Raw genomic sequence first — 122,207 nt, 5'->3', positions numbered from 1 at the left:
GAGGTCTGTGCTGTATGCTCAATGTTTGTGCAGGGCATTGATGGGTGCTTTCTGGTGTCACGGGGGAAACACATCTGCTGATCAGAGGTCTGCAGTTGTACCAGGCAGCCACTTTCCGGAGCCTTTGCCGAATGGTGTGATGAGCTGATATTGCTGCAGTACTTTGAAGAGAACTGTGGTGAGCAGCAGGGTTCTGTTGCGGCAAGGCCTGATCTCTCTTCAACTGGGAGGGGGACTTTCCAAGAACTTCCTCTCTAGCTGCTGTCTGCCTGCTCTGCCATGCCATATCCTGGTGGCATTACAGCACCCTGACCATCACCCATCCTTTCCCAGGCCTTGGGACCAGGGAAAAAGAAAAACCCTGTGTATCTAGGCACCCCCCCCCCCATGAGATTAAATTTGGTGTCTGTGTTTTCTGGCTCTTAATCTACAAGAGTTTGTTGGATTTTTAAAAATGCTCTCTATTGTTTTTACTTATCAGCGTGCTTGGTGCTTTAGGGAGGGGGCTGTAGATCATTAGGTAGAGCCCCCATTTTGCATTCAGGAGGTCTGGGCCACCTCTCCAATTAGGGCCGAGGAAGACTTGGAGAACCGCCATCAATGTCAACAGAACCAAGTTCAGCAACCTGGCGGTCCAGTTCATTACAAAACATCTTTCTATATTTCTGGCACTTGAATGGCTTCAGAGAGCTGGCATCACGCAGGTCTTCTTTTTTGTTTTCCTGCACGCATCCAGACTGTGGCAGCTGTGCTTTTAGCCTTGAGTATGAACATCCCCTTTGCCTGCTGGGCAGCTCAACTCTGGCGGCCCCAATGCAAGCAGAAAAACTTAACAGTAGCTCCCTGTCTGAGCCCAGCATGGCTCAGAGCTGGATGTGGGCACAGGTGAGGCAGGTTTGAGGAGATGTGGAAATGTCTCCCCTGCCAACGCTGCACCTGAAGTGTGTTGCCACTTGGGGCTGTGGCTGTTGTGGGGGGAAGAGGTGTGTGTGAAGTGGCCTGACTTCCTGATTGTATGGTCTTCCCCCTCCCTGTTTTTGTTTTTTGCTGGGATGGATTTAGTGGTGACTTGGAGTACTGAGGGGCCTGGGACCCCCCCCTTCCCCAACCTTTAAGATTTAGTTTTGGATGGTTTTCCTCATGGCCCCCCTTCACCCCCTTGTTGCCGTCAGAAGCCCTGGGTACAGCACTTTCTCACTGTCAGGCGGGAAGGGCTAAGCAACTTCTTGGGCTCCTAGTTGGTCCCCAGTGACTTCTCCTCTTGTCTCTGGCATAGCCCCATGTCCCAAAGACCAGCCCTCTTTACCTTAGCTGCTTCATACCACATAGGTGGGCAAAGGACATTTCCCCAGTGTGAACAGAAGCAGAGGCTTCTGCTGAGCTTTCCTTGGGGGCACCCCACCTTCTGTGCATGCAAGCTGTGGCACTCATCCAGCACGTAGATGTACATAGAGGTGTCTCCAGCAGTGGTGGGTGGAGAGAGAGGCTTTGGCAGAGCCCTTTGCCCTTCTTTTACCCCATGGCTGTTCCCTTGTGTCTTGTGCATGTGCAAAGTGACAAATGGGAATAAGTAGCTGAAGGGGGGGGGGACTCTGCCCAAGACTTACTTGCTGCTTGTGCCAGAGAGGAATGGGTTAAAGAGCCATGTTCCACTGAGCTGAGGCACAGGCAAAGTGGCCAGGTTATGTTAGGGGGTAAAGGGCTCTGCCCAAGCTTCTCTGCCTGTTCAGACTGTAGGAGAGGCAGTACAAGTGCCCTTGACCTGTCTCTTGTCTCCTGCAGGTAAATGGGGAACCAGTCCCTTCTGCCCTTACTTGCTTCAAAATTTAGTTGCCCAGCAGGACTTGAAGTTCCCCTTGGCCACAAGAAAAGGCCACAACTGTCCTTTCCTGTGTTTGGGGGTCTCCCCGACTTCACTGAACTGTGATTCAGGAGAAAATGGAAACGAGCGAAATCGCACCCACGCCCTGCAAGTGAGCACGCCCTTCTGCGGTGGAAGAAAGTCTATGGCTTGCACTATTTTAGCCAGGCATGGCTGGAAGCAGGAGGGGCCGGTGCTTTGTGATTCTGGCTACCTTTTTGGCAAATGCTACAGAAAAAAAGCCATAAATCATTCTGAGCACGTGTGCGTTTGGTGGGATTTTTTCTTGAAAAAAAGCAGACGGGGAGATGCTGATAAATTCTCCAGCTGGAAAATGTTCTTGCCCCGCCTGCTTGGCCTCCCGAGTCTTCCCCCCCCCCCATTATAGGGAGTTACAGCTGGTTTCCGTGCCTCTCTGGAATGGAAAGGCCCCACAGTGTTGTTTGTCTGAGCTATTTTCATCTGTTCCCACCCTTCTTGTGCTTGGGCCCAAAACTGTCTGGTGCTCAAGGCAGAAAGTCCAAGTGGCACCCAGCCCTCCAACTTGTCAACATGGGGTATGCTCTGCCAGGAAGTTGGCTGACTCATCCATGTGGTTGCCTCGGGCAGGTGTGTCTGTATCTGTTGCTAGAGGGACTCCATCGGAGGCACTCTTGCCCTCCACTCTCCACTCCTCTCCCCTTCTGCACTTTGACATGTTTGCCTGGTCATAAGCAGGGACATGGGGTGGGTGGGGAGGCAGGTGAGGCAGAGCCTCCTCACCAGAGCCTCCTCAGCAGAGTTCTTTGTAAAGCTCTGCCACAGTGTGAGGTACAGAGCTTGTGGGTTGTGAGTTCTTGGGCACCTTACATGGTGGCAACGCTTTTCAAAGGACTCCAGTGGGGAGGCTTTTCCTCACCTGCTTTCCCACCCACCGCACATTCCTGGCAGTGAGGTGTCTCTAGTTAGAGGCTGCTTTGTCGAGGATGACTGGCAGAGGTCATTTCCCTCCCCAGGTTTGGTATACCTACTCCTCCTCCAAGCAGCCCAGGCTGGCATTTGTGGGTGGAATGGTCCTGTTTTGTTCTCAGTGCAACTCAGCAAGGCTGGTGAGGCCAACGGGACAGGTCTAAGGTCACATAGTGAACTTGTGGCCTTGGCATGATTGGAACCCAAGCTTGCTTGTCCCTAATCGCAGAGACTGAGGCCCCATCTGCGCAGCTTGGCTGCAGAGAAGTCATTGAACATTTTAAACTGTGTTAACATTACAGTGTTTCAATTTAGGCCTGGATTGCTGGCATAAAGACTGGGTTGGCTCCCAGAAGTTGGTCACAATCTCCTGGTATCTGAAGGTGTACACCAGATACCTCACCCTTCATCTAGTGGTACTCTAGTCCAGTGGTCTTCAACCTTTTTCATTCCTGTAAGTTGCTGTGACCCCACAGCTGAGACTTTGTGACTCCATTGGGGTCCTGACCCCAAGGTTGAAAAACACTGGTGTAGGAGGACCCAAGTGACAGGAGAAAATAGAAAATGGGGGGGGGGGGGTCTGGGCCAGCTAGGGAGCTGTCCAGCACGAACCAGATAACTAGAGCTGAGACTGCAGAGCTAGGTGAGTGGCATCTCGTTAGAGATGTTGGAGTACCAGCAGTAAAGTGCTAGGGACTGATGGTTTTATAGAAGCCTGAGTGTATCTACCTCTTCCTGGATTTTCTCAGGGCCCTGATCTGGAACCACACATATGCCTGCCTCCTCTTTTTGAGCAGGCCAGATGAAAAGAAGACCTTGGGCTATCTAAACAACATTGTGTTTCTGGAACATCACCTGCATGGATCTGTTGGTGCCAAGGCCTAGAGTTGTGGTGGGGGGCATTAAAGACCCCTTGTGTGGGGGTCATCTGACTGTCTCCTGGGGGTGCTGAATGTGTGCCAAAGGGCCACTAAGAATCCTCCTTTGCTTCTTTTTCTCTGATGTCTATCTAGAATCAGTGATTTTTAGTGTTTTCCTTCTCACGTCACACTGACTTCTAAGGTCCTCTTGTGATGTCACTCCCAACTTCCAGGACATTGGTCTGGGTTCTGTGGCTCTGTTTCTAGGGCAACTGTCTGTAGTAATGAATTGTCTGTCGCTCTTCCTCTGCTGGGCTGGCAGGAGAGGAGGAGGGACAGACAATTTGTTACTACAGACAGTAGCCCTAGAAACAGAGCCACAGAACCCAGAGGAGTGTTTTAGTCATTTTCAACGCTGTGTTCTCAACTCCAGCTGCTCACCTGCAGACCTTTCACAGCACACCAGTATACTGAGGCACAGTGGCATAGCTGGAGGGGGGGCAGAGCAGCCAGTCCGGAGGGGAGGCTCAGCAGGGCGGGAGCCGCACGGCTCTGTTTTGCTCCCCCACAAAGGGGCCGCTTGCCCACCCCGCTGAACCTCCCTGCTGGACTGTCTGCTCCGCCCCCCTCCAGCTGCGCCACTGCTGAGGCACACTAGTTGAAAACGGCTGGTCTAGACTATGTAAGCAACTCAGGGAGCATCCTGCCCTTCTGTGTTGCGTATCAAGTATCAATCAACACTGCTAGATGAATAGTAATTATGCTTTTCTTGATGGAAGAGTGGTGCTGAGTACCAGGGGTCCTGACATCAGCAAATGCCACATAGGGCCTTGAGATTTGGACCTGGGGTGAGCTTAAAAAATGGTCATTGGTGGGGTGTGCAGATGGAAAAGTGGGTGTCTATTCCCTTTTTGGTGTTGGTTTGTAAAGAGGGATGCAACTCTGTGGCTCTGCATGCAGGAGGCCCCTGCTTCAATCCCCACCCGGCTCCCAATTAAAAAACTCACATAGCCAGCATGCAAGAGATCTTGGACAGCATTTTCAAAGAGAGTAGATGTCTGTGAACTCAGTAGCCCGACACCCTGGCCTGGTAGGAGGCAGCTTGTGTGTCCTTGGTCTCTAAGCCTGTAGGGCCTGTTCCTCATTGTGAAACCCAGGAGTGTTGCTGTCCCCTTTGACTCCTAATAGGTAGAAAGGGCTTGAGGCTTGCTGTGGCAGGGCTTCTCGGGAGAGTTCTTGGAGACCTGACGCAGCTGTGCATGCAGGCGAGCTCCTCTGGCCAAATGTCACCTCCCTTTTCTGCACAGCTGGCTTTCTGCTCTTGCCCTCAAGGTGGGAAGGTAGCAGGCTGAAAGCAATCACTACATCCCTCCTGAAGGGGGGGGGGAGGCAGCGGCAGCAGCTGCACTAAAACAGGGAAGAACCAGCATAGCACACTCACTGTGGGCTTTGAGTTGGAAACACCTGGCTGTTTGGAGCCTTCTTGTCCAAAGGCAGTCTTTCTGAATGGTAGTTGGAGGGGAGCAACAATGGGAGGGAGTGGATGCCTTCATCTCCTGCTTGGGGGGGGGGGAGCTACTCGGGAACAGACACGTGTGTGTCTTTGCAGCTCTGTGCCCTTTTCCACCTGATCCGTGCTAAAGAGCAAGAACATAAGCCAGCAGGGGAGTGGAGCCCTCTCTCTCTCTCTCTCCATTTTGACTTTCCAGCTCCAAGTCGCAACTTACTGCTGGCTCTTCTTGCTGCCATGACCAGGAAGGAGCCAGTCTGAGAATATTTCAGACTTTGCGCTCCTAATTGTGTCTGCTTCTCAGAAGATTTGAGGGAGGTTGTGATAGGAGGATAGGGTTTGCCTGTAAGATAGTGGGGGTGTCATCTTCTACCCAAGTGATGCTCCCTGTGCCTTCCTCTCTGAGGAGTCTCCTGTGCCTGCCTTAAAGTCAGGCTGGCAACCAGTCGGCTAGTCTAGGGTGCCGAATGTGGGGGACAAGAGCATAAGCATTTGGGTGTAAGGTATGAAGTGGAGGACTAAGAACCCAAGGTCCATCTGTTCAGCATGAAGGCAGCAGCCCTCCCCAGGCATCCGTCTCCAGCTACTGGTGGCATTCACAGTGTTGCAGCTTCACAACCATAGCTAAGCCCAGTTGGAGTCTGTTTGCCACGTATCCAGGCAGTAAATTTCATTGCAGCTTGAGTGATGGAAAAGCTTCCTTTGTTCTGCCCTGACCCTCTGGCTGAGCCATTTAATTGAGTGACTCCCTCTGGCATGACACTCATGCTCAGGAGAGACAAGTCACCCTCCCTGCATTGTTTGTGACTTTGGGATACACTGTTGTGTGGGATTCTGCTCTCAGCTTGAACTTGGAAAGGGGTTGGCTGTAGTTTACAGTTTGGCTCTCTTGCATGAGCCACCTATAACACCTGTGTGTTTGTGACTTGCTGTGGACTGGATTGCTCAGACTTGGAACCGGCTCACCTGCATAACTGAACAATTGTTTGGAGCCACTTTGTTGCAGGGCCACCACTACAGACTAGAGCAGCAATTTTCAACCTTTTTCTTCTTAGGACACACTGACAAGGCACTAAAATGGTCAAGGTGCACCATCAATTTTTGCATAATTAACAAGGCAAATCACACTGCCAACAAGGGGCTCACATCCTCCAGTGGTCCTACTAACAAATGATCCTCCCCCAAACTCCCACGGCACACCTGCAGACCATCCACGGCACACCAGTGTGCCACAGCACAAGGCATTTGTGCTGGTTGAAATGGCTGGTCTCGAGGTAAGTCTCAGGGTCCTTTTGTGTTGCAGTAAATTCTGGGGTGCTGCTCTTTGCCCAAGTGATGCATGGATAATCTCCAGCATCATTTGTACTGCTGCCACAAAACAGGAGCGTCACCCCTCAGCTCAGCAACATCTGTGGGTCTGGCCTTGCATAGATTGATCTGGGAGTCGGCACTGCCTTTGGCTTGGACTGGGGGGGTGTTAGACTTTGCTGGTCTCCTGGCCTCACTTCAGTTTCCTCCGCCCTGGGAATGATCCCAGCCTCCACCGCTGGCCTGCCGAGTAGCCTGTCTTTTGTGCCAACGGCTTTCTCTGTTGTTTTTTCCAATCCTCCCTCGCCGCTTCATGAAAAAGCCTCACTGCCTCGTCAGAGTTTCCGTCTGTCCAGGCCGAGGTGTCGTAAAACAGCAGTGGCTGAAGCCAGGGCTCTGGTTCCAGGCGAGTGTCTGGTGCACTCAGCTGCCAAGTGGGTTCGCTTTCCAGAAACCTTGGCAGAGCGGGGAAGGCAGAGGACAGGACGGAGTTGCTGCTCTGCACAGAGGGAGGCAAACAGAGTTCAATTGACCCAATGGGGAAGCAGCACCATGAAGCATCCAACTGAATGGGGTGTAACTGTGGGGGGGTGGGGGGAGGTGTTGGGCCAGGCAGACAGTTGAGGAGCCAAGTTTGCCTGGTGGTCAGAGACCTGGTGTATGCTGGGTTGGGGGAGGAAGGGAAAGGTCAGGACCTTTGGGGCTGGACAAACAAAGAACTGCAGGGTTTCAAACTCCAAACTTTGGAGCCTCTGGTTCAAATGCACTCAGACAGCCAAGCTAAATGATTGAACCACACCTGGATTCAAGGCCTGGTTCAGTGCCTCCACTTGGACTGGTAGGGAGTGCTTCAGGATGTTGTCAAACGGAACATAAAATGAATCCCACTGGATCAGGCCAAAGGCCCATCTTGTCCTGCTTCCTGCATCTCACAGTGGCCCAACAGATGCCTTGGTGAGCAAGGGCAAGCAAAAGGGAAAGGCATCTGGGGGGCCACTGTGAGGATGTAGGATAGGACAAGGTGGGCATTTGTTTCAGTCCAACAAGGGTGTTTGTCTCAGGTCAGCGGGTGCAAATGCAGCCCTGCTATGGGGTGTGTTGCAGGTAGGAAGCAAAGCACCACATTTTTCAGGCCTCTGACTCTGCTTAGCAATGACCTTCCATTTTGGCTGCATGAATAACAAGTGCTAAACTCAGCACAGGTTTTGAGGTTGAGGAAAAAGCCATTCGGGGGTGGATGACATCGTAGGCCATCCCTCTGATGGCCAAGAGCAACATGGTCCCTTTGATGTGGCTCCTGTTTCCAGTGACCTTTTGAGTTCTCTAGAATTCATGATTGATCATGTCTGCAGAGGCCAGAGAGCGCTCTGTTGAGCCAGAGTTCTCCACCAGTCTGTTGCTTCCTCCTCCACCTTGGCTCCAGTGGGAGATGAGTATAAAGAAAGCAGCTGGTTTTAAGAATAGCTCCTGGAGTTTGAAATAAGTTGCTGTGCAGCTGGGGCTTTGTTTATGATTGCAGCATGCCTGGCTGCTGAAGAGGCAAGCTACGCTTTTAACTGAATGGCGGCTTGTCTCTTTGGCAGTTGGGAAGTATAGTATGTTCGTTTCTAGCCCCCATTCTGCATACCTTTATCTTTTTCTAAGGTGGAAAAGGTTTACTATGTAAACTGGCCCTGAAAGGACTGACATTTTAGCGATGCTGGACCCAGTGGAGGGTTGTTGTAAAAATGGATAGAGTGAAGATGTACTGTTGGAAAATGGAAAACTCACGGTTCTCTGTTGCTCCCTTTCTGTGCTCTCTGTATAGCAGTCATCCTGTGAACAATATCAGTAGCACCAAGGGTTGATGGCAAGACTGCAGCGGTTCCATAGGTCACACTACAAAAGTGCCAAAATTGTGCAGAATTTTAAAAGAAATCAAGTTTCTAGCCCTCCGTGTGATAAAGGCCCTTTTAAAATCCAGAGATTAGGTGGATGGAGACAGGTGCCCCGTGACAGTTTTGGCCTAGGGCAACTGCCCCAGACAGCCTCACAGTCAGGCTGACTCTGGGTGGGAAGGCTTTGGGTTCCCAGACAGTTCTTTAATCCTTTCTGTGACTAGCAGTAGCAGCATGAAAAATGTGTAATAAGAGGATAGATGCATAATTGATTTGAATTGCAGCTTGACCTGGTGCAGAATTTTTCATTTTGCATTGGATGAGCAAATCTATATTCCTGCAATTCTAGGACTCTGGGGCATTGAGTGAAATGGATTGGTTGTATATATTCAGGACAGACATGCACAGAATTAACCTATGAGTCAGGATGGGTATGTGGAGCATCCCTATCCCAAAGCAGTCTATCTCTGAACATCAGTTGCTAGGGGAATGCTGTTACCACCACACCATACTTTTGGGGCTTCCTGGGGCATTTGTTGGAAATGAGCTTCTGGACTAGGTGAGCCCATTTTAGTCTGACCTAGCAGGGACTCCCCATAAATTTATGCTTAAAGGTAAGTATCTAATATGCAGTGTTGATGTATAACCAAATATACCTCTAGTGTGGGCTTAGCTCTGGGGTTTCCAGTTCCTGAGGAAAGTCATCTCTCCCTCTCCATGCTCCTTCGAACGTCCCTTGTCTATTAGTGTTGCCCCCCCCAATTGCAAGCGCAACACTGCATCTGCTGGAAGGAGGCAGCAGGAGAGAGGCACACCAGCCTCCAAGCTCCTGCAGTGATGGCCTCATTATCCAGGGCTTGCTTGGGACTCTCTCTAGCAGCTGAGTCAGCGGATGGAAAAAGTTGCATGGCTGAAGTCATCTGGGGGGGGGGGCAAGGAGCCAGTTTCAGAGAGTGGAATAGGTCTGTGGTGTGGCCAGTCGAGGAAAGGATATGAAGGTTAAGGAGTAGGGAGAGGGATTTCTGGAGCTGCCAGGCTGTGAGGAAGGTTAAGGGAGGGGCTGTGGATGGAAAAGTTATAAATTATTCCACCTTTGGCTGTTGTGGCTTTAATCTTGGCTTTTTCTGGATCAGTGGGTGTCGGGTTTCAAAGAGCTTCCCTCACTGCACCCCCCCCCAGTATGGCATTGCTTGCAAACCCTATTGTCCTCATGGTCCCCGAAGGGGAAGGGAGGGGGAGTGTCTGAGGAGGCCCATGTCCTGGAGGGGCACTTTGCCTCTCAAGGGAAGCTGTGAATAAATGTGCAGCCCAAGGTGGCTGGCTGGCATGTGCTAGAACTCAATGTCCCCATCAGAGAAGTGTAAGGGGTTTGGGCTTTGAGTGCATGCATGCTTAGGAGTTGGGGGCTTAGGGGAAAAAAACAACAACAGGGAAAGGAAATGCAATGTTTGCCATTGCAAATGCCAGAAAATTATGCGAAGTTTCTCTCTCATAATACTAGGATGTGGGATCACCAGGAGGTGTCATCAGAAGTAATAACATCAGTAGGAGCACTCAGGGTCTTTGAATAATTTTTTTTTTTTAAGGACCTAGACAGAAAGAAAGCATCAGGCTCAGGAGGAGGTAAATTGGTAAATTCGCCTAGGGGGTCTGTGTTAGCATGTAGGCAATAGTGATCTAATAGTGAGAGTAGGCAAATTGGGGGCAAGCTCAGATTTGTAACTCCATCTCTCTCGGCCACCTCTCTACGCTTGGTGTTTCTGAGCCTGTCAGAGCTGATGCTGCTTTCGCCTTTGCCTTCGTTGATGGCTTCAGAAGAGGCTGGTACATTTCACGGAAGAAGGGAGCCACCAACAGCCATGATGGTGAAACTGAGCATTCATGTTTAGATGCAGTCTGCCTCTTGTGCCAAACAGCAAAGGAGGGCTGTTGCATCTGACTGGCCACTGTGGGCCAGAGGATGCTGGGCTTCAATGGGCTGAATATGGCAGGGCTGTTGTGATGCTCGTGTTACACGTGGGTCTCATTCACAGTAAACCATTGGCTGTGATCCTCAGACCTTTTGGGCTGGAGGGGGCCTGGAGCCGCCTTCTCTGCTTGAGGCTGATGAAAATATTTCTTTCCTTCTGAGCCAGCCCTGACCAAACCTTTCCTCTCGTAATTTCTCTTTAAATAAAAATTGAATATTCCACAGGGTGAGCCAGAGCTCCCTGGAACTAATGCTCACCATAGTTGTTTTAAGTGTGTGTGTTGGGGGGGGGAAGAACCCCTCGGAATTGCAACCAGGTGTGCAAGCTGAGAGTGGAAACCAGGAGCGTTTCTCAGTTCGGCAAGGCAGCTACACTCTTGGGCTTTCCAGGAACTCATGGCCAGGCTAATCTGCCCCTTTTCCTCACAGCCTGCCCCAAAGCTGCTGAAGCTCATGGAGCAGGAAGAGGTCACCTGGTGAATTTTGCATTCCTTTGAGGCTCTTCCGTAGGGTCTAGCACCGGCATTGCAAATATTGCTGATAATGTTTTCATATACTGATACATACCGCTGGTGTGTGTCCACATTTGGAACACTTGTTTGTACAGTTTTGGTTGGTGCACATCAAGGAGGATGTAGCAGAACTGGGAAAAAAAATTGCAGAAGAGTTAATCAAAAGGGTCAGAGGGCTGGAGCGCTTTCCTTGCAAGGACAATCTATGAAATTAGGGGTTTCTTCACTTGGGAAAAAGGTGATGGGGGAATGGGACATAAAATAATGCTTGGTGTGGAAAGAAAGGTGCTTTTGTCATGCTCTTCATTCAGTGTGGTATTAGTCTGTGGAATTCACTGCCACATGCTAGTTTAGATAGGTTTCTAAAGGAGTTGAACAAATCCATGAAGGGATAAGTCTTCAGTGGTTACTGATCATGGTGGTGGCTGTTTTGAACCTCTGGGTTCAGAGAGAGTGCTTGTGGCGAGTGGTGGTGGGTGTGGGGTATCTGCCTTCATTGCCTGCTTGTGGGATTTCCTTTGGGTCCATTGGTGGACCAGTATGGGAAATGGGGACTGGACTGGATGGGCCCCCTTGATCCAGCAGAGCTTCTCTTATATAAGAACAGCCCTGCTGGATCAGGCCATAGGCCCATCTAGTCCAGTTTCCTGTATCCCACAGTGGCCACCAAATGCCCCAGGGAGCACCCAAGACAACAAGAGACCTGCATCCTGGCGTCCTTAATCTTATTGTTCTGCATCTTGTGTCCTTAACACTTCAAAGGGGTAGATAAGAATCCTCTTATGCACTTTTTCCAGCTTGTTGAAACCAGCAGTATCTCTCATGTTCTGCTGTCCTTTTGTTTCTACTACTCATGGTGGTGCCAGTGTATACCAAGCCACAACTGGCATGGGACCCAATATACTCCTGCCATAGAGAGAGGACCTCTTGCATCTTTAGCCAATTGCAGAGCCTGTTGTACTTTGATGGTGGTTTTATAAATTGGCCAGATGTTTGCTTTTTCCAACAGTCTCCCAATACAGTCTGTCACATTTCTAATATAAGCGAGAAAGGCTTGAGCTCTTGGAACAGGTTGTTCTGCATTTTGAGATCTATTAAACTGCCGGGGACATAATATGTATTAGGGTGGAAGCCTTGGCAACTGCCCTGGAATTTCTCCTCCTCCTGATTACGTCCTGTACAAGGCACATGACAACAGATGAGAGGCCAGGTCTCTGCCCCAAGAGACTTGCAGTCAAAAACAGACAGAAGGTAGACAACAGTGGAGGGGGAAGGAAGCTGGGTCTGGTGGATATATGCTATTTCCTTGGATGTAGGTGTGTGTCATTTGTGAAGGCTTGCAATTACTGGGGGGTGCTGGTGTAAAGAAAACATACACTGTCCATGCTCAGAAGCACCTTGGTTCAGGCAGAGCACTGGGTTTTTTCCCCCCTTTCTCTCTCTCTAGTTTGAAGCAAGAGATGGTATGATTTTCTCTGTAATTTGAGTGTTATCGATCAATGTTTAGAGTGAAGTGTGAACGAGTTGGTTTCAAGGAAGGGCATGGCCAAAGATGGGGAGAGGTCTAGGCATGCCTGCTTAAGGAAGGACTGGCTGAAGGCACGTGCCAGAGATTTTGCTTTCCTTTCTGCTTACATCCTTGACAGAGAAAGGGGATCAAACATTGCATGCTGGTGTCAAATATCTAGTGTGAAATTCAAAATAAGGAAAAAGGATCATCAGAAGTCAGGCTTGTTAATGTGGCAAGAGCCTGGGTCCTTGCTTGAGAAGTCATGTAGCCATGAGAGAGATCAATGGTTTCCCGTGGTGTGCTCACTTGTTACTCTTTTTAAGAGCCTAGGAGAAGGGGGTAAAGGGGGAAATTTGTACCTGGGTCCAGGGTCAGTAAGGGGGCAGTGTCATTAATGCAGTAATGGGGCAGTAATTAATGCAGTGTCAAATGTGGAAGGAAACTGGCCTGCCACAGTAGCTCTTTAGCTTGTGGATCCCATAATCATGAAGGAGTGTATAGATAGAAGCTCAGGGACCCAACTATGGGGCTACAGCTGCTGTAGAGGTTCATTTTGGTCCATTCTAGTGTGAGCCTAAATACAATCATGCTAATTTTCTGCAATGGATTTCTATATTTCAAAGATTTTAGAGAGACTTAGGAGTGAGTTTGGTTTTCAGTATTACTTTATCTAGCTGCCAATGCCACATGGTCAGGTAGATCTGGGCTCTGCATCAAGAAGCCTAGTAGACCTGGGCTTCAAAGACTATTGTGGCTGTCAGCACCCTCCCTCTGCCCTATCTCCCCCCCCCCCCGTCTGCCTGCTCCCGTTGCCCTCTTCCCCCTTTGGGAAGAGGCCCAGAAGAAACTTTGTACCCCCTGATAAAATTCCTCTCATAGGCCCTTCTCTGTTTCCTTGGAGGACAGATGACCATGCTTTTCCCAGAAGTACACTGTGAGAAGGGTTATGCTTGGTGAGAGTGACTGGCCCTGGTCACCCAATAAGCTGAGTAGGGGTCTTGAATTCGGGTCACCCTGACCCTCAGGGCAACACTCTATCCACTACACTGCACAGTTCCTCTTCTAGAAAATAGGTTTTTGCATGGTCCAAACGTACCAAGTCTCTTTGGGCTGTTGTGCTCATCATGGAACCAAAGCAATGAGTCTGAACAACCAGGGCCAGCCAAAATCTGATGTTGGAGGTGGAGCACTAAATGACAGTCACCTCCTCCTCCTCTTTCCCTGGGTTTGAAAAGGAAGAGGGGAAGGGAGCCAACGGGGAATTGTGGAAGAGAGGAGAGGGGTGGGCTAGAGCATCCCTAGCCTACCACTCCCCTCCACACTTCTTCGTGTCTCAGCCTGCAGTGGCATTGAAACCAGATGGACAAAAGTGGGTGACTGCCTCATCAGTGGGCCAGCCCTGTGCATATCACAGGCACCAATGATGCTATCACATGCCTTTCCCTTTCTCAAATAGGCTCTGCCTCCAGCGTAGGTGACGGCCGCCCACTTCCTATCCTCTGTCCTAACACACTTGCTTTGCTTTTGAAATTCTGTTGTGGGGCCAACTTGCTGGACAGTCTTGTTTGCTTGCTCTGCTCTCTCCCGCAATTCTTTCTCCCCCCCCCCCAAAGCCCACCATAAATATGTCTTGTATCCTTGGCTGAGATCTCTTTCATAAGCGAGGGAAAGTGAAATTTGTAAAATGTCTGTAGGAGGCTGAAGAAAGGCTCTTTGTCCGGCCTGGGCCTTAGAACATTGGTCAGCTTTTCGAAGTGCCTTCGCTGTCCCAGAAACCTCCTCTCTCACAAGATGAATGCGCTGCTTGTCCGTGCATTCACCAGAACCTGCTCCTTAAGGTGGAAGTGTGGCTAGCTGTTCCTCAAGTCTCAGAAGGCACTTGGGGTGGACCATGTTTCGGTCACCTTGTCAGGGCACTGAGAGAGAGGACCGTCTCTGGGCCATCAAGGAGTAGAGACAAGCAGCTTCTGAAATTCCTCCAGGCCTCTCCGCAACATGTTTCTCTACTGGAAGAAAAGGGGGGCATACGAGCTGGAGACCCTTCCGGCTGACCTGACGGAACAGGACCATGCTGTGGTGGAGCGCTTCTCCTGGAGTTCAGCCATGGATATCACCAAGGATCTGGATGGTAAGGCCAGGCGGCACCCTACATACTGCAAGCTCAAGGGATGAGGTCACCCAGCCTGGCGTTTGCCCTCCTCTTTTCCCTGGGCTGACCCAAAGCTATGCAAACATTTTTAAGAGCCTAGATAATTTATTTTCACAATGAGAAGTTGCTTTCTTTTTCTTTGCTGTTCTTTTTTTTCTTTCCCAGAATGTGCCAGACTTGTTTTATGGATGGCTGAAGAGGGTTGTGTGTTTGGTATTTTTCTTTTTACACTCTTTAAACAGACTGTGAAGTTTTGTAAATAGACAAGTGAAAATAATTTTCAAATATTTGAATGGAGATACCGCATAAAGAATGGAGATTGGATGGGGGGTGTGCTCATTTTATTGCTATCCAATCCACATTCAGTAGGATATGCTCTCCATGGGTGCTGCGGGGGAGGGGCAGCAAAAAAGAGAGACAAAGTGTCAAACAGTAATGGGTAGATCTAGGTAACTATGCCTATCTATGATGAAAAGTACAGCTTCACTTCTATGGTTTACTTTCTTGGCACTGTTGATGAAACTGCACTCTGAGTGAGAACCACTGATTTCAGTCCCTGAAATCACAGAAAAATCAATGGTCAAGGGCTGGAGGTTTCTTTTGAACTACTCCCCCCACCCATGTGCTGAAGAGGCAATCTAATTTTTCAGCAGTCAAATCTGCAGATTCCTATTTGTGGCTTCCATCAAAGTGTGAGTAACATTATACAAAGCCTTTAAAAATGACTGCTTTCATACACTCTCCCCTGGGTGTGGGGGGGGGGGCGGGGGAAGCTGGTGGTTATGAAAATGTGATGAACCAGGAAAGCCAGAAATGTAGACCACTGAAGAGCAGCTGCTTTTGAAACTTTTGAGCCTCTTTTTAATTTGAATAGCTGAAAGGTTTTCTGAGCACAGAGCTGGTCAGGAGGAGGTGTCAGGTAAAGGGCTGGAGTGAAGCAGCTGTTCTTGCCAGGCAAAGCTTGTGGATTGAAGCCTTGCAGGTGGTCTGCAAGCTGGCTGTTCGGACCAGTCATGGCTGTTTCTGAATGCCACTGGGCTCTGTCTTTTTCCCAGCTCAGTGTGGCAGTGCTTGAAAACTGGCCTCTGTGCTGCCAAACCTCTTGAAGAGCTGAAGGCACCCTTACTTCCTCTGCCTCTGTATTGTCTGGCTCTGACCGGCAGCATCTCTCCAGGGTTTCAGACAGAGAAGGGTCTTCCCCGGCCCTAAGTGGATATGCTGCCGGGGACTGAGCCGGAGTCCTTCTGAGATGGTGGTCCTTCGCCACCCTGCTGTCTTGCAGCACAAATCCGGTTGCATAAAGAGGCACTGCCCAGACTCTCTTTTGCCTCTGAGCCACCTCTAACCTTGTGTCTTGGGGACATGAGAGGAGCTTTGAGGCTTAAGGAGTGAAAGGTGCTAGCATAGCTGAGGTGGTTTGCAGGAGTCGAGGCAAAGGCAGAACAGAGGGAGAAGGAGGTGTGAACCAGGAGCCTGTGCTGCTGCAGATGCTCTGAAAGTGGCGTTCCCAAAAAGTTGAGTCTGCGCATGTTCTTGAATGCATGTGCTCAGATGTTCAGTCCCCGGCAGCAGCACCGAGTAGGGCCAGATAAGACCGTTCTCTCCCTGAAACCCTGGAGACTGGTGGCTGCTTAGTATTGACAAAGATGAGGTAGAGGAACCAAGGGACTGACATGGGAAGCTGCCTTTCTCCTATCTTCCTTGGTGTGGGGTGGGCTCTTTCCCACACCCACAATGAGCTAAGGTGTTTGTGAGAACAGAAGCAAGTTGGTGGAAGGAAGGGAGGGAGCAGTCAAATGGTGACTGCAGCAACTATTCTCCCCCTCCCACTCCATGCCCCCCATTCCATGCATCCCCCATGTAGGGGGATGTAACAATTTAAGGCTCTAATGAAGTGGTTCCCAAATTGTGGGTCCATGGCCTACCAGTGGGTCACAGCCTAATTTTGGGTGGGTCATGAAACTGACAAGGCAGATTAGGCTATGTGCATCAAGGGTTCAACAAGCTGTTACTTGTTTTTTGGGGGGGAGGGGAGCACTGCTGCCCAATCACCATTCTGGCCACAGAAGCGGGTAAAGTGAAACCTTTTTCAGGTGGGTCCCAATGCTACAAAGTTTGGGAACCAATGCATGAGTCCCAAATGCCTGCTATTGGACGAGGCTACTTGCTGCATCTCTGCACGAGTCACTGTATTGGGGTTATTCCTCTCTGTACAGAGCTGCGGCAAGCTCCCCACCTTCAGAGAAGGCTCCCTCTTGCATCCCTCCTCCGGGCTTCCTTCCTTCAGAGCAGCTGGATGATTCGTTCAGAAGCACAAGAGAGCCTGGGAGAGCTGTTAAGAGTGAAAATGATCAGAAAAGCAAATTTCCCATTTTAATTTGGAATGAGGTGCGATTCTGCTGTTGGATGTTTGGGAAAAGACAAGTTTACAGTTGTGTATGGTGAAAAAAGTGAACACACTTGGGAAATTCTGGAGGTGCAGTGACCAGATTTTTGTGCAAGTTGCATCACAGAATTTTATTTTTTTTAATTGATGCTCATCCAGTTTTTTCTCCAATCAGGCAGTGTTTTCAGCAATCGGCTGTGATGTTTTTTTGGCTGTTCTTAACAGTAAAATAAATTGCTATGAGATAGGCAGTCTGGACAGTTTCAGGGCACAAAGTTCACTTCTCCCGCCTCCCCCTCCCCTTTCACTTGACACAAATGTTTAGCTTTGGTGCTGCTCTGTGAGGTAAACACACTCCTTGTTATGACGGATGCCTTCCCTTCTCTGACAGCTAGCACAGTAGGACTGTTGGCACAGGGTGGGGGACCTCACATGGGCTGTTGGCATACAAGCTCCCAGAGGCTGCTGCAGCACCTTTTAGAGTGAGCCTATATTTTGTGCTATTGTGGTGGTGGTGGAGCCTCTGCCAGTGATTGGCTTGGCTGTCCTGATATTGACTGTCCTGATGTCCTGATGCCATTGGCTCAGCTGCTCTGACCTCAGAGAAGGGCCAAGACAGACACTCTTCTCTCTAGAAAAGGAGAGAGATACAGGGTTGATACAGGGCAGGAGGTCTGGTCTAGAGGGTAGAGCCTCTGTTAGCCCGAAGATAACATCAGAAGGTCACCAGTTCGAGGACACCGGCAGCTCCCTGAACAGCTGAGAATGGCGAGACCTTGAAGCAGCTGACAAGCCCAGCTGAGTGATTCCACCTGCTCTTGGTGTGAGCAAGAAGTGTCTTGGCTGCCCTCCATGTGAGAGATGGAGCTGCTTGTCAGCCTGCGTGGGAGAACTGGAGGCCAGAAGTGAGACCAAACCAGGAAGATCCATTCTGAAATGTTGGTGGTGGTTCTTGAAAGAGAGAACCTCTATGATTGTAAACATCCCCTTGAGGGATTTAGAAATGCCTGCCTATGTAAACCGCCTTGAATAAAGTCAGCGGAGTAATCTGATGACCAGAAAGGCAGTATATAAATACCTAGTTATTATTATTAGATGGAAAAGAAACTCTGCTCCTGTTGCCAGTTGGCCTCCAGCCACAGAGACAAGGCCAAGGACACTCCGGCCCCTGGCTGTAGCTGGAAGATGAACGACTAACCGCTGGGTGATTGCTCTGCTTCCGGCCCCATAAGGAAAGATCTACCCAGACTGGATATAAAGGCCTCTTTGCGAGTCACCTCATTGCCAACTGATCTGTGTCCCTCGTAGCCTCAGCTTTTTAGGATGAATTTAATTGTTTTTGCTATTTTGGAACATTAGCTAGTTTGGGGAATAAGAACCACACCTCTGCTGGGTCAGCAATTAGGTTGCTTCTGGTTCTGGAGCAGTCAATCATTTATTGTAAGCAGCATGCTGCAACATGAAACATACAAGAATATGTGCTGCCTTCTCAACAAAGGCAGAATAACCTTCCAATGATTAGGGGACATAAGAAATGGCTGTCTACCAAGTCAGACCATTGGTTCAGCTAGCTCAGCATTGTCTGTTGTCCACACTGACTGGCAGCATCTCTCCGTGGTTTCAGGTGGAGGAAGCCCTGCTCAGCAGAGCTGTCAGAGACTGTACCTGAGACCTTCTGTGTACGAAGTAGGGATGACTTTCCCATTGTGGTAGGGGAAAAACTAGGGCAGTACTGAGAGAGTCTGAGAGACACCCCTGTGTCCTGCTGCATTGCTATCCACTAAGTTTTGCCTAAGTTTAGCCACTAAAGCAAAATGCTGGGCCTTCAAGGTCTGCGGCATTTAGCAACTATGTTAATTTATATCACAATGGCCAGCCTGTTATAGTGGCCTAAAAAAAGGCTCAGGAATTTTTCCTCTATGAAAGGCAGTGAATCTCCTTCCTCGAATAGCCAAGGAATTTCTTGTTTATAGCACACAAACGGCTATGATGACCGCAGTGGCAAAACCCTGCTTTGGAAGGTGTAGCCCAGGCTACCTTCATTCTGCTGACGATCTCTTGCTTTTGCTGTCAGAGGGATAAAAGCTTGGGGAGAGGGGAATTTAAAAATTCAGTAAGTAGCCAGATCTGTTTGGCTCTTGTTCAAAGACATAGTAACATTAAAAAAACTCTGGACATGTAGGCCAGCATTTTGCTTCTTGTAGTGGCCAAGCAGGGCATCAAAGCATTAGCCCTTGTTGACCCCTTAGCAATGGGTATTCAGAGATAGACTGCTGTTGAACATGTAGGATTGACCAGTTATTATGGCTGGTAGCCCTTGATAGACCTCGTCCTGCCTGGATTTGTCTAATCTCCTTTTTAAAAGATATCTATGTTTAGCAGTCAGCGCCATATCACACTGCTACGGGTTCTATACATTTAAAAAAAAATCATCAGGTGGTCTGCTGAGGGCTGATTCTGTCTTGTTTTGGATGACAGTATTTCACTGTAGTGCAGACATTCTAGACATAAATAATGGAAAAGCAGGGCTGAAGAAGAACGTTTTCTGCCTGGAACTCTGGAAATATGCTACTAATAAGAGTTTGTAATGCTCAGTTAGAACAATGGTCTGACTCTGTATGGCAGCATTGTATTTGTGGGTGTGCTTAAATGCAGTGACATCACTAGGGTGTGTGGGTGACACCACTACTTGCTAAAGTTGTGAAATCTTGGTATGTTAAAATAATACCACCATGTTATCATGCAATGCAGTATTTAATGCAGAATGCAATTAAATAAACCAGGTTGAATTATTTATATTCTATCAATAGCTATGGCCAAATAACCAGAAAAGAAAAACACAACCACCTTATGTAACAAAAAGTGGGTTTCTTAAACTGATCAATGTGACTGATTGTTCTGAGAGCCAATGAGGTGTTGTTATGATGCAGCAGGGAACCAATAAAGTGTTAGTAGGAGTCAGCTCTCATTTCCATGTAACAGAGCTAATATTAGAACTCTTATTCAGTTGTGTGAGTGCCATCAAGTTGCCCATTGGTTTTTTGTTGGTTACTGACTTGTTGGGTGACCTAATATACTGTTATCCTGCACATGCCTGATCTTGTCTGATCTTGGAAGCTAAGCAGGGTCAGGCCTGGTTAGTACTTGGATGGGAGACCACCTGGGAATATCGGGTGCTGTAGGCTTATACCATAGTCTTTCGAGACTGAAGGTTGCCAACCATTTTAATATATCAAAACAAATAAAGTTAATGGAGGTTACACTAACCCTAGTGATGCCATTGCATTTAGGCTGTGTGTATGATATTCTCATTTATTCTATATGGTCTGGTTCCGGTCTATCATGGAGGTGACACAATGAGCTCCCACACTGGGTGGCACAAACCCTAGTGACAAGTCTGCTTAAATGTCATCCTCTCTTTCAAGGTACTTACTAACATTCAGGATGAATAAAAGATAGATGGAGATCTGCTGGAAGATTGCTAAGCGATTTACAGTTGATTGGTGAGCGTTTTGGTTTCCCAGTAGTTTAGCAACACATTGGGGAAGGGGCTGTAGCTCAGTGGTGCATGCAGAAGGTCACAAGTCCAGTCCCTGGCAGTAGGTCTAAGAATGAAAAACCTGGAGGGATGCTGTCAGTGTTGACAACAGTGAGCTAGGCGGGCCAAGGGACTGACTCTGTCTGGTAGCTTCACATGCAGAGATGCTCCATCACTGAGAGCTCTGTTGGACTGCAGAAGTCCCAGGTTCAGTCTGAGGTGATGTAGGGCTGGGGCTGAAATGTTGCCAGAAAGCACTAAGCTAGACAGCCCGGGGTCTGGCTTGGGATGAGGAAGCTTCCCATGGTCAAAGTCCTATGCAGAGGAGAGCAGAAGACCCACTCAGGAAGAAGCCACCTGTCTGACCAAAAGGGGATGCTGAAACAAAATCTTACACATGGCTGCTCGGGGGCCTGGTCAGGTCAGGTCCCATCTCGCCTGATCCCAGGGCTGCAAGTGGATTTCCTTGGTTTGTGGGTTTCCTCTCGGTTTGAAAAAACACTTTTTCTTTTTCTTGCTAGAAAGAATTTCTTCTTTGCTTCCATTATTATCCATAATAGGTCCATGGCCATGATGATTCCGCCAGGCACAGTGGCCAATGGGGAGCCAGTTACTACGCAGACAAGGCCAAAAGTGACCCCGCTGGGCACAGAGGCTTCATTGTTCTACTGCGGGGCAGGAGGGGGGCAAGAAGAATAATTTCCAAGTGTGGGTAGCTCAGTCTCCCAAACAAGCACATTTCTCTCGTCCATCTTGGATAATAAGGTGGCCCAGCCAGTGCGGTGTGAGAGTGTCCTCGTCTCGCTGCAGAGGATGCAAAGCTTTCCTCCCATGCAGCATCTGGATGGGGCTTGAGGTCATCAGAAGACCCCTGGTTGGCGCACATCAGAAAGTATCAGCACAGTAGGAAGCTGGCAAGCAGGGCAGGAAGTCCCTTCCCTCATGCTTTGTCTCTAACATTGAGGCATTGAGGTAGAGTGCCTCTGAGACTGGAGGTTCTATTTTGCCATAACCATCAAGAGACCTCTCCTTCAAGTGTGTGCTGAATCTCCTTTTAAAACTTTGTAAGGGCTAAATTGCTATATTCTTGAGCCTGTTGTTAGGGCTGTCATCCTGTGTGTGTGTGTGTGTGTGTGTGTGTGTGTAGGGAGGCAAATGGGGATCACAGCATGGTGGGCAGGGGAGGCTTTAAATGTAGCTCTTCCTCCCCTAAGTCCCTTGGAGGGCTCAGAAGACATCTTCTTGCCAGTTCCACTGCAAAAACCTCTTTCCCAGAAGGTCTCTTGCTGAGCGAGACCCTTGCTCCATGTGCAATAGCATTGTCTTTGTTGGCTCGCAGTGGGTCTCTAGCGGGTCAACATGGAATTGCCCAGCCCTTCCTGGAGATGTTGTGGTCAGCAGGTGCTACCCATGAAACCTTTTCCAAAAGGCCTTAGCTGAGTAGAAATAACAGGCTCAGTAGGAGACAAACTCAGACATTTGCCTCGGGGCAGATGTTACTGCCAAAGCCTCCAGCTTTCCCAAGGGCTGCCAGTAGATACAGTAGTTTATACAACATTAATTACATCCAATGCAAATTTACCTGGGAGTAAATGCTACTGAATACAGTGAGGTTTACTTCTGAGGAAGCATGCACAGGCTTGCTAATGTACTAGCAAAAGCCAATATACCATTTGTTTGTATCTGGGATATTTTTTTGAAATGCTATTTTTCAATTTGGATACCTTTGTTTTACCTTTGCAACCTACTCCAAGAGTTTGGGGGGGGGGGGAAGCAGCTCCATCTTCACATGAAGTCTAATAAAATGCAGAACTGGAATAAGGGGCAGAGAACAAACATGCCGAAGATGACTTTTTAAGTGGGTGGTGATGGTGGTGGTTATGGTCTGAATGGGGGGTGGCTGTTGGGTGATGAGTTCCTGAACTCTAACATCTACCCTGGCATGGGTAGTTTGGAGTCCTGTATAGGACCTGCATCGTGCCCAGAGATCTGACAGTTCAGGTCAGATGGGCAAAACAAGAGGATCAAGGAACGGCAGAGATAAGAAAAGGCGAGAGTCACACACAGCTTGAATTTGCAATATGCAATATCCACACTTTGCAATATCCACACTTTGCAATTCCACAATATGTAATTCCACACTTTGGAATTTGCAATATCCATACTTCTTTTTCAGTCCAGGGAGTGGGAGGAGCAGAAGACAGCACATTGCGGGGGTGGGGGTGGGAGCTGCATTTGGCCCATTGCCTTGGGCAGCAGGAGATCTTGCACCTGCTGAAGACATCCAACATGGGGAGCTCAGACCATCTCCTTTGCCAGGCTGAATTTAGGTTTAACAGCAGTGCCACACTGGCATGTGCTTCTGACAGTGCTCAGGGTTCCATGCTTTTGAAGTGAGAGCTATTTTGAAATGACAGCCCGCCCTGTGCAGTGACAAAAGCCTTCACAATAGGATTTGGCTTGGAGATCAGTGTAGTTGTTAAAGCCTCAAGCAGATTGTAAACCCGTTTTGGGGACTGAGATGTGATTAAGCTTGAAGGGGGCAGCAACACAGAAGGTGAGGAACAGAGCCAGGTGGTGGGCTGTGCATGTGTCTCCCCTCCTCCGGGTCTAACCTGGAGATGGATTGTGAAGCACATTGGGGGGAGGGTGTCCATGACCTCTCATGCTTGGGGTGGAGAAAGTGAAGAGATCTTTCTCCCTCTTTTGCAATGAAATTGTTCAGCAATTGGTTCAGCACAGATGGAAGAACTTGCCTGTTCAGACAATGCATAGTTAATTTATAGAACTTGTGGCTTCAAGATACAACAATAGTTTCAGCTTAGATGATTTCAGAGGAAGTTTGGATACATCTATGGTAGCGAGGGAAGAGAGATCTGTCCAAGACTAATAGCCATGATGGCTGTACTGAACCTCCATGTACAGGGGAAGCCTGCCTTTGAGCGATGGGTGCTGGGAGAGAATTGCTTGAGTGCCTTGATCGTGCCTTTGCTTCTCCAGCCCACCACTCTGTTCTCTCCACTTGTCCAATTCTCTGACACTCTAGCCTTCTCTCCTCCCTATGTCCTCTTTCTGTCTGTCCCTCTCTTTCTGCCTGCAAGCAGGAGAAATGGAGGCATCACCAGGTGGTGGGGGTGTGAAAATATTTGCCATGCCATCTTAGTGGGCTGTGTTCTATCCACGCTAGTGGGCTTCACATAGGCAACATTGCTGGGACACAGCTGACAGATTCCTTTCACTTGCCTCTCCAGAAAGATGGAGCAGAGAGAGTGAACAAGGTAGGACAATTCTAGACTACGCATCTCACCTGGAGATTTTCTCAGATTCTTACTGCAAGTTCCGTTTGACCAAGGGCTGGAGATGCTTGCTAACAGATGCTTTGAGAGCCAAACAACAGGAGTGCTTGCGTGAGCTCAGTCTCTGCAGCTGGCCTGCCTCCTCTCCGACCCTTGCTTCCCCTGTCCTTTCTTGCCCTTTCGACAAATGCACCCTGCTCTTCTGGGGCTCCTTAATAGGCAACACTACTAGCTTTGGGCTCCTTTCTCCTGCTGTGATTAGTGGAAATTTTTTTTAAAAGGGTGCATAAAATAAGAATCCGGTTGTGAGTCAGTTTGCTGGCAGTGCCGGGAGCACAAGGCCAAAGGTAGATGGCTGAAGCCGTCAGGAGGATGTTGAGCAGTGCCTTGCTGTTGTTGGCTTGAGTCGGGCAGCCTTAACTCACTGGTTTTGCAGCTAAATATAAACCCTGTCCAATCTCCAGGCTGGAGCAGCAGCAAGACCAGTCCTATGGAGGAACTGGCTCCCCTTTCCGTGGCTGTAGGCCGGAAGGTGGAAAACCGACCAGTACCCCCCCCTGTCCAATTTTGTGCAAGGTTTTCTTGCTGTTGTCCTACCTGCATGTTGTTCTAACTGCAGGGTTTTCCTTCCTCTCTCATCACACTCAGATCAAGGGGCACCCCATCATTTTGGCACTGCTGACAAAAGCAGGGCCGGCCCATACATGAGACTGCCTGAGGTAGTCACCTTTGGTGGTGGATCAGTAGGGCACCTTCCGCTGTGGCGTCCTGATAGCAGCAGTCCCTTGTTTCTCATAGGTTTGTCCCTAGAGGGCCCTGCTAGAGAGGGAGAGGAAGAGAGGGAGGATCAAGAGGAGAACAGAGGGAAGAAAGCAACCGCTGTGACCCAGTCTTCAAACAGAGAAAGTGTTGTGAGTGTTCGAGGTTTGCTTGCTGCACCCCCCCCTTTCTAGGAGCAAGGTACAAAACTTGTCTCTCCTTCTCCTTCTATACCTGCTCTCTGGACTGGAGAAGTAAGGGGGGGGTGGAATGGGAGAGGAACTGTGGAGGAGTGTGGTGGGCTAGAGCATCGGACAGTGACCTCCACACTTCCTCTTTTGCCTTGTTCCCCTCTTCCGGGAGAGCAGGCAGAGCAGCTGTGGCGATACTACTTGATGTGCCGCCTTACATCCCAAATGCTCTTGGGTCAGCTCTAATGGCTAGTGGTGGTTTCATGACTAAGCTGTGGCTGAATCTATGGACAGCTCATAGTTCTCGCCACTGTGCTGCACCAGCTCCGTCCCTTTTCTGGCACACACCGCCTGCCACCACAGGTTCCTGCCCTTGCAGCCATCCCCTTTCCAGGCTTGGTCAGGGAGACCCCTTCCCCCTTGACTCCTCGGAGTTTGCATTTCCTGAACACAATGGCCTCTTGTTCAGCACTAGGGAAGGAAAGAATCTGGGTGGGGAGGGGGAGCAGAAAGGACCCCGATTCTTAAGTTTTGCATTGCCAGTCTTTTATCCCTTCCATCGGAAGCCTCTGCTTCCTTCCATGGCGTGGGCGGGATCTGGATGTTGGGGTCTGCTGTTGTCACTGGGTTGTTGAACAAATGATTATCAGCTTTCATGAATTAGATGGAGAACTCTGCACATGAACTGTGGTTCTTCAGGAGCATAGAAAAAGCACATCATGTGCTGTTAGGTGCAGGGTTTGTCTTCTCAGTGTTTGCTTTTTAAAAAGTAAGTTTCTAGCCCTCTGGATGCAAACCTGGATTCCAGGTACAAGGATTCTAACCTACCATACATTGTGTGTGTGTGTGTGTGTGTGAGAGAGAGAGAGAGAGACACTTGCAGGGAGGGCTTTTCTTTGACTTTCTTGAAGATACTATGTTGTCTCTGGAAATCTCACTTTGATGTGTCATTTGAGGAGACCATCTTTTCTGGGCAAAGTTTAAGACTACAATCCTGTACGCACTTTCCTGGGAGTAGGTACCACTGGATTCAACAGGGCCTCCTTCTGAGTAGACTTGCCTAGTATTGCACTAATTGAAAATCTAATTGACCTCAGTGGGAGTTACTTCTGAGTAGATATGCATAAGAGGCTTGGCTCCAGGGCTCTTCCTTCCACTCCCTGGGCTGGAAAGGCAGAGTGGGACAGAGAGGAAGAGGAAATGCAGAGGAGAGGGCTGAGCTAGAACATTGGGGAGTGGGAGGAGCAGAGGCTGGCACATCATCAGGAAGGGGGGCAGCACTTGGCACTGGGAGGTCTTGGCCTTGATATTGCTAAAGCTAGGGCAAGGGGCTTGCTCAGATGGTGCTTGAATGAACATTGATGGCTGGTAGCTACTAACAAGAAAGGTACCACATGCTTGGGTGGGGCTGGAGAAACAGTTTGTAGTTGCAGTACAGCCTACTTTAAAAACAAAAAAACAAAAACAAATTAATGTATTGCAGTTGGCTGAAGAAGCAGCAGGGCAGGGGTCCTAAAAGCATGCTGTTTGCTTTGGGGTGGGGAGCCTGTTGCTGTGCTGAGGGTTTTATCTGCTCCCTCCATTTTCAGCACAGATCTTTATGAACGACAGAGCTATTTAGCAAAATACTTTCCAGAGGGATGGCAGCCATCTTAGTGTGTTGCAGAAAAAGAGAGTGTGCCTTAAAGATGAATTCATTTATTTCAGTATCAGCTGTCATGTTTAACAGCCCCCCCCCTTCATCAGATGCATGCAGTGAAATCCTCTGTAGGCAGGTATGCAGACACACAGGTGTAGGGAAAAAAGCACCCCCTTTTTTTAAAGCAGCAGAATCAATTTGTAAGTGACTATGAAACAAAAGTTTAAATGTAAGAAAGAGCCATCAGCAGCCTCAAAGCAATGCTCAGTAGCATGTAATGCCAGAAGAAGCCCCCCCCCTCCCACCCATAATGATTCAGACCTTCTCCTGCAAAGGTGTTGAGTCTCCAGGGCACTCTCTTGGCAAGGATAAGTGCCTTGCAGTGAGTTTCTCCCAGAAAATCCTGCCACCTGGGGAAGTGGGGAGCAGCATGTACAACAGACTGAGTGCTATTTTCTTTTTTAAAACACAGAGACTAAGTGAGACTTCAGAGAGAAGAACAGCTGGTTAGGAAAGATTGTCTGGTAGGGGAACACTGTTGCCAAGGATGGTTCTGCAGCAGTGGCTGGATTTAGAAAACCCAAAGTGCTGATCAGCCACTTTCTTCTCAGACTGTTTTGGGAAAATGTATGAGCACAATTTGGGGGGTGGTGGTGGCGGCCTTCCTAAATCCTCAGGACAAAGGACGAATGGGCAGCGCTGGAGCCTCAAGCTGCAGAGAATTCCTCTGTTTCCTTCCCTCCTGGAGCCACCTTGAGTGTCAAAGCTCCTTCCCCAACTGCAGGGCTTCACCAGTGCTTTTGTTCCAAGTGGTGTGTGTGTATGCCATGGGATTTGGCAGCAGGAGCTCATGGGCCGCACCCTGGCGTTACCTAGAAACTGCAAATCTGCCGGAAAGTCTCGACCTCCAGAAAATCAGAGATCGCAATATTGTCTTTGCTTTTCCAGTGCCTGGCTGTTAATCCCTCTGGGCCTCAGCACTGTTGGTGTCAGTGATGTTGCTGGAGACAGCCGTTGCATGAACTTCGAATTAGGGGCTCTGGGACAGAGTCGGGATGTGGAAGGTGGATGACCAATTTCACAGCCTGTGCTGCTCACCCACCAGTTCCCATCCCCCAAGCCTGGCCAGCAGGGTTGAAACAGAGCATCAAATTCTCCAAATTATAGTCATCTAGATTTTTCTTTTGAAAGTTGGCTGTCTTGCTGTTCTGACCAGTAAAACTGTTTTCTGGGAACCCAATATAATCAACTTTCAGGTAGGTGAGGCTCACTTGTGCCCCACCAGTTGCAATTCTTCCCCCTTCCTGTGCTGCTGAGGTGTCACTCATCAATGTACTGCATGCATTTTGGGTCAATTCAACCCATTTTGCCTGGCCTATAGGTGTACAGATTTGGTCCCTATATTATATATGCAATGCTGGGCAGAAATGGCTTAAGAATAATAGCAGCATTTGTATAGTATCTTAGGCATGTGCAAAGCACCTCCACACATATTACCATGATGATGGCAACAGCCCTGAAAGGGAAGGAAGTATTATTGTCCTCATTTTGCAGATGGGGAAGACTGAGGCTAGGAGAGAGGGGGGAGGCCTTGCCTAAGGCCTCCTTGTGAGCCCACAGCAGAGGTGGGATAACAACCAGGGAAACCCTCAGGCTACAATCCTATACACACTTTCCTGCGAGTAAGCCCTGTTGAACACAAAGGTACTTCTGAGTAGGCATGTATGGGATTGTGCTGTCAGTCTCTTAACTGTTAGACTTGTGCCAGCATGTACTTTACAGAGTGCAAGAGGAAAGGCCTGCCACAAGGAGCTTACAGTCTAAAGCAGATGACAAGGGAGCAAAAAGTAAAGGAAGGGAATCGGAGATCAGGGTAAACAGGGAAGAGTATGTGATTTTCTCAGTCTTGCACAACAAACTGGAATCTGATAACCCTGCCACTGAATTTTGCTTGAAGGTTCTCCTCTCTGCCTTGTATCTGTCATGATTTTTTTTTTTTTTTTTGCCCATGCTCAAACAGGTGTGGCAGGTTTTTGTACTGGTTGAAAAACCTGTCAGCGCTGTTCAGCCTAAATCAACATTGGGATCACCCCTGAAAAGTATTTGTATGTTACAGCCGTGTTCCTGTTTTTGCTGCACACTATTGCAAGTCCTGACATTGATGAGAGAGGTTTTTGCATCCCTGAGCAGCCACAGTCCCTCAGTGGCTGGGACCAGCGATGCTCTGTTTGCGCAGCTGTGAGCTGCCTGCTAAAGAACAGCATGTAATGGTGTTCCTAAATGTTCTTTGTTTATGAGAGCTCTTCTGTGCATAATCGGGGCTTAGGACTTGAGCCAGCGAAAGTCTCCAAAAACCATCTGTCATGAATCCCAGGGCTTTGGGGTAGAGATCTTCTCCTGGGGCAGGGCTGCTACTGTCCTGTAGTGGGAGGGGTGTGGTAGGGTGGCCCAACACTTAAGGCTGTGCAGTTAACTAGGTCAGAAAAATGTCTGCTATGTCCAGTGGATAAGCCTGTGTTGAGTTGCAGCCCCATTCCAGTTCACATGCTATCCTGTACTAGGAGCAGTATGCTCTGATCCTGGCATGGGAGATCCTGAGCCAGCCATGGAACTGGGCTGATGTCTCTGGATTGGCTGTTTTGCAGGGCCTGGAGTTGTGTATTAAGGGAGTTGCATGGTTAACTCTCCCTCCCCCCATAGGTCTGTGGCCTTACAAGCCTCCCTTTCTGCTTGTGGCCTGAGTGCTTCCTTGTTGCTTGGCTTTCCTTCTGCCTTCAAACTGTGGTTCCCCTCCATTGGGCCTGGCTGCCTCCACCAGCCGCGATGGGCAGCAGAATGACCTTGTGGTGACATGCTGGACATTGATCTGAAGCGTTTGCAGGCTTGCTGGCTAGCAGGGCTGATCCCTTTCTGCTTCCTCTTCCAGACGAACGGGCCGTGACGGAGGAGAAGGTTTTGTGCTGCCAGAATCCCAACTGCGCCGACAAAAGGAGAGCTGTCAAGGTACGCAAACATTTTTGTAGATGTGAGTCTGTGGGCTCTGCAAAGGGATGTGTGTGGCAGCTGTCTGAAAATTACTGCCTGGGCTGGGAGGGAAAATGTGTAACTGCAGCATTAGCACAAAGGACTACCAGGGAAAGGAGGGCGTTTGTCCAAGCTGCTCAGTTGAAGAGAGCAAGAGGTTTTGGAGAAGGGGCTCAGCTCTGGAGCCCCTGCCTCTTTGCATGCAGGTTGAACCCCTGGCACTATTTCCAGGTAGGGCTGAGAAAGACCCTTCTCTGCCTGAAACTTGGGGCAGCCCCTGCCAGTGAGTGTAAGACAACACCAAGCTGGTTGGACGAAGGTCTGACTCAGTAGGAAGAGGCTTCCCAAGTTCTTTACTCAATCCTCGTCTGTCGGCAAGGAAAGTTTGTTCTGTCCCTTAATATTTGCTGCAATTCCAACACCCTCTTGGCAGAGTAAAGCCCTTTTCCTTCTAGCAAGAGCCCTTCTAGCAGCCAGAACTGACTGTGCTGGGGAAGGGGCCAGTTGTGGAGCATTGCATAGCATTCAGAAGGTCTCCAATTTGGTCCCATGCAGCACATCCAGGTATAGATGCCTATAGATGCCGCCTCTGCCTAAAAACCCTGGAGAGGTGCAGATGTTCAGTGCCGAGTCAGATGGTCAAAGGGCTGGGCTCAGGATAAGGCAGATACTGATTTATGAATTTTCTTGGACTATCCAAGCCAAAGAAGTCAAGATACAAGTACACCTCTGTCTGAACATAAGAGCCCTGCAGGGTCAGGTCAGCGATCTGTCTAGCTCACACTCTAGCAGTGGAAGGCTAGAGGCCCCAATGGGAAGCCTATTAGCCACAGGGCTGGAATAATAATACAAAAACAACATAAGAAGAAGACCTCTGCTGGATCCACCCAAGTTGACCCAATTCTCCCACTGTGGTCCTTCAGGTGCTGTAGTGGGAAGCCAACAAGCAGGAGATGAAGCAGACCCCTCTTCTGCCATTGCTCCTCTGCAGCTGTAGTTCAGAGGTGGACTGCTGCTGCACCTGGAGGTTCTACCTAGTAACCATGAATGGACTTATCCTCCATGAGAATCTTTGGTTGTCATGATTGAGCTATTTACTGGGCGGCCCTCAGCTCTGGGACCAGTGCCCTGCTGCAGTGTGACTGTCCAGTGCTCTAAAAGGAAAGGGGTGAGAGTGTTTCCTGCAGCTGTGTGTGTGTGTGTATTGTGGTGGGGAATTTTACAAAGTGGAGATGGAAGCAAAATCTGGTTCTTCCAATGGGCTGCAGAACAGAACTTGGAGTCTCTGCTGTGGCTTTGGGGGGCATGTTGCTCCCCAAGAGAGCATCTGGGAGGAGGTCATCATCAGGCTCTTCTTCTCCACAGCGCAGATTAGGCCCCAGAGACTGGTTGAGTTGCTGGCACCCTGGGGCTTGGATCGAGAAACAATATTTTTCAGGAGATTAAAAGCTACCAGACCTCTACTGGTGTGTGTGCTGGCCGAAGCAGGGCCAGTTCAAGACCTCCTGGCACCATGTCCTGTGCTGCTCCCCTTACTTGGCAATGTGCCAGCCTCTGCTTCTTCCCTCCCTGGACTGGAAAAGAAAGAGGGGGTGAAATGGAGGAGGAAGTGTGGAGGAGATTCGAAGATGCTCTAGCTTACCCCCCCTCCTCTTCTGCTCCATCCCTCTTCCTTTTCCAAGTTGAGGAGTGGAAGAGGTAAGAAAGTGAATGGATGGAAAGAGGTAGGTGTCCTCCATTAATCTGCTACCTGAGACAACCACCTTGTTTGGCCTCGTGGGTGGGCCAGCTGTGGGCAGAATGACTGAGGGAAGCTTCACGTGGTGGTTGCAGTTGATGCCATGGCCTCTGTAGGCTGCTGGAGGCCCAGGTGGCGAAAGGATCATGCCGATGTGTTCAAGTGGAGTGGGAGGCTTGTGCCCTGCTTGGGGTGGTGCTGGTCGGCTGGTGCTTCTTCCTCTCGTACTCTTTTTGCTTCCCGGCACTTACACAGGTCTCCCATTACCTCACCCCCTTTTTCCTCTCAACTACAAACCGCAAATGACTTTTCCAGACAGAGTGGCAGCGTCAAAGCTTCGGCAGCAGCTGGAGAAATGCTCAGGCACTGAGGAGGTCAGTGAGTCTCCATTCCAGCAAGAAGGGTGTGTGTGTATGTGTCCTGGTGAACAGAGACAGATGTTCTTCCGTCTCCCAGCTTCTTTCTTTCTTTCTTTCTTTCTTTCTTTCTTTCTTTCTTTCTTTCTTTCTTTCTTTCTTTCTTTCTTTCTTTCTTTCTTTCTTTCTTTCTTTCCCAGCTCTTCACCCTGAGCTGCAACAGGATTTCCAAAATGAAAAGGTTGCAGCGTGTGTGGAGCAGCCTGAGCCTTTTGCAGAGTAGGTTTCTGCAGATGCCTTGGGTATCCACCACAGGTTACGAGCCATGCTGGGTATGTACAGTCTGAGATTAGCTGGTTGCTCATCATGAAGGCCGGGTAGGAATTTTTTTTCTGTGATCCAAACTGGCTGTGGGTGGCAGTTTTTTTTGCCCACCCCAGACTGGTGAGGGAGGGACAGTGCAGTTTGTTGGTTTCATGCTTTAAAATTTTGGTCACTTGTGTTTAATGAAGTGGCCCAAGTTAAACCCAAGTGCAGTCTGGTGTCTTTGTGGGGGGTGCGAGAGTAAATAGAAAGCCAGATGCAGGGGAATTGCAGTAAGATGCAAGTCTCTTGTGATCTTGTATGCTTCTGAGGCATCTGGCGGGCCACTGTGAGATACAGGAAGCTGGACTAGATGGGCTCTGGGCCTGATCCAGCAGGGCTCTTCTTATGTTCTTATTTTAGTGTCAGCCATTTGCAAAATGTATATTTCAAGAGGTGGGAAGCAAGCAGGACCACTGGCAGGCAGCACTGGGGCAAGAACAACCTGTCCAATATTGTCAGTGGGCAAAAGAGAGACATTCCATTGAGCAATGGAGAGCAGTTTGAAACCACCCTTGCCACGTTTAACCCAAATTTGTCCCTTTTGCTCCTGGGGAGAGCTCTGGGGCAGGGGAGTAGGAGCTGTTTAGATTTGGATGTGGCAAACCTGTTTGTGGACAGCACCAATTGGCTAGTGCCTGTGACTCTGCTGCCACACTTTCTCCCAATCTCTGGCACCTTGCAATATAAATAAAAAAATTATTTGCAGATTAAAATAATATGGTGCAGGATGAACAGATCAATGAATGAAAAATCATGCATGAAAAGGAAACGGGGATAGTTTGTCCAACATGTGGGTAAAACATGGTAAGACAAGTCAGACAAGATGCAGGTAAGCTGAGCAGGCATTTGACTGGCCAGTATGTGCATATACCAAGCAAGTCACAATGGAGAGTGGCCCCTGCCAAAATGTAATGTTTGTCTTCCTCCCAAGTTGCTTTCCCAAGAAAATCCTCAAAGCCCCTCTCCCCGCAGACTCCCAGCTTAACCCATTTCTGCCAGGACCGCAGGTGCACACATTTGGTCCCTGCTGCGCAGAAATGGCTTAAGCCAGTCTCTCTTTCCCTGGCTACGCTCACAGTGATCACTCCGTTTCATGGTGTAGATACATATCACCAGAAAGCAGATCTGTGCTCCTGCTGCTGCAGGTCAATGAGACTTGCATTCTTGCTAGCCCAAGATGCTGGCTTGTTTGCTTATACTAGTGGTCAAGCCGTGCTTAAAAATGATATTAAGATGCTTTTGCCCAAAACCTGTCTGCTCTTTGTCCGTGGTGGGCCTTAAATGGCTCCCCGATTGAAACATTTTCCACTCTTTTAACAAGCTATTGCCTGTGGTCTGCAGCCTAAGAGTGGGAGCTGGTGGGCAAAAGTTGTGGTGCACAAGCTGGAACTCCTCCTTAAACGCAACCATGGAGGAGCTGCTAGACAGACTTCCCAGGGGCTTGGCCACTGTAGGCAACAGGAGCTGGATAAGGTGAACTTTGGGTCTCAGGTAGCAGGGCTCTTTTTTCATTTGTCTGTCTCTGACCACCCTGCTTGTGGAATAATGAGGAATTTCTGTGCAATGATATCAAAAAGGAATGCTTAGCACTGGATTCTGCATTCCAAAGTTCTGCATTCCAAAGTTCTCACCCTTCAGCACTGTTGACCCCGGTCGAGTGTCATTTTGACAGTCTTGTTGTTCCGGGAAATGGCAGGTGCCTGAAGATGATGCGTACTTATTGAAACAATAAACCCCTTGAGCCAAGTGGGACTTATTTCATGGATATGACTGGGCTATGAACTGCAGCTGAGGTCTCAGTGCATACTTTTAATGCACAGTCATAGCTGTGGATTGTTGAATTCTGGAGCCAGATCTTCTGCTGCCGCCATCATGACTCTGCTTATGCTCAGAGGCCAGTGATCTGTCTTTGCTTGCTGTACCGGATTTATTTTTACAGCTGATAAAGGGGAAGAGTGTCTCTAGTCTGGCTGGTCTGCATGTGATGTAGCCAGCTCTCTGCACAGATTAGGGGATGCGTGTCTCTCCCTCCCCAGCTCTTACTTTCTGTACTGGGGGCGTCGGCTGTCTGTGTGCTGTAGAGGGCAGGGAGGGGTCTTGCCTCTCCCCTCTGCCTTGCCTAACTCAGATGCAAGACATGTTTGATGCTGCCCAAGTCCAGAGGCAGCACGCCAAATGATGTCCTCCCTTACCTGGCAGCTCACCTGTTTCCATGTCTCTTCCTCCTTGGATTGGAAAGGGGAAATGGAGTAGAACAGGAAGGAGGAGAGGAAATTGGTGCCTGCGAATACAAAGGCATGCACTTGTTAGGACCCCTTTGGGTGCGCACTCTGTGACAGACCTGGGCTTGCCTCTGTGTCATATCTGAAATATGGCCAACCTCTCCCCTTCCCCCTGCCGGTATCAAAGCATAGCTTGGACTGTGCTGATACCAACCCCTGCTGGGGACAAACAGCCTCCATAGCCAAGCCATAATTTGTGTCTGATCGCAAAATAGCACCAGGCAGCCTTTTTTTCCTCTTAACCTAATTGCTCCTTAATGTAAAGCTGTTGTGGAATTAGCCTCTCTTGCTCCACCCACTTCCCTGCCCTCCTCCTGAGTCGGCTGCTTTCTCGAGTCAGCCTGATTCTCTAGCGCAGTGGGTGCTGCCTGGGTGTCTCTTGGGGACCATATCAGAGTGGAGGTAAGTGCCATTGGATCATTCTCCAACAGTGGAATCCAGGTGATATGAGCCTTGAACCCACTTCCAAGACTCGTCCCCCATTCCTCCCCCACCCTGCTTTTCTGGTGGGCCCTGCAAGGTTTAATTATGGTGAGCCTGTTAGTGGTTATAACACATTTTGTGCCCTGAGGTTCATCGAAAAGGAAGCCCTTCATGGACTTTGGAGTCTACAGCTGCAGAAAAATGCAACATTTTTAAGAGTGTGTATGAGGGGAGGGGGCAATTTGGAATTAGCATCTCTGTACGGGGAGTGAGTTTGTCCAGAACCCAGGTTTGTGGGTTTTTGTCACCACCTCTAAAAAAGGAGCTGAATGCCGACTCAGACATTTACAGCTGTAGTAGGATCCTATTGACTAGCACCTGGGACATCATGTCACAAACTAATACCCTTCCAAACCTAAAACACAATGTGTGTGTACATACACTTACACACACACAAGGGTACCTGCGTGGCCTCAGAACGATGAATTCTGATCTAAAAACCATATTTTGAAGAGACTTCTGGAGAGCGAGTAAGATCTTCCCCCACAGCACTGGAATGAAAATGTCCTGGTATTTGAAATGTTTATTTAAAAAAAAGAGAAAACAACAAGGCTCCTATCCTCTTGGTTATGGTTTACTTGCTTATCTGGTATTGTGGACTGGAGTGGGGCAGCAGCAGGCCGTTTGGGGGACCATAACATTGCTAGACTGACTCCAGGCTTAGTGCCCAGCTGAAACCATGTGATGCAATAGCTGAATAGAAACCTGGGATGGTGGGGAGATGTCCACCCATCAATCCTACTTGTGCTTTTGCACTAAGAATCCTTCCAAGCATTTGAAAGGCAGTCCCTTAAAATACAGTTAAAAGCCAGTCTGAAACAGTTGCTTCCAGCTATTCCAATCCCCCCCAAATTGACCTCATTTGTTCCCCTTGCTGTTATGGAGAATCCAGGCCTCTCATCCTTGCCTGGAGAGTCCAGGCCTCTCATTCCTTGTCATCCCTGCCACTCTGTTGCAGTTCGGTGCTGTCATCCTTCCAATGTCCTCCTGTCCTTTTTAAAGACCTGAGTTTCTGGTAATTGTCCTGGCTTTGACCTCATTTGCATTGACAACCTGTTGAAAGCACCACGGATGAATGGATGTTTTTAGGAAAGCAGCAATGGGGATGCCGCATCCAGCTGCCCCCAGGGAGGGAACTGCAAGAACTGGGACGCCTTCTTGCAGGGAGGATTCAGTTTCTAAGGTGAGCCAGTTTTGTCACAGACATGAGCAGATCTTGGCTTGTGGCAAGGAAAAGAAGCACTTGAGGTGTTCCCAGATACCCGTTAGGTGAGAGTTTGCTTCTCTTATGCTGCTTCCCTTTTCTGCAGTGCAATCAATAAGTTCAATGTGGGGTATGGGAGCTTTATATGACTGAGGGTGTAATCCTACCCCCTTATGTCAGTGCTTTCCAGCACTGACATAAGGGCAATGCAGCTTTGAGGTAAGGGAACAAACATTCCCTTACTTTGTGGAGGCCTCCTTGAGTGACACCCGACTGCAGGATGCAGCACATGTCCCATTGGCACTGCTATGCCAGTGCTGGAAAGCACTGACATAAGGGGTTAGGATTGTGCCTTGAGTGTGGGGAGGGCTGGTAGCATCAGGGCCCCATTTTGCAGGTAGATGAGTCCCAGATCCTTCCTGGCAGCATCTCCAGGTATGGCTGGAACAACAAAATCACCTCTGCCGGAAACCCTGGAGGTCTGCTGTGAGCCTGTGTTGAAACTACTGAGCCAGGTGGACCAAGGGCCTGACTCTATTTGGCAGCTCCCCTAATATTTGGAAACCCTTATGTGTGCTGATGCCCTTCGGCATCCATAGGGCAGGACAATTAATTTCCGCTTGTCCATTTGAGGTGGCCCCCACTGTGAAAGCAGCCACTCCATCCCTCTGGCTTACTGTATTTTTCTGCAGACATCTGCTGTCGTCTTTTTCTTTTATGCATGTACATCTCCATTCTGATCTGTTCTCCTAAGTTACTGCAGCACAACCTATGACTAAATGCTTTTGGCAGGGGTGGCATCAATGTGCACTGATGCGCAGGAGCATCGCCGGCAGCTTTGTGGCGCACCTGCTTTGCAGCAAAGGAGTCTGTGAAGCTATTTCCTTTTGCAAAGCCTAGAAAACACAGCTGTAGTGTGTAGGAAGTGATTGAGATGTTCAGGAAACAGCAAATGATGCGGTGACAAGAAATGAAGGCTCAATTAGTCTGTCTCTTAAAGCACTAGACCAGGGTGAGGGGGGAGAAGAGGGTATGTTTTCCAGCAAAACCGATTGGCAGGGCATTCAGAAGAAGAACCTTCACTCCACCCCCCACCCTGTGATGTATAATTAACTTATGGGATTCATTGTCACAGATTTGTTCTGAGGTGGATGGGCACAGATGGCTTTTAAAAAAGGATTAGGACAATTTGTGAGTCGTTGATAGGTTTATGGAGTGGAGCTTCCGTGTTTAGAGGCAGTGTATCTCTGATGAACAGAGGCTCTCAAAAGAACACTAAAGCAAGTGGTGCCCGCTAAATCGGGGCACGCAAAACAGGATGGGGAGCAGTGCTGACAACCCTGGGGCAGAAGCTTTGCACAAGCTCCACAGTGGTGTGCTCCTCTGTGCCTTGAAAAGCAAACATCCACAACAACCCTCCCCTGCCATGGTGTCCAGGCACCAGTCCCAGTGACGGTCTTTGTTGTCTCTGCAGTACCAGGTGGCTGATGTGATGGAGGATTTGAAACCACTGCTGGCCCCTGCTTATCACAATTCTCTGGGAAGCCTCCTAATTGGGCCCTGGACCCTGGTTGGCTGAGTGGGAGATAGTGGGGAGCAGCAGGAAGTATAAAACGGTGCTGGAGAGGAAGAAGGCAGTCTTCTGCTGTGGCTGCTCCCTCCGGTCACCAGACTGACATCCCCTTCGGCCTTGGCTTCCTGCATGGCGATGGGGAGCAGTGGGGCCAACTGGGCACAGGTGTGGACCCCTGGCACGTGCATACTTGTGGTGACTCCTCTGCTAACAAGAGTCCATCCCTGTGGTCATTGTGCTACTTTGCTCAAAAACAAAACTGGATTTCATCTGTTCATGGATGTGCAAATTTAAGTACAGGGGAAAGTACAGGTGGGTGATGGAGAGGTGACCTTGCTGTACGAGCCTTCCTGCAGGAAGGGAGCAAGCAAAATGTGAACTCATCTGGAAGTGCCCTTGGGCAGATCCACCAGCTATGGCTCCTTCCTCTCTGACAGAGGGAGTCAAGCAGGCTCCAGAAAGAGGGGCTTGTAGAATAGAGCCCTGCTCTGTCTCCCTCTTTCACAGCCAACCCGTTCAGTCTGAGACCCAGAGCTGAAGGCTGGCTTTCCTTTCAAGCCTGTGGTTCCTCGCCTGACTTACAACAGAGTGCTCAGTGCTCACTTTGGCAAGGGGGAAACAGACCTCACTGGAGGGCTGCTGCGCACCCTGCTTGCTGGTGAGGCAAGCAAGCCCATGCATCTGGTGCTGTTGCCTGGCTCTTTCCTTGGGGAATGTGGAGATTTTTTCCAAAGGCCAAAAGAGAAATGGTTGTTTAGGCTAGGAGCCTTGGCATGGCCACTGCAGGCTGTTTTTCTAGGCACGAGTGCCGAGCTGGCGTGTTTGCTGAGATGAGGCGCTCATGGCTCGAACTCTGAAAGGGAGTAAAGGAGACAAAGGCAGAGTTTTGTCCTTCATGGCCTGCCACATAGGGTGACAAAGGCAGGGAGTTAACAACATGGCTCAGTGCTGGGGTGCTCAGAACCCACTCACCCTTCCTGGGTGCCTCTGAGGTTCCCATACACAGAACCAGTTCTGTGATCTGGTGTCAGAGATTGGCCATGATGCTGAACTGTAGACCAGGAAACCTCCAGTTTGAATGTCATGAACATGGTTGTAGGCAAACCACCATCTGCTACACCTCCCCCTTGCAACATGGAGATAATAGAGCTGGCCCATTTTGAGGCAAACTGAGGCATTTGCTTCAGGAGCTGGATTGCCAGTGGGGTGCCCGTCTCATCCATCCACCCACCACTGCCATTTCTCCTCTTCCTGTTCTGTGGATTTGGAAGGAAGTGGGAAAGGGAGCAGACAAGGACATGTGAAGGAGAGGAGTGGACTAGAGTGTTTCTGACATCTCTTGTCCTCCACATTTCCTCTCCCACTTCATTCCTGTCTTCTTTTCAAATACAGTACAGGGAGTGGAAGGAAGAGAAGAGCGGGCACTTGTACAGTTGTGTAAGGAAAAGTGGCCTGCTGCAGGCAGTGTGTGTGTGTGGGGGGGGGGGGAACCAGACCTGGATAATGACGCCTTCAGGAGAATGGTGATGATTCTTGAAATAAGCAATTATGCATATTTTATTGGCTTTCTCTTGTGATCTCTGGGAGACTTTATCAAGTCCAGGATCTGACCTCTGATTCTGGAATTTAATCCTTTGCTCCACATTTGTGCTGTTTCAACTCTTTCTTCCCCCCCCCCCCCTTTGCAAATGACAGTGGGAGGGACTGGACGGGGCACGCACATCATAAAGTTTTATAAAATTACACAGGATGACTTATCTCCCTCTTTTGAAATGCTTGTGCTCTTTGAACAGCTGATGAAAGTGATGGGTTATAGACATGTGGAACTCCTTCAGCCTGAACTCCTTCAAGTTGCAGTCTAATATACACATACCTGGGAGTAGCTTCCATCAAACTCAATGGGACTAGCTTCTGAGCAGACATGCCTAGATTTGCACTTATTGCCCTACATATAAATATATGCATATGTCTATGCATTAAATAATGCATAAAATTTGCTACTACAAAGGTGCCTGTTTCAAATAGGGGGTTGATGACTCTAAAAGCTCTTCTGTGATTCTGTGAGATGTCTCTTAGCTGGAGGTCAGAGTTGGGGTCCTTTTGTTTAACAAACTACCGCTTGATGGTATACAGTCTGCTTGCCTTCCCTGGACTACATACGCCCTGTGTAGTATATCACCCCAGTGCATCTCAAAGTCCAATGTTCTACATGTGTGTGTGAGTGAAAAAAACACACCCTGGTTGGGAGGTGCTGTACTCGAGGCCTCAGTAACTTTTGCTCTCTACCCTCTTGTCTGGTGCACTCTCAGGTAGCAGGATGTTCCGGGGACACCTTTTTGTCAATTCCTTGTGATGAGTGAGTACTGGAGGTGTTGTGCTGCTTGTGGAATATCTGTTTATTTTTAATATGGAAGTTGAGGTGGGGGGGGGAGAAGCAAGCATATGGCTCTAGTCTTTGTTGGTTTCCTGCCAAGCATAGAGTAATTTTCTTCAGTCCCACCCGCTGCCCGTGCAGGTCATGGATAACAGCCACTAGAAGCCACCAGCCATCAAAGTCTATCAGAATACTATCCACTAGCAAGAGGTAAAAAAGCTTTGAAATGAGCACAGGTCTGAAAAGTAGGAATGTCAACATAGGGTCTGCTGTCCTGACAGGGGAGGACAGGGTTAAGGGTTAAGTGTCCCATTTCCCCCCCCCCCAGCAGTTATGCAAGAGACTGGGAAGGCCCAGGAACAGCAAGGAACAGCAGGTTCCCGCTACAGCACATGGCCCCTCTGTTGAAGTCCATGTACACACTGAGCAGTGGCAGCATCAAAAGGGACGCGCTGGAAGGTTACAGAAGGCGGCCTGCCATCTCCTGGGCATCTGGTCAAGTAGATTTTGGCTCAGATGAAGCCTGCTTCCAGTCTCCCTCCCCCCCCCCCCACACACACACTCTCTCTGGCTCCCTACTCAAAGTATGAAGAGCTGCAGGTTCAGAGGGGGCCTCCTGCCCATGGCTGGGGGGGGGGGAAGGTAAGATGGGCAAATTTGCTTGTCATCTTTTTCTCCTGGCACTGCTCCTATGCTGTTAGTATGCAAAAATTAAGCAGGTGCTTGAGTGACAGGAGGATTTTCTGTTCCTTTTAAAAAAATGCATTTTTCATTATTTAGATTACTTGAAGAAGAAGCAGAAGAAAATACCACTGCGGTGTGGTGGTGGTTAAACTCTTTTCTCTTGTGGTGTTTGCTGGATCAAGAATGCCCCTCTAACAAGTTACGTTCTTCCCTGCAGGAGGCTGGAGTATTGGTGGTTTTGGGGAGGGCTAGACACCCTCCCTTGCTGCTGCTTCCAACGAGCAGCCCCCCTCCCCAGCTGTGCTTTAGGGAGGGCAATTGTGGATCCCTCACCTAACATGGTGTTTTAAGTAGAAAACCTCTGTGGCCTTGCTCTGAATTCTTGTTGCAAAAAGCCTCCTGTTAGCATTTAAGCCAATTGCAACCACTAAGAAATCAAAGCAAAGTATTTTTGCTTTCCCTATTAGCTGATCTAAACCAGCTTGTCCTCCTCAGCAGGAGCTGACATCAATATTTTGATTCTTGGGCTGGAAAAGGGATGCCCTACCTATGACTAATTGCCTTGTCTCATAGCTCTCAACTGATGTCTTTCTGCAGTGTCTGGAGAGAGAGAGAGTTAGAGAGAGATAGATTATAATTTCACCTGCTAAGTGCTGCAAAGACAAAGGAGTGGGGCCAGAGAAAAATAGTGGCAATGTGACTCAGTAATGGATAGCAAAACAGGTGGCCCCCCCCCCCCAACACAGACTTGGTAATAGGGCTATAGGAGTGAAGGGTATGAGTTTCAGGCTGGCTTGAGCCCTGGTACATCTCTGCATTACTTGAAAAGAAAGAAATACTCCTTTTCACATCCTGGTCTTAATTCCATCTTCTTGCCAAAGCTCTGGGCAGCTTCTACGGATGTTTACAACCTTAAGTGTTTTCTTAAGAAAAGGGGCAGGTAAACCAAAGTAACGGAATGTTCCCCAAACAATTTATCAGCCCCAAATTTACCAAGTTTTGCAACTTCCTGCTAGAGAGCACGGAAAAGGACATGTGAAGCGGGAGGTGCCCAAATCAGATCTTACCTTATCTGAGACCTCACCAGGCAGCCTTGCGCAAGCCTGGGTTTCCCAGTCTCTTTCACATGCACTATAAGGATACCAATGCAGACCTACATTGCAGGGCCGTTGTGAGGGCAACTGAGCAATCTAGAAGCGCTAGAGACAATGGGTTGTCAGTACTGTATCAAGTTATTTCTAGAGCTGGGGCAGGGTCTCCATTCTAAGCCCACCCCAAGCAGTTTGCGAATAGTTGCAGACCTTTCACAGCTGCTGAGAGTCCTGTGGTCTTGCTCATGCCCTGGAAGCTCCTGTGCAAAATAGCTTTTTGGCTGCTACGATCATGTTATGCATGTTATGATAAATCCATGTTTTAAAACTTGTCACTATATCTGCCTATTGTCATCCATTTCCATTCCAGTCCTGGTTGTGCTCAGAGCAGCCCCCTTGCCTAATTACCCTCCCAATGATGTAGTGAGAGCCATTGTCAGAGCTACCACCATGTGCCGGCAGGTGGCAGTGTTTGCTCAGAGCCATTCAGCATAGCTCTCCAGGCACATGGAATTGTGGGAGAATCTGGCACATCCCTTTTCAGCATCTCCAGCAGATAAAAGATGGACAGGCTATTAACACCTCTGTTCCCCTTTCGCAGGTCACCTCTCAAGCCTTCCCCCCCCCCACATTACTCATTGCTGAAAGCTTTACTTTGTCTATTGTATGCTGTTCATTTCCACTGACATAGCTTGTCCTCCGCTGATTTCCGAGCTGGGACTATATATTAAGCTATATAAATTAGGAAGAAACTCCACAAAACATCCTGATAATATGTAGTCAGGATTCAAAGTCTGTACATCAGCAGTTGGCATGTGCAACATGCCAGCCAATGCTCTGTAATGGTGCACTTTATTTGTGTGCATGCATGTACACCTGTGTACCCTAGACAAAAGATGTGCTCTCCACCTCATTTTAGAAATGCAACTTCTAGACCAGGCTGAAGTTGGTTCCTGGTTCCTTCTTTGTCCAGTAGACAACCAGTTGAATGAACTGCCTAAATTAGGGAGCTTTTTATCCCATTGCACCCCAAATAAGTTTTGGAGTACCCCACACTGTACACCTCCATCACCAGAAATCTGTCCTACTTGAGATAGGCAAACCCAGTTCTGCCCAAGGCCTTGTTTAAGCACAAATGGATGTTTAAGCGGAATTATATGTGATGCTCCAGGCTAGCTCAACATTTTGAACAGTCTTCCCCCCTCCCCCCAAAGAATGAGTTAGGGGTATGGTACTAGGAAGGGGGTTTGTGTGCTTCCAGGAGATGTGGGAAATATTCCACTTTGATTAGATGGGGAGGAGGCATCAGCTCCTGTTAATACTGTTAATAATAAATTAAAATAATAAACTGTTAAATACTGTTAATAATAAATACTGTTAATAGCTCTTTCTCTAAGTGCATGGTGCCTTCCACATCAGGTAGATGCATTCCCTTCCCTTCCCAGGGCAGTGAAGCTCTTATGCTGTCCTGCAAAAGAGGGGAGACTCTTTTTCTTTCCCCCCTGCTCAGTGGGGGTCAGAACATGGCAGCAACAGCCAGAAGGTGTTCCATGTGCTGTTTGTTCTATCAGTGAAAGTCCCAGGAAGTGTGGCCGGTGGAGATGGACACAAGCCAATCAGTGCTTATCCAGGAAGAACACAAAGTCAAAACTAGAGACAGCAGTGCCTTTGGATGGTTGAGGAATTCTCCTAGCCCACTCCCAAGAGGACCACAGTTCCCAGAGGAGGAAGAGACACATAATGATTAAAACCAGACTGTTGGGTATGTCTGTCTTTAGACCTGTGAGGCTACATCTCATTTAAACTTGCTGGGCTGTTTTGTCTGCCAGGCCGAGGCTTGGTGTGTGGGTTCTTATGCTTGTGTGGCATTTCAGAGTACCTGTTGTTTAAATGCAGTGTCTGGGCAGGCCCAGCCATGAGGCAGACTGAGGAGGCTGTCTCAGGAAGCAGATGGGGGCATTTGCTGCCTGTTTGTTTTTTTGCCACATTTTTTATATCACCCTCCCTCCAGGGAGTTCAGGGCAGGATATATAGTTCCTTCCCTCCTTTGGTCCCCACAACAAATCCTCTGAGGTAGGCTAGGCTGAACGATAATGACTGGCCTAAGGTGACCCAGGAAACTTTATGGCTGAGTGAAGATTTGAACATCCAACATCAGAACACCATCCTGGCACTTCTCCTGTGGCATCTCTACTGCCTTCATGTCTGGAGTGGTTGGCAGGCAGAGTGTTTCCAGGGCACTGGGTGCCCTGTTGAATCTGTCTGGTAGTTCCATGGTCACACCGTTTTATCAGCTGCAAAATATGTGAGGGGGCGCAGACTATTGAGAAAAGAAACGTAACTCAGAAGAAAAGACGCCTGTGTGGGGGGGAATTTGTTCAATGTGCAGGCATGAGCATGAAAGGGATGGTGAGGGCAGGGCCAAGTGTTTTGAAATGACATCACTGCTTTGCCGAGCAGCTGTCTTGCATGGCAACATTTCATCCATAGGATCTTTTGTTCCTTAACATGTGAAATGTTTACCTCACCAATCAGTTTAAAGAGCCTCTAAAGCTCTCAGACCATAAACTGTCATAATTGTTATTATGTACACAACACTTTACATAACAACAACAACAACAATAAATTTAAGATCTCTGCCCCACAGAGCTTACAATCCAGTTTGCCCATTTGGAGCATCATTGATTGGAATTTGGCACAACCCATGCTCAATAGGCAAATATCCCCCACCTTGTTGCTGATGCTGAACTTGTACATGATGCTGCTTCAACGTGACCTATTTTTTAAAATTGTTTCTAGAACATCAAATTCTTGAAATGCCACTTTTGACAAATGTTTTTAGAAAACCAAAACGGTGGTGTTTGTGGCTGGCTTTGGGAAAGCAATGATGTGGAGAACCAGCTTGCATATTTGATACTTCCCCTCATCCCTAACATAAACCCAGCAACATCTGTAGTGAGGCAGAAAATGAAATGGGAGAATGCGGACAAGAGGAGGAGGGTATATGGGGAATCCCTCTCTGCTTCCTTTCCTTAAATTCACTGCATGGTCAGCGCTGTCTTTAGGTGAAGTTGTCTGCAGAGGGAGAAGCTTCTATTAACCAAAATGCTCGTTTGTATGACAAATACCTCTCTCCCCCCTTTTCTCTTCCTAACACATTGAGAGAGAGAGAGAGAGAGAGAGAGAGAGAGAGAGAGAGAGAGAATCAGGACCCACCCACCCATGTGGGCACTTGAGACAACATTGCAAATTCTATCCCCCCCTCCATATATGCCAGTCTTCTTCTCCTCTTGCTCCTTGAATTTGAAAAGGAGGGAGATAAAGAGGAGGGAGTATGGAGGTGTGATGTGGGCTTGATTGCTGGCAACACTCCCTCACCTCCACATTTCTTTTGCTCTGTCCCCTTTTCAAATGCAGGGGGGAGAAGGAGAAGCAGTGGAGGTGGGCAGCGAGACCCACACCTATCTGCCACCTGAGGCAACCACCTCAGTAGGCCACATGGAAGAATTATGACCGGAGAGTGTCTGTTGTTACCTTGCGGGTGCAGGCACTCTGCTCTGCAGTCTGGGTGGCACCGTGTTGTCTGCTTTTCTTGGGGAAAAGGCAGTGCTTCTTTTCCAGGAAGCCTGTCTTGTGTACTCCTGGTTTTCACCCTGGCACTGAAAGCAGTGGGGCTGAGTGCCGGAGCAAACTGAGCCCATGAAGTAGGCATGGCTTTGCTGGGGTGGGGGGTGGGTGGGAAACAAATCACAGTGGAGAAGTAAGACTTGCTAAATTCCAAATGTAACAATTTCTGCGGATAAGGTCACTGTCCTAGGGCATTCCACAAGGATCTCTGGTGTAGCCATATTTGGAAGGCTACGTACAGTTCTGGTCACCACATCTCAAGAAGGGAGAATGTAGAACTGGAAAAGGTGCAGGAGAGGACAAGCAAAATGGTCAGAGGTCTGAAGCAACTTCCTCATGACTGCATTTGGGACTTTTTAGATTGGAAAGGATGTGGGGGAGGGGCATGATGAGACATAAAATGATGCATAGTTTGGAGAGTGACTTTTCTCCCTTGCTGACAATACTTAGGACCAGGGTCGTCTGGGTAGTAGGTCCAGGGCAGAGAACAGAGACTGGGCAGCCACCAGCCTGGGATGCTGTAGGTGCCTTCCCTGAGCAAGGGTTTGGACTAGATGGCCTTCAGAGTTCCTTTCAACTCTAACATTCTATGATTCTATGCAAAGAAAAGCCTTCTTCACACAATACAAATTGGACTTACAGAGTCCTCTGCCGGAAGATGTGGTGAAGGCCACTGACTGACTTTAAAAGGGGATGAGGAAGGAGAAGGAGGGGTCTAAGAAAGGCCATTAGTCCTGATGGCCAGGGTCAGCTCCAGTTTTTGGAGAACTCTGGGCCAAATGTTCTTCAATGGTATGTCCCAATAGGCTCAAGTATACACCAGCTCCCTTATGTCCCAATAGGCTCATGTATACACCAGCTTCCTTATGGTGCCAGGACACTAGGCAGCAGATGGACCTGACTCCTCCTCCTCCTTTGTGTTTCCACACAGCTACAGTGCCTGTGGTGAAGGAGGTTGCTTATTAATCTGCTGCCCAGATAGTTCCCAGGTAGCTTTTCTACTGGGCACCCAATGGAAAGGCTTTCTGGGAGGTAATGGGAAGCAGGAGTAGGCCATCCTCATCTCCTTCCCCCCCCCTCGGGTATTTAACAGTTGGCCCTAATTCAGTGTCAAGGCAGGATATCTGGGACTTGGAAAATGGCACTGGAAGAAAGAGAGACTGTCTGCTGCTCTATTACACCCCCACAATTGCCTAGTGAACATCCTCATGTGGCCTGGCTTAGTGGACAATGATGGGAAGCAGTGGCAAAGCAGACCTTCGCTGCCCCAGGGGTTGGCCAAGCGTGGGTATGGGTCATGAAATCATGTGCGACCAGGCCTCACCTGTAGAGCCACCCCCATTGCTGCTATATGGAACAGCCATGTTCAGGAGCCGTCTACCTCTGAAAACCAATGGTTGGGGGGGGGAGAGACCATAGGGGAGGCTCTTACCTTACGCCTCGCTTGTGGGCCCCCAAAGTCATTTGGCTGGCAGCTGCAGGGCAGAATGTGCTGGAGAATCTGGACCTTTTGGATCAGTTGAGAAGGGCTCCTACAGCACAAACCTATGCATATCTACTCAGAAGTAAATTCCATTGTGCCCAATGGGGCTTACTCCTAGGAAGTGTGTGTGTAGGATTGCAGCCTTAGAGCCCAAGCCTAGGGATGCCTACTCAGAGCTAAGTCCCATTATAGTCAGTGGGGCTTCCAGCTAAGGGTGGATAGGACTGCAGCCTTACAGCCCAAGCGTCTACTCAGAAGTGAGTCCCATTAGCGTCAATGGGGCTTACTCCCAGGTAAGTGTGGATTGGGCTGGCAGCCCTGGTTCCCTTGAACTCAGCAGTGATGGGAGGGGGGGGCTGCAGGCAGTGGCTCCTCCTCGCTGGCTGGCTGGCTGGCTGGCTGGCAGCAGGCCCAGGATCGGGCTGCGCACCGGAAAGCCTCCGTGCCGGGCTCCCTGGCGCTGTGACTCGCGCTGCAAGCCCCGGGAGGCCGGGAAGAGGCGGCTGCCGGGCGCGCGGTGAGTCCTTTGTCTGCATCTCTCCATCGCTGTTCTCCGCTCTGCGCTGCAGGCTGGTGCCGGTGCCCCTCTTTGCAGGGGGAAGAATGGTACGCTCCGGCCCCCCTCCCCGGGAGGCGAGTGGTAGATCTCCCCCCCCCCCCGTCCTCATTATCCTGCTGTCGGGCTTGAACATGGCTTTGTCTCTGCGGAGCCCGGGCTGGCCGGCTGGGAGCCAGGGGGCGCTTGCAAAGCCCCAGGCTTGAGCTGGGCAGGCGGATCCTGGCCCCTGGAGCCCCCCCATCCCTCTTTGGGGGCCACCATGAGGCAGCGTCTGGGGGATTTCAAGGCGCCGGGCGAGGGCAGGGGCTCCCCCGAGGAGCTGCCCACCAGGGGGGGCCACAGCAAATGGGTGAGTGTCTCGATGGGCTGCAATCCTGTGTCCACTTACCTGGGAGTAAGGTCCAGTGGCTGTAATGGGACTTACTTCTGAGTAGCCATGCATAGGATTGGGCTGGAGAAGAAGCGGTGGGTGGATGGGGGTCTAATGGTGACGTATAGTCTCGAGCTCGGCGCATGTGCCCCCCCCCGCCTTGCGGAGACGTGTGGCGTCTTTTCCAGCCGCATGTGGAAAGCGATGCTCGGAATCTGTGGGACCGGCATGTGCAAGGCTGTGCGTTGGTTTTGTTTCTGTGTATGGGGTGGGAATGGTTGGTTACTGGTCTCCTTCAAGCACAAGGGACAGAGAGCGAATCCACCGCCCTCCCCATATATGCCTGGGCTTGATGAATATCATTGGAGACCTGGGCTGTGGTGGGTTGAACTTACATGGCACTGGTGTGAGCCCTGCTGGCTGGGAAGACGGTGAAAACCTGGAAGGAAGCAAGGGCCGTCCGGAGGAAGGGCTGCAGGGCCACCAAAGCATGGAGGGCAGCTGTGCATGTGTGAATGCACAAACTCTGGACAGGTGTATCTGTGGCAATTGCAGTGGGAGCTTCTCAAGGCCCTGTGGGAATACAGGGGGCAAGTGGAAGGTGAGCAGAGCTGTCGTCCACGATTGGATGTTGACCTGAGACCCAGCAGGGCTTGGCTCTCCACCACAGCCCTGAGTTTCAGGAAATGATGTGACAGCTTGGCAGCAAGGAAGGCTTCCAAAAAGCCAGCAATTGATCTGAAGCGATAAGGCACAGTTCCTCCTTCCTCTGGGTTTCCCCAAGACAGAGTTTATCATGGGGGTCATCTCCAGAATGCCAGAGGCTGTGGCTGAAGCCACCAAGGATAAGAGAGCTCTTGTCACTGAAGCAGGGGTGGCAGGTGTCAGAGACAAGAATCACAGGAAGGACTGAAAAACAAACGGATTTGGAGCCCCTTTTTGTGTTTACTGTCATAGATGAACCTTTTGGCCTTTTCTTGGCAATTGTTGCAAAATTTTCTGTTGGCAGTGGCGATATTCTGCTTCCCTAGTTTTTGGATGCTCTCATCTCCAAAGATTGGTGCTGGAGAAGGGAGGCAGCCACCCTTTGAGGTCTGGTCCTTTCAGGAAAAGGTGGGGCAGATCAGGAGGCTGGAGCTCTTTCTGTAAGTGGAGGGGTTTGGGGCTTTTAGGGTGAATAAAGGGTAATTAAGGTGATTGAGCCTTATGATGCCTGGTGTGAATGGGAAGGGGGAAGCTTTCCCCCTCTCCCACAATACTAGAACAAGGTTCATCCCATGAAACTTTTTGTTGGGAGATTTGGGGCTTCTTCATACCACAGCGTGTGGTTGGTCTGTGGAACTCTTTGCCACAGGATGTGGTGATGGCGACTGGCCTGGACACCTTTAAAAGGGGATTGGACACGTTTCTGGAGGAAAAATCCATTATGGGATACAAGCCATGATGTGTATGCGCAACCTCCTGATTTTAGAAATGGGTTATGTCAGAATGCCAGACTTTGCCCTTGGTTAGGTTCTGGGTTAAGCAGTTCAAAGCAATGTGCATTTGTGGTGGTGATACAGCAACATGGTCAGTGCAGGAGCAGCGCTCCCTCTGTCACTTAAGGAAAGGGGGAGTTGCGATTTTGGTGTGCGTGTTTTGTTTGCAGGCCCATTTCACTGTTTGTAAGTCTTGCAAGAAATGTGTCACTCAGTGTGTTGAACCAACAAGTAGGCCAGAGTTTGAGGTGCTCCTGAGGAATCCTTGCACAGGCTCTAGAACATGGGAGCACCTCACACTGGTTCAGATTGACCCTCCTTGCTAGGAAGGAACAATGGTATTTATGGCATTGGAAACTGTTCTTGCATAACAGTGTGTTAGTGAGGGAGGGCACTTCGCACGTCCTCAGAAGTGCTCTTTACAATCAGATGGCATCTGCCAAGAAAAAAAGTCACTGTGTAATGCATGCTGGGAGGAAGTATGGGTCTGGATCTTGGTGGTGGACATGCAGTTACCCTTTGGGATCTGACCTGCTGCCTTTGGGCTAGGAAAAAGAAGACTTTTTCTTGGCCACATCATTTGATGACCCTTGGGGGACTCATTCTCCTGTCCCTTGGAGCATGTGAATTGGCTCACTTGCTTAAGCTGGTGTTTTGCAAATGCTTTGAACTTGGTACCCCCTTCCTAAAAACACAGCATTTTTATCTCCTGCCCCCATATAAGTGCCAGTTGTCTCAGGCCTGAACATATCAAGGCACCAGCATGCAGGTTTGTTTGTTACAAGAGTATCCTACCTTCTTCCAAGGAGCTCAGGAGTAGGGACATGGCTTCTCTCTCTTCCCTCCTTACAACATCCCTTTGAGGTGGAGTAGGCTGAGAGATTGGCCACTGATTATTGACTGAGAGATTCAAAGACAAGCTTTATTGGGCCAGGAAGGGGGTCATGCCATCTGTGCAGTGGCAGTTGCCAAGAGGGGTGGTGTTGGGGACTGCCTCTTGCCCATCAGAAAGCCTTAGAAAGCTCAGTAGCTGGTGGCCATGGGAGCACTCAGTGCCCCATTGTGGAGGGCACCACAGGGCCCCTGTTCAGAGCTTGGCCCCAGAGTTCCCCACAGCCTGACGCTAGGACACCTGAACCAAGGTCAAGGTCATTCCTGCAGCCCCTTTTGGCTGGAATCCCACTCAGATTACCCTGTTGACATTCACATACTTCCTTCAGGAGCCTCACTCCCTCCCTCCACCTTTGTGGGGTCCCTCCTCACAGTTCTGGGAGACTTGGGGCTTGTTTTCAGAACATGTGAATGTTGTTTTCAGAATGTCATGTGTGAACATGGTAGACAGGTGTTGGAAAACTGCAGGTTAGCAAATCAGGGTTTGGCTGTGACTCTTGGTTGATACCTGGGTTGCTTGCTAGCTCATGGTGGAAACAGTCTTGTTGGATGTGGGGGGGGGAGGGAGGAATCCCAACATTTCTGATTCAAGACCGTGAGAATGTCTCTTGCTTTTTAGAATGCCAGTCCCTCAATCTGAACCACCACAAGGGAGATCCTTGGAAGTTTGGGACAAAAATAAGACCCCAGCCGGTCAGTTTCAGCCACTTGGCTCTGCTTGCCTCTGCCACATGGAACAGCAATGATGCAATGGCCAGCTGCTGCTTGGGGGGGGGCAGCCCTGCGTTGCTATCTGGCCTTGTGCTCTTGACTGCCTTCAAGCCTGACCTCCCTCCCCCAGCCTTGGCCTCATGGAAGTGACAGCCTGGAGAGGACTGAATGGGCTCTTTCGGCAGGGAGTCCCTGAGGCTAGCCACCAGTTGCAGAGCGACAGGGCAGCTGGGACCACCACATCCTATCCCCCTTGCATTGTCTGGCTGACATCCAGCAGAGGGTTGGGTCTGGAGCAACTGTAGCCACTTGGTACTCCGCCCCCTCTGAACCACAAATCCCCTTTGAAAGTTGCTTCCTCGCTACTGAGAGACTCAAGGCCAGTCTCAGCACTCCCTTTCTCCAAGATAAGATCCAGAGCTTTTTCACACATTAGTTGGTTGAAAAGAGAGTGCTTTGTGATGGTTCGATTGCTGGATGAGGACTGCTAAGGCCTGGGTTCAAATCCTTCCTGAGCCATGCAGCTCACTGGGTGACCTGTGGCCAGTCTCTTTCAGCTTAACCTACCTCAGAGGGTTGGTGTAGACCAGGGGTCTCTAAACATTTTGGCCGAAGGGCCACATCAAATATCTGGCATAGTGTCGAGGGCCGGAAAAACAAAAATTAAATATAAAATTTAAATAAATACATTAGAGATGGAACTTTGATGATTAACTTGGAGGCTGGTTGTGCAGCATGGCCTCTCCCAGTTTGAAGAGGCACTTGCTCAACAGACTGAGGCAAAGAAGGAAGGCCCACAGACAGGGAGACACACCAGGGACAGACTACATTTGCTCCCAGTGTAGAAGGGATTGTCACTCCCGAATTGGCCTCTTCAGCCACACTAGACGCTGTTCCAGAACCACTTTTCAGAGCGCGATACCATAGTCTTCCAAGACTGAAGGATGCCAATGAAATGAATGAATGAATGGGCTCAAATGTCCAGGATTTCTCCAAACACAACCACAGCCCAAAGCACACACTTAAATGGACCCCTGTTTCCCCACCCCACAAGCACAACTCCAGTTGTGTTTGGTCATCTGGGCCAGAGACTCTCAGGGGGTCAGATGCTGGCCACGGGCCAGATAGAGGCTTGCCATGGGCCACATCTGGCCCCCGGGCCGGGGTTTGGAGACCCCTGGTATAGACAGACAGACAGGTGGGGTGGGGTGATCAATATCCTGGACTTTTCAGGGGCAAAGTGGGATTTTTAAAAATCTCATAATGCTTTGTTTTAAAAGAAAGCTTCAATTAATCTGGCTCCAATGCTTAGAAAAAAAAAGTCTTAATAGACTGAATTTTGATATTCCTTGTGATGCTGTGGCAAAGTGATCAAGAGAGACTGGCAGCTCACACCCTCCCTCCCACCTAACCAGAAGGATTTGTGCCTTTGGGAAGAGGGGAAGGACTGCATACCATATTCTTTTTAATTTGCACATCACCCCCCTTGGTGTGTGAGGGGAGGATAGAAAATGGGTTGGGTTCAATGTGGGGGTAAATGTGTTTGAGCTCCAGTTACTGCATCTTTGGACTAGTAAAATTTAGGGAATAAGTAAATTTTGACTTTGGAAGAACCTAATAAGAGGAGTTCTAGTTAATTATCAGCACCAGTCTTTGCATCTTGATAAAACACGATCAGGTTATCTGCTTTCATTCTAATGTTTGCATGTGTTTGTTTGTTTTTCTGACTGTGCAAAAGTCCCCTTCTCTCCCCAACTGTCTTTTCCCCCCCAACAATTTCCCCTCCAATGTTCTGCAATCTCAGCCTCTGTGATCAGCTTGAACTCTGCAGGCTGATCTACCTGCCGCTTCACAATGCGACTGGTTTTTCTGACCTAAGATGGAAGATTCCATTTCCCCACCCCAAAAGTTTTATGGGAGCATAAGAACCGCCATCCCCAAAGGCGACAGCCACTGTGTTCCTGCATGAGTCACTGTTTGGAGTGTGCCTCCGGGTCAGAAGGAGGGGAACCCAGAGCAGTGACTCATACAGGTTCTGCCTTCGTCCTCTGAGGGCAGGTCATTCTACTGTGTCTCTGTATGTGGAGCAGTTTGCTGGATCTGATTGCAGAGCTTCCTGTTAGTAGGGGAGGGTGATCGGAAAGGGAGCAGGGACAAGAGCAGAGCAGGCAGCCTCCTCCACGTGTGGGTCCTCTGGGATCAGAGGAGCTGTTTTGTGGCCCACTAAAGGGCCTCTCACAGCACAGGAGAAAGCAGAGCATGTAATTTGTATGCAGGAAGCTGCAGGTTCTGTCTCCTGGGAAAGAGCTTTGCCTGGAACCTTGGGGAGCTGCTGCCAGTCCATCTAGCTCAGAATTATCACTAGACCGGCAGCAATCTCCAGAGATTCAAACAGAGGTCTTCCTGTCTGCCTGGACTGAATCTGGGAAGCTTCTGCAGTCAAAGCAGAGGCTCTACCCACTGAGCAACAAACCTTGCCCTAAGGGAGGGGTGTGGGGGTGTGTTGGGGGGGGCATGACAACACCCTGTGACTTTGGTTGGGTGCCTTTCCATTGAGTGGATCTGTGCCTGTATCTAGTGACCCTAAGCAGACAGGAGACCACTTCCTATACCACAACCATCATCAGGGCAGGCGAGGAAGCACAGAGGTCAGGCGAGCCCCGAGGCTGTCCTCCCGTCCCATGTAATGTGGGTGCGTCCCAGCTTGCCCCATCCTCCAGGTGCAGCCTTCTCTGGCTGTGTACTCTCTGAGTCACTCTCTGTGTAAACAAACACACGCACACGGTCTGAGGCAGGAAGGAGAGCGGAGCTGGAAGAGGCAGAGTGGAGGCACTGATAGCCTGCAAGGAAGGTGATGTCGGGGCGGCTGCTGCAGCTCTCAAAGCAGAAGGCCTGAGGAGAGGAAGGGCATCCCATCAGGTCTAGGCTGGGACAAGGTGAGCTGACTGGTTTAGGGGCAGCAAGGTGAGAGATGGGCAGGTCTGATCCGTAGGGCAATTCTCCTGCACAAGCCCTGCTGAAAGAAATGGGAGATGTGCTGTTTCAGGCCCAGCCTAGCATGCAGCTTGAGTGGAGGTTGGCAAAGGGTAGGGAACCCTCTCAGAGCTGCTATGCCCATGAATGAGCAAAAGTCTTATGCATCCTTGCTTCTGGGCATGTGCAGAGGTCCTCCCCAAGGGAAAGATTTCTTTGAAGTGCTCTGGACTAAGGGCAGAGCACCATTTCTTTGCAAAGAAAACTGCTCGTGGGCAGGCGGCAGTCAAAATCCTGCCTTCCTGCCATCCCCATGTGACACCTTAGCTGCGGAGATGCACATTACACCAGAACATTAATGTGTGTGCATTAATGGCGTGGGCGGCTCAGCTGGATTCTGTTCTGGCTTTGCAGCTTTCCATCACAGCAACAGGCCAAGAGGGTGAAAAGAAAAACCTCTGTCAAGTCAGTGACTGATGCATAATGCTGTGGCTCATCTGTGACAAGGTAATGACACTCTGCGTGAGCTCAGAGTAGGTCTTTAAAAAATTACTATTTCACGTGTTGCAGGGATGACATCAGAAAGAGGTTCTGGGGCTGAGTCTTTTTGTCTAACCAACTTGTGGTGAATCCTGTTTCTGCACTCTCAATAAGAGCTCAGTGATCCAGGTTCCAGAGGTTGGCTCCTTCTGCCTGCCAGGCCTTCAGACTGGAAACCAACCCTCTGTGGCCTCAGTGGAGATAACCATAAGAAGTTTCCCCTCCAGGCCATGGAAGGTTAGGAGTCCAGCTGTTGCAACTGGGCAGCTTGGCGTCATGTTGACGTCCCCTGTGAACAGCTGGAAGTCGCCTGTGTTCTTGTCTGTCGGCTTTTCTTCAGTGACCATGCCAGCCATTGCTGTGAGTGAAGCTTTGGGTGGCCTCGCAGCTAGACCTTTCCTGGGTCTTTCCAGCATTTCAGCCCCTTAGTCAGCTGCCAAATTTACAGGGTGCAACTGCCGAGAGAGACTCCAGCCAAGCTGTTCTTATTGTTTGCAAGAATGTGTGTTCACTGCTACCAAGTGACCTTAAGCGGGGCCAGGCCAGGACCTCCCAGCATTATGCCAAATGCTGGCCCTTACCTGGTGATATGCCAGCCTCTGTCTCCTGGATTGGAAAAGGAAAATGAGAAGGAGCAGGAGAGGAAAACGGTGGACTAGAGTGATTCTAGCCCACCACTGTCCTCTCCTCCACACTTCCTCCTCCACTCTGTTCCCCTCTTCTTTCTCCAGTGCATCTAGAAAGCCAGCAGTCTTTGCCAGCCCTGCCTTCAGCAGTGGGTGATGCTGGTGGTGAGAGGATACTGTGGGATGGGAAGAGGGATGAGGGATGGTATTCTTGGCCCGCTGTGCGTGTTGGAAAGGATGTGAGTGAAAGTGCCATTGGTCTTGCAACGTGGGTGCAAATGCTTTGCCACTGTGTGGGGTCATGCTCTTTACAAGGACCGTAGAGGAGGCTGGTGCTGTTTTGAACACTGTATTTGGTGAAATAGCAGCTGGGGAGGACAAGTCCATCAGTGACAACTAGGCAAGATGGCTGTGCTCAGTCCCCAGGTCCTGTGTCTGCCTCTGAGTATCAGCAGCAGGGAAGCAACAGTGGGAGAGGAGGGTGGCTTTTTCTGGAGGAGGAGCAGGATGGTGGAAGGCGTTTGGTCTGATCCAGCAGGGCAGTTCTTATGCACTGTGATGAGTGTTGGTTTCCCAGCCCCTGTGCTGGCGGAAGGAGAGTCTGGGCCTCTTCCCCTCCGGTCGTCTTCCACCTGCCGCCCCAAATCAAATCAATCTTGATTGTGCAGCCCAGGATATTGCCTTACAGAGCACACCTGCCATCTCACCCCAGCAGCCACTTAGCTGGCTCAGCATCTGGTGGGCTTCTGTCACCCTGAGGGTGGGGAGACAGCTGTGTCTCCCATGACATACCAGGACGGGCAAGGCAAGCAGGGAAAGACACTTGACACATGCTCAGAGACATTTGGCTCTAGGTGCCAACCAAAATCCCCTATATAGTCACCACTAGAGGATTAGCTGCAAAAGAAGATGGGCCTCCTCTGTGCTCAATCCTGAAGAGGGATGCTGAGGAGGGAATTTCTGTAGATGCAGCTTTTCTTGCCCATGCAGGATTGGTTTCCAGCCTGCCAAGGATTTCTGGGCTTTGCTGTCTGTGGACAAAAACAGGAAGGTGCCTGGAGAAGTGCTGAGCACTACTCTGAGTGGGAGAGAAGCCTGAGCCCTCGGTGTGAAAGAAGTTGTTTACAACCCTGCGTCACCTCTGAGATTTCCCCTTTAGTAATCCAAAGAAGTGTTTACAGTGAGCAGAATGGATATGCAGTCGGGGGAATGACAAGCTGATCTCAGAGCCAGCCCAGCCCAATAAGGGATACAGGCAGCTGCTGGGGGCTCCAGAATTCTTTGGGCTTCAGCAGGGCCAGTCCAAGGTCTCCTGATACCTGAGGTGGAACACCAAATGTTGCCCACTTCAATCTGAAGGTGTGCACACTGCTGCTCCCTCCATTGGAAGAGGAAGTGTGGAGGAGAGTGATGGGCTAGAGTGTCCACCACTGTCCTCTCTCCCATATTTCCACTTCTGCTCCATCCCCTTTTTCCATTTTCCAATTTAGGGAGCAGGAGGAGGAACTGTGGAGGCAAGTGGACAGACAGGCACTCTATTCCATCCTCTCCTCTCCTCCACACTTCCTCTTCTTTTTTTGTCCTCTTTTCCAGTCCAGGGAGCAGGAGGAGCTGTGGAGGTGAACACCCCACCAGTCTCCCATCAGAAGCGACCCTCATTCAGCCCCCTGGACAGCCGGCCTTAGTCTCCAGTCAGACAAAAAGACTGTTCTGAGGGGCAACATGCATACCCCACCACAGACCCTGGGGGCAGCATGGTGTGAGGATTGAGGGGGCAGGCAGCTGCCCCTTCATATCCTGTTTCAGTCTCCTCCTTGCAGTACTCGCTTCCAGTGAGTGGAGCACAAAGCCTGGCTGTCACTCCATCCGTTGCATGGAGCAGGGAAATGCAGCTGAAGTCATGAGAACCCTTGCAGATGAAACCCTATCCTCCCGACACCCCTGCGGCTGCATACAATAAGGTGGGGGTGGAGGAATGTCATTTCTGCCTAGGGCAGAAAAATAGCTGGCCTTGGTCCCCAAAGCTTGGCTGAAGGGAGAGGGAGAGAGACATCCCACGGTGGGAGTTTAGTGTGGAGAGAGGAAACCTGTAAGGCTGCCTTCTGTTTAGCCAGGATATTAGTATACACTGACCAACAGCTCTAGGGTGTCAGGCAGAGGAGGATCTTTCCCAGCCTGGATAGGCTGCTGGGGATCAAACTTGGATCATCTGCATGGAGAGCAGGGGCTTCACCAGCCCCCTACCCTTTATCCTTAAGTGGAAAGAGAGAGAGAAGTCTTCTCCCTGTCCCACTGGGGGTCATCCAATAAAACAAGCAGCAGATGCAGGATAGAGAAGCAGTGTCACTTCTTGATACTACACACAGTCAATATTGGGGAACTCCTTGTCGAAAGAGGCCATTGGCCAAGAGGGCACGAAGACAGGGTTTGACAAATCCATGGATGGACAGGTTGATTGATGGGCATCAGTCATGGCAGGTAGATGGAGCCTCCAAAGGCACTTTGAATAGGGTTGCAAGGGAATAGTGGCCAGAGAGGGCTGTTTGGCCCTGCTCAGAAACTTCCTGGAGGGGGAACAAAATCTGGGCCTGCTGAATCTTTGACGTGACCCACATGGCTCCCTTTGTGAGTGCTAAGGGGAGCCTGGTGGCGGAGCTGCCTGGCAGATGGGCTGAGGGGAGCGTGTCCATCTGTCTGCGCACTGCAGAAGCAAGCAGCTTTGGAAACCCAACGCGCCTGGTGCTGGTTACCGATGCTGCTGCTCACCTTGGTGTCGAGGTGTGCCTCTGGCGGAGGCTGCGGCTTAGGTTCCAGCTGGGAGGTTTCCAGGCAGAAGGGGGGGGCGCGGAAGGGAAAGGCCAGGCCAGGCGGAGGAGGAGGCAAGTAGCTGCGGGCCCTGCTGGCTTCCGAGGCAGCCGTCAGTTGCTGCTTGTTCAGGCCCAGCCTGCAAGAGGAGGATTTGCACCCTTACTCACTGCAAGCCCACAGCTGCCCCACCTGCTTAGTCAAGGTTTTGTCATGACCACCTCAAATCCTTTTTGAGGCTGTGAATCACCAGCCTGGCTCTGCAGCCAGGGAGCGTCTGCCAGGCCTGCCCTGGTCTGGATGAGCTGGCCTGATGGCGGTGGCCGAAGAGAGGCTGGCTGGTGAGGGGGTGAGTGCAGGGGGGCCCTGGGGAGGGATGAGTGGCTTGCATTCTTCCACCCCCTTCGGGCTCTCCTCTCCTTGGTGGAGAGTCAGTGCTGATCCTGCTGTGGCATTTGCTTTCAAGAAGGCCTCCTGGCCGTGAAACATTCAGCAGTGTCTCCGGTAGCAGCAGCTGCTCCTCCCTCCAGCCTGGTGCTTTCCTGCATTGCCTCTTGGGGCTACAGGAAGTTCAACTGGCTGGCAGTCTGCTTTCCTCCATCATTGTGGGTCTGAGAGAACTGCCCCTATGTAGTCCTCCCCACCTTCTCTCTTTGGGACTTCCTGTCCTCTGCTGATGTCTCTCGAAACCCTTCCTGGCTCTGTCTCATTTGTATGGGGCCACAGACCGCAAATACGGATGCCCTTGCTTCTGGTGGCAGAACAAACTGCACGAACGCTCAGGGGCTTGGGGTGGTGATTTAGGCATCTCAGAGGACCCAGGAACTTGTCTGGCTGTTTACAGGGCACTCTGAGAAAGGCAGGGCAGGACAGTGATCTAGAAGCCCCCTGTACCTTTGGGTCTTGCACTGCAAGACAGGCCATGTGCGGAGAGATCAAAAGATGGGAGGTTTTGGTCACCCTCTGCTCTTATGGACATGGCACAAGCCCTTCCACAAAGAATGGCAGCAACACATTTACTGAGGACATGTGCAGGGAGAAGGGAAAAGAGCACAGAAGGCCGTGTGAACAGGGTGAGGAAGGAACAGCTAACTCTGTGTTTCAGTGTTGCATCTTAATTGCACTCTGTACCTATTTTCCATATTTCTGTTTGCTCTAAGTTGGTCATGCTTACCTCTAAGAGCTCCCCCCCCAATACGTTTTCTAGTATGTCTTAAGAGTTAGAAACTTGACTTGTTCTTCAAAGCTGCGATTTGCAGATCATCAAACTGGTGCATTTGTGGAATCGCAGACTACACTGGCTTGTGCAGGTGTCACAACTGATTTCACCTATCCTTGTCCAAGGATTAATCTTTGTGTTGTTTTCCCATTCGTTGTGCTGCCTCCCTTGGGAGTGTGGGCTCAGAATCTCTTAATTTCCCCCCAAGGAAGCCAGATTGGTGTAATCTGAATTACACCCAAGTTTGGGCAACAATATTGAGGCTGCACAAAAAGAGTTCTAACAAAGCTCATTTGGGGAGCTAGGGCAAGGAGACTACAGGTGAGGCTATGATGTGCACAGGGGCAGTGTGTGTTTGTCCAGACTGACATAAGGGCAAGCAGCATTGGCTTGGAGTGCAATATAAGGCAACTTCCTAACACAGGGGAGCAGCAGTGGGGGAGGGGGTTGCCTTGCTCTCTCACCTTCTTGTGGGGTGTCTGGTGAGCCACTGTGGGAAGGAGGAGGCTGGATTAGGTGGGTTCCCTTGAGCCTGATTCAGCAGGGCTTTTTCAACTGTTCTTATATATTCAAGGAAGAATTGGGGCGGGCAGAGCTGTCTGCTCGTTCCTCCCTCCATGTTGCTTGGCAAATTGCACAAAATCAGCTGAAGGGAGATGGCCCCCGGTGCCTTTTTCCCGACTTCTCCACATCCAGTGCTGCTGGCGAATCTTTGGCGGGCGCACCTTGGCTGGGCAACTGCTCAGACCGTATTTGCTCATCTTTGTCCTTGTTTATCATTCCAGGATTATGTAACATTTGAGGGCATGACGGTTGGCCCACAGGAGGCACGGTCTGTTTTTGGTACAGTCTGATGAGTAGCAGGAAATACATGATGGCAGAATGCCTGAATGTCCATTCATTTAACTAATCAAGGCCTAACTCCTGAGGTGGGCACCTACTACCAACCTCTTATCTATCGGTGCTCCAGCCACTACTTTCCCCCCCACTCCCTGGAGACTAAGAGGGAGCAGAAGAGGAAGAGTAGAGGAGACTGACAGACTAGAACCACCCCCTCTTTTCCTCCTCACTTACCCCTTCTGCTCCGTTCCCCTCTTCCTTTCTGGACCCAAGGGAGTGAGGCGCGAAGGAATGGTGGTGATGAAAGGGTGAATGGAAGTAGGTGCCCTCCACTACCTCCATTGGCTTCATGGACTGGCTGGCCCAGAACCAGGCAGCTAACATCTGGAATTCAGATGTCAGATTTGGATTGCAGAATTAGAAAACCAAGGTCAAATCTCACCTCTGGAATCTCATGTTGGAATACAAGAATCCAGTTTTGAATTCTGAAATCTGAGGATATGATGACGGATTTCAGAAGGTCACCGTGTTTTGTTGCAGATGCTCACAGCAGGCTTTGGTGAGAGGTGCTGTGTACAATGAAGTCCCGGGCAGAGGCAAACTTCCTCTCTGTAATTCAAATATTATCTGAACGCTTAGGGTAGTTGCTGAATAGTCTTTGATGTTTGAGACTTTGACCTGGAATGGTAATTTGCTTCTCATGATATCCCCAGCTGACATGCAGTGGCCTTGAGCATTTGCTAGTGCCATGTTTCAGCCTGCCACAGCTAACACAAAACACAAACTCAAGTGTATAGCACTCAGATGTCACATTCAGAATTCTACTTCAAAAATCTGAGTGGTGATACTGAAAATGAATGGATTTTGAAATCTTCCACCTTCTGATGAAGGGGAATTACGCTGTGCATCATGCTGCCTCCTGCTGGATCTACTGATTTCTTGTTATGCTTTTATCTTGTTGTTTCTGGAGTTCAAAGCTGGCACCTGTCATTTCCCCCATGGCCACTTTTATCGTCACAACAGCCCTATAGGAGAGGCTCAAAAAGGGTGACTATCTCATGGTCACGTAGTCTGCTAACCCTTGGCGTTTTGTTCTGGGTCTCCCAGATATAATCCCTCTATCATTGGAAGTATGCATGAGGCCCTGGGCCTTGGTGTGCCCGGTTGAAAGAACTCTAATTGCAGGGCTTGGATAGTTTTCTTGCAGGGTGGTTACCAGCCAGAACCAGAAGGAGCTGTGGTCTGAGTCAGGAGGTGCCAGCACTGTGTGCCTCTTATTTTGGAAACTAGGCAAAGTGGAGGATGCTCCCCTCTGGCCATTCCCCCCCCATCTCCCTGATTCATTTGCTGAAAGGGGGGCATTTGCTGTGGCTTGTTGAGAGCATTCTTTGTGGCAATCAATGGCCATTGTTGTGTGCAGCCTCCAGGGTCATAGGGCAGCAGCAGCACCCCTTAGGGTCTGGCTGTGCATTTAAAAATATCCCTCTTGAACTGGGGATGCCGAGTGGCCCCGGGCACAGCATGGCCTTCACTCACAATTGCAGGAAACACTCTCGTTGCCAGGGCATTGTTCTGCTGCAGACATTGGCTTCCTTTGCCCTGGCGAAGGGGACATGGATAGGCCGGAGCTAGCCTGCAGCCTCCTCTGATGTGATGGAAGACTCCTGCTCTGTGTTCCCGACAGAGGCTCAGTTTAGCTGGCGAGGCCCAAGAAGGCAGCTTCTCCCTAATGGTAACCTGGCCAAACAGGGAGAGTGGGTATTGCTTCTTGGTGCATGGCGAGGGGGGTGGGGTATGCAAGGGCATCCATACAAGGCATGTTTCTCTACAAGCTGGATGCCAAACAAATTTGCTAGCAAAATCCTTGAGCAGTGCATCTGCCTGGCACATGCCACGGATGAACTAAGGGGGCAGGCTGGTGGAGATGGATCTGATTGCAATGTGACACTGGGTGTGTGGAATTGATTACTTATTTTGTGGAACTGTCTTGGTGTTTCAATTAGGCCCTTGGTCAGCTACGAGGGTGAGCCTTCTTGGCATTGCATTGAACTTGGGCCTCACTCTGGAGGTAGCAGGTGAATTCTTCCAGGGCAGATTTAAGCGTGGCATCCTCTTTCTTTGAGGGAGCTCATTGATGTTCAAGATGCATGGGGGAAGTTTGGAAACCAGCTTGTCAAGTCAACGTGCCTCTTGATGTCCCCTGTCCTTTCTGCACGTGGAGCACTACTTGAAGGGGCTGCTACAGGCTTGCCACAGAATTCCCTTTGGCATGCAGTGCGCATGGGGAGGGAGGCAGGAAGGCCACTACATTGGCTTTCTTGGTGCCTCCCCCATCTTGCACCACATCCTTCCTGCATTAAGGACTGGTCTAGATCTGGATTACCCTGTGACAAAAAAGGTAGTAGAATCCAGAGGGTGGCAGAGTAGACTATATCAGTTCAGATGGGGAGGGGGAATATTGTTTGCAGATACTCTCCTATTTAAAACATCTAGTACCTCAGGAAAAAAATTTCTAGCCTGGCCTTGTTGGCTAGTTTTCTTGATTCTCAGGCTCTTGGGCAGATTTGCTGAGAAATACCCCTGCTAACTGGATGAAAAGGCATGTTTAAAGAGAAGAATCTGTTATATTTAGTGGGGTTGCAGTTCATCCCAGCAGAGCGCCCTTCCCAGTGGCTGTTTATGGGTCTCTCCTATTGAGATTCCCTTTGAGACAGGGAACTACCTTCTTGTTCCTTTTGTTGTATAGACCTCTCTGTGAACTTTTTTTTTCTTGAAAAGCCGGATCTAAGTATAATTAATAACAATGAGACCATTCTCTGTCTCAGACCTTGGAGAGACACGTGCAGTCAGACAGTACTGGGCTAGAAAGATCACTGGTCTGACTCAGCAGGCACCCACATGTGGGCTAGACTGTGGGAAGGGGCCATGGCCGAGTGGTCAAGCCCCTGCTTTGCTTGACCCCTGGTAGCATCCCTGATAGCATCTTCTTGGAAAGCTTGTTCTCTGCCCAGAATCCTGCAGAGACGCTGCCAGTCACGGCTGGCAGTGCTGAGCTGGATGCACCAAGAGCTGCACTCTGTATGGCAGCTTCCTTTTATTGAACACCCTTTAGTTTGTACTGCAGACAGATCCCTTTCATTGTGACCTTCTTCAAGAATATCATGTATCAAGAGGGAGAGAAAGTTGGGACCAAGGAAGGATATAGTGTCATTTGAAGGTTTGATAATGGGGTGAGGTGGGAAAAGAGGAATGGATTTGGGTTTTTGAACAAGGGCAAAGGAGAGCTCTTAGGTTGTCAAATGGTCCAGAGGCACCTGCTGCTTCTATATTATTGAAGATCCTCAGATGTCTTCTTTGGTAGGTGGTGTGCAGTTGAGAAACAACCTTGAGTTTCTAATCATGTCTTTTGTAAAAGACATGAGTGAGTGGGAGTCTTTTGTTGATGAATCAGTTTGATAGCTGGAGTACAAAGTTTTGAATGATGAAAGCGGCATTCCCAACAAATCTGTCAGCAGAACTTAAACCAGGTAAAAGGAAGAACTGTGTTATGTTCCATGCAAGACACTCCTTCTTAGAGAGACATCTAAGAGAGACACAGACATCCTGTGTCACATCCAGACACAGGAGAGGATGTGCCTTCAGATAGTGTCTTTCCACCACACACACAATCTTTGCCTACCAAACCAGACTACTTTTTTCCTTCAGAAATACTAGAGTTTTTTTCCCAAGCCGGATAATGCAATTAGTAGATGAATCAATTAACACTCATATGGTTAATTGGGCAACAGTATAAAAATACATTTCCCAAATGACTGAGTCCCCTGCTCTGCAAGGAGAAGGTCCTAGGTTCAAGCCTTGCAACATCTCTGTGTAGGGCTGGGAGAGATTCTTCCCTGTCTGAAACCCTGGAGAGTGGCTGCCAGTCAGAGTTGAACAATACCTAACAGGACCCAGGGTTGAACTCTGGTGGAGACAGACTTCTATATTCTGATGTAAAAAATATTACCTCTGTGTGTTTAGGTACAGTGTTGTCAGAAGCGACACTAGGGTTTGTGTCACCTGCTGTGAGAGCTCACTGCATCACCCCCATGATGGACCTCCTCCTGTATCAGACCATAATAGAATAAATTGTAATATCAAATGCACAGCCTAAGTGCAATGGCATCACTAGGGTTGGCGACACCCCCATTAACTTTGTTTATATAATAGTACAGGTCATCCAACAAATTGGTAACCAACAAAAAACCAGGGGCTAACTTGATGACACTCGAACAACTGAATAACGGTTCTAGTATTAACTCTGATACATGGAAATGAGAGCTGACTCATACTAACACCTTATTGATTCTCTGCTGTGTCATAACAACACTTCGTTGGCTCTCAGAACAGTCAGCCACATTGGTCAATTTAAGAAAATCAACTGTTTGTTACATAAGGCAGTTGTGTTTTCCATTTCTGGTTATTTGTCTTTAACATTTGATAGACTACAGATATCAGTGCGGTTTGTTTCATTGCATTCTGCATAAAATTCTGCACTGAATGACATATAACATGATGGTACTATTAAAAGAAAAACCAGGATGTCACAATTTTGGCCACTAGTGGTGTCAATGCCTCACCTGGAGCGGACGGGCACTTTCTGGTTTTTCTTTTAATAGTACCATCATGTTATACATCATTCGATTCGCGGCTGATGTGCAAGGATAATAAAATCATTTCAAGTAGCTTTGAGAGCCACTGTCTGTGATAGCCCATTTCCAAATGGAGACAATTTAATACCCCCCCCCCCCCAGCAACACTGGGGTTGTAGTTTCTCTGGGGATTCATAACTAGTATGACCAGGTCTGATGGGGGGGGGGGGCGGGAACAGGACTGCACATTCCAAAATTCTCCTGCACAATATTAAAGGCACAGAGCCGGACCAGTCATGGGACAAACTGAGGTGGATCCTCAAGCATTGGATTGGTGTGGGGGGAATGCCTGCCTCCCAGCCTCCACTACACTTCCTCCTCCTGCTCTGTAGATTTGAAAAGGAAGAGGGAAATGGAGTAAAAGGAAGTGTTGAGGCGAAGAGAGTGGTGGGCTAGAGTGACTCAGTTCAGTGGCATAGCTAAGGGGGTGCAGGGGGTAGCAGTTGCACCGGGCATCAAGCTTTAGGGGGGCCATAAGCTGAGCTTGACACTAGTGACCAAAATTGTGAAAATCTTGGTATGTATGAATAATACCATCATGTTATATATCATTGGAAAGGTAAATTAATGCAGAATGCAATGAAACAAACAACACTGGAATATCTGTTATCTATCAAAAGTTATGGCCAATTGACCAGAAAATGAAAACATAACTGCCTTGTGGAACAAAAAGTGGATTTGCTTAACTCCAAACTAACCTATGAGACTGTTTGTTCTGAGTGCCAATGAGATGTTATTATGATACAGCATGGAACCAATAACTTTTTATTTATTTACTTAATTAAATTTGATTTTGTCATGCAGTGGGCTACAAAATGTTCTTTGACCCCAGGTTGTAGATAGATGCCTTAGCTATGCCACTGACTGGGGTGAGGCAGCAGAGCAAGTGGGTGGTGAGATGTTGGGGAGAGGACATGGGTTCCTCCCAATTTTCACTTTTTAAAAAGCCTGGGTGTGGTGTCACTTCCAATTGTGACATCACTTCCGAGACAACATTTTGAGCTTGGCACCGGGCTACACAATCATTAGCTATGCCACTGACTCAGTTCCCCCTTTTCCAGGGTTCCCCCTGGGTTCCCCCTCACCCTCTCACCCTTTTCCAGTCCAGGGCATGGAAGGAGGAGAAGGATGGTGGTGGAGGTTGGTGTTCTGGTGGGTAAAGGGATGGAGAGCAGATGGCAGCTTGCTGAGGTCCCCGAAGGTTTTGACCAGGTCCTGTTGGCCAAAAAATTAGCCAAAAAACCAATTTGGCCCTGTTGGCCAAAAAACCCCTGCTAATTGGGTAAGCGGCACTTTTTCAAGTGGGTGCTCCTTTTTTTAGCAGGGGGAGAGTAACTGGCCCACCTCACCCCAGCACTGTCTGTTCTAGTGGCTGTCTGCTGGTATTCATTTGCATCTTTTTAGATTGTGAGCCCTTTTGGGACAGAGAGCCATTTAGTTATTTGATTTTTCTCTGTAAACCGCTTTGTGAACTTTTAGTTGAAAAGCGGTATATAAATACTGTTAATAATAATACTGTTAATAAAAAATGAACCACTGATCTGCCCCTGCTGATTTGGCCTAATGGTCTCTCTCTCTCTTTCTCCCCCCTACCCAGGTATGCCACCACACCAGATGCCAGCAGCTGAACCACAGCAGCCCCCTCCACTTGTGTGAGACGTGTGACGGACGCTTCCACAGCGCCATGCACTTTGACGGGCACATCCGCTTTGACCTGCCACCGCAAGGTGAAGGAGACCCTGCAGCGCAGTGGGGTGTGTGTGCTTGCCTAGGGTTGAGGTCTGGGTGGGGGCAGAGTCAGGCTTCCTCAGATATCCATCCACCTAAGACAGGATCACAGCCATCCAGCCACATCCAGATCACATCCTCACTGCATGCTCTGCAGTCCTCTGCTCGTGCATACAGAATAAGTCCTATTTTTTTTTAATTTTCTGAACGTGCAGTTCTATTGTACTCACCTAAATGTGATCCGAATAAGAACTCTACAAGAGTGGTAAATCTTGTTCTACCCATATTGCAGATGGGGAGACTGAGGCTGACAGGGGGCAGCTTGCCTAAGCCTGTCTCATGAATTCATGGCAGAGGGGAAAAGGCACACAGCAGAGCCACTACGCCCCCCCCCCATTTTCAGTTTACATCTGATTTTCATCTTTACATCTGATTAGATCTCACTCTTTAAAAGTCAGTCCACGTGCGGGAACACTTTGCAACACTTCTGGAAATGACCTGTGACCTCTTGATTTTAAATTACCTTGAAAAAAAATAAAGACAAGATGAGTTAGCCTTAATTGGTTCCAGTTAGCCTAGTATCCTGTTTCCAACAGTGGTGAGTCTGAATCCTTCAGGGAAACCAATAGACCAAGAAGTTAGGAGCAGCTCAGTTGTTTGTTTCCCCCCACACCTAATATTCAGAGGTATACAGTCCCTGAACCTGGAGATGTCAGGGATGATAAAGCTGTCACCAGCTTCTTTGCACTAAAAGAGTGCTCCCATTGAAGTAAGTTGTATTCAGTGTTAAGGAACACTGAATTTAAGTTCTCAATGTAAACCCTTTAAGGAGTTGTCTAATGCCCTGAGGCTACAGGCCTTTTCCACACAGTTGCTTCAGTTGTCTTTGTAATGCAAATGAACCCACATCCATAATGCTCATTAGCATGACACATGCACCTCCTCCTCCTCTGCCTTGACAGCAGTCCTGGATTCAAACAAGGCAATTTTCAATTTTGTGCCTGAAAGCCACTACAGATCAGAAAGCAAGATTTGAAAGTAGGGATGCAGGAGCTGACTCCAGCATTCAAAAGGGGACGGAGCTGTTGCTGAAAGTTCTTAGGCAAAATACTCAAGCCTTTGTGAGCAGTTGGTTTGAATGCTCGCAAAAGGCTTGGACATTTTTGCCAAAGCTTAAGTCTTTTGTGAGTGCTCAAATGGCTTGAGAGGATCAAATGCCTAGTACCCATTGCCGGGGGGGGGGGCACTGACCCCCTCCCAGTTCCCCTTGCTCCAAAGCAAAGCTGTACTACTTTTGGAGATTGGGGGAGACAGGGTGGCAGTCACTCCTAGGGCAGCAGTAGCATCTTCTCTCAATCCCAATGGGCACCAGACTAGAATCCCCAATGGGAGCCATGCTGTTAGCATCACTTATGCCCCGGTGAAGGACCTCTGAGTACTCTCTCCTAGGTGTAGGCAAGGCAAGCGGCATCCGTTTCCCACTGGGGATTATGTTTCTGGTAGTCCTTACCAAGGAAAACCAGGACCTCAAAAGTACTCCCTGCAGCTGCTCCCCCCCCCCCAAAGTTAAGCACTTGACTTGGAGGTTGGGGGGTGGGTGGGGTTGAGGTAGGCAGCAATGAGAGTTGTGGTGAGTTCTCTACATTCTAGTCTCAGAGCAGCCAACTTGATTGTTTGCAAAAACTCAAACCTGCACAGGAAGGCCTGCATTTGTGCATTTGCCTTGGAGTTCAGTTTGTGAGCATTTCCAAGGGGGTGCTTGCTTTTGCAAGTACCCCCTTCAGATGTTTGTGACTCTACCTCAAAGCACATGAGTTTGAAAGCTCACCAGGCTGTCTTAGGGCAGACCCTCTCAACCTGTCCAATCTGTAGTATTAATACTGGCCTGGCCTACCTTCCTGAATTGTAAGGATTGGCAGCATAATATATATGAAGTACAACCTCAGTACTAGTTGCTGTTAGCTCAGTACTGTCTGCTCCAGACTGATCCCAGCTTTCCAAGGCCTAGAGTAGACAGAGGTTTTCCAAACCCCCCCCCCAAGCCCTGCTATGCTGTTTGAGATCAATTAACTAGAACTGCCAGGACCGAACCTGGAATCCTTTGCAGTGAGCTGCTTCCCCTCCCACAGATGCTGTATATTTTCATGCATACCAGGCTCTAAGTGGGGAAGGTAGTAGAGGCAGTGGAGCAAGGGCGGAGGGTCTTAATGAGGGATTCGTGCAAATGGGCACAGTCTCATCGTCTTCAGTACGATTTGGGGCGAGAATTGCAGGTGGCTTTGGGGGTTCCGGTTTCTTCCTCTCCTGAAATGTTCATTCTTTGAATAAGAAAATGTCTGTGTCTCAGGCTGTACTCCTTGCGTCCTTTTCAGGAGAGAACCTTTAGTCAGTTGGCATGTGAGTTGGTGTGACATTTGTTGCAACATCAAACATTTTGGGGAAAAAACACATAGGATCTGTTTAGAGAAGGTGGACATCTGGGAATTATTCTGGGCAGGGGGCGGGCACCACAGCACCACCAAATGAAAACAGCAGGCTTTTGTGAATGCGTGAGAGGCCCTAGAGAATTTCACAGGTGTCCATCTTCCATAAAGAGATGATGCACATTTCTCTGGATTTTTTTTACGTGTCACTCGATGTTGGGTCACAAAATTTCCTGCAGAGCATTGTTCTTTTTTTAACATAAAACCATTGGTGAAATACGTCTGCCATTGATCTGCTTAAGTTTTTGTCTTCTTGCTGCTCCCTGGATGTTTAAAGGAAGAGAAAACAAGAATATCCGACACTCTAGCCCACCACTTTCCTCCACCCTTCCTCTTCTGCTTCACTCCCCTCTTCTTTTTCCAATCCAGGGAGTGGAAGGAGGAGGAGCGGTGGAAAGAAGTGACCGGATGGAGGTGGGGCACCCCTCTACTCTGCTGCCTGAGGCGACTGCCTCAGTTGACCTCATGGATGGGCCATCCCTGAGTAACGGAGGAAGGATGAATTGGGACCCTAAGTTGTTCCCCCTCCCCTCCCGCCTCCCTTGGGGGCCTGAGATGCACCATAACTCAACTCCTTCTACCTTCCAGGTTCTATCCTGGCTCGGAATGTATCCACACGCTCGTGTCCGCCACGCACCAGCCCTGCATCAGACGTGGAGGAGGAGGATGAAGGGCTGATGGATGGGAAAGGGTGAGTGCAGGTGGAGGGGCTTAATTCAGAGGAAAAACATTCTCCTCGCATAGAAAGCTAGCATCTCAGGATGGAAGGTTTTAGGTTTGCCTTCTCCCTGATGTGCTCGTTTTTGTGTGTGCAGGCAGCTGTGGGAGGGAGTGTTCAAACCCACAGACACTCCCCCTGCTGGCAGTCTGAAACAGTACACTTCACATGAATGGGCTAAATTTTTAGGTCGGCTTGGTGCTGGGGTTGCCGGAAAGGTGTCCACAAAATACGTAAACCACGCTAGAAGTAGAGCCAGGGCTGGCCCACCCATGAGGCCTACTGAAGTGGTCGCCTCAGGTAGCCCACCCACCTCCAGTACTCCTCCTCTGCCCTGGATTCAGAGAGGAAGGAGATATGAGGAGGAGAGGAGAGTCTCCAGTGTTGAACCCACACTCTCCTCTCCTCCCCACTTCCTCTTCTGCTTTGTCTCTGTCTTCCTTTTTGGATCCAGAGAGTGGGGAGGACTTGCAAGGTGTGCATTTCAAGTTGGGAAGTCTTGCACCAGCTGGGAGCAAATGGGAGAAAATCTTTTCTGCGCTGTTGAAGAAAAACATTGCTTTTCTGGTGGGGCAGAGAATTGAACAAGGCAGGAAGCTCTTGAACAAGAAAGTCGTTCCCCCCCCCCTACTTTTAACCACCAAATTTTTGCTCCTCTTTTGCAGGGACAGGAAAAGCTCAGCACTGAAACTGCCCAAGAAAAAAGCCCGGAGGAGACACACGGATGTAAGGAGATGGGATGAACTCATCCCTTCATTACATTTTCCTTCTTGCTCTACCCTGATGAATCCTAACTGGCTCCACTCTGGTTAAGCTGGTCTCCCTAGTGTCTTCTGGAGCAGAGGACGATGGGAATGTGCCCAGTAGTAGAAAGGGTACAGGTTAGGGGGAGGCAGTGATCTGTCCTGGTGGATGGCAGCAGAAATGTCATGCAATATCAATGGCAGGGGAGGGCTTTTGCCTTCTTTTCCTGCTTGGGAGTTTAGCTAAGTGGAGCCTCCGTGTTCCAAAGCAGTTTACCTCTGAATAAGTCATGCTGGGACAGGCAAGAGGGAAGAGTGTGTCCTGTTTGTTGGTTTCTTGGAGGCATCTGGTTGGCCACACTAGGGTGTATGTGGCTCATATGAGAGAATATCAACCCACAGAAGGTTCTGGTTAAATCCCCAGCATCTCCCAATGGCAGTGGGTAAGATACAGACTGTCAGTTGGAGAAGATTGTATTGGGAAACACTAACACAGTAGAACACAACTTTGTGTGCTTGAGTTCTAACACAGAACTCGGAGTTCTTCTGTGGGCTGAAGCATGCTTATGCGGTGAGCACTGCTGCAAGTGCATGCATGTGTAGTCATACGCCGTGTCATGGTTCCTGGCCTCCTATTTTCATGTGCCTTGCATTGAAAAATGTTGTGACTGGTCATGTCAGCACTTGCAGGGCACTGGCACTACACCTGTTGTCAAAGATCCTCCCTATTCCCCATCAATGCTGCATCAGCGAGGAGTGTATTTTTGAGAAGCAAACTCATGAGAAAAACCCCTGACACTGTTATATTGGCCATGGATGCTATGTGTCTCCTTGTACTCTGGGACCTTCTAGGGCCTCTTGGAGAAGCATTTGTTAGCTTGGGTTGGAAGGAGGGGCTAGGGCTGATGAGTGCCCAGCCCTGCTTTGGGTTCAGATGATGCACCATGCGCCAAGCTCCTGTATTTCTCCTCCAGGATCCCAGCAAGGAATGCTTCACCTTGAAGTTTGATCTGAACATAGATATTGAGACAGAAATCGTACCAGCCATGAAGAAGAAATCACTGGGGTAAGGACTGCTGGTTATCCTGGGAGGGGTGGGCAGGTCTGAGTGTTCACTCAGAGGTGGCTCCAATGCACCCAAGCCTCTCTGTTTAGGTAGGTGGGGAGCCATTCCCTTCAGTCTGTGCTCAGGTAGAGTTCTCTGCCTCAGAATCTGCTGCATCAAAACACCCACTATCCAATTATTTATGCAGCTCAAATTTTTCTTCCCCACCCCTGCCCTCAGTAGTATGCTGCTGTCATAAGCTGCAGAAAGAGGGCCAATGAGAAGCTGTAGCAATAACATCGTCCTCCCTGGCCAGCTGCCCTCATTAAGCCTCTGAACAAGCGGCATTTGGCTTTTCAACTAACAAGAGGATACTTGCTTTATCTTTCCATGATGAAAGACTACAGTGCACAGGGCCGGCCCATCCATGAGGGAGGTTGAGACAGTTGCCTCAGCCAGTGGATTGATTGATTGTGGGTGCCCACCTCCTTCTGCCTGTTTCTTCCTCCCATTTCCTGGATTGGAAAAGGAAGAGGAATGTAGTACAAAAGGAAGTACGAAGGAGAAGAGAGTGGAGGGCTAGCCCGTCATTCCATTCCACTCCCCTCTTCCTTTTTCAATCCAGGAAATGGGAGGAGGAGAGCTCACAACCCTCTGTGTAAGAAGGTAGCATTACCATGATACGATATATGGAGTGATCTTTAGTGTCCAAGTTGTGTCCAGGGCTTTTGCCAGTCTCCTCCAGTCCACTTGCACAACTTTTTGCATGTCTCAGGCCTCCCAGGATTCCTCCCATGGTGGTGGTGGGGGGACTGTCCAAAATTTGCACTGAATGGCAGTGCCACCTAGTAATTCTGTTTCTCTCTTTCCAGTGAGGTTTTGCTGCCAGTATTTGAGAGGAAAGGAATAGACCTTTCTAAAGTGGACATTTATCTGGATCAGTCCAACACGCCCCTTTCGCTGAACTTTGAGGCATACCGATTTGGGGGTCACTACCTACGCGTGAAAGGTAAAGCTCTGTGGGGATCTCTGCCACAGTGAATAAACCCACTTTGGAGTTCCTTGTGCTGTGCTTGTCTTGCCCACTCTCTGAAGGATGCTGATGTGAGGAAGGTTGAAAATGGTGTTGGAGACAGATGCCGGAAGGATCATTACACTGGAAAAGCAGTCCAGCTCTCTCAGGATTGAGATTAAGAACTGGGATTTAGATTAAATGTAGCAAGTTTTTAGCACATCCCAAAAGAAGGGCAGTTTTTGATGAGGGTAATTTCTGCATTAAAGTGCCAAATTCTGGGGAACTTGGCTGTTCAGAGACTGTTGAACTCTGATTATTTTTCATGGTGGCTGAGGTGGAAGGGAGACGATTGGGTTTTTGTGGTGTGGAGAGGCTTTTCTCCCTCTCCCCCAAGACTGGAACCAGGCTGGGTCACCCACTGAACTGATCACTGAGATATTCAGGACGGAATAAAAGAAGGACCTTCACACCGTGCATGACTGATCTGTGGAAGTCCCTGCACCAGGTGCAATGATGGCCACTGGCTTAGGTGGCCTGAAAGGGCACTTTTGGACCAATTCATGGAGGAGGTTGATGGCTAGTGCTCATGATGACTATGTATTGAACTTCCAGCATCAGGAGCAGTCTGCCTTTGAATTCCAGTTGTAAGGCAGCACTGGTAAGGGAGTGATATCTGCCTTTATGTGGGCTTTCCAGAGGGATCTGCTTGGCTAGCATAGAGGAAAGTGGTGCTGGAGTAGATTGGTCTTTCTTGGTCCTGTTCCAATGGGGCTCTTTTGATGTTCAAATTAAGGCCTCCTCCTCTTTCACTGTCATCCTTGTGTGTAGTACTTAGTTACAATGATCTGTTCCAAGGATCTTCTTACCACGTGGCTCAATCTGCAGGGTAGGAAGTTCCTGTGACTTCTTATGTTTGTGTACCATAGGCTTCTATAAGCTGCACTGTGGCTCATTAACAGGGCCTCTGCTTTGCATGCAGAAGGTCCCAGGTTCAATCCGTGTCAGGCAAAGTTCCTGCCTGCAAGGCTGGACAATGTTACTGCCGGTCAGTGTTGACAGTACTGAGGTGCTTGGACCGAGGGTCAGTCTCTGTCTGGCAGCTTTCTATGAAGTTGACCTCAGCTGGGCAACGGGTTGGAAACTGTTTCTCTCTTAAGCTCCCAAGGGCTGCCTTTTGATGCTCACTCTTTCTCTTGCTTTGCAGCCAAACCTGGGGATGAACTCAAAGTGGAACAGGCAGTGAAAGACTTCAAATCGCTCAGCCTGCCCATTCTGCGCCCTGTGGGCGCCGGATCACCCTTCCCCTGCACCCCTTCGCTGGACCGGCTGGAGCAGGTCTCACTTCGCAGGGAAAGCGCCGACATTTTGGTGAGTGGTAGTGGTGGTGGTAGTTCAGGATGGGGGCAAGTGGAAGGCTTGAGGTGAGCTTTGAAATGAAGGTGTTGGGGGGCTTTTAATGCTGCTGGAGCCTGTGGTCTGTGTTGGAGGAAGTTGCTGGCTCTAAAATGCATTTCATTCCTGGTTTGTGTCTCTGTTTTGATTTGTGGTGTGCTCTGTCTCAAATACGTGGAGTGGGGGGATTTAAAAAGAAGGAGGTGCAAGTCATTTGAACCTCAAACTTGTCTTGCAAATAAGATCAGGGTGCCATTTGCCAGTGTGTGCTCAGCAACTAATAGTGCAATCCTGTGTGTATCTACTCAGAAGTTAGCCCCTTTTGCTCAATGAGACTTACTCCTAAGATAATGTGTCTAGGATGGCATCATACTTCTCATTCTTCGAGCCCAATCCTATACATGTCTACACAGAAGTAAGTCCCTTTATAGTCAATGGCGCTTATCCTCATGTAAGTGTGGATAGGATTGCAGCCTTAGTTTTTCCAGAAGTGGGGTTGCCAGAGGCAGGGGCATATCCTTGAGCAATTAGCCAAGAATGCTTGGATGCCCTGACAAACCAGAGATGTTTTGTCTCTGTGATGTTTGCCATGGGGTACGAGGCCAGGCTTGTTCTCATTTTAGAAATGGGCTATGTCAGATGCAAGGGAGGGCACCAGGATGTAGGTCTCTTGTTATCTGGTGTGCTCCCTGGGCATTTGGTGGGCCGCTGTGAGATACAGGAAGCTGGACTAGACGGGCCTATGGTGTGATCTATGGTGGACTGTTCTTATGTTCATGGCCAGCCCAGTTGCAAAGCATACATAACTTGTACTGTAACTCAAACGGGAAGCCCTGCACTCTTTGAAGAAAGCACGCCCGGAGCAGGGTAAGGAAGCAGACATTCCACTTTCAGCATGCTTTTAGTGAGCAGAAAGTGAATCAGTTTGGGCTGCATCCAGGGCAGGCTGGAGGAAGGCAGCGGTGGTGGCAGACTTGGGGAGAAGGGCTTGCTGAATTGCCCAGGCTGCCAGCTGGGCACAGTGACAAAACAGGCAGGAAATCTTGCAGACTGTGGAGGGAAAATGTCCATTTGAAACACTGCCCTGTTGGATTTGTAGTGAGTCAAATCAGCGACAAGCCACTCATGAGAAAAAAGACTGTGCAAAGAAGTGGTTTGGGATCTGAAACTGGTTCTGCAGCTTTTCTGGAACCTGGCCTTCCAAAGTAGCTAGCATGGTGAGGAAGGGTTCACAGTCTTGCTGGAGGCAACTTGGACAAGATCATGAGCACCTTCCTTTTTTCTTCCCAGTCCTGGAATTTGAGGCTAACTTCTGCTTTCAAAACCGGGATGAGTTCACATTCATAAGGATGTATTTTAAACCCAGGGCCATTAATTAGCAGGCTGAAGGTGAAACTGTGATGGTCAGATGTGATTGCTTCTAGACTTCTTCCCACCTCTGCTTTCTGGTCATTCATCTCAAGGCTCACCTGCTGCTGCTTGACTGGGATTCCTTCTGGGTTGGGCTGCTATAATTGCAGAACCAAAACGCTTGCTGCGGGGGGGGGGGGGGCAGTGTCTGCCCTGACTTGTGAGTAAACATGCATGAGCTAGCACTCTAAGGTCCTTTTATATTATTATTCTTATATTATAAATATATATTATCATTATATTTTTAACCTAATGTTTCAATTTGTATGAATTTGTTTTTAAAGTACTGCAACCCAGCTCCCAAGAGTTTGGGATGAATTGAGCTAGATCTTTAAATGAACTCTTAAGAAGTTTCAAAAGAGAAATAAGTGGCAGAAGAAGGAAATTAAGGAAGACATTTATAGTTTATTTTCTCTTTGTCTTAATGGGGTGTGGATAAGGTATTGGGGGAAGAGGGTCATGATGAGGTCTCGCACTTTAAAGTTGACCACTATGTCACTGGGATCCAAGCCTGAGTTCAACAAGGAGCAGGTGAAGAGATAAAACAAAAAGACTTTAGTAAAACACAAGAAATTGGGAAGGGTTGAAGGAGAAAGAAGGATCAGTGCAGAGGAAGGAATGGAGTAAGAAACAGAATGAGAGGGAGTGGGTTTGGGTGTTGGAAGTGCCCAAACGCAGATCTGAGAAGCTGAAGAGTTCCCTTCTGCATCTCAATTCACTGGTCTCTCTTGACCCTCAATCAGAGCATTAATTTTCCAGATGACAGAACTCTCCCTCCACCCCTTGGTTAGCTGTGTGGAACTGGCCTTGCACAGATTAACCAGATCAGCCACACCTGAGTATCCTCAGGCTCAACCTCAGGTGACCCAAGCCAGGTGATGTTGTCATTTCCCTGTCTGACAGGATGTTTTGTGACCGTCTGGGCATCCCTGACTGCTCTGTAACATTAGATGCCTATCCCAGTTGATGAGCTGGCCAGGGGCTATGGTAGGTGAAGATGACAGGGGCCCCCCTAAATGATCCTACCGCATTGGCCGTTTGGGTCTTTCCATGATGGCAAATCATAATGCCCAAGGGAAGTATTTTCCCTACTGAGTGTTATGCTGATACTTTCCTTAACAGATGGGAGAAAAGAAGGGTTCCAGGGGGACTGCATTGTCACCAAAGGCCTGGCACATGTCAGTGGGAAATGAGCTGTCTGTAGTTCAGCAGAGGAGGCAGGGCCCTGGGGTTTTAGGCAGAGCCGGCTGCGAGATGCACGTCCGAGCATGCCTTGAACCCAAGGCGTGTGTGTCATTTTTCCTCAATGAGGAATACGTCATCCATGTCTCACTGGACATTTGAGCATGTCTTGAGGTGTGCCTGGACTGTGAGCACATGACTCTGATGCATCGCCAAGAGGGATGTGTGAATTTTGTCTAGTCATCCCTGCCCTTCGCGCGCTCTCTCTCTCTCTCTCTCTCTTTGTGTGTGTGTGTAAACCACATCGTTTGCATCACAAGTTTCTGCTGTGTCTTGGCTGGTGATGTGCTGTGTTGCATTCCAGGAACTCCTTTCTGGATTTTCAGTGTTGATTGGAAGAAAAAAAAAGTTTATAGTGCTTGGACTTGTGGAGGTAGAAGGAAAGGCATGCAGGCAGAGTCCTGTCCCCTTGCTCTCTGGGAAGCAAACTTGCATCTCCTTTCCCATGATCTGACAATGAGTGCAAGATACTGGGATAAATGACAGTTTTAAATTACCTGCTAAACATATTAGCTGAGCAGGTGTGCAAGGCTGGCCCAGGGCCTCCTATTGGCTGAGATTCTGTACCAGATGCCATCCCATTACACAGCAATGTGCTAGCCGCCTTCTCTGCTGCCACTCCTTGGGAAAGGAAGTGGAATGAAGCAGGAGAGGAAGTATAGGGGTGGGCGGGCTACAGCATCTCTACTCCTACACACTTCCTCTTCCACTCTGTCCCCCTTCTTCTTTCTGAGTAACTGGTTCAAGTCTTGTTTCTGCCATAAACAAGTGGGTGGTGCTGAGACATGACCCCCTCCCTCAATACGACAATAGCAGTACCACCACCATTGGCCTGTCAATCTTTTTCTTTGCGCCCCACATTTTGGAGGCCAGATTGCTTCTGGTGGGCAGAGGTATTGGCCACAGGAACCAGGGCAAGGGGACAGGATCAGTCCTAGATTTGTCCCTACAGTGTCAGGCCATTGGCTGAAGCAACCTGATTGCCCATCTCTCCTGAACCAAGTGTTGCCCTCCTCTTAATGGAATCAGATCAGCAGCTGAACAAGAAAGGTCACCAGCCTTCAGATTATCATGTCATGCAATAAACCATAATTAGATTGCAGGGGCCAGGAATAAGCAGTGTCCATAGGTGTCTGTTCGGTCTACAGGCTTTGAGGTTGTGTGTGTGTTTTTTCACTTGCAGGGCAGTGTGTGTAGATTTTGTGGGGCGAGGAGGAGCACAGATGAAACAGTCCTCTAGGGGTGCTGGAGGGAGCAACAGGTAGGCCATGTGTGCCCTTGATTGGATCCGAATTCAGGAATAATAATAATAATAACAGGTATTTATATACCGCCTTTCTTGGTCTTTATTCAAGACTTTATTCAAGGCAGTTTACATAGGCAGGCTTTATTTAAATCCCTTATTAAATAGGGATTTTTACAATTTGAAAGGTTCTTTCTTTCAAGAACCACTACATTCAGGTGTTTCATTCCGATCTGGCTTCACATTCTGGCCTCCATCCTCCCAAGCTCAGAGCAGATGGAATAGCTTGGCTTCAGCTTGTCAGCTGCTTCAAGGTCGCAGGGTGCCAGTGGCCTCGAACTGGCGACCTTGTGCATGTTATCTTCAGGCAGACAGAGGCTCTACCCTCTAGACCAGACCTCCTGCGGAGAGGAGAGGAACCACCTCTCACTTTGAGAACCGTTAAGCAGGCAACTGTATAGCCATGCGAAAACAGCTCATGCCAGAAAGGAAATCCGAAATAAAGTCTGTCAAAAGTCTGTGTGATTATGGGAATAGTTGCCATCTAATTCTTGAGTATATTTTCATCATAAGATGCGCACTGCAGGATCAGGTCAAAGGCCCACCCAGCTCAATATTCTGGGCTCCCTATGGTGGCCAACCAGCAAGGCTTGGAAGTCTCCCCTGCTATTTATTTCCTCTGCCCAGCCCCCCCCCCCCCCCGGAGTTCACAGGCAGACTACCCCTGAACTTGGAGGTTCTGCTCAGCTGTCCTGAGGGACCCCAGCTCCATGAGTTGGTCTGAAAGGAATTTGCCTCCAGGGCACAAGTCGTTGTCAGGGATCCATCTGGTCTGCATTTGCTGAATCATGCATCAATTAAGTTTTAGAGTAGCATATGTTGCTGCGATGTCCACTGATGTTTCTGTGTGTGTGCTCAATGTGCAAGCAGCCTCTCAGTTTTTGCCTCTTCTCCCCCCTTTGAGAAATCCTTCCTGCCAGCCAGAAGCAGCATCTCTCGATCTCCAGGGGTCTTCTCTCCATCTCCTTGGAACACTTCTGTTTCCACACCACACGCTCAAGGCTCAACACAGCCTGGAAGTTTGTCTTCCTGTCCTCTTCCTTCCTCTGTGCCCAAGGCTGTGTGTTTTGTCTCTGACTTTGGCCTATTTTGGCCCTCTGGACAGCAACATGTGCTCCAAATGCCCCTATTGCCCAGGGATAGTCTCTATTTTCTGACATTTTCCAAGACTTGCTCCTGGAAAATCACTGCCTCAGTTATGTCACGATTTTTGCCGTCGGAGGAATCCTTGATCCAGCGTCTCCTAATGTGAGCTGCATGGCTTGCCATTCTTCAGAGCTCAGTTTCCTTCCCACCCACTTAGCTTCCATCTCTCCCACACTGTATGCTCCATCCCATGCATCAGTCTTTCCTCTTATGTTGATCTTACAACAGTGCCAGTCTGCCTTCCCATTACACCAATCATCCTTCTCCTGGGCCAGTACACAGAGCTCACCTCCCTGTCGTTGCCACTGCTACCACCACTTCTTTATCTTCTTTCTTCTGCTCCCTGCGCAGAATGTTTACTCTCTAGCCCACCACTCTATTCCTCCAGCCTACATTCCTGTCCACATTTTCTGTCCTCTGCCTTTGCAGCAGACAGGGGGATGGGCAAGTGGTAGGAAGGTGGAGAAAGAGGAGCAACGGTGATGGCATTTGGGGAGATGGCCTATTAATTGCACAATAAGGCAAGTCACAGGGCACCCCCATCCACCTGAGGCACCTCCCTGCACTGTATTAAGGGGCTGGTCTTGCACACACAGACTTTCCTGAGTGTGAAATTCACTGTGATGACAGCAGGCTTGTGTGTCGCTAATCCAAGTCTTTCCCACTATGCAGGGATGTCTGATTGTGGTGAAAAAGGGGGGGTGCATATGTGAAGCTCACAGACCCCCCTCCATCCTGTGCTGGCTACTTTCCATCCTATGGCCTTTCCCCTTTCATACTCTTCTCCTCAGTTCTTGGAGCTCATTTGAGACGAAAAGCAGCTGCGGCAGGGAGGTGAGCCCCCCCCTTTTGCACATGCTTGCAGCAGGCCCTGAACCAACCTCCCACCATCACATCAGTTCCCTTGTGAAGGATGTGTGCCGTGCAGGTTGGTGGTGCAAAAACATCCCTGGGGCCACAGCTCTGAGCATTGCCAGACTGGAGGAGCAACTGGAGGACTGGAGGAGCGACGCTTGGCTCACTAGTCCCTGGAAGAGGCAGTCTCTGGACCTTGATTTCTCAGGCTCCACTTGTGGCACCAACCTCTGACGGCCTATCAAGAGAGCAATCGGCGCCACTGCTCAGAAGGGCAAGAAGTTATTTATTAATGAGGAGGACACTTAAAGAACAGTGTGAAACATGCTCTTATCACCTGTGCCAAGAACCTCTTCTTATGTAACGGGTGTTTTCCTTCAGTGACGACTGCACTTTTCTGCAAATTCTGCTAAACCATCGAGTTTCCTGCTTGGGCTAGACCAAGACGGTGGAGGAGAAGCTGCCGGTTTGCCCTCCTTCCAAACACAACTTCTGTCCTTTCCATTAAGGCTGCGGGCAGCTCCCTATCCACCCACCCTCCGTTTCTTTCTTCCTCGACAAGGGCTGATCCTCCAACCAAGGGGCTCTTGCATGGCTCCCCTCTGCTTGACTGTCACTTGCAGTCATCACTTTGCACATTTGTAAGGCCTCCAGTTCAATCAGCAGACTATGGCTGAGTGACACTTGGATCAATCTGCATTTTCCCGTAGAAAATTAATGGGGAGAAGTTTTGCTATCTCACCCAAACACAGCGTTGGCCGAAGAGCCCCTTGCACCTGTGGCAGTATGCCAAGGATATGCCAATGTGCCAGCATCTGCTTCTCCCATTTCCTGAACTGGAAGAGGGGGAACGGAGTGGAAAAGGCAATGTGAAAGGTTACTGCTTTGGTCACCTTGCAGTAATAAGAAAATGGCTGCATTTGCACCCAGGACCAAAGGGGATGACTAAAGGCACAAGAAGACGGCAGTGGAGCAGAGGAGGAATTGGGGAGGGCAGGGGAATAGTGAGCTGGGAGAGCACAGGAGATGTGACACAAGTGCCACCTACCCCAGGCCCAGGGCAGGCAGTTGTGTGCTCCTCTCCCAGGGTTTTTCTGGAGCAGCCTGGTGCCTTTTCCATTCTGGCCTCCCGGCGACAGACTGTGCAGCCAGCTGGGCTGGACCCACATTTCCTGAGGACTGCTCCAATCTTGGAAATCTCTCTGTCTGCTATCTGACGTGTGGTGCTCACAGCCCGTACACAGTTTCCTGAGACAAGCAGGAAGTGTGACTTTGCCCATCTTTGATGCCAAGCCTGTCTCAAACATAGGTCCCATGCTGCAGGTTGGGGTTAAAACTGGAGTCTGAAAAGTTTGAAGGTTGCTGTTCTAGGGGACAGCAAAATAGAACCTCCTTATGCAGAGGCAGTCTACCTCTGAACATGGGAAGCAGTGGATTAAAGCAGCAGGGGTAGGGCTCCCGCCTTTGTGCCCTGGTAGTGAGCTTTGGACTGACAGCTGTGGGGAACAGGATGCTGGGCTAGAAGGATCCTCAGCCCCACCTGGCAGGACTCTTTTTCTGTCTTTCGGACCATGTTAATGAGAGGCAAAGACAGACACCCTTTTCCTGTAGTACTGGCGTCATGGCTTAGTGCCAAACCAGAAGGCTCCGTAGTCCTACCCACAAATGAGTGCTCACATATGATTTATTTGGGTGCATTTGTAGCCCCCTGATTCTACTAGGCTGTCTCTCTGCTGTGGGCTTTGACTGTCAAGCGCTCTGAACATGGACCTGTTCAGAATAAAAGCTGGGCCTGGGAGTGCACCGTAAAGGCTGCTGCCCACCAGAGAGCCTTGGTCCATGGCGGAGCAGCTGGGCTCCGCAGTGGTGGTGGAGGGAGAGCAAGCCGCCCTCCTGTCTCCCAGCCCCTGTCCCAGCTCCAGCGAACAATGAGAGTTGGGAGGCTGGGGCTGGGGGGCGACAGCTGAAGACAGAGCGGGGCTGGGAAGAGCGTCCGGCCCCTCTGGTGCATTGTCTCCCTGTCAGCTGCTGCTCTCCGCTCACCCAAAGGGCAGACAGACCGTCACCAAGCCTGGGCTAGGGCGGGCAGAGAGATGACCTGGGGATCCAGTTTTTGTCCCAGCTGCTCGGTGGGTGAGTGCGGTGGGGCCTTTTCTCCGTTTGTGGGATGGGATGCCCAGTTTCTCATCCCTGCGACTTTGAAGCAGCTGCACCAACAGAAGGATTTTGGAGGGGACTTCGTGCCCACATCTCGCCCTACAAGAACAGCTGCCTTTGTGCTGTCTGGGACCTCGGGCGTCTGTCCAAAGAGTGCCTGCACCCCCGTGGTAAGACTTGATGGTGCAACCTCTGCCCATTCCCTGCCCCAGGAGCTTGCTACTGTCCACAGCCAAAGCTCCCTCTTGAGCATCTAGTGGCATCAGGAAGGTTGCCCAGAAGGCCACTTCCTACTGTGTCAGTACTGCTAGCCCAGGCTGGTTCAGCCAGGGGGGTCTTTCCCAGGTCTACCTAGATGTGCTGATAAGGACTCTGCCTGGAATGCAAAGCAAGGGCTGACCACAGTGCTACAGTCCCTCTCCGGTGAGAAATAACCACTAAGGTCTGGGCTCCTTCTCTGGGTGCCTTGTCATTAGAGATTGGTGTGGTAGGTAGAGATCAAAGAAAGGGTCTTCTCCAAGCTGGTGCCCCATTGAAGGCATGCCTTCTCTGGGAAGCGTTGTCCGGCACCACCTTTTACCAAGTTTTCAGTGCCTGCTGAAGGCTTTGCTGTAATTGCTACACCTCTGGCTTTATCTCTGCTTTATTTTCAGCTGCTCTGCCCCTGTGTATATGTTGCCATTATCCTGTTTAGCCTCTTATCTGATGGACAGCATCACCCTTTCATCCTCTTTGTTTGATTTTTTTTTCATTTTTCTTCACTCGTGAACTGCTCTGGAAAGCTAGTTAATTGAAACCTGGATTCTCCAGCCCAAAATCTCATAAACCAAAATAAATATAATCGGAACAGCTCCCTCCCCACATACATTTTTTGAACAAGTTTTTAGGCAGCCTTGGGGTTTCTTAGCAGGTTATTGGGGTTCAGGTTGTGCTGGCAGGCAGGCATCTCCCAGTCTTCCACTGATCTTTCCTCTCAGTGCATAACTTCAAGGGCATGCTGGGTGTCTGATTAGGATGCAAGCGCAGTTCACATGATGATGGTGGGAGAATGGTGTGTCCCCCAGTCATCTGAAGGGACACTGCAGGCTGAGCCTCTGTCTCTTTCATCTCATTAGTTTCCATCTTCAAGGGAAGAAGGGCAAAATCCCTCCCCCTAGCCATGCACAGAGGGACCTTTTAAGTGGCGATTCTCTTCTGTTTAGCAGGGGGAAAATGACTGGCCCCTTTTATCCCAGGACAGTCTCCTTCTCAAGGGCTGTTTGCTGGCCTGTCTTGCTTGTGCTTCTTTCTTGTGCTTCTTTCTTTCTGAGCCCATCAGGGGCAGGGGACAGCCTTCTCATTCATTTTGCACTGGAAGACTTTTTTTTGTTCTGAAAAGCAGTATATAAATACTCTTACGTTGCAGTCCCGCACACACATACCTGGAGTATGTCCCATTGAATTCAATGAGACTTACTTCTGAGAAGACATGCATCAGATTTCATTCAGAGGCAGGCTGCCCCTGATCCTGGAGGTTCAACACAGCCATCATGACTTGTAGATTTTTGGTAGATCTATCTTCTTACGTGAATTGGTCCAATCCCTCTTTAAAGCCATCCAAGCTTGTAGCCTTCACCATCTCTTGTGGCAATGAGTTCTGCAGGCTAATTATGGGCTGTGTTCAGTAGTCCCTTCTTTTGCCCATCCTAAATCTCCTGCTGGTTAGTTTAATTGGATGACCCAGCCTGGTTCTACTATTGGGGGAGAGGGAGAAAATTCCGTCTCCACTGTTTCAGATTATGCATAATTTTGTAAGTCTCAGTTCCAGAATCTTCTGCAAAATATACAGAAATTCTGTGTCAGATGTGCCAATGTGAGACTCTGATAAACAGTTGACAACCACTCACCCAGAACAAGAGCATCATCTTGGTTGCTCTCTCTTTTTTCCAGGCAGAGCTTCCCTCTACTCTTAGAACCCCCCCCCCCCGCATTCTAAAGAGTTCTACTGTATCATCCAGCCATTGTCCACCTGCACCTTTCTCTTCCAAGAACTGAGGATGTGACACATGGATGAGTCTTTCAATAGCTTAGTTTCAGTAGCCTGGTTACAGTAACCCAAAACCTACCAGTACCTGAGACTGAATGCACATCTGATAATGTACCAGCCTCTGCTCCCTGAAAAAGAGCATGAAAAAGATTTAGAAAAGGAAAAAGAGAATGGAGTGGAAGAGAAAGTGTGGAGGAGAGGAGTATTGGGCTAGAGTGTTGGAGAGGGAGACACTCTATCCCACCATGCTTCTCTTCTCCATGCTTTCTCTTCTGCTCTGCCCTCTCTTCCTTTTGCAGTCTGGAGAGGGGGAGGGGGAGCAGTGCAGGCGAGTGGGCAAATGGAGGTGGGTGCCCTCCCTGCCAACTTGTTGCCTTAGGCACTTGCCTCAGTTGGCCTCATGGATGGGCCGGCACTGGCTTAACAGAGCTTTTCTTGTTCACATTAAGAGTCCTGTGATACAGTCCAAAGGGATCACCGTCATGGTTTGTAGCAGCAAAAACAACATGAGTCCTGTGGAGTCTTAGGGACTAACCAATTTGTTTCCATAGAAGGGTTTCAGTGAATCCTCAGTGGGCAGGGGTGTGTGTGTGTGGGCTTGAGAAGAAAATAAAATTCTTTGAAAAAAGCCTAGTGCAATATCAAGAGAAAATGAAACCAGGCTGAGCTGTAACTATCTTAAAATTAGATAACATAAGGGCAATGTCAGCTCCTCACTAGCAACAACAAGCTCATCATAGTGCTTGACTGGTACCCAAGTCAAGATTCAGACCACTCTGCTGGGAAGTTAGACTTGAATTCAGCCTTTTCTCTGTCTAATCTTCCCTTGATGTGTTTCTGTCTGAGGACTGTTGCTTTGAAACCTGCAGTGGAACCAGTGGCATTGCTGGAAGGTTCTGGGGGTGTGTGGACCACACCCGGTGACATGCATGGGGGTTGACAACACTACTACCATTGTTACCAAAAGGGCTGTTTTGTTTAGGGGAATAATTACACTGCCCTTATTAGGATCGTAGGCTGGATAACAAGACAGCGTAATGCAGAGAAATTCCCTTTTGCTTAAAGAGGAGACTGAGAGAAAGATAACTTTTAATAAAAGATTATTGTTTTATTACAAAAGTACTAAGGTAAACATAATGCACATGGAGAAATGATAAGTGTATGTTTCTTGGTCCTAATACTTGAATCCAATGTACCTAGCTCTCATGGTGGTTGCGTATGAAGAGTATTTGGTGCATCCGAGGAAATTAGAAAAAGGAAAGGTTGTAGGGAAGGATTTTAGGGGTCCCTGGTCTGCCAACTCCAACTGCTAACTAAAGATGGGGAGAAAAAGGGGGGGGGGAAAGAAGGGAAAGAGTTCTAGGTGCAAGATAGTTACCTGTCCTGTAGAGCAGTTGAGGGGGGGGGGAGAGTCCTGTGAAAAGGACCCTCTGACACAAGACAGATGTGTTGGTCCTTGCAGAGAGAGTGAGCATGTGAGAGGAAGCCCTCTCTTAAAAGGGGTTGGAGACAGTTATGAGCTGGATGGTAGCTTGATTACTACCCCGCAGCAGGGTGCTTGGAGTATGTAAAACATTGGAAAAGGATCAGGATGTCAGTTATCAGCAAAATTCAATTTCGAGAACCTTTATTGGCATTAAAACAAATATTAGCCAGAACACAGATACAGTCAGTTCAACAAGGTTGAAGCAAAATTCAGTGGGGTCTATGGCTGGGTTCCTAGATGGGGGAACTTAATACAATGAATCAGCAACACAAGAAGGCAGTTCAAGTTTGCATACAGTACTTAAACAGTGATTGGGTTAAAACAATACAATGAATACAGTGATTTAAGATGCCAGACTTCCTCAATTAATGTGTGACCATGGGGGGATGGGGGTGGGGTGGGGTGGTTGTGTAACCATGAGATTGTGACTTGACCAGAGTTCTGGAAATGTGGCCTGTGTGCTGGGAGAAGTTTAGCCTGCATGATGTAGTAACATAACCAGATATAGAGAGAAAATCACAACTAAAAGGCAAAAGGGGATTTTCGCATAACACCATCTGGGTATTGCCCCGCCTACTGCATGAAGGAGGTCCATCATGGGGGTAATGCACTGGCCTCCCGCACCAGGTGACACAGACCCTAGTGACATCACTGCCCACAGCCCCCCCCCCACCAACAAGTTCTCTCTTGGGTGGGAGGCCTGTCCTTGCTTGCTTACAGACAGATCCTTTATCTGAAGAGATGACTTATCGGCAATGACAAAGTATAAAACAGACACCCAAGCTCACAGACCAGACCCTGCCACAAATCATCCCAGGTGACATTGGTGCAAGACCAATTGGCTGCGCTACCAAGGGTCCAATCCACATGTTCGTCTTCCCACATGATGCTATTGTTCCGCTCAGTGGCATCACTATGGTTTGTGTCACCCGGTGCAGGAGAACAGTGTGTCACCAAATGATCGACCCCTCTCATGCAGTGGGCCCATTGGGGGTGATGCACCATTGCCTGGCCCCCATTGGTTTTTTTTGGCTATAACGTTTGATAGAATAGAGATATTTCAACGCATGAAATTGCCCATTCATTGCATTCTGCAATGAAATTACCCATCGAATGATATATAACATGATTGTATTATTTGAAAAGAACAAGATTTAAAAAAATTTGGCCAGTAGTGGTGTCACTGCTCCTGTGCACGTCACCAGGTATGACCTGCACCCCCGCATCCTCCTAACGACGCCGCTAGCTGTGGGCCATTGAGGATGTGTTGGAGAACTAATGAGTGTTTCATCCTCTGTTTGGGGACCAGGGTGGATGTGAAGCATAAGGGGTCGTAGGGTGGGGAGGAGATGAGGCTTGAAAAGGGTTTGGGGGGCTGTTGTGGGGGGAGATTAATGCTGTCTGTGGGAACGAATCTAGGGACAGGGGGCAGCAATGCATATTTTGTCCTGTAATGGACCAGCCCTCTACTTGGATGTCTTCCAGAATCATCCTTTTAAAGCTCTGCTTACCTGTGTTGGGATGGGGCAGAGATGATCTTGGCTGGCCTGGAACAGCAGCTGTGGCCAGTTTGGAGCCCACGTTGGAGTCAAGTCTGAGGGGGCAAGGAACCCTCTCACCCTCTCCCCGTGGCAAGGGCACTGCCTGCCCCCAAAGGAGCTGGAGCCCAGGAATGCCTCGTCACCAGGGCATCCGGCAAGTCCCCCTCAGCGATGCAATCAATGTGACGGGTGGGGGTGTGTATGCTTTGGACACAGTGTTGATTCAAGAGCGGCCTTTCTCTCTCTGCCTGCCAGCCGGCTGGTGACTGGTCCCTTACTGGCTCCTGTGCCTGGCTTCTTCCCAGTCCTCACACAAAGAACAGAAAGTCTTTCGCTAAGGTGAGTCTGTGGAGAAGTCAGCCATTCCTGCTCTGAGCCTTCCGTCCTGGGGAGAGATTTTGGGGCTGGCATAAGCTGCAGCCGTGGTAGGTTTGCCCTGATGCTCTGGCTAAGTTTGTGCTGGGCTGCAGGGGTTGAAACCTTCCAAGGGTTGAAGCCTGAATGTTGAAGAACTGGGATGGGGTGGCTCATGTAAGTGAAATGTAGAGGGGAGAGACCTGAGGCAGGCAGCAAATGTAACTTTGATTAACAGGGGGCGACATGCTTAATTGGGTGGGCTGCAAGTAAAGATTAAGCTTGATTCACGATTCCTCCAGTTGGTGGAATTTATGAATGAATGAATGAGGGTGACCCTCACTCTTAACAGGGCAATGCTACATCTCAATCTTATGCTAGCCTCATTCTTTGCTTTTCGATAATATGCAAATAACTGAAAACGAGCAAGTGAAATTGTAAATGGCAGGTCATTAATCAGCCAAGAGTGTGCAACTCCCTGTGTACACTTCCCTGGGAATAAGCCCCATTGAACACAGTGGGACTAATGTAAGAGCCAGCCTGCACAGGATTGCATGATGGGCAGTCCAATCCTAACCTGTGCTGGAAAGCAGGCTGACTGTATCCAGCACATGGTTGGAGGTGACTGTGGCACAATTTGGGGCAAGGGGATATTTTTCCCCTTACCCCAAGCACTACCCCAGCCACCACAATGGGGCTACTCGGATCTGTACCAGCTAAATTGCTGGCACAGACCTGAACAACATGGAGTTAGGCCGGGCTGCTCGGGCAGGGGGTTGGGATCCAGCTTAACCCATTTCTGCCCAACCCACAGGAGTACACACTTGATCCCTGTTGCATATATGCAACACTGGGCAGAAATGGCTTAAGTGCCAGAGGCTGATCCCAGACCCCTCTCAGGCTGGGCCCGCTCACTGGTCTGCCTGCCCTCACCAGCCCAGAATGCCCCCAGAACACCCTATGCCCTCCCCAAACCCCCAAGCCGGTGACCCTCTGCCAGCGTGAACTCACCTCCACTGCAGCTTGCTCCAGCACAAGGAGGCCAGAATATGTTCTTGTGCTGGCCTCCCTGACTCATATGGAGACCCAGTGTACCTTAGGATATGTTTGCAGCACTCCCATGCCGGGGTAAGGGACTTATGCCAGCCCAGCGTGATCTCAGGTTTGCACTGTAAATTATTTTAGAACCTGTTGAGACTTCACCTTGTAATTAATCTTGAGGTGAAGCTGCCCTTAGCAACAATAGGCTTGAGTGGTGTGGGTGAGTGTGTGGGACAATATGACATATGTGAGTTTATTGTACAGGGTGACCCAAAAAAAACAGAACCCATAAAATTTTATTAAATCCTACAAAGGTCAGTAAATTTCAAGAAACTTACTGGACTCAAACTTCAATCTGTGTATGATTTTTCCCCAAAGTTTCAGTTACCTTGTTCGCTTTGCATAAAAGTCTGAAAGAAAAAAGAAGAAAAATTGAAATTAACAGTTTTATTCAAAGATTTGTGGGTTCTGTTTTTTTGGGGTCACCCTGTATTTGTTAATTTTATTTAGGGGTATCTTAGTGTGCAGGGTGGAGTTGGGGCCCTGGTAGCCCAGAAGATTTCCCTTCTAACCTCTCAACTGATGGACCTGTTTGTGCTCCTCTGGATGGCTAGCAGTCTGACAGGTGATGGTGGAGATGCTTGGTGTAAGGAGACATGAAAAATGAAACTGGCGCTGACCACCAGTTCTACTTTCCAAGGGATGGCTAGATGGTGGGAATATTTGAGAATAGCAAAGATTGCCTTTTGCGGATCTGCTAAAGGAAAACAGCAAAGACGTGCCAACACGGAAATTTGCTGATGCAGGGGCTAAGAGACCAAACTGTGAATCAACAATTGCCCTGTTTGAGTCTTGTCCCTGCCACAAACTCACTAGGTGGCCTTGGGGAATACATGCAGTCTCAGCCTCAGTCTTCCCCATCTACAGTATGGGGGGGGGGAAGGCTTCCTTTCCTTATGCAACAGTTGTTGTAAGGATAGCAGGATAATGCACTTTACACATGTGGAATGTGTTCTGGGTTATCTGCCCTGGGCATTGCATGATTAACGTATTCGCCCTACACATGCCCGATCTTGTCTGATCTCAGAAGCTAAGCAGGGTCAGGCCTGGTTAGTACTTGGATGGGAGACCGCCTGGGAATACCGGGTGCTGTAGGCTTATACCATAGTCTTTCGAGACTGAAGGGTGCCAACTAACCAAGCTAGAGAGCAGCACGGTGTAGCAGATAGCACAGAGTTTATTCCAGGAGATCTGTGTTCAATCGCCCATTCAGTTCCCTAAGCGATCCTGGTGTGCCACTATCAATCTCACTGTTGCAAGGATGAAAGATATCAGGAGTGCATGACTCTGTGTGCCACTCTTTGCTCATTGGAGAAAGGCTGGGATAAAGCTGTACGTTTGCAGTGTACGCTTTCAGGTGCGCACCTCTAAATACAAAATGGCCCAGAGGCTGCAAAGTGTGTGCTTCTAAAGCCGTTGATGAAACAATCCTATGCATGTCCACTCATGTGTAAGTCTCTGACTTCATTGGCACTTAACGCTCAGGAAAGTATGTATAGCTGTGTTTCTCAAACTGTGGGTCGGGACCCATTAGGTGAGTCGCGAGCCAATTTCAGGTGGGTCCCCATTCATTTCAATATTTTATTTTTAATATATTAGACTTGATGCTACCATGGTATGAGACTGAATTTGGGGAAATGTTACAGACCTGCACTTTTAACAGGCAACTATGAAGATGCTTTTAACAATGATAGTAAATGGGACTTAAATGATAGTAAATGGGTAAGTGTGGGTAGGATTGCAGTCTAGGATTGTGAAAAATTTTCCTGCCTGATGATGTCACTTCCGGTCATGACGTCACTTCCAGTGGGTCCTGACAGATTCTCATTCTAAAAAGTGGGTCCTGGTGCTAAATATGTGAGAACCACTGATGTATAGGATTGGAGCCTTGTTCTGGGAGGTTTCATGAACAGTTCCCCCAGGATTCCTGAATTCTGAAGAGCAGCGAGGGAAAGCAAGCAAGCAACCCATGCGCATGGAGCTTAGCACAAAACCCCTTGAAAAGTGCTCCACAATGTTCAATATTGTGCTTCGGTGTATAAAAAGAAACCTTCACTTGCATGTTTCTTGAATAATCCTGCGTACGAATAGATAGATCCGTTCCCATTGATGCCGCCGTCATTGACTGTTTAACAAAATAAATCGAGATTTTGTTTGTTTTCCTCCTTTTGCTCCAAATTCTGGCTCTTGCCCCAGCAGTGGCCTCTGGCTGAGATAGATCAACAGAGTCCAGGTCACCCTGGAAGGAGGGAGGCGAGGGAGGGCTTTCAGGCTCTGAGAATAGCAAGGCCTAGCCCAGATTAGCTGTTCCGTTTGGGGATTTGTGCTTCTGTGCCCTGCTCAGAGACACAGCGGCCATTTAGTTGGCGAGCCAGAGACAAAAAGCATCATGTTCTTTTGCACCCTGTTGCAGCTCTCCTTTCTCCTCAAGGTACTCGCAGCCGTCTCAACTCTGTGGCCTCAGGGGGAGAGCCCCTGCCTTTGTCCCACCTCCCTTGCCAGTGCTATCATCCGCTCATTCCACTCTCTCCTCCCTTTTTGCTTTGCAGGCCCCTGGGAGGCAGAGGAAGAACATGAACGAATTTCTGGGCGACTCCAACATCCCCAGCCAGGACCTCTTGCAGAATGTGGGCGCCCCCCTCGCTGGCAATGGCATCGATACCTGGAAGAACCGGGCTGCCAGTCGCTTCAGCGGCTTTTTCGGTTCTGGCAACAGCACCAGCCCTTTCACGCGGGTATGTTGGTGACCTTCTTGGTGCTGGGGGACACCCCTTTTCTTTTGGGGGCATGGCAGGAGGGTAGGCTGTGGTGAGCCCAGGGTTTCCTTCTGGAGAGACAAGTTGATGGCAGGCCTTGAAGTGTGTTGGGTGCAAACAAAGAAGGCTATTAGGGCTCCTGGCATTTTCGCAGAGGAGGAAGAGAGGTTGCTTTGCGACTGTCAGCCATGAGGGGTGGAAGGAGCCTCCACCTCCAGGTGCTGTCTACCACAGAATTTCTATTCCTGGGCCCAACGGCAGTGTGGCGGCTGTTTCTTTGATGACCTGCTTGTGGGTGGACACTGTGGGAAGCAAGATGCTGCCCTAGATTTGGAAGGCAGGCTCTTATACTGTGAGATGGCCTTGCCAACAGCTGTTAACCATAATGGGTGGGCAGAGCCTCCAAGTTCAGAGGCAGTATACCTCTGAAGACCAGATACTGAGAACTGGATAGGGCTCTTACCTTCATGGCCTGTATTTGGGTTTCCCATTTGGCTGCCCTCTCTTGGGAACAGAATGCTGGGTTGTATTGACCCCTTTTTGGTCTAAACCAGCAAGGTTCTTTTCTTATTTTTAACAGGTACATAAAAGAGGTACATAAAATTTGACCGGGGCAGCTTTTCTCACCCCTGTGCAACTATTTACTAACTTTATCTTGCAATTTAAACCCTCAAAGAGCCCCCCCCCCGCCTCCCCAAGTCAGTTTATAGCAATCAAAAACAAAAGTGTAGTGATGGAAACATCAGAGATTTCAGAAGAAACTCCAAAACCCTGAAAGAATCAGACCAAGTGGACTGATGGGCCAACTGAGAAGACGTGTCACACATTCCTCCTGGATTTTAGGCTGTGCTCTCTGTGCTCCCGTAGGAGATGGACAAGATGGAGCAGCTGGAAAGCAAATTGCACAGCTACAGCCTTTTTGGTCTGCCCAAGTTCCCACAGCAGCTCTGCTTCGACCAGGATTCCTGGGAAGAGGAGGAGGATGACGATGGCAGCCTGGCCCTGGAAGACAGCTGGCAGGAGATCATCGAGGGCACAGAGGTGAGGGCCGAGTGGGATGGGGTCAATGCTTGCCTCTCCCTTCGAGCAGGCTGGTCCTTGTGATCCTTGCTGAGCTGAGTCTGGCACTCCTCTAAGGTCATCCCACAGCAAGGTTACTCCCGGTTAGGACTGTCCCCTGGCTCAAGCCACCCGAGCCAATTAATTGCATGAGTTTCACAATGCGATCTGGAACTTGCTTTGCTCGGAAGTAAGACCCACTGTGTCCAGCAAGGGCTCCTTTCTGGCAAGCGTTCATAGGGCTGCAGCCCCGAGTAGTTGATTTATTTTAATTTATTCATTGAGAAAGCTTCTATCCCCATCTTTGCACCCTTCTGGGAACTTGAGGCAGCTGATGTCACAGGAGACAAGATCACTACAGTAAAAGTGTGCCATGTATGCTATGTACAATAAACAGATTGCGAGCCCTTTTGCAACAGTGCTGGGAAATATACGTATTTATTTAGCTTTGCAAATGTTTTGGGTTGCAAAGCAGTCTATAAATGTTCTTAACAATAATAATAGATAAAACTGTGATTGCTGGATTAATCCAGTATTTCTCAGACTGTGGAACTCACTAGGTGGGTCACTTGCCAATTTCAGGTAGGCCCCCATTCATTTCAATGGGTATTTTATTTTTAATATATTACACTTGATGCTCCCATGGTATGTGACTGCTTTTGGGGAAATGTTACAGATGGGTGCTTTTAACAGGCAACTATGTATATGCTTTTAACAATGATAGTCAATGGAACTTACTCTCAGGTAAGTGTGGATAGGATTGCAGCCTTTTGAACTGATCAGCAACTGCTTGGGAGAGTTAGGAGGGTTCTTCTTTATTCTAAATAATTTTTTTACTTATTGCAAACTTTTAATTACTCGATGGATTGATCTGATTTAATTTTGTCGTATGGGGGTGTTACACATTTTCCTGTTTGAATGATGTCACTTCTGGCCATGGCATCACATTCAGGTTAATGACATCACTTCTGTTGGGTCCTGACAGATTGACATTCTAAAAAGTGGGTCCCGGTGCCAAAAGATTTGTGAACCACTGGACTGATCAATTGTTTTAAAATTGCACGTATTGCACGCAGGGGACAATATTATGTTCTTGGATGGTGCACTCGCTTTGCTGCAGTCCTTCCCCCTCACACAGAAAGGCACGTGAAGCTTTGTACAGTCTGCACTGACTGGCAACCACTCTACAGGGTTTCAGGCAGAGAGGAGTCTTTCCAGGTAAGTCTGGGAAAGACCCCTCTCTGCCAGGAACTAAACCTGGGACTTTCTGAATGCAAAAGAGGGGTTTTACCATTGAACTATGACAGCAGAAAAGCATAATAAAGCCTGCCTCTTCTCCCTGTGTCGCCACGAACACCCCATCTAGGGTCTGACGCGCCGTCAGTGTCATCAGCAAGAAGCAATCTGGGAGCTGTTGCACACGGAGGCCTCCTACATCAAGAAGCTGAAAGTCATCACGGATGTAAGTGCGCCTATGCTCAAGCAAATGCTGGAGGATGGCAACAGGGGTGCATGAAGTGCTGGCCGGCTGGCTGCTCACACTCTTCAGGAGCCGGTGGGGGTGGTGAAGAGACGGTGCTAACATTAGCAATCCTCCGCCGTCTGAATCTCTCCCCTGCCATGAACCCAGCAGTGGCCTTGAGCAAACATTTCCCTCTCTGCCTCAGTCTTTCCCATCTGCAAGATGGGGAGAATAATACTTAGCTTTTCAGGTTTGTTCTAAGTAGTGGCATAGCTAAGGCATCTGAACTCAGGGTCAAAGAAGATTTTGGAAGCTCCCGCCATATGACACAATCAAAATTCTGTTGCTGTATATTCTTGCATTTGGCAAGTGAAGGGAGGGGTAGAACCTGAATTCAGGTTTTCTTGGAACAAAGTCTAATTCATTATCCACTTGGTGACACTGCCCCTTAGCTAAATATTTGGGAAAGGCAGACAATGAAGGTGTCAACCCACCCAGCAGATCTGCAGTTCTCAGCCTGTTTAAAGTCTGGGAGCTCTTCTGAGAATCAGGAACTAATTCATAAAGAAGGGAATCAACTCAAAAGCAGGAGCATCAATTTGCTAAGCAAGGAGCACAATTCCTTAAGCGAGAGGAAAAATAAAAAGTGAAAAAATTTAATTAAAAAAAATTAAATTTAAATCATTTGCTGATCAGGGAGATTGAACTCCTTGAATAAAATTCATTCCTCAAGCCTGGGAATCAAATTCACTGGCAAGAGCAAATTACTGGCCAAAGGTCCCTTAAAGAGTTTTATGATTGGGGAAGGATTTGAACCTGGGAAGCCAAACCTTCATGTTTCAAATCCAGCACTCTGACCACTATGGCATGCTGGTTGTCCAACTCCTGGGGCAAGGAACCAGTTCATAAAGCAGGGATTGCTTTGTTAAACATAGAGGACAGTCCATTACATAGGGAAATCAAGCCTGTGTTTTTCTTCTTAAAATTGTAGCCAAATTTCCTGCATCTCGTATGAATAGCTTCAACTGAAATCTCTGCCGTTTACTAGCTATATCCCTTCTCTTTGCTCAGTATTCATAAGGGCCTTGAATGGTTCAGTGAGTTAGTGCAACTTGCACTGGGTTAGCACAGGGACCTCAGGTTCTAAACCCTGCTGCTTTCAGCAAATTTTGTATTTCTAAAATAAATAACAGCCCAGTTCTGTCCTGTGCTGGAACAGGCAGGCTGACTGGGCAGGTGCAGGGTAGGAGGTGGATCCAGTGCAACTCGGAGTAAGAAGATTTATTTCCCCTTACCCTGTGTTGCATGGCAGCCACCTCAATAGGGCTACTTGGAGCTGCGCCAGCTAAATTGAGAGAGGCCAGTCCCGTCTCCCCCTGGGCCCAGTCTGCCCACCCAAAAACGCCTCCATTCTGTCCCCTCACCGGCCTCCCCAGGCCATCATATAACTCACCTGTTGCCAGCTGGAATCTGGTGCAGGGAAGCCTGTGCATGTCTTTGCGCTGGCCTCTTGACTCCTGAGTCGTTGCAGACGTACCTTACAGAACATTTGAGACACTCCCGGACTGGCACAAGTGTCTTGCACCGGCCTAGTGAGCACTTTGGATTGTACTCTAAAGAAGGGGTATTGCATCAGGCAAGAACCCTGATACAAGGCAAAAGTAACTTGAATGTGAAAATCACCTGGGACCTTGCTGGGGAACCCTGGGAAATCCCCTAAATAAAGAAGGAAAGATATGGGGGAACCCCGGGAAATCTGGGGAGGGGAGAGTCAACCCAAGTGTCTCTGGGGAGCAAGAAAAGTGCTGAAGCAGCTTCATGTCCTCTGAACTCCAGGAGCGAAAACCAGAAGTCTTTGTTTAAAAGGCTCCTGCAGATTTTCAGTGTGGAGCCTGGGGCAATAGCCCCCCCCAAGCCTCCCTTAGCTATGCCACTTGTTCTAAGGACCATATCCAGTTAATATGTCGGAAGCACCAGAAAAAGCACTATAGTAATGCAAAGTCTGATGAGGTTTTTAGAGACAAGCAAAGAATTACTGCTGTTCCAAAAACCTCTCTTCCATAGACCCAGGCCATATATTTATCGTCATGCCAAATGGAGTCATTTCCAGAAACAGGACTCCAACCACCCTTTCTGTACTTGAAATCAGGATGGTCACAGAGCTGGCAAGCAAGGAATGGTGGGTTTCCTTCCTCCTTTTCAGAGCATACGTACAGACGGAGCATGGAAGTGTGAGGAAGCGGTGGCAGAGGGGCAGTCAGTTGAGAAGGATAGGAAAAGATGTGATTAGAGCTGGTCCATCCATGAGGCCAACTGAGTCAGTTGCCTCAGGAGACAGATTAGTGGGGATGCTCTCTGAATTTGAAGAGAAAAAAGGGAATGGAGCAGAACCAGAAGTGTGGAGGAGGAGAGTGGTGCCTTGAGTGTCTTTCACACTTCCTTTTCTGCTCCATTTCCCTCTTTCTAAACCAGGGAGCAGGAGTAGTGGACATGGCAGCTGACATGTCACCAGGTAAGTGGGGGAGGGCATTTGGAGCACCTCCCTGGATGGTCTTGGGCTGGTTGTGGGGAATGATGGAGAGGTTTGCACAGGTGCCAGGAAGCTAAAGCAGAATTTTGCCAGCCTCTGAGAACCATGTTGATTTTCTGAATCAACCATGGAAGCTTACTCACTCTTACACCCTCAGAGGATCCCATGCCTCTCCTCCCCTGTGTATTCTGTGTGAGACCCTGACCTGGACATGCCCTCCGGTTGTGTCTCTGTCCCCCTTGTGAGGTGGCCCTGAAGGGCTTGGCAGGATCCTGTCCTTCCTGGAGGTTTTGGCAGGGAAAGATTCCAGATGGGACATGCTTGGGCTGGAACAGCCTCTGGTCTGAGTGCAGCTCACCCTCCCTGGCAGTTTAGATCCCCCAATTGAAGGGAAACCAACAAACCAGCACAATAATATAAGCCATCTCCCGTTCTCTCCACAGCTCTTCCTGTCTTGCCTCTTAAACCTGCAAGAATCGGGGCTGTTGTGTGAGGTAAGGCACACTCTTTTCTACTCTGAAAGCAGGCATGCACACACACCGCAAAAAGACATTTAAAACATTGTGAAATTGGCCAGTTGTGACAACGTCCCATGTCCATCCAAGACGCAGTAACGCTTTGGTGAGGGTGTCAAGGCGCGTCTTGTTTGAAACCTCCAAACCCCATCCCCCACCCCCACTCAAGTCTTGTTGGCAGTGTGCAGGACACATCTGAATTAAGCCTGAGTTGTGTAGATGTAATTGTTGTCTTCGGGGAAGTGTTCGTTGCCTATGCCTCCCAGCATGCTTTGTGCCAGAAGCACGTGAGGGAGTCTGGGGTTTGTCCCCTGTTTAGCTCAAGTGGCTTCAAAAGGGAATTAGACAGATGCATGGAGGAACAAAGTCTGTCTGTGGCTATAAATCATGGCAATGTTGGATCCTCCATGTTCAAGCACAGTCTACCTGTGTGTGTGTAAAATCAGTGGTTGGAGGCACAGCAGCAGGATAGGGTGCTGGAGTACCCTGGAGGCAATGTGGACCTCTGTCCAGGACTCTTGCCAAAGTGGTCTTAGTGCTGGACAAGAGAGGACTTTGCCTTGATGCAGTGGAGCTGCTGTGACGCTCTTCAGGACTTGATTTGCCTTTGTCATCCAGACCAGGGGCAGGCTAGATTCTTGCTCCTGGGAGCCAACCAGGGCAGATGGCAGGCCTTGAATACACGAGCTCTCTTTCCTCAGCACTGACTCTGCCTTCTTCGAGCTCGCAGTCTGCCACTGACTGTTCCTGGTGGCTCCTGCGGCACAGTGCCATCTCCCCAGACCGGTTTCTTGCCTCTCCCCAGGAAGTGACCTACTTTCACTTCATCAGCTTCTGACGGGAAGCACTTTTACCATCTGTAATGGTTTGAAGAAATGCCTTAACTGTGTGCCCTGCAACTGGCACACTGAAGGAGAAAGTTTTTCTTCAACACAAACAATGCAAAGCAATCAGCGGTTTCTGTGAGGCATCACTTCCCGCAGCATATGCAAGTGTTTTTGTTTTTTTTAAAAACCAAATGTCACCTTAGGCCAAAGAAGCTTGGCAGGTTTTCAGACAAAAACCTCCCAGACCTATTTGACCGGTGCTGAAGGGGGGAGGAGAGTTCCGTCAATAGCTGTTAGTCATGATGGCAAAATGAGTCCTCCAAATGCAGAGGCAGTCTGCCATTGATTGCTGGGGAAGCAACAACAGGAGAAGGGCTTGCCAAGAAGTGTCCAAGAAGGGCACTCTTGACCCCGCCTGCAAACACAATCCCCTCTTACCTCTCTTGCAGGTGGAAGCCGAGAGCCTTTTCAGCAACATCCAGGAAATAATCCAGCTGCACCGTGTGCTCTGGAGAAGCGTCATGGCACCCATCTTAGACAAGGCCAGGGCGAGTCGGGCCTTACTGGACCCCATTGACTTCTTCAAGGGCTTCAAGATGGTGGGTACCCTGCTGCCTGCCCTGGCAACTTATCCGTGCCTGCTAGGGGTGGGGGTGTGTGTGTGTGGGATGCTGCCATGGCCTTTCTGAAATGTTTATGCTCAGAGGCGTTCTGCACATCAGTAGGTTCTCAGCCTGAATGTTGGTACTGAAAGCTGGCTGCCAGAGCTGCAGTGACGCTAGGCAAACTAGTGAAGTAGAAAGCACACTGAGAGGCATGGAAACAAGTTGGGGCAGTCAAGAGTCCCACTTAAGCTTTATCCAAATGATTAGCCAGAATTGGTAGCTATAAATGACCAAGTGGAAGCCTTCTGGCCCCTGGAGTCACCTGACCCTTGCTGGAGTTGGTAGCTGCAATACCCCCTCTGGCCATCAGTAGTGGTGGTGCTAAAGGGCACAGATGCAAGCAGTCAGCAGCTCCCTCCTCCATTTGCTGCCTTGGTGGCACAGAGAGTAAGGCATTGCCCTCTGGCCACGGGACTCAGGTTTCAGGCCCCTGGCTTTCACAGCAGTGAGGCCAGGCGTCTTAAACTGTGGAAAAATGTCCAGTGCTAAGGCATCCTGACCTATCTTTCTGGGCCACCTCTTAGCCTTTTTTTCCCCTTGCAGTTTGGCTCTCTCTTCAAACCTTACATCCGCTACTGTATGGAAGAGGAAGCTTGCATGGAACACATGCGAAACTTGTTGCGGGACAACGAGCTCTTCCGCATCTATGTCACGGTAAGAATGGTGCTGGTCTGGCCAGACCCTACCTGCAGCCTGAAGTGGTACAGTCCCCCAGAAGGACTTTACCATGGAGTTTTGCTCCATGCGTGGCTTGGGGTGGGGACAGGCATTGTACTCCAGGGATGGTGGCAGTGGATGGGGAGTCCAGCTTCTCAGCTGGGGTTGCAGATATTTCGGTGGAAGTGGAGGCAGCTGGGACCCGGCAGAACTGGGATCCTGGGATGCTGGCTGGCTTGTTCCAAGGCCCAGTGCCACACCACTGACCCTGCTCCTTTGTGCCTGCAGTGGGCTGAGAAACACAAGCAGTGCAATCGGCTGAAGCTGAGCGACATGCTCGTGAAGCCACACCAGCGCCTCACCAAGTACCCGCTCTTGCTGAAGTCAGTACTCAAGAAGACGGAAGAGCCACACACCCGGGAAGCCATAGTCACCATGGTAACTGGCTTGGGGAAGGGGAAGAAGGGGGGCACCTGGTGGGAAATAATTAGGGCTGTGACCATTTCCCTCCCCTGCTCCCATGCTGACTTCTGCAACCTGGCTCTTCTCCCCTGCTTTTTAGCGAATCTTTCCAAGCTTGAGGACTAGCGGCTTGTTTCTTTTTAAAAAGCAGAAAGGCTAGGAGTCTTAGGGTGCAGCCTTTGTGCCCAGTGTCCATTTCTGCATTTGTGCTCCATGGTGTAGCTGGAGGGGGGTGGAGCATTCAGGCTGGCAGGAAGCCTCAGCGAGGCGGCCAAGCGACCACTCCCTTCAGAGCCATTCCCGGCGGGAGGAGCAAAACTCCATTTTGCTCCCCTCACCGGGAATGGCTCCAAAGGGAGGGGCCACTTGCCCACCTTGCTGAGGCTCCCTGCCTGCCAGAGTGCTCTGCCCCCCTCCAGCTACACCACTGTTTGCGCTATTGCAAAATGGGGCATATATTGGGCGAAGGTCCTTCTTGCATAGTTCAGAGTCTCTATGCCTGATTCAGGAAGAAAAATGGTGATACAACCCTTGAGGACTTTACCGCTTTTGGTGAGTAGAATCATGGGGCTGCATGTTCCCCGACTTGAACTGTTCTACCCATGGATAGTATCAAGGAAGAAAAGTCCTAGTCTAGACCTTTCTCACATGTGCTGGTTTTCCATGTGTCCCCTCACCTGGAAAACCCCCACTTTTGTTAGTGGCATAGTCTTCCCAAGGCTGCCTCCCTTGCTCCTACTTTACAGGATTCTGGACTTCACTCCCCTGCCTTGTGGCAGCCTCTAACTTCCCTCCCTCCTTCCAGATCAACTCAGTGGAGCGTTTCATCAACCATGTCAATTCCCGCATGCGGCAGCGCCAGGAACAGCAGCGCCTGGCCTCCATTGTTGGCCGCATCGACGCCTACGAGGTGGTGGAGGGCAGCACGGACGAGGTGGACAAGGTGGGGCAAGGGACCTTGGTTGTAGGGAGGGAAGAGAAGCATCCTCCATAGGCTGCAGTCTGAGAGCACCTTTGGCTTTCCCCTGTCCCAGATCCTGAAGGAATTCTTGCGCCTGGACTTGACGGCCCCCATCCCAGGGACATCCCCTGAAGAGACTCGTCAGCTGCTGCTGGAGGGGAGCCTTAAAATGAAAGAAGGGAGAGACAGCAAGGTGAGTGACAGCAGCTGGGCATAAAACAAAGCTGTGCTGGGCTTTTGCTGGCATATCCAGGCAGAAAGGAATATATTGTGGTGTAGTCCTTCCTAGACTGTATCATTTCAGTTTGCCAGTGGGAATTTGAGCTCTCTCTCGTATCAGACTCTTCTTGCAAATACAAAATCTGAATCGGCCTCAGACTAAGTCAACAGTGAAAACACTGACTGGAAAGAGCTCTCCAGGATCTGAGGAAGAGGGGAACCTTCCTTGGTTCTCCTGCACATGTTGCTTGTACGAGGCCTTCCCAGTCCCATCTGGGATGTTTGGCGTAAGCACCACCACTAAGGCAGGTTCTAGGTTGACACTCTAGTTTTCTGTGTGCAGGGTGCTTTTTTCATAAACATGTCATCTTTCTGCTGCAGTCTGAGGTGGTCTAGCCCTCCTAGGTGGGCTGATGGCTCTCTTGCCAGTCCCACATGTCAGCTCCACCTCATGCCTTTGCATCCATGGTGTTCTCCAGATGGACGTTTACTGTTTCCTGTTCACGGATCTCTTCCTCATCACCAAGCCAGTGAAGAAAGCTGAACGCACCAAGGTGATCCGCCAGCCGATGCTCATCGACCGGGTGGTGTGTCGGGATCTGAAGGACACCGGTGAGGAGTGCACGTGCGCTATCAGTGCTTCCCCTCCCTCAAAACACCTTCCCCTTTCGGTCAGCACGTATGCGGCAGTGCAGGGCATCTGCTTCCATCCCCCAGGGAATATGAGGTCCAGAATTAATTCCAGTGGTTCTCCAGGGCAGCAGATAGTCTTTTAATCTCCTGTATCCTGCTTTTGCAAATGCGGGTCATTGAAGTCCTATTGAAAATGCCAGGCTTTTATTGAATGTTGAAAAGGTGAGAGACTGGGAGCCAAATAGATCTCCTGAGGCAGGGAGTTCCACGTCCCTGAGGCCACCACGGAAAAGCCCTTTCTTCTGCACACACTGTGCAAATGAAGGAATCTGCAAAAAGGGGGCAAGGATAGCTCCCTGTTTAGTCACTGTTTAGCAGTGACTACTGCTAAAAATGTATTCAGGAAGTTCTCTGGGATTTCACCCATCAAAGGTTTACTACCATAAGGACTAGAAACTTGATTAAAAAGAATAAAAAGGAAACTGAAGTTTTTCAGAAGGTTCTGTGTCAAGCTCCACATCCCACCCTGCATCTTTCCTGTCACCAATGCATACACAGGAGACGCTACCACTGATGTCAGACTCTCATGTTTCTCCTGCTTCCCCTCCCCCCTTACCAGGTTCCTTCCTGCTGATCTATCTCAATGAGTTCCGGAGCGCCGTGTGTGCCTACACTTTCCAGGCCAGCGGTCAGTCGCTGTGCCGGAGCTGGATTGAAGCCCTCTATAACGCCCAGGTGAGCCCTGCGAGAGCCAAGGATTCTCTTCCAAGGGGCTGTGTGTGTGTGCGTGCGTTTGTGTGTGTGTGTGTGTGTGTGTGTGTGCACCCACCACAAGCTGAGTGCCGAGCTCCTTGGGAGTGTGGGGAGTCTGTAGCACAGGTAAAAGGTAGTTAGTTGGATGTAGGATGGGGTGGGAGGAGCTGGGCTGGAGGAGCCGAAAGAGAGATTTTGGGACAGGTCCTTGGTCCAGCTGCTCACACAGGCTGGTCATGAGACAGGCAGGGGTCTTAGCAAGCCTTGCCTGGAGCTGCTGCTAGACACTGAGGCAGGACTCCCCTTCTTCCTGCTCTCTCGCGTCTCTTGTGTTTTCCCCGAGCCGTTCTGGAATAATGTTGTTTCTTTTACCCTGGCCCCGATCCCTTGTATTCTTCCCATGCCCACCTGCCTCCTCCTCCCTACAGAATATGCTCCAGAGGCTGCGTCTTCAGGAGCACCAGCGGAGCCAGCAGCTGCAGAGCCTGGAGGAAGAGGATGAGGAAGAGGAGGGTGAGAGCAGCACTTCGGCGGCCAGCTCCCCCACCATCCTCCGCAAGACCACCAGCAGCTTGGACTCGCAACAGTGGTAAGTGTGTAGGGTGGGGAAAGCTGGTTCCTCATCAGAGGAAGCCCCTGCAGGTGGCCAGCCGGATGCCTCTGGAAACCCACCTATTGGCAGACAAAGGCATACGTGGAAGGTCTGTAGTCCTCATAGCTAAGAGTAGTCAGTGTGTCTGATCCCTGTTTAAAAAGAACATTAGAGGAGCAGAGTTTGACCAGCATGTTCCTCAAAGGATTCCAGGGAGGAAATGACCTTGCAGTAGCCGTGAAACAGAACTCGCTTTGCCTTGCAGCCTCTCGGACAGCTCCACTGAGACCATCTCTGTAGTGGTGGTGGACGCCAGCGAAGGGCCCCCTTCGCCCGACTTTGAGGGAGGCCCCTTCAGCTCGCAGTCAGATGAGGCGTCCGTCAGCACCACGGCATCCTCCACCACCCCCACCATGGAGCTGTGTGAGGGCCTCCCAACCGGCACCAACCACTGCCTGAAACCAGAGCCCGGCACCTGCCGCTCGGCCTCCATCGACAGCGCCTATGGGACCCTCTCGCCCACGTCCCTCCAGGAGTTTGCAGAGCGGCAGCAGCGGCAGCGGCAGCGGCAGCAGGAGGCGGTGGAGGACGAGGTCAGGTGTGCCGCTGTCCCCTCACAGCGGTCCGGCTCTCCAAAGCTGCGCAGGCAGACTCCGGTCCAGCTGCTGCCTGCCAAGGCCAAGGTGCTGAAGTCCAAGTCGGAGGCCAATCTCTTGCAGCTGGTCCCGGCTTCCCTGAAGCTGCACTTGACCCCAAGCAGGAGCCTCTCCGAACTCTGCCCAGCCATGTTCCTCTTGGGCTCTCCACGGACTCAGGACTCCAGGGGCCAGCGGGCTGGCAGAGTGGGGGGTGCCGGCAGCAGCAGCAGCAGCAACAACAGCAGCACTTCAGAGCTATCAGAAGCCGAGGAGCTGTTGTCGCCGGGGGTTCGCGTGTCTCCAGTGCTGACCATCGCCTCAGCAGGGCCCCAGCCCCTTTGCCACCCAGGGGGAGAGCTGCCCACTGCCCACCGGACTCTGTCAGATCCCCAGGCCATTCAGCACCGCAAGTTGACTCTGGCGCAGCTCTACCGAATCCGCACCACGCTGCTCCTCAACTCCACCCTCACTGCCTCGTGAGTGCCACTGGGAGGATCCAGGGAGACATGTGCTTGGGGTCAGGGTGTGGCCCCCAGGTGTGCTGAGCACCCCTTTTCCCAGACTTCAAGCTGCGTCCAGAGGCAGGCAGGCAGGGAAACTGCTGCGTGCCGCAACAGTTGTCAGTTTGCAACTTAAAGCCCTGCCTTGGCCTGTGAATCCTAAGACTGATCCAACGCCTCTTTGTGTCTGACACAGGATGTCAAGAGCCCCCCCCCACACCCACCCACTCAGGGGTGTGCTGGCTGTGGCCACTCCTCCTTTTGGTCACTGGATTAGAAAAGGAAGTGGGAAGCCATGTGGTGAAAAGGACATGAGCATGGTGGTCTAGACAGGGGTGTCCAAACTTTTTGGCAGGAGGGCTACACTATCTCTCTGACACTGTCGGAGGCTGGGAAAAAAGAATTAATTTACATTCCAAATTTGAATAAATTCACAAAAATGAATATGTTAGAGATGGAACTTATATGAATGAATGATGGTCTTGCAATAACTCAAGGCCTATAAAAGGCCTTGCACAAAGCAAGGCTGGCCTTTCCTTCACTCTTACTGCTGCTTCACAGACGTGAAACAGCAAGCATTGGAGGAAACCCTTGGCCCGCAGCTCACGCAAGAGGTTGAACAGTCGCTCTCATGCTGGGAACAGTTGTATTGGTCCAGCACGAGCTCCAGTAAGTCTTTGGAGGGCCAGTCTCATTGGAGATTGGGCCAAATTGGGGGTCCCTGAGGGCCGCAAATGGCCCCCAGGCTGGGGTTTGGGCATCCCTGGTCTAGATTATGAAAGAGAGAAACTGTGTGGAGAGGAAATGAGTTTGGTGGGCTACAGTTTCTCCGCTCTGGATTAGAAAAGGGAGGGGAAGCAGTGTGGGAGAGAGGAGAGTGGCCAAGTGGAAGCTTTTGCTATTTGTTTTGTGGAGCTCCCCTGAGCTGAATATTTCAAAGCCAAGAACTAGTTCTGGAAATTGTGAATAGAGTCCCCCCTGAGCATGTATAGAGTGTCTTTGGATTAGGGCTTCCAGGGCAGATCGTAAGGACAAAGTTTGTACTTTTTAAGCTACTGAACCAAAGGAAGAGTGCCAGAATGACCTTTTGTCTGCTTCTCTTTCTCCATTTACAGGGAAGTATGAAATCCTTGGAGAAAGCAACAGAGAAGAAGAGACGCTTCGGTCTCTGGTTCCAGAAGTACCACATATCTTTAAACTATGTAGCATCACAAGCCTCAGGTGTCAGAGACCCTCACCTGCCCACTCCTTGTTTGGTGGCACACAGCATAGCCAGGAAGTGGGCACAAGGACAAAGGGTCTGCACAGGGTCTGCACCTGTGCGGGGGGGACCTGACAAGCATGCACATCATGTGTCTGTATATGTGTGTGCGTGTGGGAATGTGCATGGGGTCTATGTGTACTGTGACCCCAAAACTTGGGCACAAGTGTGCAAGAAGCAGCACGATGGCAGAGGTGAGAGATGCCCATCCCCAACGACAACTCTGGGACAACACAAGGACTCTCTTGGCAGCACTCCCTCCATGGCACTTTGTAGGGCCTTCTGATGCTCCATCTGGGCTCTGTGGGTCAGTTGTGCCCCCTGCAACAAGGACTTCCAAGGGGGTCCTTCTGCAAAAATGCACTTTGGAGAGTTCTCTCGTACAGTGTTGAGACGAGGGCACCTTTGCTCCACCTCCAGACAAACCTTTATTCCTCCTCTGCTAATTAGCACAGGACGTGAGCCACCTGAAAGTGCTGCTGCGCATGAGCACGGACATGGCCCCTGAGTCAGATCAACCCATCTTCCATGCTGCCGCCTCGTGGTCCAGCCACCTCTCACCTGACTTGCGTTCAGACCAAGGAAGTGAACCCGGAGAGACTCCTGATCTTCCGAACTGCCACCTGTTCTATAACCTGTGAACAGCCCTTCCACCTATCTATCCTGCGTCGGCTTCCAACCTGAAGTCATTGGGGTGTCCATTCTGCATGACCTCAAAGCAGGCCTTGGGGGATGGAGGGGCTGCAGTCTTGACCATCTTGGCAGCCTTATGGGGCACAACCGATGGGGTTATTGTTATTTCCAGCGATGGAGCTGTGTCCGTCTTTGCCTTCACGTCAGTGACACAAGGGATTGGTAACTTTTCAGCCAGCCAGGGTTTTTCCTTTGGAGAACATGAAGCTTCACAAGCCTCAGGTGTCGGATGGCCTCACATGTCTACTTACTGTGCTCTGGTTGGACCCAGGATGGAGGCCCCTGTAAGATACAGGAAGCTGAATGAGATGGGCCCTTAGCCTGATACACCAGGGCTGAGGTTCTTATGAGCCACCCACCTGCCCCACCATGGGAGGTATCAAGGGAGATCATGGCAGCAAGAATGGAGATGCAGGACATCCAGCCCTGTTTGGGGCCTTGTGTCAGCTTCACCCGGGGCTCCCTCCACTCCCCCAAGAGTGCCTCATTTTCTGGCCATGCCATGCTCTTGGGGTGTCTTGATCCCATCCAAGTGGGCTGCTAAGGGGTGACTGCAGAGGGAATTGGAATGTTGTGAAGGAGAAGAGAAGCGAAGGTCACATGGACGTGCCAGAAATACAAACTCCAGGATAGGAAAAAGAGAGTGATGAGGGCCGAGGTTGGTTGTGGGACAAGGAGGCAGGATTAGGAAAGGGTGGGTGAGTTGAAAAGGCCCAAGGGGAACTGGCAGAAGCCAAGGAAGCACAGGGGCACAACCAAGTGACGAGCAGTGGGGATAGTGAGCAGAAAGCAGGGGTAGCACAGGGAACTGCCATCTTTTCAGGCTCAGGAAGTGATGTATCAAAGTTTCCCTTCTTGCCTAGAAGTCAGGGCTGCTCCGAAACGCTCCTGGTGACTGAGAGACTTGTGCCAAATCTCCCCCCCCCCCCATCTGATGGCACATCAGCTACCTCTGCTCCTCCTGCAAACTGGCCTGGGAATGAAAGAGGGAGAGGAGAACTGTGGCTAGAGTGCCTCCTAAGAGAGGATCTTCTAGCCCACTGCTCTCCATCCTCTTTAGTTCTACCCATTCCTCCCTTGCACACCCAGAGGGTGGGAGGTTGAGCGCTTCAATCTTCCTTGTGGATGCTGTCAGTCTCCCTGCACTTGTGGCAAATGGAGGGTCCCTAACAACCTTCACCTGCTGAAGCCCCCTGGCAATCAGAAGAGGGCAGATACCCTCTGGGGGCACCTGGGCCTGCTGGGTCTCTCTCTGGGGGCGGGGGGCGGTGCTGTTTCCAGTTTCCTCCAAGCCAAAAGAGATAATCCATTTCTGCCTGTTGACATCAGGAGCTGTGCAGTGGTGAGTGGGGGCTCAAGGAAAAAGAGAGAGGGAGAGATTCTCCAGGTTCCTTCCTGTTGGAAAGAAATCTATGTTCCTGTGCAAAGTTAGCAGGCTGATGTATCTTTTTCTTTGTGTTTACACAACGTTGCGTATTTATTGAGCTTAACTCCGGCCCTTGGGTCCAGCTTCCCGTACCCTGTCCCTTCCCTGACATGCATTTGACACTCTTGGGAAGCTGACGAGGCATTCATAGGCCCAGGTCATTTTATACCACTTTGCATATTGATGTGTCTCCTCCCCCCCCCCCCCATGTACCAATCCACCACATTCCCTGCTGGTACTGGGGGATTGTTGGTTTCTGCAGTTCCCATAATGCTCATTTTCCTACTCTGTGATGTTGGCATAATGGATAAAAGATTAAATATAGACCGGATCTTCCAACCACAGCTTTCTGTGTTCTTCTGATGGGGGCCAGAGTTGTGGTTATGTGAAAAGGAACCTGCCCTGTCGTCTTTTACAGGGGCCAGGTGTTTCCACTCACAGGTTATGGAGCACACTGCTTCCGGATGATAACGATGGCCACAAACTTAGATGGCGTTCTAAGGAGAAACTGGTGAAATCAGGAGGAGGGAAGGTTTATTAGTGGCTATTAATCATATTGGCTAAGTGGAGACTCCATGTTCAGGTGCAGTCTACCCTGAATAATTGGTGCAGGGCACAAACCACAGGGGAGGACTGCCCTGCTCGTAGGCTAGCTGGAGACATCTGTTTGGGTAGATGCTGCTGCAGATGGGCCTCTGGTTTGATTCAGCAGGACTTTTGCGTTCCTGTGATTTGACAGTGTGAGATGAGGCCCAGGAGATGCTGCTGATGGGCTCTGGGGCCTTGAGGAGCTGTGTAAAAGGCAAGCCTCCAACAGGTTTGACTTCCTCTGTCACCTGCCCCATGTTGGCATTAAAAAAAAATTCATCTTTTAAAACCACAGGAAAAATATTCACACTTGTATGATGAAGTTTAGGCTGCTGCATCGTGCAGCATTTAAAAGCATAGGAGGCCCACCGAGAAAGGCAGAATAACCAAATGGGGGCTTTGAGGGTGTCAGACCCAGAGCAAGCTGCACCCCCCCCCCATTCCTGTAGCACAGTGAGTGGAGAAGCCACAGTAATTGAGGTTCCATCTTGGCAACAGTGCGCTGGAGTCCCACACAGCTTGGATCCAGCAATGCCATCCCAAATGTGGTCACACTCACCCCAAGCCTTGAGCCTCTTTTGCCTTGAGGATTTTGGATTCCAGTGGGTTGCAGATCATTCCCCCTGCAGGCATTCCTTCTTTTATTTGACCTTAGAAAGGCAAAGGAGGCGTTATGGTAAGAGACCAGCCATCTCTGTTCCCACCTGCAATTTCACGCCTCAATACCTGATTTTCCTGGAAGTGACAACTCTGCAGGCCAAGTTCTTTACACACATACACTTGGTTCCCTTGAAGCGTTGCAGTGGAATGGCCCCTCCTAAGAAGCCGCTCAGGCTGCCTGCATGGTTGTTGTTGGGCCTGCACCTTGGTTGGGTGGGCTTTCACTTCCAGATTGATGTGGTGAGGGTTTGCATTCAGAGATCTTTCTAAGAAGTTTCTCCTCCGGAAAAGGGGGTTCCTTCCTCATTTCTGCTGTGGACTGAAAAAGAAAATGACACACCAATGACACACATGGGCGGAGCCCCAGCTTTCTGGGGACGGGAAGGGGAGGTGACTGGCACCCTGCAGCCAGTCAATGGTCCCAGTGGCCTGCTGTCCTCCCCACCAGTCAGCCCTGGAGTTTCCTCCAGCATTTGCATGCTTACTTAGAATATTTGCCCGAAACACACATTTCTACCTCCCACCTTCGCTCCTGTAAAAACCTCAGCAGTCTGGCTTTGCCTTCATTTCTCACTTGTCAGTTGGTGACATGGTTTGGGAAGAAGTGCACTGTGCACTGAGGATTCCCCGGTTTCTGTGTGGCTGGGTGTTCCATGACGTGCTGGCCTTCATCTCCGGATGGATCTCCTGATAACACTTCCTCTAGGGAGCGCACAAAGTCATTCACCCTCCACCTGGGGCTTCAACGATGAGGGACTGGCCCTTCACTCCTGCAGTGGTAAGTCCCGATATGAAACAGTCACGGAGGCACACAGAGGAGAAGGCCGTTGGGAGAAAGTCATGCCACACAACAGCTGGTTTCGCAGGCACCTTAAGGAAAGCGGCAAGATGACAAATGGTTCTGTGTTGCCTTTGTGGACTTTGGGTTGCCAACCAATGGGGAAAAATCTATTGTGGTCTGCTCCTCTGTCATTAACAGTTGTCAGCCCTGTAGAAATCAGCAAGCAGAACTTTTTGCAATGGAGGGATAGGTTTGATCACCTGCTGATGTCTGCAGATCAAGTGGCAGTTGACAGCGCAGGAGTTGGCACTGGTGAAATAGTTGGCAATCCTAGTATTATTTGTGTGTATGTGTGGGGGGGAAGAGATCTTTGGGTACTCCAGTTTTGTGGTTTCAGACTATGGACTTGCTGAATTTGTGGGATGCTATTGTCTAAAGCTGGGTTGTCATTCCCTCCTTGTGTCCCACATGTTGTGGCAGACAAAGTTGGCTTGTCATTCTGTTTTGCTGGACAGGCTCCTGTGCTTTTAAGTTTAATAGATCAACCAAAGCAACACACCAAAAATGCAGCGATGCAGCAACGGGGAAAGCTGCCTCTGTGAAAAGAACAGGATCGGGGGGGGGGGCAGTGGTATCTGTCCCTACGAGGTGTTGCCCTGGCTGTTTTGGTTGAGTGAATTGTATGTCATGTAGCTCCCAAACCAGAAGGAAAACAGTGTTTGGGAGGGCAATGAACACAGTGGGACTTACTTCTGAGCAAGCAAGCAAAGACTTCAGTTATTTGATATTTGGAGAGGGGTGATAAGAAGGGGGCTTGTTTCTGGCATGTAGTTGTGTGGGAGGCAGGGGAGAAGGGTCTGGTTTGAGGGCTGCACCTTAGCCTATGAGAAACATTGGAAGCAACTGGACAAATTTCTGTTTGGAGTTTTGACCCTGAAATGTTAACTGCAACTGGAAGACCAGGACAGCCACCACCCAAGTGTGACAGTCACCTGTTCACCTCGGTGAACTGGTGGACTGAATGAAATGAGTACAGCATTTGAGCGATGCCATTGTAGGTCAAGGGGTCAGATCCTGCCCCTTGACCTGCAATGGCATCGGCCCAAATATTGTCTGACTGCTGGGACTAAATGCCATTGCTTGTCAGAGCATCATGGTAGTTGGGAAGATGGATGTAGGGCAGGGGGCCTAGCGAGTGGCACACATTTTTTCCTGCCTTGTCAATCTGGGCCTAAACTGGAATGGTAGTTCTTGCCGCCACGTTACCTGTGACAGCCAGACAAAAGGAGGCTGCTTTGGGGAAAATGTGCCCCCCCTTCAAAGCAATGGTTGTTGCTGTAAGAGGACAGGGCAACCTGTTAAAGGTTAAAGGAGCAGAGTGTCTCAGAAGAAGCAGCACAGGGAGAAGGTGAAGAAGGAAAAATGAAGGCAAAAAATGAGGTGGTGGGAGGTAATGGAGGAGGTGGGAGCCCCAGTGAGGGCAGCTGTTAGCATGGAGGGTAGAAGGCAGGTGGAAAAGAACTGAATTGCAAATTTTCTAGTCCTTGCCCACCCTGAATGCTGGAGCTAGTCTAGGATCTTGCCCCTAGGATCCCCTTGCTAGTCTAGGATCTTGCACCCACCACCCAACCAGGCTGGCAAAGCATCAGGTGCTCCACTGGATGGAACAGGTGAGAGACAAGCAAAGTGGCGCGTGACTCCACTTTTTATAACCCCTGGACATCTGCCAGGCATTCCCTGGGAGACTGAGCATGGGAGGGAGGGAGGTTTCCAGCACTAGGAATCAGGTGGGCTTCACAGTCTACTTTTTAGTTTACTTGTCAACTGGGGAAGAAGTTGAAGGCAGACAACAAGTCAGCACAGGGCTGACCTGGCTGCAGGTGAAGAATCCCCTTTAGGTTGCTGTGCCGTCACAGGAGGTGAGAGGAAAGTCCCAAAATAGGCCACCCCTATGCACAGGCCATGTATGCAAGCTAGCACATGGGTGTGTGGCAGGAGGACCAGAGGGTGACTGCCTTTGACAGCAAGACCGGCAGTTGCAGATGGGAGCTCACATAGCACGTACCTCTCAAGAAGAGCCTATTCAGGGGTGGAGGGCGTGCTCTTCAGTGTCCCCGAATACTGTAGCACAGGAATGAGTGACAGCCAATCAGTTATAAGGAAGGAATTTAGCAGGGGTGTGTAGTTTTTAGGCACACAAGATCATGATGCTTCCCAGCTACTGAGAAATGAGCCTCTGCTTCCGATCAAAACACCCTGCTTGAATTCTGTCCATCACACTTGCAAGCGTGATGGAATCTAAGCACCCGGGTTTGTACCTATGCTGAAAACAAGCACGGGCAACTGTCAAGTGCCATAAGTTGATGCTCAGATCTGTAGTAAAAAATGAGTGACACATCAACACTTCTCAGCAGGGAAGAAGTTGGGAGGGGGGCATAGAGAAGATTCATTTCTGCTGTGATGGTACCAGACGTCATGCAAACTCCTTCCCACTCTGTCCTTGCCGGGTGGAGGAGGAACTTACAAGAAAAGGTCAGAGAAGGTGGAGGCCTGGCAAAGGCCAATCTTTGGGGCTTTCCAAGGTCACCCTTTGAAAATGGAGAGAGTGGAGATGTGGAGGGAGGGAGGAGAGGAAACACCCACAAGAAGCCTATTGAGAGTGGGGGAAGGCACAGATCCCAATCAGCAGGCCCTCTCTGAGCTCTATCAGATTACTTTCTGCCTCTGGGGAGGGGCTGCCCCTCCTGGCCATCAGGGCCTGTGAATTGGAGCTGCTGTGCCTTCCAGGGGTGGCTTCTGCGTGGGGTGGAATTCTCAGCAGGGACAGCAAGGAAGGCTTGACATAGGGATACAGTCAAGCTTTAGAATGGAGCCACATCCTTCCTATGGCGTTTCATGTGCGGTTGAGCCGGCACAATATCGAGAAGGGGCCGTCGTCAGGTGGGGAAGCACCTGCTTTGCATGCCAAGTGTCTCTGCGGTTTCGATATTAGTGAGACTATCTCTCTGCTGCTTTTCAACAACAGCAACAGCCTGAAAGGCCTCAAAGCTGTTTACACAGCAAAAGGAACACAAAGCTGGGTCTCTGCCGAAAAGGACGCCTGAGCCAAAAATGACGCAGATGAGATGAGACACCAGTGAACAATAGCTGGGAATGCTGTGAACAGGGTGGTGGTTTCCCACCTGAGAAGTCTAAAGTAACCATCTCTCAGCCCCTGGGAGCTTCTGCAGGCAGGGCTGAGAAGGACCTCCCCTTCCTGGAAACCTGGAGAGTTTTTGCCAGTCAGAGTCAGGCAGTACCGAGTTAGGTGGAGCAAGGGGCAGACTCAGTATGAAGCTGCATGCTGTGTTGATCTCAGAAGAGGCTGGCATTGAGGAAAGTCTTCGAGGAGGATTTCTGTCTGTAATTAAGCCATTCCTGAATTCAGGTCCAGGCCCATATTTAGAATGCCCCTTACTTGGAGGGCCAACACCCTGCAGCCTCTGCTGCTCCCTGGACTGGAAAAGGAATGAAGTACAAGAGGGAGGAGAGAGGACCACTTTTGCCCCTCAGAGACACTGTAGCTCACCTCTCCTCCACACTTCCTGTTCTGCTCCGTTCCCCTCTTCACTTTCTAACAAAAGGAGTGGGGTTGTGTGGGAGGCAGGCCAGTGGGCACAAGGAGCTACCCCACTCCCTCAGTCGGCCACACAGGCAGACCAACCCTCAATACCCTTACTCACCAATAAGGCAGAGTTCTATGTCCTTCAGACAATGGTAGGGGTGCTCAACCCATCTTGTCGGATAAGGGAGAACTCGCAGGGGGTGAGGTTGTGAGGTGGCAGGCACTGTGCATGGGAAGCCCCACAGATGGGCCCTTCACTGAATGCTCCCCTTTCATTACACAAGCCAGCCTCTAGCCCGTTTCTCAGAGCCAGTGCAGCACAGCGGTTAAGAGTTCTGCGACTCGGGTTCAAATCCCCCCTCGACTATGAAGTTCATTGAGCGATCTGGGCCCTTCGCTAGGTCTAAACCTGAACTCTCTCACAGGGTCGTTGTGCAGATAAAATGAGGGATGTAAACTGAGCACGCCATGTGGAAGAATGTCAGGTGAAACATGTAGTGAAACTATGACACTAGATGGAAAGGCAGGGAGGCAGGACACTGACTGCTGCTTGAGAAGTGTTTGTGTGTGTCGGGGGGGGGGGGAGAAGTCTTCCCATTGCCCTGTTTTGGCTGATAAATGCAGGGCGCAATCCTAACCCCTTTAGTCAGTGCTTTCCAGCACTGGCATAGTGGTGCCAATGGGACATGTGGAGTTGGGATCCCATTGGCATAGTGGTGCCAATGGGAGCATCTTGCAGTTGGGTGTCACTCACGGAGGCCTCTTCAGAGTACGGGAATGTTTGTTCCCTTACCTCCCTTACATAAGGGGTTCGTATTGCACCTGCAGTTGGACAGGCTTAATAAGTTTTAATGCTTGTTTAGTGCTTTCTGAGCATGTAACACACTCCACAGGTATTATCTTGATGTTGTCTTTACAACAACTCGGTAAGTTGAGTACTATTCTCCCCATACTGCAGCTGGGAAAGACTGAGGCTGAGAGTTTGACTTGCCTAACACCACTGAGCGAGTTCAGTCGTGATTCTCCACTCATAGTTGCTACATTACAGCAATGTAGACCTTTGAAACTTCTTAAGCAATCTGTATTGATGTTTTGCAAGGTCTCTGTGCAATGTTTGGGCCCCCTCCCCATACTGTCACTGGTTGCAGGGATAGGATATTGGCTATTCTTCTGGATGCAGGCCTGGGGGCAGCTCTATCGGTAGTGCTCTGTCACAGCAGCCTCAAGGGGAGAGGGGTTGAGTGTGGAAAGAGAAGCATCTCAGGAAGGCAAAGAGATAGCACTGCCTGATATGCTCATGTCTCTCAAAGGAAATGGTTCGGGGACTTCGATGGTGGCGGAGGGAGAGACAAACCCAGGGACTAAAGGAGAGATGAGGAGGAGGGGAACGAGTTCACCAATACAAAATGATCCAAAATGGCAGATAAGGCTTCCCTTGAAGATGTCTGCTTGCCACTCAGTTACAGAAATGTGAGGGCCAAACTCAAATGTTCACAAAGTTTCCCTTCCTACATATGAACATAAGAACAGCCCCACTGGATCAGGCCATAGGCCCATCTAGTCCAGCTTCCTGTATCTCACAGCAGCCCACCAAATGCCCCAGGGAGCACACCAGATAACAAGAGACCTCATCCTGGTGCCCTCCCTTGCATCTGGCATTCTAACATAGCCCATTTCTAAAATCAGGAGGTTGTACATACACATCATGGCTTGTAACCCATAATGGATTTTTCCTCCAGAAACTTGTCCAATCCCCTTTTAAAGGCGTCCAGGCCAGACGCCATCACCGCATCCTGTGGCAAGGAATTCCACAGACCAAACACACGCTGAGTAAAGAAATATTTTCTTTTGTCTGTTCTAACTCTCCCAACACTCAATTCTAGCGGTTGTCCCCTGGTTCTGGTGTTATGTGAGAGTGTAAAGAGCATCTCTCTATCCACTCTGTCCATCCCCTGCATAATTTTGTATGTCTCAATCATGTCCCCCCTCAGGCTCCTCTTTTCTAGGCTGAAGAGGCCCAAACGCCGTAACGTTTGCTCATAAGGAAGGTGCCCCAGCCCCGTAATCATCTTAGTCGCTCTCTTTTGCACCTTTTCCATTTCCACTATGTGTTTTTTGAGATGCGGTGGCCAGAACTGGACACAATACTCCAGGTTTGGCCTAACCATCGATTTGTACAACGACATTATAATATTAGTCGTTTTGTTCTCAATACCTTTTCTAATGATCCCAAGCATAGAACTGGCCTTCTTCACTGCCGCCGCACGTTGGTTGGCAACCTTCAGTCTCAAAAGACTATGGTATAAGCCTACAGCACCTGGTATTCCCAGGCGGTCTCCCATCCAAGTACTAACCAGGCCTGACCCTGCTTAGCTTTCGTGATCAGATGAGATCAGGCATGTGCAGGGTAACAGTTGCTGCTATTAGATTGACACTTTCATCGACCTGTCCACCACCACCCCAAGATCTCTCTCCTGATCTGTCACAGACAGCTCAGAACCCATCAGCCTATATGCGAAGTTTTGATTTTTTGCCCCAATGTGCATGACCTTACGCTTACTGACATTGAAGCGCATCTGCCATTTTGCTGCCCATTCTGCCAGTCTGGAGAGATCCTTCTGGAGCTCCTCACAATCACTTCTGGTCTTCACCACTCGGAAAAGTTTGGTGTCTACCAAAAGTTTCTGCTCTACCAACTTCTACAAGGTCCTCTTTTGTGAATCCAGCCTCTGTCACCAGAGATGCCTGCTATATATGGGGGGACGGACATCTCCCACAGTTGGGGGGTGGGATCTCTGCGACCTTCTTCTCTGTCAAGTTCTATGCTTGACAGGCTGGGCAGCTGCATGGGCCACATCAAGCCTGTTGTTGAGCCACCGCCTCAGTGCTCTCCACTTCCAGGGAGAGAAGAGTGGCAGAAGTGCGGAGGAGAGTGGAGAGGTGGGCGACAGTATTCTCTGTTGCACCTTACAAGGCTGCATCCTCGAATTTGAAATGTACTTTTGGCCACCACAACCACAAGCAGACCTACTAAGTCCTGATAACATCCCTTCAGTGACAGGATGTTGATTAAAAATGGCAGGAAGATTTTTTTTCAGACTCAGACAAGCAAGGGGCCAGCTGCTAAAAGCAATCACCTGTGGTTTATGGAAGGGCAACTAAAGACCCATGGTGGTCTGAGAAGCAAGCACCTGGGTTAGTGAGCGCACCATCTTGTGTGGTGCTTCTTTGGAGAATGTTAGCAGAGTATTGCATGGTTTTGGCAACTCCCACACCACCACTGTGACGTGGCTTTGGGTCTGGGCTGCTGGCACAGGGAGGGTACAAGTGGGTGTATTAGCTCACAGCTAGTTATATTTCCCCTGAATAACCAGATAAATGTGATAAGGTGTGAAAATTTGCTGGAAACTTTGTACAGAAATAGTGCGGAAAAGTGATTCCTATCTACCATCTTAGTTTCCGCATTGACCACACTGTAGCCTCCAATATCTCACTGATGGAAACGGGCGCACCTATTCCGGCCGACCCTGAGGCCAAAGAGCACTGCTCAAGACTGCCCTGCCTCAGTGTTGCTGCACATTGAGGAAGGGTCTGCTCCATCAGTTTACGGGGCCATAACGTGCATGTGAAGGAATGTGCATGGGAGAGACACTCCATCAGCCCCCCCACCCGGAAGATATCTCTCACAGCTCTCATTGACAAGAATTTAATAAAGCACATCCCAAATTGTGGGATAGGAGGAGAAACAGGAACAAAACATGGACAGCAACTTAGCAGGGATGGGGGCTCTGACCCTCACAGGGCTGGCCTATCCATGAGGCCAATTGAGATGGAGAGTGCAGCCCTATCACCTGCTTCTACCACTCCTCTTCCTCCCACTCACTGACCCTTCCTCCCACTCACTGGCGTGGCAAAGGAAGTGGAGGGCAGAGCTGAAGCAGAAGTATGGAGGAGAGAAGTGTGGCAGGCTAGCACATCTCTGACCCCCACACTTCCACTCTCATCCATGCTCCCAGGGATAGTGTGGCTGAGAGGAGAGTGGCTGGTTGGAGCATCTTTGGCACTCTTACTCACCTCTCCTCCACACTTCCTCTTCTGCGCTGTTTCCTGAAACATTTGGCAGGAGACATGAGAGCCAGGAGCTTGCAGGCCAGCCCTGGGGTTGTGTAAACTGAGATGGGGACGATATGTGGTGTAACTAGAAGGGTGGTTGGCAGGTGTCCGTCCCTGTGGCTTCTCCCGTAAGGGTTTGAATGCTTCACTCTTGGATCTCACAGAGTCAGAATGTGCCAGGATTAGGAATAGCTATGGCTGCCCAGGGTGGCATGGGGTGAATGAAGGTGCCTTTTGGGATTGTAGGGTGGCTGGGGAAACAGCCTGCTAGATGCTTGCTTTGAGGGGTTGGTCTGTCCTGAAGGAAAATTAGCTCTTATGCAGCAGCGCCACCTTGTGGGGCAAGGGCTCATCCGCACAATGCATCAGTCACCCATGGAATTCACTCTCTCAAGGTGTGCTAGCTTGGGCCTGATAGACCCTTTGGCAGCATGAGGTAGTGAAATGTTGAAGTAGCAGCATGGTCTGTCCCATGTCAGATTCTGAGTGTGTGCAACTTTTCTGGATGGTCCCCACATCTCTCTCTCTCTCTCTCTCTCTCTCTCTCTCTGTGATAAATATGATGTGACTGTTACCCTGCACATGCCCGATCTCATCTGATCTCGGAAGCTAAGCAGAGTCAGGCCTGGTTAGTACTTGGATGGGAGACTACCTGGGAATACCGGGTGCTGTAGGCTTATACCTTATACCATAGTCTTTCGAGACTGAAGGCTGCCAACCAACCAACCAACCATTCCCCAACTATGCTTTAATGCGGTACAGTTTGTTCTAGCAGCTCAGGACTCTGCCACCTTACCCTGCTGTGAGGGTAGTGTGCAGGCTTCCAGTGGCATTAGAAAAAAAAGAAGGCAGCATCATGGGTCTGCCCATGAATGCCAGGTGCTGGGCACAAATGGCAGGGGAGAGCCATTTCCACCAAGCCCAACTTTTACACTTCTAGCTGCCATCTGATTGGACGACAAGGGCAACAGGATGTGGGACCAGATGGATCTACTTGGGCATGATCCATCACTGCAGCTCTTGAGTTGGTGAAGGGGTGGACACCAGGCCACAGGATAATCCCACAGGTTGTACAATCATAGATAGTGAGAGGCCTCTTCTTCAAGGAAGAACCTGCAAAGAGGGAATCCCCCAGTGCTTGAGGGAGCATGCCAAATTCCTCCCCCCCCCAACGATGTGCAGGTCTTTGATCTTCCAAGTTCTTGGACTGAAGAAAGGAGGATGGAGTGGAAGAGGAAGTGTGGAAGAGAAGAGAGGGGTGGGCTGGAGTGTGTCCCTGAAGACACACTAGCCCACCACTCTTCTCTTCCCACACTTCCTCTTCCACACTGTTGTCCTTTTCTTTCTAAAACCTTGAACATAGGAGGAAGTACTGTGGCAGTGGTGGCTGATGCACTGCTTGGTAGGGGGATGCATTTGTTATGCAACTGCAGGTTCAGGGAAGTCTTGGCTTCACCACTTAGGTCCCCACATTTCTGGATCTCACTGTAGTGGGCTGTTTGGCCCCCCCATGTCCAGGGCAAGGTCAGTACACCTGTGTGCACGGCTCTCTCCCATTGTGACTTTGAGGTGTGCACCCCAAATAGCAAGTGTGAAGTGGCCCTGAGCCTCTCCTAACAAGCCACTCACAGCATTGTGGCAGCCACTTCACCAGCAAGCTCTGTCCCCCACTTCTGTCCACTGTGCAGGTCTTCCTGATGCTTCTCTTGGTCTCAGCTGGCAGCTCCCAAATCTCAGGCGATGAGAGCAAGGAGGGGCTCAGGTGGGTCTTCCGAGAACTGAAGAGGCAAAGGAACCAAACGGGTGGCAACCATGAGAGACTGCATGTCAGCCGGCTGAAGAGGACAGTGCAGAAGCAGTGCCCATCAGGTGAGGCAGCTGATGACTTCCTTGTGTGTTCGATTCTCACGTGCCACATGCTCTGGGCTGCCTGGAACAGGGTGGTGGTGGTCAAATATGACTGGTGGCATTTGCATTGCAGAACAGGTCACATCACCATCAGGCTGCAGAACAGGAGATCCAGGGTGCTCATGTATGTGCAAAACCGGATCGTACCTCCTCTACAAAGAATGTCTCCTGTGCAGGACATGCGAGAGTGAGAATCTGGGGAACTGGGTCAATTTGGGGGCCAGATGGGCTGGAGCCAGAGGGGGGCTTGGCACGCTGGGCACAGGATGCAGGGGAGTGGAAGCGCAGCCTGACTCTTGCTTCATCCCTTTGCACTACTGGGGGGCATCTGGAACTTGACCCAAGATCTGGAAGCCCATATGTTGGTACCCCCTTTCATTTCCTTTGCTGCCTCTCTTCCTCCTGCACTCCTTGGTGTGTAGCCCAGCCCTAGCTGGAGAATCCCTGACCTCCAGGATTGACCTGAAGTCAGCACCCATTCCCTCCAGGAATGTCCAACACTAAGTTGCAGGGGAGGACATCACCAGAAAAAGCTTCAGGCAAGGTGACAGCTCTGCCTGGCTGACCCAAGCTGCAATGCCACAGGCTTCACCAAATGCTGCCCCCTTGACCAGACACCAGAGACAGCCTAGCCCTCCCCTCTGCTTTCTTCTCCTCCATACTTCCTGACCTGTGCTTCCTTCTCAAATTCAAGGGGCATGGCAGCAAAGGTGGAGTAAGAGATGCAGGCAGTTAGTGGTGCCCTCCCCTCCACCAATCTGCCTGGACTGATTTAGGGCACCTCATGGATGGGCCAACCCCCCTCCCCGACGCAAAGCATAATAATTAATCTAGCTTGGCTTTAGATGATCAGGTGGTGGAGAAGAACTGCACAGCCAACTCAAACACGAAGTGCGGCTGCAAGCCTGGACAGTACAAAGACTGCAACATAAAACGGGGTCCTTGCGATGACTTCACCTGCCTTAATTGCACCCCCTGCATGGCTGAAAACAAGACAATGGAGAGGAACTGTGAGTCGGCCCTGGTGCTGCTTCCAGTACTTGGATCAGGAACCCCCAAATCAGGAATAGAATGTTTTGGGTAGAGGCATAACTCACTAGCCCAACACCTGAGATGCCACAATGTCATGTGACAATGTGACATTGTGACATCACTTCTGGTTCTCCATGGAGGAGAGGGTGCTCGCTGCGGTGGTTTTGTGCTCCCTGAGGAGGCTCCCCTTTGGAGGAGAAGGAACAGAGAGCACGAAGCCTCCTGCTCCATAACTAGAGCAAAGCCAGAGGGGCAGTCATGTGTTCCCCCCTGCTGTAGCACCTGGGGCAGGTGCCTCTCAGGCTCTATCCTAGAGATGCCTCTAGTTTAGGGACACTTGCTCCTTGCCTGCATCAGCTGAGCTCCAGTGGCCTAAAGTGGATTAGACAGATGGCCCTGTCTAGTCCATCATCCCATTTCCCACAGTGGTCCACCAAGTGGGAGACACACAGGCAGGAGATGAACGCAGTTTCCTTGCCCACTATTACCTTGCCCTGCAACCAAGGCCAGTCCTCTCATGAGGCTGGATGAAGTGTCTGCTTAGGAAATTGGATTAGAGTTGGCGGTGTCTGCTGCCTCCACCAGCCCGCTGTCCCTGCTGGTATCTTCCCTCTGGCACTGCCCTAATCATCCTCTTGCTTGCTGTCCTTGAAGGAGCATGAGAGTGACGAGGATCAGGCCAACAGGGACCTTCCTTCTGCACAGTTTCCTCCTCTGTCAGAGGCTGCTGCTTCACCCTCCCAGAAGAATGATGGACCGTGGCAGCAACCCCTCCCCTTCCCCAGCTCTGCCTCTCATTCCCCTGTGGCCTGCTCCTCTGACTGTCACTCCTCTGAAGCAGCCTGGGTTTGTCCAGCCTGTTTAGGTGAAGTGGAGGCAGACATGGCAATGCTGAGGGTGTGGGGGCACCAACGTAAACAAGAAAGGAGTGGCAGAAAACGTGAGCATCCTTTCCGGCATGGTTTGGGTGGGGCCTGCCTGCGCCTGCCTTTCGGACTGGTAGACTGCCTCTGAACCTGGAGGGTGCATTGAGCCACCATGGCCAGTAGCCAATGCTGGATTTGTCCTCTATGAATTTCTCTAATGCCCCTTTTAGACCATTTTAGAAGCCCCAGGCTTATTCCATTCCCCCTCTAGTTGCCTCCAAGCTAAAATCCCCCAGATGTTGTAGCTTTTTCTTGCAAGGAAGGTGCTCCAGTCCTTGAATTATTTTGGCCAGCCTCTCCTGCACCTGTCCCAGCTCTCCAACACCCTCTTTGAGGTGTGGTGACCCAAACTGGATACAGTTCTCCAAATGTGGCTGCACCAGAGATTTAGGGGAGCGCAACAGATTAGTAGCAGCCACGATTAATGTTAGAGGCTGATGACTGACTGCTCTGTTCTGGTCTCCTTCCAGTGAGTGTCTCTTGGGGAATGGGGTGCATAAATCTGATTGGATTGCTCCGAATGCAGAGTCAAAGCAGGACAGCAGGCTGCTCAGAGGCTTAGTAAGGGCAGCAGGTGAGGCAGAGGGACAACCTCATCTAATACCGAAATGCATGGTTAGCCATGGAGCATTGCTAGTGGGCCACATCAGAAGACATGCCATTGGCCAGCTCCAACTAGCAAGGATGGGTTTGTGTGGGTGTGTACAATAGCTTTGGAGCAGGAGCAGTCTACCTGAGCAGTGAGAAATCAAACAGCAGTGCTTGCCCCTTGTTTGTGCTGGGGACAGTGGGGGGGGGGAAGGCTCAGAACTGCATGCAAATGCATGGGTATGCCTCTGTGTGACCTGTCCCCAAATATTTTCTCTTGCAGGTTCAGAAACACAAGATGCGAAATGTGGGGACTGTTTGCCTGGTTACAACCTCAGCACAAATAATGCCTGCCTGCTGCTGCAGCCGCCAACGTGAGCCTCCTCTCTGACCTTGCTTGCTTCCTGGCAGATATGGGGCGGGGGGGGCATGTTGGTTAATTTCTCCTTCTCCTCCAATATGAGCACTTGTCCTCCACCACAGCAAGGTTCTCAGTGTAGAATAAGCTTATGGGATTCACCATCATGGGCGGCAGTGATGGCCACTCACTTAGATGACACTGTTGGTTCCATTTAGTGCTCTATATATTTATACCGTGCCTTTCAGCTCTTAAAAAATACCCCCCAGGCCAGGAATGACCCCAGACTATCTAGTATTTTTCTCAGTTGTTGCCTCCGCCACCTGGCAGCCATTGCCATTGCTGCTCCTCTTCCTCCTCCTCCCACTCTCTGGCTTCAAAAGAGGGGAGATAGATGGAAAAGGAAGCCTGTAAGAGGAGAGAGAGGTGGGCCAGCTGAGAGCTCTAACATGGAGGGTTCAGCCAAAGCCCTATATGCCAAGAACATGACTGAGTCAAGCCAATGTCCAGCATGGAGGTGGCAAAAATGATGCAGAATGACTTGGCCCAGTTGAACCCAGTGAGTTTTGCTTCCAAGCAGTGCACCTGGTCTTGTGCCACAGAGTCCCTCTGATAGCTGTGGGAGGACTGAGTATATACTCAAAGTGTGCTCATAGACACTCTGGGTTTAGAAAAGACTTGTGGCCCAAACGTGGAACCTCACCTGTCCCTTTATTTCTGTGGTGATTTCTGTCTCTTGTCACTGTATGTTCAGAACATGTAACTGTGACAGCAGAGACGAGGTCAGCACAATGCTGAATGCATAGACTGCACACAGACATATCACCCACAACTGGTCTGATGATCCTTTCTCCATGTCCAGTTGCAACCATGCTTTTATATTTCATGGATCCAACAATCTACATTCGGGTCACTTATCAGCCATAATAAACATGTGGTTTTTGTACTGGGAGTGCAAAATCAGGGCTAGCAATGACCTTTGTATAAGAAGTCT

At 49.8% G+C, this 122,207-nt stretch overlaps 1 protein-coding gene and 2 pseudogenes across 1 annotated transcript; 2 read left to right on the top strand and 1 right to left on the bottom strand.

Annotated features, from left to right (window-relative positions):
- The first annotated feature begins 56,619 nt into the window (after positions 1-56,619).
- PLEKHG5 (pleckstrin homology and RhoGEF domain containing G5) lies at positions 56,620-103,255 on the top strand. Its single transcript, XM_066637468.1, has 21 exons — positions 56,620-56,643; positions 65,899-66,028; positions 69,101-69,203; positions 69,896-69,956; positions 70,948-71,039; positions 71,891-72,027; positions 72,077-72,082; positions 73,238-73,401; positions 90,596-90,781; positions 91,670-91,843; positions 93,228-93,323; positions 96,297-96,347; positions 97,645-97,794; positions 98,404-98,514; positions 98,806-98,955; positions 99,785-99,922; positions 100,014-100,133; positions 100,639-100,771; positions 101,412-101,527; positions 101,974-102,134; positions 102,403-103,255. The coding sequence occupies exons 1-21, from the start codon at positions 56,620-56,622 to the stop codon at positions 103,253-103,255; spliced, it is 3,156 nt and encodes a 1,051-aa protein (XP_066493565.1).
- Positions 103,256-114,593: 11,338 nt separating this feature from the next.
- On the bottom strand, positions 114,594-114,713 carry LOC136660970 (5S ribosomal RNA; annotated as a pseudogene).
- Positions 114,714-116,961: 2,248 nt separating this feature from the next.
- Positions 116,962-117,078, top strand: LOC136660961 (5S ribosomal RNA; annotated as a pseudogene).
- Positions 117,079-122,207: the final 5,129 nt, after the last annotated feature.

This window comes from Tiliqua scincoides, chromosome 9 (genome assembly GCF_035046505.1).
Source record: "Tiliqua scincoides isolate rTilSci1 chromosome 9, rTilSci1.hap2, whole genome shotgun sequence".
NCBI classification, from domain to species: Eukaryota; Metazoa; Chordata; class Lepidosauria; order Squamata; family Scincidae; genus Tiliqua; species Tiliqua scincoides.
This window is presented reverse-complemented; position numbering and strand designations above follow the sequence as displayed.

Bases quoted from the DNA above. Each gene is read 5' to 3' on its own strand.
- PLEKHG5 (XM_066637468.1), top strand. From the start codon at position 56,620: ATGGAGCAGGGAAATGCAGCTGAA. The intron at 91,844-93,227 runs GTGAGGGCCGAG...CACCCCATCTAG, and splicing joins AGATCATCGAGGGCACAGAG to GGTCTGACGCGCCGTCAGTG. The intron at 98,956-99,784 runs GTAACTGGCTTG...CCCTCCTTCCAG, and splicing joins GGGAAGCCATAGTCACCATG to ATCAACTCAGTGGAGCGTTT.